Genomic DNA, 144,179 nt, shown 5'->3' with positions numbered 1-144,179 from the left:
CGCGCATCGGTTCCCCGATGAGCGCGCCTGCGCCTGTGCCGGAAGGAACGCGAAGGCGAATCCTTACATTGCCCCCCATCAAGGAGCGGCCTCAGGACGCAACTGGCAGAAGGTTTATCAGGGTAGCTCTTGTGAAAATCCTTCAACAGCTCCGCGGCATGGATATTAGAAACAGGCTCCCAAGAATCCTCTTCCGGACCAAAGCCTTTCCAGCTGACCAGATATTGGAGATGCTTGCCTCTAACACGGGAATCCAGGATCTTCTCAACCTCGAACTCTTCTTGCCCGTCTACTACAACAGGAGGTGGAGGAGAAGCTGTACGGCCAGGAAAATGAAATGCGGAGGCTGGTTTCAGTAGAGCAGCATGAAACACAGGATGAATACGCCAGGTAGCCGGAAGCTTAAGTTGGAAAGCCACAGGATTAATCTGCCGAGTAATAAGAAAAGGACCCAGGAACCGTTGACCCAACTTCTTACTGGGGCAGGACAATTTGAGGTTAGCAGTGGATAACCAAACGCGGTCCCCCACCTTAAACTCTGGATCACCTCTTCGTTTCTTGTCTGCATATATCTTAAAGTTCTGTTGTGCTTTTCTCATGTTCTTCTGGAGTTTCAGAAAATTATCAGCCAAAAAGGTTAACCGGTCCTTGACTGCAGGAACAAGAATATCTGAAACAATGGAGGAAGGGAAGGTTACAGGATGTAGGCCATAATTTGCAAAGAAGGGGGACTGGTTAATAGAAGAATGTTGGGCGTTATTATAAGCAAACTCCGCCAGAGGAAGGAGATTAACCCAGTCATCCTGGAGATAAGAGGAGTAACATCTCAAATACTGCTCAAGGGTCTGATTAGTTCGCTCCGTCTGGCCATTGGTTTGAGGATGAAAAGCTGATGAAAGCGACACAGAAATCTTAAGAGCACCACATAAGGCTTTCCAGAACTGAGATGTAAACTGTGGACCACGATCGGATACTACCTCATCGGGAAGGCCGTGAAGTCTTACTACTTCCTTGATGAAACAATCCGCCGTCTCAGAGGCAGAAGGAAGTCCAGGCAAAGATTTAAAATGAGCCATCTTGGTCAAGCGGTCAATGAAGACAACAATAGTGGAGCAATCACAGGAGAGTGGTAAGTCAGAAATGAAGTCCATAGACACCGAACCCCAAGGGCGAGAAGGAACTGGAAGGGGTTGGAGAAGGCCAATAGGACGAACATGAGAATCCTTGAATCTGGTACAAACTTCACACGAAGAGACAAATTTCAAACAGTCCTTAGTCATCCCAGGCCACCAAAATAGCCTTTTAGCAGAAACAATAGTTTTCTTAATACCTGGATGACCCGCCAGTTTAGCGTCATGAATGTTTTTGAGAACTTCCAAACGCATTTGTTCAGGAACAAAGATTTTCCCCTCATGAAGAAGAAACCCTTCTTTGGGCACTAAAGAAGGTTCACAAACGGTTTTAGATGCATCCTTAATTTGATTCACCAGAACAGACTGCAACAAAAGAAAGTTATTTGAATTTAGAATTGTCTCGGGAGAAGAGAGAGTCTCATCCTCAGAGGAAAACATGCGGGATAGGGCATCCGCCTTGACATTCTTGGATCCAGGCCGGTAAGTCAGGTGAAAATTAAATCGCATGAAGAAAAGGGCCCACCTTGCTTGTCTAGGTCTTAATCTCTTGGCGGAACGTAGGTATTCCAAATTCCTATGATCAGTGAAAATGAGAATTGGGTGTTTGGAACCTTCGAGTAGATACCTCCACTCTTCTAATGCTAATTTAATAGCGAGTAGTTCACGATCCGCCACGTCGTAGTTACATTCGCACTTGGCTAATTTACGTGAAAAGAAGGCGACTGGATGGAGTTCTTCTTGAATTCCAGACCTTTGTGATAAAACAGCGCCCACAGCATTTTCTGAAGCGTCGACCTCTAACGTAAATGGAAGAGCCAAGTCTGGATGGCGAAGAATTGGAGCCGACGTAAAGAGTTTCTTCAACTTCTCAAAAGCTATCTGAGCCTGTGGTGACCAAGAAAATTTTTGATTACAGCGTGTGAGTTCAGTTATCGGTAAAATAATTTGAGAGAGGCATCTTTGTTCGGCTACAATCAATTACACAAAAAATCCCATTCAACATGTACTCCTTGCATTTTTGTATAGTTTTATATAGGTGTGCTCAGTGCCACTGCCCTTCTGCCTCCTGTTCTGCATTAAGCACAGTTGCACCTATTGACCTATTGTGGGAACCATGAAGTTACCACCACCTCTGAATCAGGCAATGGCTTCAGGGTTCTGCAGCGGCCTGCATCAATTACTGCAGCTCAGTTGCGCCAAAAAAATCAGTACTCTCATGTTGCACACTGGAGATGATTGCAACTGGACTTTAGAAAACTTTCAACTCAATTGCATCAGATTTGAGTCAATATGTGAATGCAGCTGCAACTTTCACTGATGACCATAATAATGCTGGCATTGTAAAAATGCTGCATTTTGTGTAAAAAATGGAGGTTGCAACCACTTTGCACACTGTGGTGTGGTAAGTGAATGACCATGGCTACTGCGAGGTGCTTTCTACCAAAGAAGAAAAAAGTATATGATTCAAAAACTTAAAAAAGAAAAAATGAAGGCCAATTAAAATTTGCTTAGCAATAGCCATTCTATAACATACTAAAAGTTAACATTTAGGCGAACCACCCCTTTAATCTAAAGGCCCCATACATGGGCCGATAAAAGCTACCAACAGACCGATCAGCCCGATATCGCTCACTTCAATGTGGGCATATCAGGGAGAGATCGCCAAAAGAGCGGATCTCTACGTCTATGGCCGCCTTAAAGGGATCCTGTCATCGGAAAACATGTTTTTTTCAAAACACATCAGTTAATAGTGCTACTCCAGCAGAATTCTGCACTGAAATCCATTTCTCAAAAGAGCAAACAGATTTTTTTATATTGATTTTTGAAATCTGACATGGGACTAGACATTTTGTCAATTTCCCAGCTGCCCCTGGTCATGTGACTTGTGCCTGCACTTTAGGAGAGAAATGCTTTCTGGCAGGCTGCTGTTTTTCCTTCTCAATGTAACTGAATGTGTCTCAGTGGGATATGGGTTTTTAATATTGAGTGCTGTTCTTAGATCTACCAGGCAGCTGTTATCTTGTGTTAGGGAGCTGTTATATGGTTACCTTCCCATTGTTCTTTTGTTTGGCTGCTGGGGGAAAAAAAGGAGGGGGTGATATCACTCTAACTTGCAGTACAGCAGTAAAGAGTGATTGAAGTTTATCAGAGCACAAGTTACATGACTTGGGCAGCTGGGAAATTGAAAATATGTCTAGCCCCATGTCAGATTTCAAAATTGAATATAAAAAAAATCTGTTTGCTCTTTTGAGAAATGGATTCAGTGCAGAATTCTGCTGGAGCAGCACTATTAACTGTCAGGCTTACCGTCTGATCCAACGAAGAAGGAGCAGGATTTAGCAGAATGCGAACCCACAAGCGCCTCGCACAACACTAACCCACCTGGAGTGGAACAGGGAGAAGTGAAGTGACGAGTAGCCAGTGAGACTGACCAAGCGAAGTACAGAGGGTTCAGGCAGAAGCGAAGTCAAACAGGCCGAAGTCGTGGGCAGGCAGCGAAGTATCGTAATCGTAGTCAGGCAAGAAGGTCAGGTCAGGCGGCAATAAGACAATCCGGAAACAGGCTGAGGTCAAACACAGAAGATCAATAGTATATAATGCTAGGGGTTCAGTCAAATAACCTAATAACCAGGCAAGGAGTCAGAGTACAGATTGAGACTAAATAGAGCTATTTGGCGCCAAACTAGCGTCATCACGCTGGCGTCGCACAGCTGGCGTCAGTGCGTCCGTCATTGGCGTCCGTCGCCGGCGCCCATGCGTCCCCGACCGTCGCCGGGGTCCAACACCCGCGCGCCGACGCGCATCGGTTCCCCGATGAGCGCGCCTGCGCCTGTGCCCGGGAAGGAACGCGAAGGCGAATCCTTACATTGCCCCCCATCAAGGAGCGGCCTCAGGACGCAACTGGCAGAAGGTTTATCAGGGTAGCTCTTGTGAAAATCCTTCAACAGCTCCGCGGCATGGATATTAGAAACAGGCTCCCAAGAATCCTCTTCCGGACCAAAGCCTTTCCAGCTGACCAGATATTGGAGATGCTTGCCTCTAACACGGGAATCCAGGATCTTCTCAACCTCGAACTCTTCTTGCCCGTCTACTACAACAGGAGGTGGAGGAGAAGCTGTACGGCCAGGAAAATGAAATGCGGAGGCTGGTTTCAGTAGAGCAGCATGAAACACAGGATGAATACGCCAGGTAGCCGGAAGCTTAAGTTGGAAAGCCACAGGATTAATCTGCCGAGTAATAAGAAAAGGACCCAGGAACCGTTGACCCAACTTCTTACTGGGGCAGGACAATTTGAGGTTAGCAGTGGATAACCAAACGCGGTCCCCCACCTTAAACTCTGGATCACCTCTTCGTTTCTTGTCTGCATATATCTTAAAGTTCTGTTGTGCTTTTCTCATGTTCTTCTGGAGTTTCAGAAAATTATCAGCCAAAAAGGTTAACCGGTCCTTGACTGCAGGAACAAGAATATCTGAAACAATGGAGGAAGGGAAGGTTACAGGATGTAGGCCATAATTTGCAAAGAAGGGGGACTGGTTAATAGAAGAATGTTGGGCGTTATTATAAGCGAACTCCGCCAGAGGAAGGAGATTAACCCAGTCATCCTGGAGATAAGAGGAGTAACATCTCAAATACTGCTCAAGGGTCTGATTAGTTCGCTCCGTCTGGCCATTGGTTTGAGGATGAAAGCTGATGAAAGCGACCACAGAAATCTTAAGAGCACCACATAAGGCTTTCCAGAACTGAGATGTAAACTGTGGACCACGATCGGATACTACCTCATCGGGAAGGCCGTGAAGTCTTACTACTTCCTTGATGAAACAATCCGCCGTCTCAGAGGCAGAAGGAAGTCCAGGCAAAGATTTAAAATGAGCCATCTTGGTCAAGCGGTCAATGAAGACAACAATAGTGGAGCAATCACAGGAGAGTGGTAAGTCAGAAATGAAGTCCATAGACACCGAACCCCAAGGGCGAGAAGGAACTGGAAGGGGTTGGAGAAGGCCAATAGGACGAACATGAGAATCCTTGAATCTGGTACAAACTTCACACGAAGAGACAAATTTCAAACAGTCCTTAGTCATCCCAGGCCACCAAAATAGCCTTTTAGCAGAAACAATAGTTTTCTTAATACCTGGATGACCCGCCAGTTTAGCGTCATGAATGTTTTTGAGAACTTCCAAACGCATTTGTTCAGGAACAAAGATTTTCCCCTCATGAAGAAGAAACCCTTCTTTGGGCACTAAAGAAGGTTCACAAACGGTTTTAGATGCATCCTTAATTTGATTCACCAGAACAGACTGCAACAAAAGAAAGTTATTTGAATTTAGAATTGTCTCGGGAGAAGAGAGAGTCTCATCCTCAGAGGAAAACATGCGGGATAGGGCATCCGCCTTGACATTCTTGGATCCAGGCCGGTAAGTCAGGTGAAAATTAAATCGCATGAAGAAAAGGGCCCACCTTGCTTGTCTAGGTCTTAATCTCTTGGCGGAACGTAGGTATTCCAAATTCCTATGATCAGTGAAAATGAGAATTGGGTGTTTGGAACCTTCGAGTAGATACCTCCACTCTTCTAATGCTAATTTAATAGCGAGTAGTTCACGATCCGCCACGTCGTAGTTACATTCGCACTTGGCTAATTTACGTGAAAAGAAGGCGACTGGATGGAGTTCTTCTTGAATTCCAGACCTTTGTGATAAAACAGCGCCCACAGCATTTTCTGAAGCGTCGACCTCTAACGTAAATGGAAGAGCCAAGTCTGGATGGCGAAGAATTGGAGCCGACGTAAAGAGTTTCTTCAACTTCTCAAAAGCTATCTGAGCCTGTGGTGACCAAGAAAATTTTTGATTACAGCGTGTGAGTTCAGTTATCGGTAAAATAATTTGAGAGAAATTGTTTATAAATTTTCTATAGAAATTTGCGAATCCAATGAAACGTTGAACCGCTTTCTTAGAAGAGGGAACAGGCCAATCAATAATTGCGGAGATCTTCTTGGAATCCATTTGAATTCCTACAGGAGAAATAAAAAACCCCAAAAAGTCTACAGATGTCTGTTCGAATACACACTTCTCAACCTTGGCATAGAGCTGATGAGTACGGAGACGGGCAAGAACTTTCTTAACATGCATTCTATGCTCTTCCAAAGAACTAGAGAAAATTAAAATATCGTCCAAATAAATGATGCCGAAAATATCAAGAAAGTCTCGAAAAACATCGTTGACAAAATGCTGAAACGTAGCGGGAGCATTACAAAGTCCGAACGGCATAACGAGATATTCAAAATGACCATAACGGGTACGGAATGCCGTCTTCCATTCATCCCCTTCCCGAATTCTAACCAAGTTATAAGCCCCTCGTAGATCAAGTTTAGAGAAAATCTTGGCCTCCTTAAATCGTTGGAACAGCTCCGGAATGAGAGGAAGAGGGTAACGATTTTTGACCGTGATCTTATTTAAGTCTCTATAATCAATACAAGGTCTCAAGGAATGGTCTTTTTTTTCAACGAAGAAAATCCCGGCTCCGGCAGGAGAAGAAGATTGTCGGATAAATCCCTTGGCAAGGTTTTCATCCAAATAAGTGCGTAACTCCAGGAGTTCAGGCTCTGTTAAAGGATAAATGCGTCCGAAAGGAATTTGAGCTCCTGGGAGAAGATTAATGGGACAATCATAGATTCGATGGGGAGGTAGCCTATCGGCTCCTTTCTTGTTGAAAACATCAGCAAATCCCCAATACGCCAGAGGGAGTAGATCAAGAATTTCAGAAGAAGGAGAAAGGGAACATACTTTAATTGAAGAAGACGAATTCTCAAGTAAACATTTAGAAAGGCAAAATTTCGAAGAAAATGTTACACCACCAGTGGCCCAATTGATAGAAGGATTATGTCTCTGTAACCAGGGTAACCCCAAAATGATAGGGAATAAAGGAGACAAAACCACATCGAAATTCATTATTTCCGCATGAATTTTATTAATCACCACAAACAGTGCAGCAGTCTCTTGAACCACAGGACCCGAAGTGATTAGGGAACCATCCGCCACACGAAGTGCTATAGGGTTCTTCTTCGATTGAAGAGGGATTTGTAACTGAAGGGCAACTTCGCGGTCCAAGAAGCACCCACTTGCCCCGGAGTCAAGTATTGCTTGTAGTTCCACCACCTTGTCTCCCCACTGCAAGGATAGAGAGATTGTCAGTAAGGACACAGAAAAGTTGCAACCATTAAAGTTTCTTCCAAAAGTCTCCTTACCCAAGGGACGGGTTAGACAATTCCGAAGAAGATGACCCGCTTGACCACAGTACAAGCAAAGATTAAGCCTGCGACGTCTGAGGCGCTCTTCAGGGGTTAATGCGGACTTAATGGCTCCAATCTGCATCGGCTCTGGGGCAGTACTGATAGTAGCAGTAGGAACTGTAGATGTCATCATAGGAGGCATACGGATAGGAGGTGGAGCAGAAGGTAAGAGCCAGGTAGGAGATACAAGACCAGCCTTTTCAGCCTTTTCCTCCTCCCTACGTTCTCTGAGTCTTTGATCCAACTGAATGGAGGTATGGATAAGTTCCTCCAAAGTGTCAGGGATGCCTGTACGGGCCAACTCATTTTTCAGCTCAGCCGAAAGACCCAGGCGGTAGCGGTTCTTCAGAGCTGCGGGATTCCATTCAGTATCCTCTGCCCACTGACGAAACTCCAAAGTATAGTCCTCGACAGGACGAGTACCTTGTCTCAAGGCATGCAGGGCGGCTTCGGCAGTGGAGGTTCGGTGTGGATCATCATAAACCACGGCCATGGCATCAAAGAACGAGTCCACTGTGGCCAAAACAGGACTTTGCCGATCCAACAGACGGAAGGCCCAAGTCTGGGGCTCACCGGTCAGGAAGGAGATAACAACCCCCACTCGTGTCTGTTCATTCGGATAGGTGTGAGGCTTAAGAGAAAATAGTAGTTTGCAGCTGCTTCTGAAGTTGCGAAATAATTTCCGGTCACCAGCAAACTTCTCAGGGAAGGCAACTTTCGGCTCCGAAATCTCAGAAGTGATTACTTGTACTTCGGCTGGAGCGGAGGAAGAAGATGCTGTAGCGGAGGAAGGATTAACAGCCGGAGGATGTACTCTGATGTGCTCCTGTATCTGAGCGTAACCGCTCTGAAGCTCTCGAACGGCTTGGGTCAAGGACGACAGCTGTTGCGTCAGGACAGCAAATGGGGAAGCCCCTTCGGTTGGATCCATGGCCTGGTTATACTGTCAGGCTTACCGTCTGATCCAACGAAGAAGGAGCAGGATTTAGCAGAATGCGAACCCACAAGCGCCTCGCACAACACTAACCCACCTGGAGTGGAACAGGGAGAAGTGAAGTGACGAGTAGCCAGTGAGACTGACCAAGCGAAGTACAGAGGGTTCAGGCAGAAGCGAAGTCAAACAGGCCGAAGTCGTGGGCAGGCAGCGAAGTATCGTAATCGTAGTCAGGCAAGAAGGTCAGGTCAGGCGGCAATAAGACAATCCGGAAACAGGCTGAGGTCAAACACAGAAGATCAATAGTATATAATGCTAGGGGTTCAGTCAAATAACGTAATAACCAGGCAAGGAGTCAGGGTACAGATTGAGACTAAATAGAGCTATTTGGCGCCAAACTAGCGTCATCACGCTGGCGTCGCACAGCTGACGTCAGTGCGTCCGTCATTGGCGTCCGTCGCCGGCGCCCATGCGTCCGCGACCGTCGCCGGCGTCCAACACCGCGCGCCGACGCGCATCGGTTCCCCGATGAGCGCGCCTGCGCCTATGCCGGAAGGAACGCGAAGGCGAATCCTTACAATTAACTGATTCATTTTGAAAAAAAACTTTTTCCCATGACAGTATCCCTTTAAGTATGCAAAATAAACCATGCCAATCTCCAATTTATCAATACTATACTGACTGTCAGAAAGAAATTTAGGGGCCTATTTATGAAGCCTCGGTTTTTCCTGGTTGATTTTTTTAGGGAGGGGACTCATATTTTTAGAGGGAAAAAACATTCAGAATGTTAGCGATTTATTATACCCCAAAGCTGCTAAAAATCCAAAAATACCCCAGCTAAAACCTGTTGAGGTCATGTAGAAGTCAATGACAGATGTTCCTTTTCCAATTTGAAGATGTTACTTGACATTGTGATCTGAGCTGGTTTTTGTATAAGAATCAAAAAAAAAGTTGCATGATTCTAATTGTCGCACAACTGTTTTGAGATTACTTTTTTGATAAATGAGTTCAATTTGTGGAGCGGAGTTAGGTTGACTTTGTTTTAATAAGAAAAAATGGGATACATTTGAGTTTTAGTAAATACCCCCCAAACACATTGGCTCATGGATCAAAGCCTTTTTGCTTTGTTGAAGCCCGTTCATTGGAATTTTACTGCTTTAAGCAAAAATGAAAAATCTATCACATCAACATTATCAGAAAACTAAAGGCAAAATAAAGAATTATTATATGTATGTCGTATATTGTAAGTAGAGAGAAGGGAGAGGCTGCAGTGCTGAAGAGTCTTCGCACTTTCATTCAATTACATTTTAGATTTGAAATCGAATTGCGGTAGCATGTGGAAAAAAGAAATATTCATGGCTTTGTTCAAGTAGTAAAGTTAATAAGGGCTGATTGTGACATTTCTTGGAAATGGAAAGAGCTGCCGTATTCCTCTTTCTTTCCTAGAATATATACAGCTTTGAGTCATAAAATGCAGATGTACAGAAGTAAGCACTATTATTTTTCTCTTAATATTCCAGGTCCTTTGGGAAGGCACGCACTGGTATGCACATTTAGACTTCTATTCATCTATGAAAAATAAACTGCCCTTAGAAAAGGTCATTGCACAGCAACAGCTGAATGTCTCCTAAAAAGGCATTTTTAAAGGGATACTGACAGTTCTGATATTATTGCGGCTCTGGACTCCTGACATACAAAGAACTCATCTCTCATACTACTTGTGGGTCCTAATACAAAACGGACCCACTCAGCTCTCACCAAGAAACAAAATACAGGTATATGACATTTTATCCAGAATGCTCAGGACCTGGGGTTTCCGTAATTTGGATCTCCTTAACTTAAGTCTACTAAAAAGTAATTTAAAGATTGATTAAACCCAATAGGACTGTTTTGCCTCTAATAAGGATTAATTATATCTTTGCTGGGATCCAGTACAAGGTACTGTTTTATTATTACAGAGCAAAAGAAAATACATTTTAGCCAAAACATAATTGCTCTGTGAGGCTACAATTTTGTTATTGTTAACTTACAAAAAAATATCCCATCCCAAGGTATACTTCTGTCAAATGGGCAAATTCACTAAGCGCCGAACGCTAGCGTTACTTCGCTAGCGTTTGGCATTTTCGTTACTGCGCAAATTCACTAACGAACGCTGGCGTAGATTCGCTAGTGTTACTTCGCACCCTTACGCCTGGCGAAGTTTCGCTACGGACGTAACTACGCAAATTCACTAACGCGCGCAGTGTACTGAACGCTACTTTTACGCTAGACTTTCTTCGCCACCTCAGACCAGGCGAAGCGCAATAGAGTAGATAGGGATTGCTTCAAAAAAAGTCAAAATTTTTTCTAAGTCCCAAAAAACGCTGGCGTGTTTTCTACATTATGGGTGATAGGCTGAAAAAGATCGAAAAATTTTTTGGGGCTCCCCTCCTTCCCCCCTACATTTCCTGACTCATGGCAACTTACCTATACAGTGGGCACATGTGTAGGGCAAAATAAATTTTTTATTTGATGTTTTGAAGGTTTTCTAGGCATTTGTAGTGCTGATACGTATTCCTCCAATGAAATTTGAATTTGGCGCCGTATGCAAATTAGCCTTCGCTAGCTTAACTTCGCTTCACTTAGCGAATCAACGCTAGCGCAACTTCGCAACCTTACGCTACCCCTGAGCGCAACTTCGGATTTTAGTGAATTTGTGAAGCGCTGGCGAAACTACGCCTGGCGAAGTGCGGCGAAGTTACGCCTGGCGCAACTACGAATCTTAGTGAATTTGCCCCAAAGAGTGATTTTTGCACTTCTGTATAGTTATATTTACAGCAACTGACTTCTGTTCCAAATGAAACAGTGAGTGCAGGAAGTGACGCCAACAGATTTTGAATATTTTCATTGCAATTGGGTCCGAATTGTATCAAAATGCATTCACAATTGTGTCAGTTGTGACATATTGGTCGTAATTGCGTCAGGTGTAGGGATGCCACAAATCCAGGATTCGGTTTGGGATTCGGCCTTTTTAAGCAGTATTCGAATTCAGCCGAATCCATCTGCCCGGCCGAACTGAATCCGAATCCTCGTTTGCATATGCAAATTAGGGGCAGGGAGGGAAATCGCGTGACTTGTCACAAAACAAGAAAGTAAAAAATGTTTTCCCCGTCCCACCCCTAATTTGCATATGCAAATTAGGGGTTGGATTCGGTTCAGTATTTGGCCGAATCTTTCAAGAAGGATTCGGGGTTCGGCTGAATCCAAAATAGTGGATTCAGTGCATCCCTAGTCAGGTGCAACTCCCCCTGGTGGTTGCAATGATGCTTTAATGGAAAAATGCTGCACTAGATTACACACTGCACTTGCGATCATAAATGGGACCCGAAACATTGCTTGCCTGGCATTTTCGGAGGGCTGAATAATTGTTTCTTCTGCTTAAGCCTTTGTTATATCATTTAATATAATCAGTCATAGTAATATAGTTAGGGGCCTATTTACTCACAGTCAGTCAGCAAAAATTGTTTTCTTGTATTGATGGTTTTGCCTTGATGTTGCCATCTAAATATTTTTTTTTTTCTTGTCAATTTCTAATCACCAATAACTTTTTTTTACATTTTGAAAAGACATATATATCATGATCCAGTCTCCTAAGTGTACACCTGGCTTCTGTGTTTTCCTGCAATGGTCGCTAAAAGCATTTAATATATTTTATTATGGTTTCAGACATGTAAACAACATTTATAGGCATCCATCTGTGTACTATCTGAAAAGTGAAAACTGACGTCAATCTATATTATATGTTAGCACAATAATGTAACAATGATTGTAACAATGATAATCCTCTTGCATTTTTAAAGGAGAAACAAACTCTTAATAAAAATATTTCTTGTGACGCTGCTCTCTATATCCCCTCATGGTAGAGTGTTGCAGGGTACCTGAGGAATACCCACAAAGTGGTCGGGTTTCAGGCATAAAGTTCCTGATTCTCTAACCTTGCTTGCAATCACCTGGTAACCTGCATTGGTACCCAGGCCCGGATTTGTGGAGAGGCCACCAAGGCCCAGGCCTAGGGAAGAAGAATTTTAGGGGGTGGCATGCTGCCCAACCACACCCACATTGGTTCAGAAACACTAGGGATCAGCAGAGATACAATCATTTAAAAAATTTCCCGTGCACCAATCCCCATTGCTCCAGTCTCGATTATGAAAATAAAGGGAATAAAGCGGAGGGGATGGGGGCGACAAACGGCTGCAGGCCTAGGGGCATCCGCTATGTAAATCCGGTCCTGTTGGCAGTAACGTAACTAGATTTTGGCCCGCATTTCAGTGACGCGCAAGCTGCCGGGGGCCCTGAGGGGGTGTGGGCCCTGGCCCGCTCGCACCCTTTGCACCCCCGGGAATTCCGCCACTGCCAGTTGGTACCCGAGCAAGGTGCAGGACTGATCCCTTCCCTGGGGATATGGCAATTTTTCCCCCCTTACCCATCTGATCTGGCTCTGGATTGATATTACTTCCATTTCACGGTGATGTATCTTCCAGTTGAGCGGGTCCTGGGTCAGAATGTAAGTTATCTATTTGCAGGCCGTTTCATGTAGGGGGATGCATTGGTTGGCGGGTGTTATCTGTTATCTTGCTATTGTTTAACATGGTGGCATTACTGTGCAACTCTTGTTTTTCAGTATTAAAATGCGTCACCGATCAAGTACTTGTGCGAGCCCTGTTCTAAGGGCAGATGGTAAGGACAGGGCCCCATTGTGGACTGTGCCTCCTGCCACTCCCTAGCTCTTGTGTTTGTATAACACACATGTTAAGGAGCAGGAGGGGGGACATCTACATGCCCCCCACCTCTCACCAATACAATGCTGAATAAGAGTCCGAAGAAAAAGGCAAATCAAAAACTATAAAAATATCAAAGCCAATTGAAATGTTTCTTAAAATTAGCCATTTTATAAATACTAAAACTTAACTAAAACGTAAACCACCCCTTTAAGAATACAGCCTTGATCTTGCTACAATTACATGCTTCAATCCTTGATAACACAGTATGTTGGAGTATGCTGGGGGATGTAGTCCAGCAACATTTAGGCGAGATAACACTGCTATGGAAGGTTTATGTCCCCTTTAAAGTGCAGCTGAACACACTACTATACAATTGCAAGCTTTCAGTGTGTACTTGCAAGAGTATTTTAATATTGTTTGAAGGGATTTAGCTGAGAAAAACGAGTCTAGTTCCTACATGCTTTAAACCTATAGAAACATCTTCTGTTTGGCTTTTATTTGCTATGCCTTTTATTTCACTGTAACGGGAAGAGGCAGATTTTTTAAAGCCATGCTGGTCTTGTTCTTTATATAACATTATAAATGATTTAGCAACATCAATCCTTCTGCACAGAATAATAATTTCTGTTCTTCCATCTTTGCACATTGCCTCTACTTGACTCATTTTATGTTGCCAGTATTTTGTTATAATAGTATATAACAAAATTAGTCCATATTAAAGACAGATTTAATGCAAACATACAAACTTTATATTTCGGCATTTGATTTGTAGCTTTTAGCAAAAGTTTTTTTTACAGCAAACGAGATGCCCATACACAGGCCAATACAGCTGCCGACCTGACCCCTCCAGACTGACTTGGCAGCTTATCAACTATGTATGGGCACTCAGAATTGGTCACCCAACCAAAAATCAGCCAGATATCTACTGGACATGTTTGTAAAGCCTGTTTGAAGAATACTGTATAAGCTCGTGATGCGGCCTTCATCGAGTGGGTCACAGGTGGATAAATCGAGCAATCTCATTGTTTGGCATCTATTTGCTTCATGAGGCAGAATTATCTGAACCCATTTTTCCTGGATGCCCAGGATGCCCCTGACACATACTGTATATAAGCACTAGGTGTGGTTTTTGAAAGACCTCCTGGTCTTGGGAGAGCATTTTTGTGCAAGAACAGTTTGTCACCCCGGATTAGTTCCTTCTTAGTATGCTGTAACTCATTACAGCATACTAAGAAGGAACTAATCCGGGAGTTTTATCAATGATGGATCATGATAAAACTTTGATACAAATATAAGACTTTGATACAAATATAAGACAAAGAACTGTTCAACTGCTGAACCCAATATGGCATACAAGACAACTTTATAACCTATAATCTTGTATAAGGAAGCCTTGTGCGAGAGCAACTATTGAACTCAAATAGTCAATGGCCTAAAATGTTTATGACTTCTCTTACTTCCTAATATGTTTCTGAGTTCTGAAACTCATAGGAGCTTCCTTCATTATAGCCGGGGGCAGAATATGAAGTCCAATACTAATAAACGATAAGATCTCTGCCCCGGATGTGCTTGTTGGAGGCCTGGCCAGCTCCTGATGAGCGCATGGGAAGCAAGATCTGTTGTTGACCAAGTGGTTTAATGTATGAGTTTTTGAGCATATAAAACTGGAGGTCTCCATTTTTTCATTGAGATCTCTCCTGTGGAGTAGTGCACATTCTGCCCAGGGCCCTTGATTGCCACTTGAGACCTCACTGCTGACTGATCTGGGATCTTCCAGGCGCTTGGAGCAAAAGTTAATGCTAACTCAAACGGTTATATTACTGATTAATGCAATTGCTGTTATATCGCTGATTGATGCATACTTGATTGTTTGTCTTTGTCTTGTCTTACTTGTTGTATCAGTTTTACTAATCTCATTGGTAATAAAGCACGCTCAGTGTACTCAGTGTGGTTTGTGAATTATTTCACTCATACAACCTGAATTATTTCACTCATATAACCTAATTTAGTTTATATACCCATACAAAAGGGCGCTGAAACGAGAAAACTGTAACCCTCCAAATCAGTTGGTTTGGTTAAATCATGCTATTGCTGTGAAATACTAAATTGGCCAATTTCATTTCATCAACATCATGAAAGACATTTATGAAGCCAATGTCCAGCATCAGGCAGTTGCGAAACTACCAGGGGAGCAGGGGGTGCAATTGGGTCAGGGCCCGCACCCCCTCAGCAGCTCGTGCACTGCCGATTTCTGGCCACATCGGCCGATTTCGGGTAAAGAAAATCTGGTACGGAGGGGGCGGGGGCCCGGCAGCACGTCCCACACCCCTCCAGTTACGTTACTGGCATCAGGACCATATATATTTTGTCCTGTTTGGCCTGCAAGGATACAGTTACACATCCCTGCTCCAGAGGCCTTTTCTGTAGGGTATCTGGTAGCTGTCACATGATTTCATTCAGTTTGCCTTATTTCATAGGTCCAGGATCGACTCCTTTAGCACATCAGTCATTTGGTGTTGCTTGAAAGGATTTAAAACATTTTACCACAGAAAAAAGTGATAACGTCCAAAGTGATAATAGATAGACAGGAGCCTTAACAACCACGGGTAGTGTTTGAATAAAAAAAGTCTTTATTACCAAGCATCTTTAAAAACACAAACAGGTATCCTCCTGGAGCTCTTCAACTAAACTCAAACACTACCCGTGGTTGTTAAGGCTCCCGTCTATCTATTATCACTTTGGACGTTATCACTGTGTCCTGAGCGGAGTCCAGTCGACGGAGGGCCACCACGAGGGTAGATGCGGACCATTCACATGTAAGTAACTTGTATGTCTACCACAGAAAAAAGGGCATTTAAGTATTTATTTTTAAATGTTGATATTACAGTCAGTTCCCTATCTTTAAAGTCATCTGTTCATGCCTCCTGAGACATCCCGTTAAGACTTGAATAAGCATAGCTTAAACACTGATTTAAGTGTTCCCGACACACTTAAAGGAAGAGACTTTTATATGCTGCTTTTACTGCAACCACATGCAGTGCCAGTATTATCTCACACTTTGTCATGGGCCTTCATTATAGTGTTGAATCTGGCCGCCACACCCAAGGTCTGGATGTCTTTACCCATTGGTTATTCAGTTAAATATCATGATGCGCTCTCAACAAGTGGTGTCCATATGTGAAACCAGCAGGGGAATTAGCTTAGAGACTGTCAATTCATACCATACTCTAATAACATTAATGATATTTCAGAGTGGCTAAATAACCATGACCTAGAGTTAAATGTTTTTCTCTACACGCCCCAAAGAGAGTTAAAGGCAAACTATTATCCAATGACTCACTTTTATGTTTTATTTTAAAATAGTTGTCCTTGTCTTTTTTTTTTTTTTTAAAAACCGCAAGAACACACTTTTTTCCAAGAAACATGAAAATTAATTATATTTCATAACAATGAAATAACTCATGAATTGTTAGAAAAGAATAACTTTTATTTATTTGTAGGTTCCAAGTCATCTCTGTATTACAAACAATAATAAATAAAACAACTTAAAGCAAGTACTGGTTTGAACATCACCTAGTAATTTACAGAGTAATGAGTATGTACCAATATATATAGGGTTCAAGCATTAATATAAGTCAGATTTACTCTGGTCCCTGCTAGAAGTTAGTCAATAGATGACAATTAACAGATGCAGAAATGCAGTTTATGTTAATATTAAAGTAGGCATACAATTTCAGTAGATGGAAAATAAACTGATAATACCACATCATGTGTACATCATACAGTTTTTGGGTTCCTATTTATGGCATGGAGAGATGAAAAAAGATTGAGAAAATTTACAAATGGGCATCTCTTAAAGTTTGGTTTGACCACCTTACTATTTATGTAATAGGAAAATGTTAGTCATTGCATGTCTCTGTAGGGTTTTTAATCATATATTATCAGTGGTATAAGTAGATGTTACTGGGCCCCACAGAAAATTCAATTTAGGGCCCCAAAACAGTGGTAAATTGACCTATTTTATCAAAATATATTGAAATGACTTACTAATTTGGGCCTTACTTGACCCTCTACACCCCTGGGCCCCCACTGGGTCTGCATCCTCTGTAGTTACACCCCTTTTCTTTATTATCCCCATTGCAATAATCACTAGTTATTTGTGGTTTAATGTGAAACAGTTCAAGGGTATGTTTACTGGTTGGCACATTGATGTTTCTTGGCTCATATGCAGTGCCTCATGAGTCCTATACTTTGCTTTTGGCTGTGAGAGGTAGTACGGATGTCTCTTTTTCATTGTTTAATGACCCTCAAGTCAACAGCTTCTTCTTGTGTACACAAAACACTCATTAAACCAGATAATGCAGAGCAGGAGACACCTGCAGATGGTTTTGGGGTTTCAGCCAAGAGAAAAAAGACCCATGTGCCACCAGCCTAAATTACCAGTACCTATTAACAACAGCCACAATCCTGATTCTCTGAAGGTTTATTTGTAGGTTTGCTAGACATTAATGTTTTACAGTGTAGGAAATCCAGCTGAATGTATATATATATATATATATATATATATATATATATATATATATATATATATATATATATATATATATATATATATATATATATATATATATATATATATATAGTCAAATACAAGAGTCCTCTGCACTCAACCCATTATCAATATATTTAAGACAGCGACATTTTGTGCATACTGCTACTAAAAAATGCCTTACCCTTTAAACAAAACAGGGATTGTTTGTCCATATATTGCAATATATTTAAGCTGGCCAACTACGTCAAAGTCATCCCATATCTGGCCAGTCCTATGCTCAATTTTATCTGATTCATTAAGAATTCTGTTGCTTCATTATACATTTTACAAAGGGACTTGGTTTTACCTGCAACTTAACTTGCTGCTTTCAAAGTAAACCTCCATACTTGGCTGCCCTTTTATTAGACAAGGCCCCCTGCTCTCCTACTGATCTCTTTGACTACTTTGCTGAGCTGTCTGACTACTGTTACTTTGTATCCTCAGTCATCCTCAGTCTGCATCCTCCAAACCCCACAATTCCCTGCACATGTGATTTCAATAAGAAAGGGAACATCATCGTGCAATGCATTGTGGGTTATGTAGTTTCTGCATGCTGTCCGTAAACTGTGGAGAAGTTGTTACAATCTGTAACATCAGTGTTTTAGTCCCTCCTTCCCTGCCACTATTTCAAATGATGCAGAAAGAGAAGAACTGTTAAACAGCTGGATTTCAGCATAGAAAATGGCATTTATTCATACTATTTGAAGAAACAGGTAATTGTGATCGGTATAATAGGGGTTTCTGTGTTATGTGGGCCTCTTTATCAAATTTTGGTTTGGAAGCCGGAGTTCCCCTTTAAGAACTTGTGTAATGTTTACAATATTGTGTCTTGCATTGGCCCCCCTGTCATAGCCAGAAACATACCGGTATATACAAACATATAATCCTAATGATACTTCAACTCTTTCTTATCTGATGTCTCTGTAACCACTGTTTAACATGACGTGGTATGGTGGCTTACCAATTTTATGATCATAACTTTGTAACTAAAAACCCCTATTTTTGTAAATACACGTACTTGCATAGGTACATAAATTACTTTTGAAACAGGGCACCAGGGCTTCTGCATCGATCAATCCCTTCTTTTTGTGAATGCTTGTAGCTAATTTGTCCAGATCAGTAAACCTTCCATTGTATTCATATATTTTTATTTAGCCTTGGCGTACTCCCATAACCCCCTTTTTGTATTGTAGCAGAGTTATTTTGCCAGAAGTTTAGCAGTCCTGCTACAGGCCAAACTTTCATGTGGTTGTAGCACCCCTACACCTGTCCCTTTAAATGGTGGTCTTATGCCTTTAGAAATGGGTGTTGGTCTGAGCTGTCTCTCTTAAAAGTGGAAAGTGGGCAAAGTTTAAGCCTGTGGAACTGTGGAACCAATGTTGTGGTCTTGGCAATCTCTAATGGCGGGGGAGGACTAAGCCCTCTGATTGAAACCAATGCCCAGGTCAGGAGACGTAAGAAATGCTACCAGCCTTTGAATACTATGACTGGAGGTAAATAGTTAGGGACCACCATATGGGGTTTACCTTGATGTGGTTTGGTGGCTTACCAATTTTAATGTCAAGACCATATATTTTTTATGTTTTTGTAAATACATCAAATACAGTACTTGCATAGATATTAGCTTACTTATGAAACAGGGAGCCAGGGAATGTGCATTGATCAATTCCCTCTTTTGTGTATTCTTGTACCTAATTTGGCCAAATCAGTAGAACTTTCTTTGTATATATTTTTACTTAGCATTGGAATGCTCCCACAACCCCCTTTTTTTGCATCTCTGTAACCACTACAATCAGACTTTACTAGTCACTTGAATTCTGAGAACAGCATAAAATATGTGTTTTAGAGCGATAGAGAGGATATTACTCCTTTAAAAAAATGTTTTAAAATCCAAGTTAAATGATATAAATAATATTGCTGTGCAAAGCCTGTTTCCTTGTGCATGTAGAGGAAGCACACAAGCTGATTACATTTTAGTATTATATATATTATAATAAGGTCATATTGTGAGCATGAAACATGGGTAAACATGGTAAACTAACTAAGCTCACATTCCATAACTATGGGACGTACCCTAACCTTTTATATGTAGTGGTTGTTTCCAACAAAAAATTAGGTTTTGGGAAACCATTCCACAATGGAAAAGAAATGGTTACATTGAAGAACATCTTTATCATCTGAACAAATTATTCTTAGTAAAACGGGCCCACAGTTTTCAATTTGTTATTACGATTTAGGAAAACTGTTGTAATTATTGTTCTCTGAGTGGGTAATGTGATAAAAGTGAAAAGTTTGCATATCTCATAGCAACCAATCAGCAGATGACAATAACTGCTCACTTTTTTAAAAGCAGAAATATGACTGGCTGCTATAACTTAGAGGACATTTTCTCTATAGAACGCTGAGTGCAAAGTCCAAAAAGAGGCGCAATCAGTCATTTCCACATTGCAGTTTTTGCCAAAATTGCAAGGTGGAGCACCTGCAGCCAGCCCCAAATAATAACACCTGCCAATTGATTGTTATAGGTAAGTAGACCTGGGGCTAACGGCATCTGTTTATACATTTGCTACTGGAATTTACTGATCAGTAGTTGCAACATCTGATTGGTTGCTGTGGGTTACTAGACCTCGGCAAACGTAGCATCTTTTCTTACATTACTCCAAATAAATATATATATATATATATATATATATATATATATATATTATATTATATATATATATATATTATATTATATATATATATATATATATATATATATATATATATATATATATATATATATACACTGCAGTAGAAATTGAGTATGCATGATGGTGAAAGCTCACAACAGTGAATTTACCTGGAACCAGTGCTTTATGCTTGCGATGTGATCAAAGTCATCCATGATTAAGAATACCTAACTTTGATGAGATCTGAAAGAATTTAGCAACAAAAGCTACTTTGTTTCTAGACCACAAGGATGTAATCTTCAAATATATAGGGAACTGGGCCTATTCAGAGCAAAAAAATGTCAGAACATACAGATCACAACAACTTGAATGGTCTCTGTATTCTGTGAAACAAAGGATTGCTGCATACCGTTCTCAGCATGCCTCATATGAATTAGCAGCAACATAATCCACTTTTAGAAGAAGCATCTCGGTTATTTCATGGCATGCCACTATGGAAAGCACATCAATGTAACATTTGCCAGAAGTGGACAGATCTCTGCCACGCACATACTAAATATGCGCTAACTGGGAAGCCTAGTGCTGCCAGTTTATTTAATCCTAGGAAAGGAATTCTAAAAGAAGGGAGCACATTTCATATAAATACCAAAAAAATAATACAACAGATAGGTGATGCCGACAATGCCAGTTTTACAATCATTTAATTCCTGACATAGTATGGTAAGACCATTTATATCTGTTAAAGGAGAATCAAACCTTAAATCAGTGATCCCCAACCAGTAGCTCATGAGAAACATGTTATTCACCAACCCCTTGGATGTTGCTCCCAGTGGCCTCAAAGCAGGTGCTTATTTTTTAATTCCAGGCTTGGAGACAAGTTTTTTTTTTGCATAAAAACCAGGTGTACTGCCAAACAGAGTCTCCTGTAGGCTGCCTGTCCAAATAGAGGCTACTAAATGGCCAATCACAGCTCCCCGCCAACTCCTTTTACTTGTTTACTTGCTGAATGTTGCTCATGGGTTCAAATGGTTGGGGATCCCTGCCTTAAATGAAAGTCAAGACAAGGAAAGTCTATAGAATATATAGGGGCAGATTTATGTAAAGTGTAAAATTAGAGCCCAGAAAAAAAACACCCACTTTCTATTCTTTCCTATGGGATATTTAGAAGAGTATTTAGCAAACGGTGAACTCACTGATAAATACACTTCTAAAACTTCCATAGGAAAGAATAGAAAGTGGGTGATTTGTTCTGTGGCGAGCTCTAGTTTTACACTTTACATAAATCTGCCCCTATATATTCCATAGTCTTTCCTTGTATTTTAAGCTTTAGTTCTCCTTTAACAGATATAGATGAACTTACCATTAAATCTGTCCCTTAGCCTTCTAATAAAAGTGTTTATTTGCGCTTTAATAAAGAATTAGGATAGACAGTCTACAAATTATGTTTTAGATATCTGTGATTTTGATCTGAATATATCCCTAGCAGCCACCCATCTTCATTTTAGCTGATTTATAACATGTACTCTGTTCTGCTGTCAATTAACTGAGCGTTAGGACCAACTCACAATTTATTCTATTTACAGGTATGGGACCTGTTATCGGGAATGCTTGGCACTTGGGCTTTTCGGGATAACAGATCTTTCCATAATTTGGATCTTTATACTTTAAATATATTAGAAAATCACATTGAAACATTTAAACAAACTCAATAGGCTGGTTTTGAATCAAATAAGGATTAAAGGAGGCATACGGGATATGTACAAAACCCCTAATTTTGTAGGCAATAATGAAAAATATATAATGCTGCATTTACTTTGGGCTAAAAGTTAACATTATCTTTAAAAATGGCCCCTTTATTGAAGCTCCCCATAGATCTGTTATAGTTGCTGTCTGTGTTTCAAATGAAGGGTGAGCATGTCCTAACTGTCCCTGCCAGAAACGCAGTAGAAGGGGGACAGCCAATCACAGTCTTGCAGTCACACAAGCAAATACAGGCTTCAGTTTCCTATCAGGTCAGCCTAGCTGCTGATTGGTTCCTATCCTACAGTGCAGTGTGCCGAGTGCCGCCGGCTCAGCCTGGGAAAGGAGACATCTGGAAGTGGAAGAGATGGACGGGATTAGTAGGGTTTTTGTAGAAATATTCTATAAATCAGCCTGAACACTACTTTTTTAAGCACAATACTTCTATAGTTAGAAAGAGTATAATGCGGTGACACATTCTTGTTTTTTTCACACAAAACGTCACCATTAATTATATCTTAGTTTGGACCAAGTGCAAGGTACTGTTTTATTATTACCAATCAAAAGGAAATCATTTTTAAAAACCTGGATTATTTGGATAAAATGAAGTCTATGGGAGACAACCATTCCATAATTCTGTGCTTTCTAGATAACGGGTTTTCAGATCTCGGATCCCATACCTGTATAGGGAATAAAAGTCAAGATACAAGGCTGATTAGTAATTAATTCCTAGACTCTTGTCACAAAGCATCTCAGATAAAAGTGCAATTAGCACTGTGACACAAAACTCATTTTCTGCTTCATGGTTTGCAACAAACCCGAAGTTTATGTTTAGAATTCTTTAAATACAATTTTGTTTATTTCACAAAATATAATTCTTTTAAAATTCTGTCTTTTTTTATTGGATTCGAGACGTGCAATATCGATGCCAAATATAAGGCCTTTTCTCATAATGCATGGCAGGTGTTAATCCTTGTGGATAATACTCACATGATGGAGGTCTTACAGGCAGTAAATAGTCAGACCATCTGCATCATGCAAGTTGTGCTGCTAAGTAAATAAACATAGAATGTATTTATGTCTGTAAGATTTTCCATGTACAACGGCATTCCGGATCCTGCTGATCCTGATTTTTCCAAAGGTTATTCTGACAACAATGCATTACTCATGTGTGATCGCATACTAACACATTATTCACAATAGGAACAGCTCACTGGAAAAGTAATTTATTCATTTACATTATTCAAACCCCTTGTGCCTTTTTTCTTTATTGCATTTATGGCTTATAAATGCACACACAGATATTCTCCACAGGTATTGGCCAAGATCTTCAATAGAAACCAGGAGCCTTCAGACTTATAGAAACCTACAAAGGCCAATAGAATCCAACAGAAAGTAGCATGCAGTGATCACCTGTTTAAAAGCAATGTCTTATCGGTTGTAACTTATTAGCTCCTTTAGTTCTGCAACACACTGCAGAAACCCTGGAAGTATTACCTTGATTTATAAGAGCAGGTTGAACCATTATTACAGGTATGGGACCTGTTATCCAGAATGCTCGGGACCTGGGGTTTTCCAGATAATGGACCATTCCGTAACTTGGCTCTTCATATCTTAAGTCTACTAGAAAATCATGTAAACATTAAATAAACCTAATAGGCTGGTTTTGTTTCCAATAAGGATTAATTATATCTTAGTTTGAATTAAGTACAAAGTAATAATTTTATTAGAAATTGGATTATTTAAAAAAAAATGGAGTTTATAGGAAACGGCCTTTCTGTAATTTGGAGCATTCTGGATATCAGGTTTCCGCATAACTGATCCCATACCCGTACTAACATTTACATACACAAATATTCCTTGTTTTTGTACCTAGAGCTTTGCTAGCTAATGGCATATTATAGCCTGTATCTTGTAGATTGATGCCAATTTAATAAGAGCTGATACTTTATTAGCACCTATAGCAGCTAAAGGGGTAGTTAACTTTTAGTATGTTATAGAATGACCAATTCTAAGCAACTTTTTAATTGGCCTTCATTATTTATTTTTTTAAATTATTTGCCTTCTTCTTCTGACTCTTTCCAGTTTTCAAATGGGGGGGGGGTCACTGACCCCAGCTAAAAACAAATGCTCTGTAAGGCTACACATTTATTGTTTTTTGCTACTTTTTATCACTCATCTTTCTATCCAGGACCTCTACCATTCATAGTCCACTCTCCCATGCAAATCAATACATGGTTGTTATGGTAATTTGGACCCTAGCAACTAGATTGCTGAAATTGCAAACCGGAGAGCTGCTGAATAAAAAGCTAAATACCTCAAAAACCACAAATAATAAAAAATGAAAACTAATTGCAAATTATCTCAGAATTTTATTCTCTACTTCATACTTAATCTTTATTTAAAGATGAACAACCCATTTAAACGAGCCATTATATTCCAATGTTAAATATAAGGAAATCATTATGACCTAGATCTGCTCTGGGTTTTCTTTGTAACATGATTCAAACAAATCCAATCTTTTCGTATTGGAATGATTGGAGAAGTAGTATTGATGCCAAGTATATGGCCTTTCTTTATAATGTGTGACAGGTGGCTAATGCACACATGATGGAGGTCTTACAGGCAGTAGACAGACCATCTGCATCATACAAGTTGTGCTGCTAAGTAAATAAACACGGCATGTATTTATGTCTGTAAGATTTTCCATGTGAAACAGCATTCCAGATCCTGCTGAACATGTTTCCAAAGGTTGTGCTGAGAACAATGCCTTACTCATATGTGATCAGTTACTAACAGATTACTCACAACAGGAACAGCTAATAGGGATAGTCATTTATTCATTATCATTCAACCCCCCCTCCAAATCCTTATCTTACCCTTTAGCTAGTCCACACGGGGAGATAGCGACGCGTTTGCGCCGCGACAGTCGCCGCGACCGGCGCAGGCGACAGTTTTGTATGGGCGCCTATGTAAAAACGCCTGTGCTAACCACACGAGGCGATACGCTTTTCAACAGTCGCCTGAAAAAGCCCGGTCGCGGCGACTGTCGCGGCGACAAAGCAAACGCAAACGCGTCGCTATCTCCCCGTGTGGAATAGCCCTTAAGGCCCATCAGGCTACTATTGACTTCTTCCTCCCTGTCAAACAAGATAAAAGGGCTCATTACTAAAGCAGGATAAAGACTGAATCATCATCTTTTTTACCTACACCTTTTTTTACTTTGTTGTTCCTGTGCTAACATACATCTTCAATTCACCCCCTTTAACAGGGATGGAAATATCCATTCTGCCCTTCCTTTTAAAGATCCCCCAATGGGATTGTTTTCATGTGTCTGCAGAATATTCTGAATGCCACTATCTCCTTCTGCACAGGTCACTCAACTGAGACAACTTTACCCAAGGTCACCAAAGATACACACACTGCAAAGATCTGCAGTCACTATTCAATTTTTAAACAACTCCACCTTTCTGTAGCATTTATTATGCTTGAACACTCCCATCTTTTTGTACATAGGATTTAATCCCATGACATCAGGGGCTCTGCTATCCCACACAGTTTATTTTAATTCCTGCTTCCCTAACAAGTCCTATCATATATCATACTCTTTGCAGGAGTGCATCAAGGCTTTGTCTTAGAGCCACTTCTCTGCTCACATTACTTTCACTGTCTCGGCAACCTTATCATATCTTTTGGTACCAGTTTTATGCAGAGGACACCCATTTCCCCTTCTCTGTCCAGACCTTTACCCTTCTGCTATTATTAACACATATTTATAAAGTGCCAACCTATTCTGCAGCATTGTACAAATTGTTGTATACGCTGAAAAAAATATAGACTCTATACTCTTCTTTATGTACAGTTTTCAGGGGACCAGAAAAAATGGTGCAAGGAAATGTATTATGCATTATATATATTGGTGGGATAACAAAAAATGGTATAACATTAGAATTAGGTTAAGTAAACTGGAGGCTTTTTACTGTATGTATCCAGCTGTAACTAGAACTCTTGAGGGAATAACATTCTACAAACCACTGGCTAGTAATTGTGCTAAGAAACTAGAAAATATCAAGTGCTGTAATAATTTGTATAATATGTTTACTTCCTTGTCCCCCCCCTGGAAAATTTTCTGAGGACACCCATGTCCAAAAGGGACCATCACTTGATTATAAACGTTTCACTTTTTCATCATAATATGAAGTCCAGGAGTGTGTCGTTAATATTATACATATATGGGACTTTATTTTTGTGCAAATATTTTATGGTGTAAGTTGACGTTTAAGTCCTACACAGAGGACATTTCTCGAGACATCACCAGGTCCTCTGTGAACGACCTAAACAATGACTAAAGGTGGCCATACACGGGCCGATAAAATAGACCGAGTCGGCAGCTTATTGACCCGTGTTTGGGGCCCTCCGACGGGCTTCCCCGATCGATATCTGGCCGAAATTCAAAGATGCAAAACCGAGAGGCAAAATACATCAGGAATCACATTCATTCTGTGTCAGTGATGAATAGCGTGTAAGGCCAAATCAAGGCAAATCAGTGAAAAAAATCCAGGCACATGCAGTTGGATTCAAATCAATGCTTTGGGGAAAATTCACTAACCTCCGAAAATTCGCCAGCAACGGCTTCGCTCACATCGCAACACTTCGCCAGGTGTAGATTCGCCAGGACAACGCTAATTCACTAAAATCCAAAATTGCATCCAGGGAGCCGAACACTGGCGAAGTAGTGCTAACGTTACTGCGGCAAGCAAAGCAAAGTTGCGCTAGCATTGACTAATTTGTGAGTTGTTATATTGCCCTACACATAAGCCCAGTGTATAGTTTATGTGCCACATATTAGGAAATGTATTTGGGGAAGCCAGGTACCCCAGAAAAAAATTACGATCTTTTGCAGCCTATCACCCTGAAAAATAAAAAGTCGCCAGCGTTTTTTGGGACTTAGAAAAATTTTCAACTAAAGTTTGAGGAAGTCCTATCTACTCTATTGCACTTTGCCTGGTCTGAAGTGGCGAAGGCAAGTCTGGCGCAAGAGGTAACATTCAGTAAAATCCGCATCTTAGTGAATTTGCGAAGTAAAACTCTTTCACCAGAGCGAAACTTCGCCTGGAAGTGTAAAGTAGCGCTAGAGTCTATCTCCTTCGCTAGCGAAATTACGCCAGTGACCATTAGTAAATCAACGAAGTATTGAAATGACGCCACGCTGACGAATTTTCGTCAGTGTTAGTCACTTTGCCCTTTAGTAAATTTGCCCCTTTGTGTTTTATGTGTTTTAAAGAGATGATTACAGGCTGAGACTAGCCATGCCCCAAATTTGAAATTTGCCACAGAGAGTGGCCTTCTCAGTACGGAAAAATTTAGTTTTAAGTTTTGTATTTTATTTATTTATATCTTTAAAGTGGATTTAAAACCCAAAAGATTAATTGATGTTATTTTGTTTAGAGTGCCTTAGTACTTTTGTAATTCACATTCATTTTTTATTTTTAGTGGTTTTTGTGATTTTAGCAGACTTTCAGCTCAATACCTCTCTTTGAAGGGCAGAATGTCAGCCACCTTTACTCTCTATGCACTGGACCTTTATACTCAGTTAACCCTAGTTAACATACTTTTATTTTTAGAGAGTTGAGCCTGAAACTGCTAATATTTCACTTTATTTGAAATAGAATGTACTGTATATTGAAAAAGTGCTTAGAGGTCCACTCTGAATATGTTTACATCAATTCATTTTGTTTTGTTTAGATGTGTTTTAATAGTCTATTAGTGAGTTCCTCAGCCTAACATTTTTTACATGCTGTGAGTCACTGACATATTTTCCCTGCTCTAACTGGCTGATTCCAGCCTCAGTCAGCAATTTGCTTTGCACTACTGACAGCAGGAAAAAAGTGAAGAACCTAACATCATTTTTTCTCAAAACTTTAAGAAAATAATAAAGCTTTTTGTAAAAAAAACAATTATAAAGCATCTATAACCAGTTGGGAATATGTTTATATCATTGAGTTTCTCTTCAAAGGGATGTTGTTCAATTTTTGCTTGTCATTCAAGAAGCAGATCCAGCTATTAGTATGGTGCACCCAATACATCTGCTATCGGGAACATAGATTGCCCCTTGCAGCTGTTCTGCTTATTTCTGGACTGTCCCGTAAACGCTTGTTTGTGCTACAAATCTGTTAAAATTCATCTGGACACGTTATTTACAGTAGAAACATTTTAGGAAACAGTATGACCCAAGCAACAAAATAATCCCTTCCTTTGAGTTTTGTTCTCTTAGCTTGGGGCTTTTTCCACTGAATCATTTTCTCTTCGAATATGACCTCCGGCAAAGAGAGAGACCTAGTAATTATCCCATTAAAATGTATATAAATCTTATTTTGCATCTGCTTCAGAAAAAAGTTATAGTGACTGTACCGTTAATGGCCAAGCAGGCTGACCTGACCTAGAATTTTCCATCTGTACCTAGGCTAAATGACAGCAATGAGTCCTTATATATGAAATAGAGGGTCTTGCCTTAACATGTTGCATTTCTATTAGTTTAGTCACTTGAACTGAGATTAATATGTATCCAAGTCTAAGCATTCTATTTAAATGAGGCACTCATAATTCCAATGGCTAGCAACCTTTTCACTTGTTGCTGGAATAATGCTAGTACAGGTATCCAGATACTTCTGAATTATGGAAAGGTCATCTCCCATTTTATCCAAATAATCCAAATGTTTAAAGGAGAAGGAAACCCTTTAGAAAAAAAAACCATATCCCCCCCCACGTAGACCCCCCAGGCTAACTGGCCTCACAGTACAGATGTTCAGATTATATTTGACATGCAGAGCTATACTTTAAGGAATGGGTGCATTCTGAAAGACATCTTAAATTTCAGATTATTAAAAACTACAGACTTTTTTGAAAGGCAACAAAAATCTAATGATGTAGCTAGAAATGAAATGGCTATTTTCATGACAATACTCATGCCTCCAGATTTGCACCTATGATCCCTTATTTTAAACTGGCATGCACATGAAGAAAGCCATTGATTTGGTGAATTGTAAGATCTTTGTTTCATCTGACCACTCACCAGGTGGGTCAAAGCATGAGTATTCATTATCATATGGCTGATGTACCTTTGGACTGATTCACTCATTTGTCCTCTTAAAACAGACGCCTGTTGAGACCCATTGGGAAAGGAGCACATTATCTTGCCTGTGGGATACTTTTAAACTTGCCGATTACCAGGACAGATATTGGTCAGGTCTTGAGGCCCAGTGATTTTACACAAGATCAAAAGGAGTGTCAGGAATAAGATTTGATATGGGACTTCCTAAGTGAACACCCATATCATATTTGCAACTTGCACCTGCCAATACTAAATTTATGCTCCTCAAAGGAGTACAGAGGCCTGTGGCATGTCTTGTGGACTAAACACTGAACTTCGTTAGTGAGAGCATGATTTAAAAGGGGCGGGCAGAAGAGACGTGTAGACGACCCCTACTTGCTCAATATTTGCCCCTAACTTGCTCATCATGCAATTCTCTACCAGGGGTCACCTGGGGTGGCCATCTCCTCTCAACCCCCATCTCTTACCTTTCCTGCGCAAAAGGGGGTCCAGGATTGGGTTAATGCAGAGAGCACAATAGTGCTGTTACGGTACCTGGTGGTCTAGTGGGGCAAGGAGCAAAATTCAAGTATTTAAGGCTCCCATTTCCTATTTTCATTGCCAACATAGATCTTCTTATCTAAGTCTTTGGATGCCTTCTCTAGTTGTTCCTGTGTTCCTGACCTCTGCCTGTTGGTTGACCTTTGCTGTTTTGCTGTCTGAACTGACTTCTGCCTGTTTCTTGACCACACATCTGGATCCTGATTTTGTATCTCGCTGTCAGTACGGTTTTTGACCACGTCCTGTCCCTCTTGACTCAGCTCTGTTCTATCTACGTTCCTATTGTCACACGCTCCGGTTCCTTTGCTTGCCCAGAACTCTTGTCTTGATTCTCTCACAACAAGACCTAATAAGCATTCGAGTAGTGGAGGGCTCCTCCCGAAGTGAAAAGCAGCTGTTAATGTTATCAGGAGCAGCATTTTGCCTCCCCTGGGAACTTGTTAGGTACTGCTTCCTGCTGAGTTGCTTGACTCCTGTCATTGGCACTGCACCCTTGTCATCTGTACATGTGCTAGTTAAGGAGCTTCAAGAAGCAAAACCCGCATGGGGCTGTGCCCTTGTTGACAGGGCAGAGTTGTGGTCAAGGCTGAGCTATGCCTCCAGACATTGCTCATGGCATTGAGATTTTTTTTAAAAATGTATGACATGCACAGTATCTCACTTCAAATATTTATTTGTGCAAAATCAATATAAACAGCATTAAATCATTGAAAAATTCACACCACAAGGCAGTGTCTCCCCCCCCCGTCTGCCTATGTCAGCCACATCTCATCAGGTAGAGTGCTCTGCATTGAGCACTGGATTTTTGATCCGACGCTCAGTGCAGGTATCAGCAACTCTGGGGGTGCAAGTACTCTGTAAATGCACACTAAGGGGCACCCCATTGTGGACCCTTACCTTCCTGAGTAAATTAGCACCATATAACTTTGGATCCTAAATGTACCTTGAAGGAGAACTTAATCTTAACTATAGGCTAGAAATGTTGTAGATGTTTTTGGGCTTCTGTATCAGCCCAAGGCAACCACAACCCTTTAGCAGTAATGATCTGTGTCTCCAAATTAGCTCCCCATCTTCTTTTCTGCTGATTCACTGCACATGCTCTGTGCTGCTGTCACTTACTGAGCTTAGGGACCGATTCACAATATAGAATATAAATGTTACAATATAAGGCTGATAGGTAATTAATAGAGATAATTACTACATGACAGCTCAGAAATCAGTGCAACTAACATTAGAATTTAACAGTGTCTGACTGGCCCACGGGAATACCTGGAAAACTCCCGGTGGGCCCAGGTGTCAGTGGGCCCTCATGCTGCTAAACATTTGGCCTATTTCATGGCCATTCCCTATTTCTATGAGAACAAAGAGGCTAAATAGATGGAAAATAGATTATAGTATGTAAAGAAAAGAGATTAGGAGAATAGAGGTTGAATGAGAAGAGGAAAAAAATTAGTACTAAGAGTGGGCCCCTGGTCTAAAATTAATTGGTGGGCCCCTAGTGAAAGGTTTTTGGGTGGGCCCCTGGTGTCCCAGTCCAACACTGGGATTTAATAATCAGCCCTGTAGCATCACCTTATATTACAGGCCAACCTCATTTACTGCTTGATAATTTGCGACTACCCCTAAACTTAGCTTCTCAACAGCTGCTCAGAGCCCACTGAACATGTGAATGTCACAGACACTTTTAGAGATGGTGACCCCCTGTGACAAGTTTGAAGTCCGGGATCATTGAGAAGCTGACACTTTAGGCTGGTGCAATAAGTTCAGTATATAAAATATGGCATTTTTAGCTAGACTGTAAAATATAGAAGCATATACTGTATGTATTGAAATTCATAGACACAGACGTATCTTTCACCCATATGTAGAATGTTTTTTTAGGATGATGTGAGCTAAGGCCATGGATTTTTCCATTGGTGATACTGATAGTTTTGCTGCAGTTGAATTGCTAAACCTATAATCACAGCATATCATCAAAAGCCATCACGGTAGGAAGACAGATGGACCACCTGCTATTAAGTAATCCACCTCTGGTTAGTTTGAAAATATAAAAAAAAAAATTCTATGGAAATTAGGGAAAGGTCTGCCAAGCCTGTTAAATCCATATTCTTTCTAAAGCATTCATTCACAGGGTATACAATGACGTCATTGAGATTCTTCCTTTCATCTCCAGGCCCCCACTCTTTGATCAGGTTATTAGTACTTTACATGCACTGTCTATTTCAGTTAGTTTTCAATGCAAAAAAAGAAAAAGTATGGTTCTCATACATCATTGTTTGGATTTCAGAGCACAATGCCTTTCATGTATGACTGAACTTATAAGACCAGCTACAGAGTGTGGAATTTGATTGTGCAACCATTCTTTTATACTGTTGATTTGGGGCCATCGCTGAGCCTATAGGAACAAATATATATAATTAAAAACAGGTGAAATATATATCCTGTGATATAACCTCTTAGCGGATATGCTGCACAATGCTGGAATACTGTAGCAATTTTGTATATTCTGATGTAATGGGAACAGCTATTAATAACATCTTTAAAATTGCCAAATTAATGCATATTACCTAACGTCAACAGATTTTCTCAAGCTGAACAAGCCTCTGGTTCCTTCCCTCCATCTTATTTGCATTCCCCCTCTATTTGCCTCTCTGTCTACCAGTGGCCCCATAGCAAATTCAATTTAGGGCCCCAAAATATTTATAAGTTGGCCTATTTTACCAAGATATATTAAAATTGCTAATTAATTAGGGTCTCACTGGGCCCCCTACACTCCTGGGCCCCCCTGCAACCGCAGGGTCTGCTTCCTCTATAGTTATGCCCCTGCTGTCTACCCCTGAAAATTAGTGGATTGAAGATTAGTGGACTGGATTAGAGATGAATTAAAGAAGCCTCTCAGATGAGTTGTGAAACGTTTTTCAAGAATGCTCAGAAAAGTCCAGTTGCTTTAGACTCATCTCAGCTAGATACTATATTATCCAGACTGCTTGGGATCTGGGGTTTCCAGATAAGGGGTCTTTCTGTAATTTTAAAATGATTTAAACATTCTTTAACCCAACAGGATTGTTTTGTCTCTAATAAGGATAAATTATAGTTGAGATCAAGTGCACGGTATTGCTTTATTATTGAAGAAAATAATTTAAAAAAAATGTAAATTGTTTGATTAAAATGGAATCCATGGAAGATGGCCTTCCCATAATTTAGGACTTTCTGGTTAGCGAATTTATGGATACCAGATGCTATACCTGTATATCATGACCTGGACGTTTTTAAAACTTCAAAGAGATCTTCTGATATTGTACAGTTGTGGAATATATTGGTACTTCATACTTTTCATATACAGGTATGGGACCTGTTATCCAGAATGCTCGGGACCTGGGGTTTTCCGGATAATGGATCTTTCCATAAGACCTTAAGTCTACTAAAATAAGATTTCAACCAAGTAGGATTTTTTTTGCCTTCAATAAGGATTACTTATATCTTAGTTTGGATCAAGTTCAAAGCACTGTTTTATAAAAAATAAAAAAAAGCATTTTGTCTTTGAAAAAAGTATTCTTTTTATATATTTTTCTAAAATGTCCCAGTAATAAAACTAACTCTTGACACGACACGCAGAGGTTTGTGTATGGGTTGAATATTGTGAATAAAATGCCATGAATTAATTGGCACAGCCATAAACATTAAGAAAGGAAGAGCCACACAATCTCCAAAGCCCCGGGCCAAAGGGCAGATTTATCAAGGGTCGAAGTGAATTTGAGGGGATTTTCGAAGTTAAAAAATTCTAAATTCAAAGTAATTTTTTGGATACTTCGACCATCGAATAGGATACTACGACTTCGAATTTACTTAGAATTCGATTAAAAGTAAAAATAGTTCGAATATTCGACCATTCGATTATCGAAGTACTGTCTCTTTAAAAAAAAACTTTGACTTCAATACTTCACCAAATTAAACCTGCCGAATTGCTATGTTAGCCTATTGGGACCTTCTACAAACTTTTTCCAAGTCTTTACACATCAAATTAAAATCCTTCGATCAATCGCTGAAATCCTTCGATCGAACGATTTTAATTCGATCAATCGATTGCCAAAATCTCGGAAAAAACGTCAAATTCGATATTCGAATTCGAAGTATTGAAATTCGAAGGTCGAATGTTTTGTTGCTGTCTGTGGGTTCCAATAGGGGACTCATGCTACTGTATGTTTAATACAAATTTTGGCATAAAACAGGAGAACATGGTTAAATAATATAATTTTTTTTACAAACCATTCCTTTAGTTAGTCACTCTTCTTTGGTAATCACACTACTGTACAAACTAATTTCTTACAAACTCTACCATAAGCCACCAATGTGGAACATAGAAGTTACAGACAGACAGTATAGACAGACAAAAAAACATACTTAATACAGACATGCATAATGGGAAACGTTAGTGATTCCTAAAATTACAGTGTAAAATGTATTCTTGAAAAGAGCTAAAATACTATGCTGCCTATTCATAGTCAAGTTGTGAATGAATGGGAATGAATGGGATATTTAGCCTTCAGGTAAGCAGTTCTATATCAGATGTCCCTAAGGAAACTTAGAAGGATGACATTACTTGCAGAGAATCAACAAGAAAATATTTCCAGGAATCAAATCACTTTTAATTGCCTAAAATATATTTGAGTACCATGTCAACATAGTGGAACGTACTAATATTGCTTTTGGGAGGAACTTTAGAACTTTCTCTCCATTTCTCCCTTGCCCTCCAATTATTTCAATAAAAGTAAGACTTCCTAATATTTTCAGTTTTTTTTTTCAAATATTTCTGTTGTATTTCATATTAAAATTAAAATTATGTTTAGGATTACTTTTTTGCTGATAAAATTGCATTTGTTGATGTCCCTTAATTCAGCACAGCTTCACTGGTATCTAAAACCAAGTGAAAAAAAAAGTTTTTTACCTTTATTTATATTTTTCTTGTTTGTAGCCTGCTGTTATTGTCATTTAAGAGGCTTAAAACCAGAAAACAGATTGGCAAAGGAAGGTTATGGTTGGAGGCTCGGGCATCCAGGTCACCAAAGTATTTAGAGAAACTAAAAATATAATTTATTTCTTTCTTATAATGCAGCATAGACAGTGATCCGACTCAAAGTATTTCACAATAAATTGCTGCAAATAGAATCCAAGTTCTACATAACATCGCTAAAACAAATAAGCTAAGAAAAGAGAATTATCAACTAAGGTATTAGTTAAACACAGGGTTAGGAAAGATTCGAGGCACCATAATGGGCGCCAAATGGGCTTGTCCTTTGACATGAATGAAAACATGTATTAATGGGTATAAGACACTGAAAGACAGAGCAAAAATAATGAAGAAAAGGTTTTTTCTGTTGGGTTTCTTGAATTTATTAGCTTCTTTTAATTATTTTCTTCCACTTTCCACATTTTGCCAAAGGCCTGATCTAGAAAACTCACATTTAATCTGGCTGCCCATATGCTCCCAATAAACACATTCATCCATTTACATGACATATAACTATTGTAATGTGTTACGCAGTATAACTAAATACGTGAACCCAGCACATACTTGCTGTATTATGTAGTATCAGTGTGGTATCATTGTCTAGTAACTGGCAGCCACCAATCAGCAGTTAGCTTTATAAAGCATGAAATATGAAAATAACCATCCAAGTCACTAAATCAGGACACACTTTGCCCATATTTCTATATTACCCCTTAGTTAGGAGATGTGAGTCATGTAGGTTATGTGTTTTAAAGGGGTGGTTCACCTTAACTTTAGTATGTTATAGAATGGCTAATTCTAAGCAACTTTTCATTTGGCCTTCATTATTTATTTGGTATAGTTTTTTTTTAATTATTTGCCTTTTTTCTGTATCTTGACAGCTTTCAAATGGGGGTCACTGACCCCATCTATAAGACAAATGCTGTGTAAGGCTACACACTTATTGTTATTGCAACGTTTTAATACTTATATCATTATTCAGACCCTCCCCTAATTATATTCCAGTTTCTTATTCAAATCAGCGCATGAATGCTGGGGTAATTTTAACCCTAGCAACCAGAATGTTGAAACTGCAAACTGGTAAGCTGCTGGATAAAAAGCTAAATAACTCAAAAACTACAAATAAAAAAAAATGAACACTCTTTGCAAATTGTCTCAGAATATTACTCTCTACATCACACTAAAAGGTGAACAACCCCATCAAGTGTTTTATGCTTCAATTATGTTAATTGTCTTTGGTATTGCCTGTAAATGATACCTAAAATTAAGATATATATTTGGGTATTTTATACTGTAGTTGATTATAGTTTGAACTATTCTTTACTATGTAGGTACAGACACTACTTTCGTTAACTTTAGGATTTTAGCAGCCAAACAATATGAAGATGTCTGACTATATCTGATGGTAAGTCATTTTTATTTTAAAATAAATAAAACTTCCGATGGCACATGGTAACACATAATAATCACCTTGGTAAGTGTTTGTATTAATACCGGCGTTGTGTAAATGAAGAGCTTAATGCAGTTTAAATGTAAATAACGCAATTTAACTTGGCAGTTCTACAGCTCACAAAAGTTTGCAGCGCTGGATGGTTGACTCCTAGAGTACATCCTCTAAGACATAAATAACTGTTTGTAAAGAATTGCAGCATTGAGTGAGACAGGATGGAATTCATGCTGACACATAGTAATCTGCCCATCTGCTTGCCAGGAAGCACCACCAGGTGTGAGTGAAATGTGCACAGGCAGCACTGATCATACACACAGAGGGAAGCAAAGCCTGCCAAGTTAAATACCTGCTTCATCCAAATACGGAAGGCAACGCAGAGAAAACAAATCATACAACATATTCCTTAAAAAAAACTATTTTCGTCAGACCAAAGAAAGGAACCAGTGTTGATCAATGTTAGCGAATGCTTAGTTAGAAAACATCATCAATAAATCAGCTTAAAGTGAAAGAGGAATGTGGAAAATAATTACCTGCCTAAACCTGTGTAATGTAAACCCAAGGTAAAAATGTCATTACTTCATCAATGTTCCTGTGCCTGTAATTTAAAACAGGCAAAGCAAGAGGTAATACTGTGCTTTATCATTATCAAATGTATTTTATCAACTGTTCAGCGTTTCAAAGATTTGTCTTAAATCTTATGTATCTAGATGAATGAAGATGCAGTGAAGAATGCAGTAGCACTGGGAAAGGGAAGAGCACTCTGGAATGAAAAAATACATTGGAGGAAGACAAAGATGAGACTCTTTTGAGATGTGTGACAACTATGGGCTATTAGTAACGGGAAGGATAAACAAGTGTTCTATGACTATATAAATAAGTCAAATATTTTGGTCCCCTGCAAAAGTGTGTGCTATAATCAGATGGATTCTGGATTTGAAACCTGCACCAACCAGGACAATTGTGATTGATATATCCTCTTCCTTTCTTTGCGTGGGCTTGCATGCACAGTAGAGTTAAAAGCCAGACTTTGACCAAAACAGCTAGCTTATTTTCTCTCCTGATTGACAGCGGTAGGTAGAGGATTGCTTGTTTGCAAGTGTCCCAAGCAGATGCAGTTTTCTGCCCTAACATTTGGCACCCCCTTGGATTGAAGCTTTCCTTCTCTTTTAATAACAGTAAAGGCCTGAACTTTATTTTAAACAGTTGTGGAGCAATAAGACCATGTCCGTTCCGCTCATGTATGAGGGTAAAGTGTGCAAAGTGTAAAATAAAACCTTAGTGATGACGCACCCCCAAGTACAATTGGGGTTCTATGATCTTCAGAATTCAACTCAACCCTCTGAAGCAGAGGGATCCGATTTTGTTTTTGACTAAAAATTATAGTCAAACCATTTGTCATAACATTCTTTTTATTTCATATAACTGTTCTATTCTTCAAAGTCCAAACATTTATCAAAGAACCTCTCTTTTGCAGCTATTCCAGATTTGCAGACCGTTGTCATTCTAGCTGTCGGTTTTTAAAGATATTCAGGGAGAAAGTTAACCCATTCCTTCTGTAGAATTCAAAGCACAGTCATTGTATAAGTTAGGGATGGACCAAATCCAAATATTTTTTCTGTATTTTCCAAACATTTCAAGATTATTTTTTCACATTAAAATTGATGGTTTCCAGAAATGTCATTTTCCTTGAAGTAGTATTCCAGAAATAGTCGTTTTTGTGTGTTAACCGCTAATGTCCAGACATTCACTTGTACTATTTTTATGAAATTCATTGAAAAATAAGCTTTAAAGATGTCTCAAAAATGTTGTGGTTCATATGGCCACATGAACTCTTCATTTTATTCTGAAACGCATATTTGATGGATGTGACACCTATGCACATCAGAGAGGTACTTTGAAATTCAGCAACTTCCTTAAGGTTGTAAAGTTTGGCTGCCTTTCCGGCAGTTTGAGTCTTGGGAATGCTTTTACCAAGCAGCTGTGAAAATAACTATTACATATTTTCAAATTCATGAAAGGTTGCGTTACTGAAAAGGATAATCTGCAGTTCTTAGCTGCTTGCCTTCCTTAATTTTATTACAAGTACAAGGTCATTGCTCACAGAAACTAGACTTATACACTGTAAATGGCAACAAGTAGTTGAACTGTAAACCTGTAGTAAAAAATGTGGAAACTGCTAGATGTAGTAAAAGAGAGATCAGAGTGATAATATGCAAATCTTCAAATGTTAAAGGCCTATATATGTATGTATGTATATTTTTATTTGTAAAGCGCTCCTTGAGGGCAAAGCACTGTACAGCAAAACAATAAATTAGTAGTAACAAACAAGGGGTCATTGGAATAAAAAGTAACAATAAGTGCATTATTAGAAATACATTTCCCATAAATATAAAAAATATAATTACAATACAGATTAAGTGCTCAGTGTCAAGAAAACAATAGGCTAGAGGACCCTACCCCGTAGGGCTTACAGTCTAAATGGGAGGGTAACATACAGACACAATTCAGAGGGGTATTAAGGTGCTGTGGGTTACAGTTTGTTACACTGTTATATAAGTGCCAGTATATATCTTTGGATAAACTCAAATTTTAAAACATTTGAATGTTTATTTATTAAAGAATCAAAATATAAAAAATTGTACTTTTTCAATGCATCGGAAAAAAAACACTTTAAATTTGCCATAGAAAACTCCCGTTGACTTTTACATGAACTTGGCAGCTTTTAGATGCTGAAGTTTTACAATTATATGTTTTTTAATTTTTTTGCTTTTAATAAATATCATACATCAAAGTTTTTGAATGCATAATTTGAATTTTGGTATTTTAGAGCCAGAAAATCGACTTGATGCAAAAATCTGAATTTGAATGTTGATAAATCACCACATTCCTGTCTTGGACTGTAGATAATATAAAGAATAACGCAACCCCTATTATAAAATGTAATATTTACAAACTCACCCTGGAGTTTGATGACAATGTACAAGTGGGTCACAAGTGTTTTAATAAAATTCATGAAGACCCTAGGTTATTTTTATATTATATTTTATAGTATGTGGTATATATAATTTTAAAATACACAACTTTCAACAGCTAATGTGACATGAGGGAATTAAGTAAGCACCAGGTATAAGTATATATTGCACATTATTTATATATTATATGTTCCAGGACTTACAGATTATGATAATATGATTAAATTGTGGCTAGAATTCTCTTACACCTTTGGAAATATCTGTTCTAGCAGATCTAGATTGGTATAAATCTAGCACATGGGTTCTTTCCCCACTATGTTTTATCCATACAAGACGCAATATGAATAATGGATATGTGTCATGCCAGATAATTTTCAGTAGTTTGCCTCTCCTGCACCCAAACATGTTTTTCATTCACAATGAGACCTTTAGGCTCTCATCCTACTCATTGATTACTAAAAATTAATGCAGGCAAAGAGCTCAAAATTGCCCTGTGTGCCATTTCCCTTAGAGCAATGGTAGACAAAAAGCTTCGGCTTTCCATAGTCGTCTGAAGTAACTTAATAAAACTGAAGCAAGGCATATGATGTTCCATCCATGGTTCACTTTATTGTTACTGAGAAGCAATTTGGAGGAGATTAGTCACCCGCAGAAGAGGAGATTTGTCACGGGCAACTAATCTACCATTGCCCTAAGGTGTCAAGTTACAGAAAGTAGCACAAGCCATTTTCAACAAATTTAAACAATTTTAAAATGCTCCATTATAAAAAAAAATATTACAATAATGTACACCTATTGTAAAATTCCACTTGGTACTAGATAGGGCTAGACGAGACACACTGGTTAGAAACAAAAAAATAAAAATAAAACAGAGAATCCCAATATAAGTTTCTCAGTTGAAGATCCAAGCTGCCCCATTGATTATTTCCTCCTCAAGGGAAATAATATGAATAAGAAGTACTATTCTAATTCCACTGGGTACTAGATGGAGTAGAAGAGACACATTAACACAAAAACAAAACTAAGAACCCCAAATGTGGTACAGGTTTCTCAGCTGGTAGACCCACAGAAGACCCAAGCTGCACCATGAATTACTGGCTCCTCAAGGGATTCAATAATCTGAATAAAAACAGCAATGATATATAGTTTTAGTGGGTACTAGATAAGGGTGGAAGAGGAACACTGACAGGAAACAGAAAAATTTAAAAAAAAAAAAAAAAAACCCCAATGCAGGTATACAAGTTTTTCAACTTGTTTGTCCAATAAAAATCCACGCTACGTCATGGAATACCCACTCTGCATCATGGAATACCCACGCTGCACTCAAGAGACTCAAAAAACAAACTCTAATTGTCTTATGCTTCTACCAACCTCTTCCACCAAAGCTTTCTACTTCAGCCCATAAAGGGTTAACTATTATATAGTGTAGTAAACTATCTAAAAAATGTTCAAATCAAAGCAGCCAACCAAAGGCTAATGTTTACAGAACCACTGATGAAAGGGGTCAGGTCTGGAAAATGTGAATGTGACTATTAATATTATACATATTCTGTATATATATTCAACATATTTTCTTTATTATGTTACTTTTCATGCAAGCTTTTATCTGGCTTTCCAATGTTCTCATTCTTTATATTCCATCATTTTCCCTTTACTCTAAAGATTTTTTTTTTCTCAAAGCTAATTTTCTGAATGCAATTATCCATGGATTATGCCAATAGTTTTTCTATGATATAGCTGTTATCATGGCACATTGAAATCTGATACGCAGCTATGGCTCCAACCATAACATTCTAAAAGTTCCCGGAGATTTGCTACAGTATTGCATGGTTTTTGATGAACCAATTTAGCTTTTTACAGACATTTATATAACACTGTTTTTTTTTCTTGGTAGCTTCGTATACAGTATGTCTTCCTTTTGTATATATTGTTGAGATACAATCTGTTTTCCTTGATTGTGTTAAAGGTGCAATGTCATGCCTGGACTGAATGATTTATAGTGTGCTTTGTTGGGTGGCTTTGTTCAAGCCAAGTGCGATTTTTATTTATTCAGAGGAAGACAGAGTTCATATACAAGATTTTCCACCCATGCTAATGTTGCATGCATCTCTGGTTTATTGTTAGTGTTAAGAACACCTTAGTCACTTCCTCTGGTTCCTCTGAACACGGTGACTGCCAACCTTGCTGCATTCTGCCGTAAGAAGACTGGTTCAGGAGGAGGACTACTGTGTCACTATGGGGTCCCCAGACTTTTTTTTACCTGTGAGCCACATTCAAACACAAAAAGAGTTAGGGAGCAACACAAGCATAAAAAAGTCCCTAGAGGCCAATTATGGGCTGTGATCGGCTATTTGGTAGCCCCTATGTCTACAGGATGCTATGTTTGGCAGTACACCTGGCTGGTTTTTATGCAACCAAAACTTGTCTCCGAGCCTGGAATTTAAAAATAAGCAGCTGCTTTGAGGCGACTGAGAGCAACCACAAGTGATTGTGAGAAACATGTGCTTGTGAGCCACTGGTTGGGGATCACTACACTATGTTTTCTGTGTGAGTTTACATCTCCTTTAACAGGTGGGAGATACATGTACCCCATTAAAAAACAACAAACTGGAAACTCGCATCTCTTCAACCTCAATTTTTACATTTATTTCGGCACTTTGAGATCATGGATCTCTTGCTTCTTTTTATTTTACATTAGTATCATTTTAGTTTCTGCCAAATCATGCCATGGAAACAAAATATTTACATTTGTACTACAACTATATTAATGTCTTTTCAATTAAATATCATGCAATATGTATATATATAGGATTTGTTATTTATTACAGTTACAGTGTATCTGTACAGATCTGCTAGAACTTGTTCTACAGATAATGTAAACATATGGCAAAAACAACTCACCCCTAGCAACTACCTAGAGGCTATTAATAACGACACAAGAAATCAAACTTCAATTCAAGAACACAATATTGACAGGACCTGCAGATGTTCAGATAATACCATAGTTACTGATAAAAAGTCCAAGGGGTCCTTACCACTTGTGGACAAGGAAAAATCTGTTTGCACTCAAGTCTGAAATCATACTTCATAGAAGGTGATTTAATTTCCTGTGTCATGGGTAACATGGGTATTGTATACAGACCAAACGTCATGTGATGATAGTATTCATTTTGAAGAAGATTCACTTGATTTACAGTCTTTTAGCACAAACAGATTCATGGGGCATGTTCCTTCAAGAAACATTATCTGCAGTCAAACCATCAACCATTTAAAATTACAGCTTTTTAATGACAGTATTTTAACATTTATTCAAAATGTGAACAAAGCACATTTTCATGGACAAAAACATTTTTGTAAGTCAAAGTCTTGGCTTGTTACAAGCATCTTGATGTAATGCTTCAACCATGTTAACATAACTAAGAACATCACGATATGGCAAATTGAGTACACCTTCCATGCAGTCTTTGGAAAATCTTTACGTTAAATACATTGAAGGGGATTGTCAACAATGAAAATTCCTTTATTGAAAAGCCACATACTTCTGTTAAATAAACTAGATAAGAGTTTGCTGGGAACAGCTATAAGTCATTAATTTAATTAGGTGGAAATACATTTTGAATCCTTAGGTAATCTGCCCCTGAAATGCCCAGACTTGTTCAATAAGCTGTTAAAAGTTCCAAATAGCTCATCTTTTCCTACATGTGGATATATGTCATGATATATTTTTGGAACTATGAGAAAAATGCTGATGTTATTATAATTCCTGCATGTTAAACTGTGCTCCTTCTGAGCTGTTGTTCATGAAGGATATACTCCTGCTCTGGAAAGGGGAGAGAGATGGAAGACTTGTTACCATTACTTTCTAAAATGTGCCTTAAGTTTAGATCTACTATACTTAGAATGCTCAGACGGTGTATACAATGTCTGAGGGAGAGTTATGCTCATACAATTAGAAGTCTATGCACTACTTGGGGAGAAATGTTCAGTGTCGAAGGAGGGTGTGTATGACTTATAAGCAGAGCTGGTCGGAAAATGATCTTCATCACATATTTTAAGGTTCTGCTGGGATTTGAGCCAGGAACCTTTGGGTTTCTGGCTCTGTGCCCTCTACCCTGGGCCAGGTGAGCAGCTAGCAGGTTTGTTCAATAAGGTTTGTTCAATATCTTTCACCTGGCCTTTACTATGCCTTCCCAGCAACTATATTGGTTGGGTGGAGTCAGCCAATCAGGGCTGACTCTGCCCTTTATGTAGCCCAGCCCTCCTCATGGTTGTTGTTTAGGTACTGTTGAGCACAGTGGCCTAGTCCCTAGTCTCTAGCTGCTGCTCCTGTGCTCTCTTGCTCCTTGTATCCAGTCCTGTTGGTCTTACTCCTTTTTTCTAGCCCTGTTTGGCCTTGCTCCTTGTTTCCAGTCCCTTGTGCCTTCACTCCAGCCTACCCTTGTGCATTGGCCCACTCCATCCCACTCCTGCCTGTCCTTCATCCTCTCTGTCCCTTTTTAGCCTGTTCTTGACTCTACCCCTACTCCGTCCTGTTCTTTAGTCTTTGTCAGCTCCGTTATAATCCTGTTTCTGTTCTTCAGCCTCTCCCTTCTCAGTTCCTGTGGGTTGTTAACAACTCTTGGCTTAATGACTCACTCCTTTCCCTTTAGAAGTCCTTTACAGACACTTACACATATTCAATGAACTGTTGATTACAGGTGGTTTGTGAATCAAGCCCTATCATAAATATCAGTTTCATGGAGATCTCATATCGCCTTTCTTGTAGTGGTTACACATGAAATATATTAATTTGTTATCTAATTTTGATTGAATTGTCACTTTGGTAATCTACTACTTAAATGGCCAGGCTTGTAAAATAAACTATAATTTTTACAGCTAGGTAACTTAATATAAATTACATATAGCACTCAAGACCATTTAGCAAAATCCCTAATTTAATTAATAAAATCAAGTCAAATCAAATCAAATTAATCAAATGCATATACATCTCAATATGATTAGCCAGCTCTCATGCTAATCTTTAAAAAAAGGACAATGAAAGAATTGAGAAATTACAGTATTAAACATTATCATTCATTGCTGAATTCATTATTGCTAATGAATATGTGAACATATTAATCAATGTACATCATTTTTGAATTGCACAGTACTGTTAGTAATGACATTCATGTGGGTCTTCGTGCACTCCAAATTGCCAAAGGCAGGATTTGTGTACAAACCCTGCCGCTCTAATCTTTCCATCATTACCACATAGTGAAAATTATGGGGCATTAATAAATATGTCCATATATGACATTGTATAGACAATTCATCTTATGTGATAAAGCCTATCAAAAAGAATTGGGCACTTGAATCGAAATCTTGGAAATTATTATAAAATCAAAACTGGAATTAGATAAATAGCACATACATTTTCTGCACATAAATTTTCTCAGTGATTAAAAAAAGCTTAAACTCAGGTCCTATTCAATGAAGCCTACTGTCTAAAGCAACTAACTACTGACTAATTTACAGGGACTGCATTTAAGCAAATAATTAAGTTAATTCTTAATTAAGGATAGATTTTTTAATACATATAAATGGGATTAAGCCTGTAATAAACAACTGACATCAAAAAGCCCCTGGAGACAGATGTGATATTTTGTATAATTATATGTTAGATGACTAATAGCAACTTAACATTTTAACGAGCTTCTACTTTCCCCTGAAGGGTAGACGCTGTTTACGGAAGTTTTGGTAACACTCGTACTGCCCTAGGCGCAGGATTTAACACTGTCAGGAGTTTAGACAGCCTTGTTATTTATAAATGTTAGGATAATATGGATTTACAAAAGTTGACCTTTTTGTTGTATTAAAATCAGTAAACTGGATTTCAGTTACCCTAATGGAAAGAATATTGTTGGTAGATTACTGCCAGTTATAACTTCCAGCTTCCTAAACTGAATTCCCATTTATAGTTGTGCTAAATATCTTAAATTATATATTACGTGATTATGGTCATTCTTGGGATACCACTAAATTCTGTCGTTTGCATAAAAATAATATGTCGGCTTTTTGTAAGTTCCGCTTATAACGGCATTTTTAAAGAAATTTGTTGAAGATTATGATTTTAAAATGTAGCAATGGAATTGGTTAGTAATTTTCCGGTTATGGTATTGTGGTATATATAGTATATTAGGAACATGAAATTATTCCTTGTACATTGTAATTGTAAAAAGAATCTGCATATGTTTTATTATCCCTTAAGATCATGAAATGACAAATAGATTGCATGTTGTGTGGCCCTCTACTTTCTTTTTACACAGAATTGTTTCTACTTGAGGTCGGCATGTGATGAAAGCAACTGCATTGCAATGCAAGAGTTCAAGGATCTCAGTCTGTACCTGCAGCAAATGTAAGCGACAATGCCTTGGTGTGGTAGAGTTTAATGGAGCCACATGTTAGGGCACTTGGGAGAATGGAAGTCCCTTTCGTGTAGAGGTTTCAATATAAATGGGTGCAGGAGAGGTAAATGCAAGGGGGGTAGTGGTATCAGTACGTGTAGCACCAGGGTCAAAAATTACCTTTGACAATCTAGAGAACATCTGCAACTTTACATAAGCCTGATCAAGCAATGAAGGTGATGCCATAGGTTTGATTATTGCTAAACGTTTTTTTTTAGTGCTTCGCACTACAGATTTAAGATTAAATAATATAGGGCCAGATCACAATATAAAGGAATTTTCACTACTGGCATATGAAGAGCTGGAATGAGCAATTCATTCGTGGAGTTCAAATATGTTTAGTGTGCCCACAAATAAGATAGTGAAAGAAAGATTTATTGAGGCTGATTCATATTGCTCTGTGATTTGGTCAGATTTTATATTTTCCTGTCTTTTTATACCTACAATGGAGATTATTTATAGAGAGCTGGGCAGTTCATTCAAATTAGTGGAACTAAACTACACTTCAACTAATACAACTCAGTGCAAGAACTGCATGGTATTTTAGCAGATATGAAGTATATATATATATATATATATATATATATATATATATATATATATATATATATATAGATCCTGACAACGGCTCCATGTGAGCCGAAACGCGTTGATGCACCATGCACGAATAAATATATTTTTATATACAGCTGATGGTCATGGCCGTGAGTGCTTTCTCTGGACTATTATTGAATATATATATATAGCACTCCAAAAGCTTTTATCACTCTTGTGTCCAACGTTTCGACCCGCTTTGGGGCCTTGATAAATAGCTCTTCTGTATTGAGAAAGCCAGTTGGATGACTGGTGAAACGTCTTCAAGGAAAAAACAGCACAGCAAGTCCAGCTGATTTGACTTATTTCTACAGATATGACCTGGATGAATGAGAATCTTCACAAACATAACATCTAGGAAATCTGCAAATAACAACTTAAACGTAGAAAGAGGAAAGTGACGCACCATTAACATATATATAGAACAACAACAGTAGTCCGCACTCAGTAGGTCTTCTGAAGTGAAAAAATATTATTTATTCAACGTTTTGGCTCACGTACACGAGCCTTCCTGAGGACGGCTCGTGTACGTGGGCTGAAACATTGAATAAATAATATTTTTTCACCTACTGAGTGCGGACTACTGTTGTTGTTCTAATATTATGGGATTTGTTTGTTCCAGCACCTAGGCATTAACAGGTGATCTGCAGTGCACCAGGCCATAGGTTGGTACAAAGTTCTAATTTACTGTATGTGCTATGAAGTTGAGTGTTGAGTCATGCATACTGAGAAAATAATATTGAAAAGGTACTTAACCAAACAATAACTTCTGGAGAGCGTACTGCTTCTAAGAGGTCATTTCTTTTGAGGTTCTCCAGAACCACTTTTTTTTACTTCCATAAAGGATTCCTGGAGTGCATATAATATGGATATGCTGAAGGGCTGTGTCTACCCAGGACTGGATCAGCTCCAGCTGCTGAGCGACCTCCTACAGCAGAGAAATCTTAATATTTCTAAAAACGAACAAAGAATGTATTTTGAACCTGACACATATTTAAGGAAAATAGCAAATGGTCAACTTTTTTATTTATGAGTCTGGGCGAAACAATATAGATGGAATAGACACTAAAAAGAAAAGTATGTGTGCTTCTTTACAAAGCACTAGTTAAGATTTATCTTCTATTTCAGCTTTAAAGTACTTCCATGCAACAGTTCATAAAAAGGACATTACAGCGTTTTCAGAAGGGCTATGAACATGGTCAAGTATTTACTTTTTTGGTGGGATTCATAAGGTTAACAGCCAACACTATTCCATAAATATTAAATAAACCAGATTTCACACCAAAAGGACAAACTGCATGTGGGATAAATAATAAGAATAATTCCTAACATTAATATTGCATACTTGTTCCAGTTAGAAATAGATATATCAGTAATAGGGATGGGCGAATTTGACCCGTTTCGTTTGTGACAAAAATTTGCAGCCGGTGAAATGTCGCCAACGCATTAAAGTCTATGGGCGTCAAAAAAGATTTTCCTATCCCTAATCAGTAATCTAAGGATACTAAGTGAATATTATACTGAACTTAGTAAACAGATGCCTCCAATTGGACCCTCCCCTCTTCTCTAACAATTGTGCTTCGTTTAGAATCCATTCTCAAAGATATGTGACACTTAATAAACAATTGTGCCCTGTGATGGATTACTGGATTGTTGGGTCGATAGAAATAGGGAGGCAGGGGCAGCTGTACCCTCTGTTTTACTATAAGTGGGCTAATATAGATTTGCTAATTATCTGCCATGTAGTCAGAGACCTTACTGATGACTCTTGTAAGTTGGTGACACACTTAAAGGATACCTGTCACCCAGACAGAAAAATCTGTATAATAAAAGTCCTTTTCAAACTTAATATGAATCCCAAATTCTTTTTTTCTTTTAAAACATCTGTACCTGTTATAAACAAATTTATATATATCAGCTGTCAATCATATGATTTCAGTGACCTACTCACATGGTCCGTCCCTCCTCACTGTCTTCAGTTATGCAACATATGCATAGGTGTGTGCAACGGTGACTGGTTGTTGCAAACAATATACATCAATCCTGCCTTGATAGCAGTTTCCACAAATCGTTACCTACCTATGTGCTTTAATTGTAGATTCCAGAAGAATGAAGGAAACAGGGTTTGAAAATGTATATAGTGAAAGTAAAGTTTCTTTTGCTCAGCTAAAATGATAGCAGAAAAGAGATTCTGTCATGGGAAAATATGTTTGTTAAATGCATCATTAACAGTACTCCTCAAGCAGAATCCTGCATAGAAATTCATTTTTCAAAAGAGCAAAGAGATTTATTTATGTTCAATTTTGAAATCTGACACGGGGCTAGATATGTCAGTTTCTCAGGTGCCCCCAGTCATGTGACTTATGCACTGATAAACTTCAGTCACTCTTTACAGCTGCACGGCATTGGGCAGATTTTAATGAAGGCTTGGGGAGGCCAAGCCTCTCCAAACCTAATTCCTCTGTAAATTTAATTTAGCGTACAGTATTGTGCTACACGGGTGTCTAACTCATAATCATGAGGGACGCAACAGGTTAAAGGCATACACTGGCAATGCATGTCAGTGTTCTATGGGGAGGGTTAAGAAGTGAAGGGAATAGAGATGCAAGTGGAAGACCGTAATAATCAAGCCACGGTGTTCTTCTTCGTCTCAGACTACTCTTGCCTGTCTTCCTTCCCAGTGTAGGTTTAGAACCACCCAGCAAGGGGCGGGACTACAAGGAGGATCACTGAGCAGGGAAATTCGTGTAGAGAGAAGGAGAAGGTGTGTAGTGTAACATAATAATATAATAAGCACCCAGATATTCATTTATTTACCTTAGCTGCTATGCAGTAGATATGATTTTTTTGTGATATATGGGAGCTGAAATGTTTGCAAGATTTTCCTAACTGTAATTAAGGTTGGATTTCTATAAAATTCCCTAATACTGACCTAAACAAGCAGAGCCTTGGAGCTACAGTGAAAAGTCTTGGGTCAGGATCTTCTGGGGCTGTATGGGATGATATAGTAGTTCTGCTGGGGTGTATGGAGGATTGTCTGGCTGCAGGGATTATTGCAGGGGGCTGATAAAAAATGCAAAATAAGTGTGGGGACTGAAAAAAAGTGTAAGGTAGCTGTTGGTATGGAATTCATCTATTTAGAGGGAGAGCTATAGGACTGAATGTAGTTAGAAAAGGTGCAACTTTAAAGGACCAACAACACTAAAAGAATTGGATATTTCTGTTACCCTGCACTGCTACTAACAGAATCTTTGCTTTAGCACAAAAGATTTATCAACATGTGTGTGTGACAAAAAAAAGTTTAGGTGAAGGTGGACATAAATAATAAAATCTGCTCATTTGGCGAGGTCGCCAAATGAGCGGATCTTAACCCAATATGCCCACCAACGTCAGGGCGATATCAGGTGAATCTGAACGTTTGGCCCTGGGGCCGAACGATCGGATTACAATGCTGAAAATGGGCGCAGACAAGGGCACAGGACTGCATCAAACTTACCAGATCGACATCTGGCTGATTTTTGGCCTGATATCAATCAGGAGAATCTGTCGGGAGACCGCACACATGGGCAGATAAACTGCCGAATCGGTCTAAAGGACCCATAACAGCAGCTTTATTCTGCTCGTGTATGGCCACCTTGAGTCTAGGATGTTAACGATCATTGCAGTTATATACTTAACACTTTTTAGCCTCCCCAAACAAAAAAATCACCATCTGCCTATGCTGCATGGCAAGTTGGAGTGAAATCACTTCCCCCCCCTAGCAACCCATCAACAGAGCAATGAGAAGGTAATAACCAGATAGCTCCCTTATCACCTGCATTAATAAACATGCTTCCATTGCCCACCTTGTGGTAGATATGAGAACGGCACTCAGTAAAAAATCCAAGTCTGGCTAACCTAACTTCAGTTACATTGAGTAGGAGAAACAATAGCCCATCTGAAAGCAGTTCCATTATGAAGTGCTGCCTTTTTCTGAAAGCACATGATCAGGCAAAATGGCCTATTGCTGCCTACACAAAAAATTACAACTAAAAAGAAAATGCATTTATTGGTTTAAGAATAGCATTTAAATGGTAGAATGAGTTCCTTGCAATGTACACAGTGTAATAAAGTTATGAAAACTATACCATAAAAATCATAACAGAATCCCTTTACGGCACAGTGCTTCCAGTCCAATCCAGAGCAGTGGCTGTTGAGCAGAAACAGCAATACATTATCTGCATAGAGAGCAAATTTGTCTTCCAGTGAACTCAGTTTAAAACCCTCAATACTATTAGACAATCTAATCTGTAGAGCGAAGGGCTCAGTAGCTACTGCAAATAGTAAGTGTAATAAGAGGCACCTTTGTTTGATGCCTCCGGAAAGGGGAAATGAGTTTACCATACTAAACTGGCAACTCCAAATGCCTTTGCTAAGTTAAATCTGGATCCATAATTATCAAGTTTGTTTTGGAAGTGAGTAAAGACTCTTGACTGTAGATTTACTGGGAATAAAGCCTGAGAGTTCAGAATGATTCATTTAGGTAATAACTTCAGCTGTTATTTTGCCATTTTTGTTTATACAGTATATTGTATGGTTTAACTACTTGCACTATTTTAATTTCTATTGTTCATTGTAAAAATAAACTCTGTTGTGTTCAATAGGATCAATGGGCTTAAATAGCATAAAGACCCAATGCTGTGTCTCTAAAATCGCTGAAATACATATAGCAATATAGCAACTTAGCATATGTTGACTAATGTAGGCCTGAGAATGAAATCATGAGTTTTAATATTGTGATAAATCTACCCCTAATAAGGCCTCCAAAGATTTATTCATTGTACTCCCGCTGGTCTCCAGTCATCTTTTATTTTCATTCAGATTTACCCGGTTATAATGACTCAACCAGCTTCTTAATATTCTGTTGAATTATGCTATTGTGGTTTTCATTTTCTTGGCTGCTTTGAGTGACACTTCTTTATCCAAGAATTAGTTTGATCAGACCTTGGCTTAGAGTCAGCACAACAAACTTAACACAGGGGGATGTTGGAGATCTTCCTTTTCAGAGTGTTTGGCCAAGGGTGTGGATTTCTTGATCACAGTAGATGTTTTGCCAGATTCCTAAGTCTCAGCTGCTATTTGTGTCATGTGGCACATAAATCTATACACAGGGAAAAGCCTTCCTTCTCATTTCCATGGCTCTTAAGAAAAACAAACAAACTCATTTCTCAAAATAGATTAATCATTATCACAACTGTTGCTAAGCGTTTTATAATTCAATAACTTGTTTGCGCGTTGTGTATGACATTCATAAGAGAATTGCAATTGACTGGCCCCCCAAGGCATTACAACAGGACCTGATATTTGCTCTATTCCAATTTGCAAATGTAAACTTTACTATATCTAGTAGAGTTAAGTCTAAAGCAACTGGGCTTTTTTTAGTTTTCTTGAAAAGGTTTCAACACTCATCTGAGTGGCTTCTATAGAATACCATGACCTGCATCAATATCATGATCTGGTTGAATGACTCTCCATAGACATAAGTTTTACTAAGAAATTAATATTAAACTGCATAAAGGCAGTGGGAGAGGAGGGGTGCAGCCCTTGCAAAATCTTGATTGCGAGCATGTGAAGAAGTGATGAGAGAAGAGTTGAGGAGCAGATCAGAGTATCTAGAGAGAAGTTCAGAGCTGTATCGTGGGGTAAAGTCATGAACTGCTTTGAATGTCAGGGTCATTCGTTTGAGTTTTATTCTGAAAGGTAATGGAAGCCAATGCAGGGATTGGCAGAGTAGCACAGCAGTGGCGGAGCGGCAGTAACATTCATTATGGACTTTAATTAATCACTTTAATCAGTGCATTTACAGGTTGTACTACTGGGTGATACGAAACAAAAACAAAAATTGGTCAGGAGAGGTCTTGATGTATTTAAACAACGTATACATGATGTAATCCACCTTATTTGGAATTTTGTTGGTGCTGTAGAGAGTCTTAATTAAGACCTTATTCGAAGGGGAATAGTTTCTGAAGCAAGTGGATTTTTTACATTAGTTATGGTCTTCTGAAATCATGGCAACTTTACAACAGATAGCCATTACGCTCATGGCACATGGGACATATTGTCTGCCAGCATATTTCATCTTGCACAGAAGTGCCTGAATCTCGTCCGAGCAACCGGTTATTATATTTAATAGAAACTTGAATGCATGTTTGAGGACAGACAGACAGATTTAGAGCAAAAAATATGCAAGGAACTTCTCTTTACATTTACCCGCGTCCTCAGCAGGATTAGAGTACTTTTCCGCTGCCAAAAATGCTGAGAATGAGTGATACGAGCCTTATGTCAGGGTGCCATATATGCTAAGGTTCCTACTGGGTTATAGACACCAGGGTGCAGAGGTTGCAACCACACATAGTCCCTGGTACCTTGAGGTGGCCTATTTTCACAAATAATTCAATGTTTAAAAAAAAAAAAAAAACACATGCAGCAGATTTGGGTGGACATAGAGGGTGAGAAATAAACTATTGGACAATGGAGACATAGGTATTTAAGAATAACAGGAAAGATGCCAGCAGTAAATGTTGTAGGGGCCTTTAGCTATATTCATGTTCCAATAACTATAATTCTAATGGATCTGCAACAGTTCGTTCAGTTGGCCACAAAGAAAACTGGCACAGAGTAAACCACAGATAGTTTTCCCTGCTAAGGAGAGTTCCACTTATGGCCCTGTTAAGCATGTTTTTTTTTTAGATTTTTTTATGCCTCCGCAGGTGACCTGTGTTCCCCCCTACGGGCCCCCTTCTAGAGGAAGCAGACCTGGGCCCTCCCATGGCCACAGGGTTAGGGTATGCTTCCTCTATAATTATGCTAGTGGGTTAGACCATACCTCCAAGATCTAATGAAACCCTATCTTATAGCTTTGTAGGAGGTTAAACAATCAGGGCAAACAATTTATACATTCAGCTCTTAGTATTTCCATTACACAGAGAAAGGGAAAATTAAAAATTATGCTATGGTGGCCCTTTGTAGAGTTGTTATTCACAATAAGATTTAGGGATGTAAGGTGCAATAGTATGCAATGGAAGCCCCACATCATCAGGGCAGAGGTTTGTTTGCTGCGCTACAATGAGTAATGTGAAAGTTTTAAAATTGCATTGCATTTTTTAAAAATCTGATTTCTCCCGGTGATTTTGCAAATGACCTGATAATTCGTTTTGGTTCATATACAACAAAGCTGTAAGGAAGACTTCTGTATGTCTCATTTGGTTGATTCCCTTTCCTGCCATTGCTTCATGGGAAAATGCCAGCACACCTTTTCAGGTGAGAGTCACGGGGAGGGAGAGGGACTCGTGGAGTTTAAAGAAGAATGCAAATAATTGAAAATAAAAGATGAAGATCAATTGAAAAAATGCTTAGAATTAGCCATCCTTTGACATACTAAAAGTTAACTTGAAGGTGAACCATCTATTTAGCTGAGCTAACACAAATGAAGTAGTGCTTATTAGCACCATGGGTAATTAAATCTGCCCCTACACCAATAGCCAGTATGCAATGCCAGTCACCAGTGCTGGTGTTTTTAGTATTATGGCCATACTGACATAATGGCTATGGATGTTACATGGGGTGGGGGGGCAGTTATTAAGGATTACCCATGGTGCCATTGCTTCATTTGTATTACCTCACTTATAGGGGTGGTTTACCTTCAAGGCAGCTTTTTGAATGTCATAGAATGGCTAATGCTAAGCAATTTTTCAATTGGCCTTCATTTTATTATTTTTAATAGCTTTTGAATTATTTGCCAGACTGAAATGAGCCTGCTGAAATACATTGCCAGTCCAGGCCTAACCCCTTAGTGCTCATTCAGCAAGCACTTCTGGTCTGGCTGTAGTCTGTACCTCATCCCTGCCTTAGGCAGCATTTTCTCTGCTCGGTTATTTGAAGAATATTTTAACAGTTTGGCAGTTTATTGCCAATAGATTAGCCACACCAGTGCAAGCTAGAACACCATTTTTATTCTTTACATTGCTTTTCGATAACTGAGTAAACAGCTCTAGACACTGTCTATGTTTGTTTAGGATAGCAGCTGCCATATTAGCTTTCTGTGACTTCACTTTCTGCCGGAGTCTCTCCCTTCTCGCTTATAGCTCTGAGCTCAGACTACAGCAGGGAGGGGCTACAACTTGGGGGAGAGGAGCAAACTGAGCATGCTCAAGCCCTAGCCCTGGAGGTTTATGCTGCAAACAGGAAGTCTGATAAAGAAGCCCATGTGTACACAATAGAAGGGAAGAAATGTGGTGTTTCTTTTGACAGAGGTCTCAGAGCAGCATTACTTTATTTCTAGTGTATTTATATAGACCTTTTTGATAAAGCTTACTTAGTTTTAACCTTTCCTTCTCCTTTAAACCAGCAAGAGAGAAGACCACAACACCTCCTATTGACTTCAGTGGGAACCACCTGACCCTGCTAACACTAGAGTCTCTGCCATAAAGAAAGATAGGTAAAGAAAAGGTACATAATTCACACAAGTACTCAGAGAGTGTTTTCTTTATGGAAGCAGCAAATAAAAAAACTGTGATGTACTTTACACCTTTAACACATTTTTTTCAGGCAAAATTTACCATTTTTTATTCTGAAGGCAGCAATTTAAAAAATGACTTTGCTGTTTTAAGTTCTGCTTAAAAGCATTGTACTAGAATATGTCTTATATTATATATGTATCTGGTTTATTGGAGAATTCCTCAATAAACATTCAAACCACTCAATACAATGAATGTGATCAGTAAATCCATATAATATAAAGAAAAAACTCAGTTTGGTGCCTCAACACCGGATTCTTAGAATTCTTAAATGGGTTTTCAATGAAAGCAACATGAGTTTGATAGCTTAATGAGTTTCCAACTCACTCACTTATAGTTTAAATCTTGCGACATTATAACATTTTTATCCTGATGTAGCATACACCTTATACAACATTTTTTAATTTTTTATGTAAAAAAACCCTCTTAAGTGCGTTTGCTTAATTCATATAATGATGTCCAATTATGATACTAGTTTGTTAAAGGAAAACTATACCCCCCAAACAATCTAGGTCTCTATTAAAAGATACTGAGTAAAACAGCTCATGTGTAAAACCCTGCTTCATGTAAATGAACCATTATCATAATAATATACTTTTTTAGTAGTATGTGCTATTGGGTAATCATAAATAGAAAATTGCCATTTTAAAAAACAAGGGCCGCCCCCTGAGATCGTAAGATTCACTGTGCACACATACAAACCACATGTAAGGTCACATGAGCCAATTAACAGACAGAGTTCTGCCTTTTGCTTCCTCACTTCTTCCTGTTACAGTTAGTGTTGTAGTATTTCTGGTCAGGTGATCTCTGAGGCAGCACAGATAGAGTCACGAAATGGTGGTTCAAGGCAAGAGATGTAAAAGGGCAATATTTATGTAAATATATATTCTAGTTTGGTAAGATTCTTTAATATGTCATTCAATTTGATATAAACTATCTTTTGCTTAAGTATTCATTTTGGGGGTATAGTTTTCCTTTAATTTGCTATGTACTCCTGTTACGTAAATTACAAGCATTTAGATTCATATAATTTCGGTTTATTTTGTAGCAGTATAAACAGTTGTGGCCAAAAAAGTGCTATTTGCTAAATCCTTGTACGGTTAATAACAGGGTATATTAACATAGATACATAATTAACAAGCCTAGGTATATTATTCACTTGGAATAATTTATTAACATCGTTATTAAATTGCAGTGCAGTTGTCAATGGCAACCACTCAGCAATTAAACTAAGCATTAGAATGAACCCAAAGACCTGATTGGATGTTATTGGTGCAGTTTAGCAAATATGTTTATAACTCAGCCCTACTAAGTACAGGTATAGGATCTGTTATCCAGAAAGCTCTGAACTAAGATATAATGAATCCTTACTGTAAACAATATACAGCCTATTGTTTTTTTTAAAAGTGTTCATAATTTTCTAGTAGACTTAAGGTATGAATATCCAAATTACAGAAAGATCTGTTATCCGGAAAACCCCTTGTCATGAACATTCTTATGTATTCATGACTGACCATACTACTGGTATGACACCTTGTTTTAGTAAGGTACAAATCCAAACACTTGATACTTGATCACACATGGAAACATTTCAAATGCTCATTAAAGGCCAGTGTCAACTTTTGGCTCCTTTCTAGATCCTTAAGGTGGCCATAGACGTTTGTCGACAAACGAGCAGATCTCTCGCTGATATGTCCACATTGAAGTGGGTGATATCGGGCTGATCCGATCGTGGGCCCAACGATCGAATCATAATGCATCCGATACGGGCGGTCGGATCTCGGGACCGCATAAACGCACAGATGCGTTTTTAACCTGCCCGATTGAGATCTGTCCGACTTTCGGCCAGATATCGATCGGGAAAGCCCGTCGGATGGCCCCACACACAGGCCAACAGGGCCGGAACTAGGGGTAGGCAGAAGAGGCACGTGCCTAGGGCGCAAATGTGGAGGGGCACCAGGCACCGTACCTCTTCTGCGCCTTGCCCCTAGGTCGGCCGCTTCTTTCCCCCCCTGTTGCAGCATTTGCCGTCTTCCTAGGCGCGCACAGACGTGCACCCTTCCTAGACGCACACTTCTCCGCGCGCACACGATCGGCTTGTGCGCTTGATCGCCCGTTCGTGCGCGCACTTCAGAATGGGGCGATGTTGCCTTGGGCGCCCGGCCGACTTGGCCCGGCACTGCAGGCCAATGAGCTGCCGGCTTGGTCTGTCGGCAGCTTTTATCGGCCCATGTATGGGGGCCTTTAAGAGATTTATTTAGGAGCATTTAACTCCCACCATTTCATTAGAAAACTGTGTCCAAAATGATATGCTTGAAAGATAGCCTAAATATTTATGCATATCTTATTTTATGCTTTAAAATCAACACGTATTTTCCTTGTCCTACTAGGCCAGGCAAATAAACATAAAAAATAGTTTTCACACTGGCGATTTATATTATTGCCAGTAGAAAAACATTTCCAATAGATTAATTGCCTGCTGTTGAGCAGATTTATCACGGGTGACTAATCTCAAAGTGCGCCATATCCCCAAAGACAATAGAGACAAAATAATTCACATAAACATGATGGGGTACCTTGAGTCCTTCCTCCATCTGACTCCTGTTATCCAGCCTCCTGCGCCTGTTAGATGATGGCACGATACAACTGTATTATGGCATTAAACGGTTTCAGATGTTGAAGCAAAGGAATTTTCAGCTTCAAATAAATATATAAAAAATATATGCCAACAAGATTGTTTTTCTTTCAATCATAAGGTGCTGTTTATCAGGAAAGAAAAACTGAAAATCAATTTTTATATCTGTTAAGCACTTCATGCGCATATTTTGAATTCCTGAATTCTTTCCTATCACATCATGCATTTTCAGAAAGATAGCCTGAATAGCTGGATATAAAATATGCTGAAGCGATATTCGTATGTAGGAAAGAAGTCATCAGGAAATGTATTATTTAGCACTAGGTACAGTTCCTCAAAAACCAACCAGCGGGATGTATCTCCACACTGACCACAGTTTATGAAACTACACACTATGGAGTAAATTTACTAAAGGGCGAAGTGACTAACGCTGGCGAAGATACCGTTTTCAGGGACTTTGCCGATTTACTAACGGGCACAAGCATAACGTTGCCTCTTTCACCAGACTTGCCTTCACCAGCTCAGACTAGGCAAAGTGCATTGGAGTGCATAGATCTTCCTCATTCTTCTGTTAATTACATCTATTTTTTAGTGGAAAGAGTTTCTAAGTCCAAAAAACACTGGCGTCTTTTCTTTTTTTCAGAGTGATAGCCTGCAAAAGTCCTTAAAATTTTTTTTGGGTTCCCCCATACATTTTCTAGCATATGGAACATAAACTATATAGTGGGCTCATGTGAAGGGCATTATAACAACTCTATTTTATTTATTAAGGTTCCCTGGACTTGCTAGGCAGAATTCAATGGTAGCGCATCTTCGCTTTGATTTGCTCGCATTTCAGAAGTAATGCTAGCGAAAATTTGCCAGTGTTTGGCGCCCTGGACGCAACTTTGCATTTTAGTAAATAAGCATTGTCTGAGCAAATTTTCGCCTGGCGACGTGTTGCGATGGCTGCAAAGCAGTCGCTGGCGAATTTTCACCGCTTATTATAATCAACATTTATGTAGGCTGCTTCCTGCTTTCTCTGGGTTTGAAACGGGTTGTTAGGATTTATGTAGCAGTCAACATGAAACCATCTTCTGAGCATTAAACTAGAAATTTCTAGATAAATCTGACCATAGGAACAGTATAATAAAGAATAGATATACATGTAATATTTAGATATGGTGGAGTACTTATATGTACAGGGCAGGATGTAAAGGGCAAAAATGGGAGCAAAGTGACTTTGTGCCCATTTGCGCAGATCTTTGTGCTCTGGATCAGAGCAGCCTATGTTTTGCTCCATAACACTTTACACCCTTTGGTGCTCCTTAGCTTGCATTCCTAAATGATACAGAATGTAAGCTAGGGTGTGTCTGGTGGTGCAGTGGGGACAGTCAGCACTCTCTAAGGGCCTGCCAGAATTAGAGATTTTTTTGCGCATGTCCAGCGAGGAAAGTGGAGGGTGGAGGGGAGGGTTGAGTGGAGGGAGGTAGGTGCATGTCTGCACCCGGTCCTGGCCAAGTATAGTTACGTTACAGGGATAATCAAAGGTGATGATCCTGCCCAGGGCAGCTGCGATGTATTCATGAGGGGTGGTACATGGGCATCCTCTTGGACCCCCACTGGTTTGTGCATCACCAGACTTGTTAGCTTGTAATCTCAGATGGGTGCAAAGCCTGCTCCATTCTGGAGAACAAAGACCTGCATGCAGGCTGCAGAGCTATAGCACCAGGTGTGCATTTTTGCTTTACAGCAATGACTAATTGCCTTTGTATTTTACTGTTTACTATATTTTCAAATGGTACCACTCCCAGTACCAGCTAATGTGGAAATACTGAATTCATGGTTTAAAAATCATGTAATAATTTTGCACTTCCATATCCCTCTGTAAGCAGAGAACACTGCAATCACTTTGGTGGTTGGGATAAGACATTTAAAACAATCAGAGAACTGGGGTGTTCATTGGGCATTTAATCAGAGCCACCATATGCATTTATACTGGAATGTGTCTTGAATGGACCAGGGGCCCAGCGTACACTGTCAGGAAGTATGAGCTGCAGAAGTGGCTGGTAAGGGGGGCTACCATATAGCTAACCTTGTGATCTGGGCATCACAACAGGGTTTGCTATATGATAGTTACTCCACAGGTTAGATGTATGTTCCTTATGCCACTTTAAATTTTGCAGGAGCTAGTCAAATGTCCACCTGAACGTGCCACTTTAATCTAACATGGATCCCCATCTATTCAGGGAAGAGGCAAGAAACCTGAGTATGGTCATTGAAAGACAGCCTGAATGCCAAAGCTCTGCAAAGCTGAAATTACTGCAAATAGAGGATTCTCGGACAAATTTAAAGATAGATGAATACAACAGGACACACACAGAGACCAGCCTCTTCACTGTACATTTGTGTATTTTTCATGTACAGGCCTATTATACAATTCCACCTAAACATTAGCATGTGTCAAATACAGACAGGCAAGTTGTCCTGATGTATTTTCTGTTTTTACAGACTTGCTATTCTCGCCGTATATATACTTTATAGTCTAAGCATAACATTGGTATTGTAGCATGATGTCAAAAAATATCTTTGCATTAAGAGGTTGGAAAGCTCAACATGATAATACCAATAGTGCAAGGAGCTCCAAAGATGTTGATATAAATACTATAACTTGATATTAATGTTCTGGTTACTAGTTGAAAGCATATACCGCAACCTATTTTGTTTGTCTACTACAAATTACTTTCGTAGTGAGGCTTTTAACCATAGATTGCACTGACTAATCACGCATTTCGCCGCAGTTTTCAGTGTTTCACTAAATACTTTATATTTCCGTTATTTCGTTTTCCTTTCTTGTGAATTTGCCCATACAAGGTAATGCGTATCCTATTCCTTATCAAGTCTTTGGTGGTGAGAAGAAGAGAGTTTTCTTGAAGTTCATTGTCTTTAAAAGTCATAAGGTGAAACAAAAACTGTGATCTTTGAGACGTGCTTGGCCTGGAACATTCGGTCCAAGTATTCTGACATATCTACATCCACTTCAATTGCCAGTGGACCCTTTAGGCTCTGAACCAGAATCAGTTCTCCAGTTTGTCTGTCTGATCTTTGCATAACGAAATTCCCTCTGCTGTTGCCACCAACAATTCCAAAACGTAAGCTGTCGGGACCTGGCCGCCCAGGAGCAGATGCAGTAGCCATCCGAAATAGGGTAAGTGGAGTTTGAATATTTGAAGGCAGGGAAAGATAGTGGAAGGAGATGGTCTTTGGAGCAAGATGACATGACCTGCTGTCCATTGGGCATGGATTACGTTCACATTGGCTGCGAAAAATAATTAAAAAAAATAAATATGTACACATAAACGTTGTATTACGATTGCATAACTCACATAGCACACACGGCACACCATTACATAACTTCTCAATATTTCAATGACAAAGAAGTGTAATTATATGTGGTGATATGGTGGCACATGTGAGCCGAATGTCTTCATCAGACGGTCACATTAAAGCATTAATCATTATTGTTTTATAAACTCTTTTGTTTATAAAGTAGAGAGGTTTAAAATGCAGGTTAAATTAGAACGAGGATTGTGCTTAGGGTGCACCGGTGAGAGGGTACTAAAACCCTATGAGAGAGGCTTGCTTTGGTGCAGTGGCCTGGCTCTGCTGTTACTGCATCACTACACGGCATATTTATATTTAATGATGTTATATATGTGTCGGTGGACCCGGTTTATTGCGCACATATGGGCAGTTAAAATGAAGTATAACAGCATGGGGTGCAATTTAGCACTTATGTTTACATCAGTTCCAAAATGTATACAGTATTGGACTGGACCCTGACAGTCACACTCCCAGTGGGCCCGGACACACCAGTCCGACATTCAGGGGGTTATTTACTAAACCTAAAATTTTCTGGTTGGGATTTTTGGGGCATAAACTCCAAGATTGGTTATACTCTGATGCTGCAAAAAGCCAGAAACTGAAAATCCGCCATCTCAGACCTGTCGAGGTCATGTATAAGTCAATGGGAAATATTCCTATCCCAATTTGAAGATATCATGGTTTGCACAGAGTTTAGTCCAATAATCCTCAAAATTCGGGGTTTTTGGTAAAAACTGCAAAAAAAATCTAGTGATTTGGGAGAAAAGTCTGTAAAAATTATTCGGGTTTTTGTTCAATTTTGACGATTTTTTTCCCAAACCCATTTATTTGAGTTATTTTAATGATACATAAGGCAAAATAAGAGTTGGGATTTTGGTTCAGCTTTCTTTATCAAAACAATGAGATAAAATGTTATTTTAGTAAATAACCTCCTCAGTGTATAACAGAAACAAAACAGATCAATGTAAACAGTGTAGATGTAAAATAGACTAGAGAAAAAGATAATAACAATCAGTTTGTAGGTATCATCAGGTCCGGACTGAGAATTAAAATATGCTCTGGCATTTCAGGTACACAGAGGCCCAATAAGCTGACACAGAGGCCCACCCAGCCCCCGCCAGCCCACTAAATACTGACTTTCTATGGCACTTTATAGCAGCCACTCTGGCATTTGCCAAAACCCACAGATTGCCAGTCCAGGCCTGGGTACCATATTACAATTTTCGAGGTGAGGGGCATGTAGGATAGTAGGGAATTTGCCCAGGGCTTTTGCAAATCTATAATGTCGTAAGTAGCAAGGACATCTCCTGAGTGAGAACAGGGTCTGATCATGTTAGGGACCCAGATGTGGTTGTGTGATTGTGTTATGGCAGGCAAAACAGGCCTACTATGAAAGGCATTGTGTATAAATCTTACTTAAAATCACTGGATTGTGTATCCCCTAGGCAGCCTATTTAGTTTTAAAGCACAGTGATCAAGTGTGATCAACGGGAGTCTTTCTGGCCTGATTAAGGAACCTAATGCATTTATGATCATTTTGACTGCTGTTTTTATTAAACTCTTTGTAGCATTCTTTAGCCAAGACGAGCAATACAGCAGCTGCTAAAGAAGGATATACATGTGCTGTGCATAGAGCAAGCAAGGCCATGTTTCACTGACATTTAGGTTTCTTCATATGAAGTCATCTTTACTTACATAGGGGATGTTTTCACATAACTGATGTTTCCATTAGATTTTGGGCATTCCGGTGAGACGCACTGAAAGCCACCTCCAGTATTGATGCACATCGAAGCCCTTGAGCAGTTGTGCTGTCCAGAACTGCATTCATCTATATCTGATAATGAAAAGAATACAAACCACTTAGTACATACATCATCCTAGGGCAGGGGTACACTGGCAGATTCTGGGAGATTTAGTCACCTGGCGACTAATCGCCTCTTCTTCTGGGTGACAATCTCCCTGAACTGCCTTCTGCCTGCTAAAATGAAAAATTACCTGCGGCAATGCACTCACGGCGCTTCGATTTCCGAAGTTGCCCGAAGTTTCATCGTGAGGCAACTTCGGAAAACGAAGCGTCGCGAGTGCCATGCCGCAGGCAATATCGCATTCTACCAGGCGGAAGACAGGGGGAAGCCGTTCGGGGAGATTAGTCGCCTCAAAGAAGAGGCGATTAGTCGACGGGCGACTAAATCTCCGCGAATCTCCAGGTGTGACCTTACCCTTAAGGGGGTTGTTCACCTCGGAGTTAACTTTTAGTACAGAGATATTCTGAGACAATTTGCAATTTGTTTTCATTTTTTATTATTTGTGGTTTTTGAGTTATTGAACTTTTTATTCAGCAGCTCTCCAGTTTGCAGTTTCAGGGTCCAAATTACCATGCCTTGATTTCAATAAAAGACTGGACTATGAATAGGAGAGGGCCTGAATATAAAGACAAGTAATAAAAAGTAACAGTAACATTACATTTGTAACCTTATAGAGCATCTGTTTCTAGAGGGGGTCAATGACCCCCTTTTGAAAGTTGAAAAGAGTTAGGGGAAAAGGGCAAATAATTAAAAGAACTATAAAAAATAAATAATGAAGAACAATTGAAAAGTTGCTTTATAGAATTAGCCATTCTATAACATACTAAAAGTTAACTTAAAGGTTAACTACCCCTTTAAGAAACATAATCCCCATATTTATGGTTAGTATATGTATTGTCTATGCTGTGACAAGAAGAGCTAACACTTCTGTAAAAATAAAGTACTACTAAGAATATGTATGTTTGACATATTGAATATTTATTAAGCTGACTGACAATCAGCTTGTAAAGAAGCTAGTACTGTACATGCAGTTTCTGCAGTCATTTTTCCCAAACCCAGACACTTCAACATTCATATATCTTCCCTCAAAACTAAAATTTTGCAGAACAAAATGAAACTGAGCTGTATCCAAGAATTTGTTTTCATGCCTTACCTGGAGCCTCATATCTTTTTTCTTTTTCCCAACTGCTGGAATATTTCCAATCACGCTATCATGTTAATTCCAAGGCTTCATAAGTATTTAAAAATTTGACTTTAAAAATAAACTTGAATTATAACTAGCTTGAATGTTGAAAACATTGCCATTGATTTCTATAGAAGCTTGCCAGGTTGTACGTGTTCAATTCCTTTATTTAATCATTTTTCTCTGATTTTCTCAAGTTGGGCACAAACTCAAATTCAAAGTTTAATAAATTTGCTACTTAGGGGCAGGTTTATCAAGGGTCGAATTTCGAAGTAACAAAATACTTCGAAATTCAACCATCGAATTGAATATTTTGGAATATTTGAATATTTTTCACCGAATTTGGCCATCGAACGAACAACGTAAAATCGTTCGATCAAACGATTAAATCTTTAAAATCAAACGATTCGAACGATTTTAGCGTACGATCGAACGATTTTACTTCGATGTGTGCAGACTTAGAAAACGATATATACACACAGTAATAAAAGGATATCAAAGGATTTGGTAGTCCGCTCCCTCTGCCGGTTCCCAAAGGGGTCTGTTCTCCCTCAGACTTGTATAGAATCCAATTCAGAGTTGCGAAAGGAAACCAGCGCTAATCCAGCATGAGGTATAGACAACAAGAGAATAATTCTCATATAGTGTAGTATTTTTGTATAAATGTAATACACCACTTTGTGAAATTAGAGTAATATAATAGTGCCCTTTATAAATTATACTGTTTGCCGTGCCACTTGTAAAAATTCACACAGTGAAGTGAATCTTATGTGAGGGTACTCACGAACGTTTAAACGAGGTTTTGGCGTTTAGAAAGATAGTATAACAGTCCTCCTCTCACTGCTCTCCAGATTCTGTAGCTTTAAAACAATGCGCTGACATAGTGTAAAATCATCACTTTTTTAATCTCAAAATAGCATTAAAAACACACTCACAATGTGGATGTTAAAATATTCGCATAAAACAAAGTCACCACTTCGCCGTCTGTTGGAGTCACTAGGCAGCCAATGTAGATGGAATAGCCGGCGTCTCGGCCGCCTCGTGTGTCCCAGTGCGCTTGTGGATGACGTCACTGCCCGACGCGTTTCGTCTGCTGACTTCCTCAAGGGCTTCAAAGTTGTCATTGCGCATGTCACCTTATGAAGGAACGGCGGATCCGGTCGCGTGTTCCTCCCTTCCGCTTCCTTCATTCAATTCGTTTACATGTTGCTATAGTAACATCTACCCAGCTCGGAGTCATCTCTACGTAGCAACAATGTCTAACAAATTACTTCCATCATAGAGGGAGGATTTCAGCTACGCTCACTGATGGATCAGTAAATCTCTATGTCCAAAAAACTTTGCACCCACTTTTCCATAAACATTTTTACATAACATAAACAGCATATATATAACTTTAGGACATTTGGACCATTTCATTAACATACTACTCCTTATTCAACTTACATTATAAAAAAGCTCTCAGATTAATGTCTACATTAAGTCCTTTGGGTGTAAAGGTTTCTAGGCTATAAATCCAGCGGCTTTCGCACTGTAGGGTAGTTTTTACCAAATCTCCCCCTCTCCATCTATTTTTCACTTCTTCCACCCCCCAGTATTGTAGACAGGCAGGATTCATTCCATGAGCATCTTTGAAGTGTTTGGAGACACTATGTTTCTCATTACCTTTCTTGATGTTATTAACATGTTCCCTAATCCTGTCCCTCAATTTCCTATTTGTTTTCCCCACATATTGTAGTCCACATGAGCATTGTAAGCAATAGATCACATTTTTTGTTGTGCATCTGATGCTCTGTTTTATTTCAAATTCCCTTTTGTTTACTTCTGAGATAAATTTTTTCTTTTTTTTCCCATATCTACAGGCCGTACACAAGGAACATGGGTAGAATCCAGCCCATGTGTGTCCCTTGTGAGTTTTTGTTTGCCCTTTTGTGGTACAGTGATTGTTGGTTAAAATTTGTTTCAAATTGTTCGCTCTCTTAAATACAACTTTGGGTTTGTCTGGGATAATTTTCTGCAATTCTGTATCACATTGTAGTACTCCCCAGTGTTTTTTAATAATTTTACCAATACCTTTAGCCAATGGATTATATGTGGTTGAGAATACTATCTCTTGTTTTGTCTCCCCTTTAATTTCCTTTTCTTTTCTTGTCAATAGGTCAGTTCTTATTATTTTGTCCACCTTTTCTCTGGATTCTTTTAAAATTTTTTCTTTATACCCTCTTTCACGAAATTTGTTGCTCATCTGGTCTAGTTGCTCCTCCAGCACTTTATCTTCACTACAGTTCTTTTTTATCCTGCACATTTGGCTGTAAGGGATACTTTTTACCCATTGTGGGTGGTGGTTACTGTATGGTAGTACATAATTATTCGCATCTACCTCTTTAAAAAAGGTCTTAAAGTGCAGTTGTGTGTCTTTTGAGTATATCTCTAAATCTAAAAAATTGATTTTTTCATGACTATAGGTAAGTGATAGATCTATATTCAGATCATTTTGATTTAGAGAGGCCACATAATCACATAATGAGCTTTCCGAACCCCTCCAGACAAGCACTATGTCATCTATGTAGCGACGCCATAGGACAAGGTTAGCCCCCAGTTCTAGGTATGGGAGGATATGACATTCCTCCCAATACCCCATGTGCAAATTTGCATAACTGGGCGCGAACCTCGTTCCCATGGCTGTCCCACATGTCTGCAGATAGTACCTGTCCTGAAACCAAAAGAAACTGTGTTCCAGAATGAACTCAATTCCTTTTAGAATGAACTCCTTCTGGAGGGGTGGAATTAGTTCATCTTTCCCTAAAAAATGCGCTGTAGCTTTAAGTCCCTGGTTATGTCTGATTGAAGTGTAGAGAGATTTGACATCCAGTGTTGCCAGCAACATGTCTGGCATCCATTCCAGACTTTGTAATGTACGTATAACCTCAGTAGAGTCTTTCAAATATGTAGGTAAGGATATAACATATTTTTGTAGCATTCTGTCAATATATTGTGACAGATTACTTGTTGGTGAATTTATTCCTGATATAATTGGTCTCCCTGGAGGGTTAGCCAAATCTTTGTGGATTTTCGGTAAACAATATAATACGGGCAACACTGGATGCTGGATTTTTAAATATTTCCATTCTGTGTCATTGAGGATACCAATAGCATTAGCTTCATTCACTAAATTTTCCAATTTTGAACTGAATGTCTCTATGGGATTTCTTTCTAAGATTTTATAAGTTTCCTGATCTTCTAATAGACTTTGGCACATTTGTATATATTTCTCTCTATCCATAATTACTGTCCCTCCTCCCTTGTCTGCAGCTTTAATAACTATAGTCTCATCATTTTTTAGTACTTCTACTGCTGCTTTTTCTTTTTTTGTTAGATTATATTTTTTATTTTTATTTCTAGCTGCATATCTATTTTGTAGGGTTTCTAGGTCTTTTTTTACTAATTCTTCATATAGTCTTATGTATTGTCCTTTCTCATTATAGGGAATATAGTCAGATTTTTTCTTGAGGGTGGTGTGTACAAATTTATCTTGTGCTATATCGTGATTGGTTAAATTTTCCCTAAAATTTTTTGAAATGTGATCATTGCGTGCAAATGCTTTTTTAGCATAATTTTCTAATAAATTTTTCAGTGTCTATAAAAGTTTCAAATTTGTTTGCCTTATTTGTGGGTGCAAAAGTTAATCCCTTTCTTAGTACTTTCTCTTCATCTTGTGTAAGTGGTCTACTACTTAAATTAAAAATACCACTTTTTGTTTTTGTTTTTACCTTATGTTTTCCAAGTTAGAATCTGTAATGGTAAATAAAATAGAGAGAATAGAGAAAACAATTATAGAAACGAAACAAAAGAAATTTAAAAGAGACATGGAGGATTTAAATCTAGATAGAGTGAAATATTGGAATAAGGAAAGGAAAGGTAATGATGTGAAACAATATGTTCCATCTGGGGGTAAAGAGAAAGAAAGAAATCAACCACTCCCTGATCCTAAAGAGAAAAGGGATTCACTTAGAGTAAACCCAAAAGAAAAAATAGAGAAAAAAGTAATCTCAAATGCTTTTTTAGGGGGGGGACCCAAGAAACCCTACAAAGACAAGTACACAAAAAAGGAAACGAACCCCCGACACATAACACGAGAGGGAGGACAAATGAATGCTGCACACTGGATAGAAAACAAGGAAGGGGACACACGAGATCACAGAATGAGGGCCAACAACCACTATCAGAATCACCAGACACGAGGAGGGGAACACAGGCAGGGAAGAAACATAAGGTAAAAACAAAAACAAAAAGTGGTATTTTTAATTTAAGTAGTAGACCACTTACACAAGATGAAGAGAAAGTACTAAGAAAGGGATTAACTTTTGCACCCACAAATAAGGCAAACAAATTTGAAACTTTTATAGACACTGAAAAATTTATTAGAAAAATTATGCTAAAAAAAGCATTTGCACGCAATGATCACATTTCAAAAAATTTTAGGGAAAATTTAACCAATCACGATATAGCACAAGATAAATTTGTACACACCACCCTCAAGAAAAAATCTGACTATATTCCCTATAATGAGAAAGGACAATACATAAGACTATATGAAGAATTAGTAAAAAAAGACCTAGAAACCCTACAAAATAGATATGCAGCTAGAAATAAAAATAAAAATATAATCTAACAAAAAAAGAAAAAGCAGCAGTAGAAGTACTAAAAAATGATGAGACTATAGTTATTAAAGCTGCAGACAAGGGAGGAGGGACAGTAATTATGGATAGAGAGAAATATATACAAATGTGCCAAAGTCTATTAGAAGATCAGGAAACTTATAAAATCTTAGAAAGAAATCCCATAGAGACATTCAGTTCAAAATTGGAAAATTTAGTGAATGAAGCTAATGCTATTGGTATCCTCAATGACACAGAATGGAAATATTTAAAAATCCAGCATCCAGTGTTGCCCGTATTATATTGTTTACCGAAAATCCACAAAGATTTGGCTAACCCTCCAGGGAGACCAATTATATCAGGAATAAATTCACCAACAAGTAATCTGTCACAATATATTGACAGAATGCTACAAAAATATGTTATATCCTTACCTACATATTTGAAAGACTCTACTGAGGTTATACGTACATTACAAAGTCTGGAATGGATGCCAGACATGTTGCTGGCAACACTGGATGTCAAATCTCTCTACACTTCAATCAGACATAACCAGGGACTTAAAGCTACAGCGCATTTTTTAGGGAAAGATGAACTAATTCCACCCCTCCAGAAGGAGTTCATTCTAAAAGGAATTGAGTTCATTCTGGAACACAGTTTCTTTTGGTTTCAGGACAGGTACTATCTGCAGACATGTGGGACAGCCATGGGAACGAGGTTCGCGCCCAGTTATGCAAATTTGCACATGGGGTATTGGGAGGAATGTCATATCCTCCCATACCTAGAACTGGGGGGCTAACCTTGTCCTATGGCGTCGCTACATAGATGACATAGTGCTTGTCTGGAGGGGTTCGGAAAGCTCATTATGTGATTATGTGGCCTCTCTAAATCAAAATGATCTGAATATAGATCTATCACTTACCTATAGTCATGAAAAAATCAATTTTTTAGATTTAGAGATATACTCAAAAGACACACAACTGCACTTTAAGACCTTTTTTAAAGAGGTAGATGCGAATAATTATGTACTACCATACAGTAACCACCACCCACAATGGGTAAAAAGTATCCCTTACAGCCAAATGTGCAGGATAAAAAAGAACTGTAGTGAAGATAAAGTGCTGGAGGAGCAACTAGACCAGATGAGCAACAAATTTCGTGAAAGAGGGTATAAAGAAAAATTTTAAAAGAATCCAGAGAAAAGGTGGACAAAATAATAAGAACTGACCTATTGACAAGAAAAGAAAAGGAAATTAAAGGGGAGACAAAACAAGAGATAGTATTCTCAACCACATATAATCCATTGGCTAAAGGTATTGGTAAAATTATTAAAAAACACTGGGGAGTACTACAATGTGATACAGAATTGCAGAAAATTATCCCAGACAAACCCAAAGTTGTATTTAAGAGAGCGAACAATTTGAAACAAATTTTAACCAACAATCACTGTACCACAAAAGGGCAAACAAAAACTCACAAGGGACACACATGGGCTGGATTCTACCCATGTTCCTTGTGTACGGCCTGTAGATATGGGAAAAAAAAGAAAAAATTTATCTCAGAAGTAAACAAAAGGGAATTTGAAATAAAACAGAGCATCAGATGCACAACAAAAAATGTGATCTATGCTTACAATGCTCATGTGGACTACAATATGTGGGGAAAACAAATAGGAAATTGAGGGACAGGATTAGGGAACATGTTAATAACATCAAGAAAGGTAATGAGAAACATAGTGTCTCCAAACACTTCAAAGATGCTCATGGAATGAATCCTGCCTGTCTACAATACTGGGGGGTGGAAGAAGTGAAAAATAGATGGAGAGGGGGAGATTTGGTAAAAACTACCCTACAGTGCGAAAGCCGCTGGATTTATAGCCTAGAAACCTTTACACCCAAAGGACTTAATGTAGACATTAATCTGAGAGCTTTTTATAATGTAAGTTGAATAAGGAGTAGTATGTTAATGAAATGGTCCAAATGTCCTAAAGTTATATATATGCTGTTTATGTTATGTAAAAATGTTTATGGAAAAGTGGGTGCAAAGTTTTTTGGACATAGAGATTTACTGATCCATCAGTGAGCGTAGCTGAAATCCTCCCTCTATGATGGAAGTAATTTGTTAGACATTGTTGCTACGTAGAGATGACTCCGAGCTGGGTAGATGTTACTATAGCAACATGTAAACGAATTGAATGAAGGAAGCGGAAGGGAGGAACACGCGACCGGATCCGCCGTTCCTTCATAAGGTGACATGCGCAATGACAACTTTGAAGCCCTTGAGGAAGTCAGCAGACGAAACGCGTCGGGCAGTGACGTCATCCACAAGCGCACTGGGACACACGAGGCGGCCGAGACGCCGGCTATTCCATCTACATTGGCTGCCTAGTGACTCCAACAGACGGCGAAGTGGTGACTTTGTTTTATGCGAATATTTTAACATCCACATTGTGAGTGTGTTTTTAATGCTATTTTGAGATTAAAAAAGTGATGATTTTACACTATGTCAGCGCATTGTTTTAAAGCTACAGAATCTGGAGAGCAGTGAGAGGAGGACTGTTATACTATCTTTCTAAACGCCAAAACCTCGTTTAAACGTTCGTGAGTACCCTCACATAAGATTCACTTCACTGTGTGAATTTTTACAAGTGGCACGGCAAACAGTATAATTTATAAAGGGCACTATTATATTACTCTAATTTCACAAAGTGGTGTATTACATTTATACAAAAATACTACACTATATGAGAATTATTCTCTTGTTGTCTATACCTCATGCTGGATTAGCGCTGGTTTCCTTTCGCAACTCTGAATTGGAGACTTAGAAAACGGTTGTAGAAGGTCCCCATAGGCTAACATAGCACTTCGGCAGGTTTAATTTGGTGAAGTATTGAAGTTGAAGTTTTTTTACTTCGATTATCGAATGGTCGAATATTCAAACGATTTTTACTTTGAATCAAAGACTAAGTAAATTCAAAGTCGTAGTATCCTATTCGATGGTCAAAGTATCCAAAAAATTACTTCGAATTTCAAATTCTTTTACTTCGGAAATTCCCTCGAATTCACTTCGACCCTTGATAAATCTGCCCCTTAGTACCACAAATAAAGAAGCCTCCTCAAGATCTGCAAACATGCCTTCTAATGAGGCTGCCAGTGAACTAGGGCAATAAAACATTTGAGGCATTTAGACCTGTGATCTTGTAAGGGTATTCAGAATGGCTGCTCATATTTAAAACAAAGTCACCTCTGTTTTGCTGCAGCAGCTATGAAAGTAGTAATGTTAAACATACAACCCTGCGGTTTTTTGAACAACAGCTCCCTGCATCCACCATGTTCATCCAGTGACTGAGGGTTCAAGGGATGATAGGAATATGGCGCCACTTTTGTTCCCTTCTATATTGCTGAATGGAAAGTTCTCTCTTGCATAATTCCAAGCATTCATTGATGAACAGGTACATTACAATATATGATAAAGAGTGTTTAAGGTAACAATTGTATTTGGAGTAAACAGCTTGTTATGCAAAAATAATTAAATTAGCCATTCTTACCTTCACAACTTTTTCCATCTCCAAGTGTTTTAAATCCAGTAGGGCAAAGACAGCGAAAAGACCCAGGGGTGTTGATGCAGGTGTGCATACATATGCGAGGTGCACCCTCCACCCGAAAAACTTCACACTCATTAACATCTGCAGAGAGAGAGAGAGAGCGAATGCTGATCCTTACTTGAATTTTGGGACATAACAACACAACGGTTACTCTCCCAATTTGTAACCCAAATGCATAATTAATATCTTCTTTATTTCAGCTCTTCTCCACTGCCTTTCTGCTGTTCAACTCCTTTAGGCACTGTAATGGCCTACACATAAAGCAATATATCCTTATTTCATGAGTTTAGAACTTATTTCCCAGAGTTCAGGTTATTTCAGGCCAGCTAATCTTATTAACTCCCCAGGATCAAAAGCTATACAATTTAGTTACAGTATACACATGAGCTTTTTGTCGCCTGCTCAAAATCACCCTTTGAACAAATTCTCTAAAAAAGCTTAGCATTGACAATAACTGAAATTGCCATATGCTTGCCAATATTATTGGAAGGGGCAGAAGGTGCCATTTTCATGCAAAAAAAAACCATGTGTGTCATTACCCTTATTTTTTTTATACATTTTCCACAGTATGTGTTATACATTCACTTGAAAAAATATACTAAGGCTAGTGCCACACTGAGCCAATTCTCGACCTGCGCAAATTCACTGTCTGAAAATCAGCTGATCCATTGGTCTCTGTCGGCTCCTATATCTGCACTCAGTGTCAAACTGGGGGAGGCAGGGCCCGCCAGAGAACCCAAACTAAGGGACCACACCCCGTCTTCTGATAAGGGCCTACCACTCCAGCACCCCCCCTCCAATGACTAACGGTGCTACTGTATAAGTGCCTGTGATTGCCACTGGCAATTATCTCTACTGTATTCCTGCACCTGCTATTGTGCCCAGACTGGCAATGCCCAACAGGACCAGGTCCCACAGGGTTTCCTCCCGGAGCCATGTCTGCACTCACAGGCATTACATTGGCCTGGGTAAGTTTGTGTTTTTATGTATGTATTTTTGTGACAGAATCCGTACCGTGTGTCTGATCTATGTGACTCTTGGTTCAGACACAAGAGCAGACAGAAACAAATTGGCGGATTCTCAACCTGCATTTATACCAGAATATTTTGCAGACATTTATAAAACTGTAGCAACCAATCAAAACATTTATATCCGACCAGTGCTGAGTTATTGCTAAGACTTAAATCCCATGTCCAGAAAACTCCCTAGCATTCCAGATAATAGATCCTATACTTGATTTTAATTATGCTAACATATACCCATGATAACTGCAAAACAATTTAGTATCTGTTATTTATATAGCACCAACACATTTAACACAAAGCTTCAAAGAGATTATACATAATTCACATCAGCCTCTGCCCCAGTTGATCTTAGGCCAAGGGCAGACGGAGTGTTGGTTCCACTGCTCTCAGCCTGCACATTTTTTTTTTTAGGCTGAGAGAAGCTGATCAGCTCCATGCAACTGACCAGCTTCCAGGTGCATTCAGTCACATGCAGCAGAGGTTGGCCTGAAAATGTCTGCTTATGCGTATTTGGGCCGACCTCCGCTGTGTGTGTGACTGCATGCAAGATGATCTTATTCAAATCAATGGAGATGGGGCACGGAGTGGATACACTTTTCTAAGCCTGAAAAAAATTCACAGGCTAAGAGTAGTGGAACCAACACTCCGTCTGCCCTTGGCGTTCAAATCTAAGGTCCCTATCAAACTCACACACAATTTTAGCAGAAGCCAATTAACCTGCCTGTATGTTCTGAAGTGTGGGAGGAAAACAGAGTACTTGCAGGAAATCATGGGGAGAATCTGCAATATTTTTGAAAATAATGCCCACAAGAATCAAACCCAAAAAAATAAAACAAAATAAGAGTCTCCTACCTTGACAAATGCCATTGTCGGGTGCACCATTCATTTGGAATCCAGCATCACAGCTACAGTGCTGAGTACGATCAATTCTGGCACAGCGGGGCTTACGGTTAAAGGCTGAATCACTGGAAACAGTCCATTCTGGAGGAGCTTTGGAAGCAATTGGAAACCATTAAATAAACACTGGACAGTTCTGCCACATTTTCTTTCTTTATTATCCAGTTGATATATTACCTGTCTGTGTCTGGTGCTGGCAGTTGGATCCAGACCACTCTTGTGGACAATTACATTTGTATTGATTGGTTCCCTCTACACAGGTTCCTCCATTTAGACATGGGTTACTGCTGCATAAACTGGTATCTAAAAAACAAATCATGTTTTAGTAACATTCATTTCAACGTAATACAGAGGTTGTAATAGAATATATGGGGCTCTTTGGTATGTATTATTGATATTAGGAAACACCGATTTGGCCAAATCCCGAATCCTTCGTGATAGATTTGGCCGAATACCATACTGAATCCGAACCCTAATTTGCATATAAATTAGGGAACCGATAGGGAAAGAAAACTGCGCGTGCAAATCATGGTTAAACATTTTTGACTTCCTTGTATGTGTGATGAAATGTCATGTGATTTTTTTGGATTTGGTTCAGACAGGCACTTGGATTCGACGCATCTGAATCCCGCTCAAAAAGGTCGAATCCCAAAGCGAATCCTGGATTTGGAGCAACCCTAATTGGTGTGAATACACAAGCATGGCTGAACCATCTGGATGAAGATATAATTATTTTGTTTTTTGTGCTGGGATGTGCATATTGATAGATATGGTGTAGGCATAAAGCTGATATGATTATTAGCAGGTAATGGAACAGGGTAATATTGATGGTTGTGGTCGTAACACAAAGATGATGCCAATGGGAGTGTAACATTGATGATATCATATACAGTAAGCATAAAGGTAATACAGGAAATGAATAAGCATGAAATTAATATAAAATTTCAGAACTTATATCTGAACTTTTCCCTTATAATGGATGCAACCAGTGTGACTCATGTCACACTGCTTTTCAATTACAGGTATGGGATCCGTTATCTGGAAACTCGCTATCCATTAAATTCTGAATTACGGAAAGGCTGTCTCTCAGGGCCGGAACTGGGGTAGGCTGAAGAGGCACCTGCCTATGGAGAAACAACAGGGGAGCATTGGGCAGGTACCTCTTAAACTGTCTTTTGCCAACCCCAAGTCTGTTATCACAGCTCTCTTTGGTTTCCCACCCTCCGCCGCTCTCTCCCCTCTGTCGCTCTCCCCCCACTTCCCCCCCCCTCTGTCGCTCTCCCCCCACTTCCCCTCCCCTCTGTCGCTCTCCCCCCACTTCCCCCCCCTCTGTCGCTCTCCCCCCACTTCCCCTCCCCTCTGTCGCTCTCCCCCCACTTCCCCCCCCCTCTGTCGCTCTCCCCCCACTTCCCCTCCCCTCTGTCGCTCTCCCCCCACTTCCCCCCCCTCTGTCGCTCTGCCCCTTTCCCCTCCGTCACTCTCCTCCCCTTTGTCGTGCTCACCTATTTCTCAGGTCTCTCCCCATCCTGCACATGCGCAAGTTGCGGTTCATCTGGGGCGCACGTGTACCCAGATGTGGGGGGGCGGGGAGGCCAGCTGGGTTGCCTAGGGCACCCGGCCGGCTTTGCCCAGCCCTGCTGTCTCTTATAAGATCAATTTTACCCAAATAATCCACATTTTTAAAAATGATTTCCTTTTTCTCTGTAATAATAAACAGTACCTTGTACTAATATATAATCCTTATTGAAAGCAAAACCCACCTATTGGATGTATTTAACGTTTACATGATTTTCTAGTAGACTTAAGGAATGAAGTTACAGAAAGATCCATTATCCAGAAAACCACAGGTCCCAAGCATTCTGGATAACAGATCCCATACCTGTATTGCATTGGGTAAAAACCCAAATGGCTACTGCCAACCAAAAAAAGCCATTAAAACATCATGGTCTATGCATCCTTATATCAAAATCATTCTGTTTTATTTGGTCCTGTTACCCAAAACAGCTCAGTGACACATCTGCTGAGCAATAGAGTCTGGCAGAAGCCTCTCCCTTTATTGAACAAATTACATGTGAATTCAGATCTACATTTACAGAAAGTCCCTTTGCGTCTGGCATGTTCCAACTAGCTTTAAAGAAGGTTACAGATTCTTTCCAATATTTACAAATCCTAGCTGTGTTCTAGTGCCTGTTTGGGAAGGCAAAGGCATGTGGGTTTTATTGGAAAGTATTTCTTTCTACTTTCAGTTTTTGGTGGAACATTCTATTAGGTTGAAACATATCGTTTTGGATTTGTGATTACTTCATGCCTGATTTTACTCACAGCAGGTTAAGGCATTTTTCTCTTTGTATCCTCCTTCTTAGGACACAAGACACTAACCAGCCTACACTGTATGTAAAATCAACAGCATGTCATTGGTGGGCCGGGTTTGGGTGGAAAATAATCAATTTTGCATTGCAGAAAAAATTTGGTACAGATGGAGCATGGATTATTACAATATAACATGTGCGGCAATGCTGTCCCCATGGCGTCATTTTCTTTCGGTGCAGGACCTGAATCCATTATGAACAAGTAAGACAAGGAGATGGATTGCTTCATAAAACATATTTCTGAAACATCTGTAAACATTCTCTCACTGGCACAGTAGCTGCGTGCGTCCCTTTTATATGAGTGCATTCATGTTTCTCTGCTTTAAAGGGGTTGTTTACCTTTAAGTAAACTTTTAGTTGGCTAATTCTCAGCAACTTTTCAATTGGTCTTCATATTTTCTTTTTCATAATTATTTAATTATTTTCTGACTCTTTCCAGCATTCAAATGGGTGTCACTGACCCCATCTAAAGACAAATGCTCTTTAAGGCCATAGAGTTATAGTTATTGTTACTTTTTAATTACTTATAATTCTATTCGGGCCCTCCTCTATTCATATTCCAGTTAGGTATTCAAATCAGTGCATGGTTGCTAGGGTAATTTGTACACTAGCAACCAGACTGCTGAAATTGCAAACTGGAGAGCTTCTGAATAAAAAGCTAAATTACTCATAAACCGCAAATAATAAAAAAATGAAAAGCAACTGCACATTGTATCTTATAGTATCACTATCTACATCTACATTCTAAAAGTTAATATAAAGTGGAACAATCCCTTTAAAGGGAAACTATACCCCCAAAATGAACACAGTGTTTATATCAAATTAAGTGGCATATTAAATAATCTTACCAAACTATAATATATATTTAAGTAAATATTGCCCTTGAACCACCATTTCGTGATGGTCTGTGTGCTGCCTCAGAGATCACCTGACCAGAAATACTACAACTCTAACTGTAACAGGAAGAAGTGTGGAAGTAAAAGACAGAGATCTGTCTGTTAATTGGCTCATGTGACCTAACAAGTATGGTTTGTTTGATTTGTTTATGTGCACTGTGAATCATAGGATCTCAGGGGGCTGCCCTTATTTCTTAAAATGCCAATTTTTCTATTAATGATTATCCAATGGCACATACTACTAGAAAAGTATATTATTATGAAAACGGTTTATTTACACGAAGCAGAGTTTTACACAAGATGTTTTCTTGCAATATATTTTTTATAGAGACCTACATTGTTAGGGGGTATAGTTTTCCTTTAAAGGAGAACTAACCCCTAAAAATGAATATGGCTAAAAATGCCATATTTTATATACTGAACTTATTGCAATAGCAGCAATGTTCCAGGACTTCAAACTTGTCAAAGGCGGTCACCATCTTGGAAAGTGTCTGTGACACTCAGAGTGGGCTCTGAGCAGCTGTTGAGAAGCTAAGCTTAGGGGTCGTCACAAATTATCAAGCAGAAAATTAGGTTTGTCTGTAATATAAGCTGATGCTACAAGGCTGATTATTAAATTCTGATGCTAATTGCACTGGTTTTTGTTCTGCCATGTAGTAATTATCTGTATTAATTAATCAGCCTTATATCGTGACATTTCTATTCTATGTGTACTGTATATTGTGAGTGGGTCCCTAAGCTCAGTAAGTGACAGCAGCACAGAGCATGTGCAGTGAATCAACAGAATAGAAGATGGGGAGCTACTGGGGCATCTTTGGAGACACAGATCTTTACTGCTAAAGGGCTGTGGTTGCCTTGGGCTGATACAGAAGCTCAAATCATAATGTACAGCATTTCTAGCCTACCTCCTTAGTTCTCCTTTAACGAGAACAAAAATCCTGTCCCCCTAAAAAATGTGCCCTTTACATAGACCTGGGGTGCAATTTAACTCTGCAAAAATGGGAACAAAGGCAAACATTCCAAAAGGAAGGGGGGGGGAGAATGGCATCATCAAATTATGAAGGATATTTCATACTCCAGTAAAATGCTATTGAAGACATATATACATATAAAATGTATATTATTACATGTCATAAAATGTTTATTTGGTAAGACTGCTTGCTTGCGTTGTGATGTGATCAGGACAGACTACGTCACACGGCTTTTCTTGTTAAAGTCCAGTCTGTGGGAGGTGTCATTCCAATACAGATATTAAATACAATGTTGATGGGTTCTTATTTCATTTACTCACAACAATGTCAGACGAGGCTAGCAGTTTATGAAGAATGCAATGAGCTGCAATAAAATAAAGATACTCTCTGGGGACTTTAATAATAAAAATGTTTATGAAGCACATTTAACAGCAATGTCAAATAATAAACATACGCCTATTCAGTGTTGCCTTCTTGTTATTTAAAACAGATTTGATTCTTTTTTCTTGATTCGATTAAATAGCTCAGTGGAATGAATGCACAATTCAAGTTTCTTCATCACTAAGGGGCACATTTACTATTGGTCGAATATCGAGGGTTAATTAACCCTCGATATTCGACTATCGAAGTAAAATCCGCATTTAGTCTGATCGAACGATCGAAGGAAAAATCGCTTGACCGACCGATTAAATCCTTCGAACCGAACGATTCAAAGGATTTTAATCCATCGATCGAACGATTTTCCTTCGATCAGAAATTGGTAAGAAAGCTTATGGGGAAGGTCCCCATAGGCTAACATTGGTGCTCGGTAGGTTTTAGTCGATTGATAGTCGAATAGTCGAACGATTCGAAGTTGAAGGTCAAAGTAGCCAATTTGATGGTCGAAGTAGCCAAAAAAAAAACTTCAAAATTCGAAGTTTTTTTCATTTGCATCCTTCACTCGAGCTTAGTAAATGTGCCCCAAATGTTTTGAAGAGGTATCGCTGCTTTATTGTCATGATGCAAAGTACATCAGATAAATGCACAAATTGCAGGGGCTGGAACTAGGGGTAGTAGAAGAGGCATATGTCCAGCACTCAATGTGGTGGTGGGGTGCTGGCCATGTACCTGTCCTTCCAGTTTTTCCCTAGGGTTGGACCTGCTCTTAACCTGATTCCCTGAATCTTCCCTCTCACAGATGCACTGCTGTCTTGCTACAGGGTGATTTGGTAAGTAAGTTGCACAGAGGTGTGCGAGCCAAATTGTCACGCACAATTGGGGGAAATGGGGGCAATCAAGAGAGTGGGCATGTCTTGGGCACCCTCAAGTGTAGCCCAGGCACTGTTAAATGCCTAAATGTTTGATAGTCTAGAGATGCACAATTGAAATAGCCCATAAGTTATGGATAGGACCTAGAAAGGTTCGGATTTAAGGTATGGCAAAGCACTTAGATGAGTGGTAAAACCCTAAAAATCAAAATGGGTAAAAATGCTATGTTTTATATTGAACCCGCCTAAAGGTTCAGCAACCTTGTAGGAATAATGATCCAGGCCTTCAAATGTGTTGTAGTAGTTTCCTGTCTTGTATTTTGTTAGGAGTGTCAGTGACACTGCACATGCTCAGTGTGCTTGATCAGCTGTTGAGAAGCTAAGCTTAGGGGGTTGTCGCAAATCATCAAGAAGAAAATGAGGTTGGCCTGTCATATAAGCTGTTGCTACAGGGCCGATTATTAAATTCTGATGCTAATTGTGCTGGTTTCTAAGCAGCCATGTACCAATAATCAGAATTATTTACTAATCAGCCGTATATTGTGACATTTATAGTATATCTTAGGGATGCATCGAATCCACTATTTTGGATTTGGCCAAGCCCCCGAATCCTTTGCGAAAGATTCGGCCGAATATCGAACTTGCATATGCATATGCAAATTAGGGGTGGGAAGGGGGAAACATTTTTTACTTCCTTGTTTTGTGACAACAAGTCACGAGATTTTTACTGCTAAAGGACTGTGATTCCTTTGGACTGGTATAGAAGCCCAAAACCTAATGTGCAACATTTCTACCCTAGTTCTTTTACTAGCTTTAGCTCTCCTTTAAGCTAACTCACCTGCTTTAGACATTGCTACTAGACATTCTCTTCTTTAACCTTTAACTTTTTACTACTTCCCTTCACTCTGTACCATTCCTGGTGGGTTTAGAATGGGGAAGGGGGGTTGTAAATGTGTGGGTTAGGATCAGATTTTTTTTTGAATCACTCGTGACTTCTTGTCTGGTAGCGTCTTGTTTTCACCTTCATTTCATAAAATATATCCCATGCTACTACATCTGCGGAATGCATCGTTTTGATGCTTTTGCATCTTTTCCCTTGAAACCCAACATGCTATTTATAACATTTCACAGAATATTATATTCCATCAGACGGCGGAGTGTGCATACAGAGGCAGCCAACGAATGCCACATGACAAGCCATTCCCTGTGTCCTGCCAAGAGACTGATTCCTACTGCCATTAATCACATATTCCAAATATCTGAACTCCACTAGACCAGAAACTTACTCGACGTAAAGTCAAAAGCAATAAGCCGAGCTTCTATGAAATGACTTCTTAGCATAGTCTGATCTTTGTTTCTTGTGTAGGCAAGACTGGGCACAGGTGGGCTGCCATCACTGTCTCATCCCTGAGATTAAATTAGATAACCGTTACAAAAGGGACCACGAGTGGGAAATAAACAGGTGGAACTAAAGGCTGGAATGTGCCGTTTCTTAAGCTTGAGCAGCATGTCAAGTATTTTTATGGAAATCCTCATAAAGGTCTCTTTATTTCTTATCTGTATTAAACTAAGCAGGATAAAATAGGCCTCTGTCTCAGTGTGCTGTTTCCTCCTCCCCATAGAATTTGAAGGAAATAACTGCCGGACTGACACAATTTTACACTGGATAGTTTGCATATGGGGCTCTTGTAATAACTAATACCTAACCTCCAGGCTTCGTAGTCACTGCACAGCTATGCCAATTATTTAGTGGTTTGTTAGAAATAAAGTAGCCAGTGGGAATAGAAATATGCTCTAATTCTAGGGAAACATAACACTTGTTTATAATTATGTCCTCAGCCTATTGGCGTTGGATTACGTTATCCTTTAGGTTGTCTGCTGTAACGAGAGACAAGAAGCAAAGTGGCAATAAATCTTTTTATTATATTTCTTTCCTTCCACTGGTTTACATAATGCATCCATTAGAATGCGAATGATTTATGACATGGAAGCATGAAAGCTCAGCCTTACAGCTGAAGTCAGTAATACGGGTTTTACCTCTCCTAGACTTAAAGGCAATGGGTTTTTATTTAGCAATTCTTCTTTACAGACTATCATTACATCATACAGAAAAGCTGGTAAAGCTTTTTCTTTACAAAGTCAGACATATGGTGATGCTGATATGTGCTGTACAACTGTGTTTTTGGCATGATGTAGGCACTGATCTTCTTAGGCAGTTTGCAGTTGGTCCTTCTGTTTTAATGTTTGGTAATTTTTGGATTATTTAGCATTTTGGATATTTTCCTCTCCATCCTAAAAATAAGAAGTTATGGGTCTGGGCTCAGCAACCCTGACCACCAGAAATCATATTAATGAAGCACCTAATGAAAGATATTCATGGATTTTGGTGGAGGACAGAGACATGGAAACAGTTCTATTTTACACCTAAACCCAGAGGGGTAACAAGCCAGCACCAGCTCTCTATGCAAAAATAATCTTCAGAGGGGCCCGGCGCATGGTTTCTCCATTCCATCCGCAATGGTAAGAAAGTGACTGGGGAGAGGGGTTTTATTACTCTTCTTTAATTTGTTAACTAGACAGGAAGCAGACCCCCAATTAAATTAATCTCAATTAAATTGCTGTATAATGAACTCCTCCTTAACTGTTAATATGAGACACAGAGAGCAGCTGGGGAAAAGAGCTTTATCCAGAGTTCTCTAATGCATGTTTACTAAAGGAGGCAAAGTGCAAAAACAGCCTGAGACAGTCACAGGTTAGGGCAGTGGCAGAGTGGGAGATTAGTTGCCCAGCCACAAATCTCCCCTACTTCGGGCGATTAATCTCGCCAAATGCCTTCCCGTCTGCGAGAATACGAATCGCTGGCGGGATGGCATACGAATCACTTCGGATTTCAGAGGTTTCCTCGTAAGGCAACTTCGGGCGACTTTGGAAATGTATGCCATCCCACCGGTATTCTTGCCGGCAGGAAGGCATTTGGGGAGATTTGTCGCCCGAAGTAGGGGATATTTGTCACTGTGCGAATAATCTCCCCAAATGCCACTGCCCTTAGGCACGTACAAACTGGAAGTGAAGTAAGTAACACCTAAATTGAAGTTAAAGTAATAAGGAAAAACATATAATTAATTAACAGCAAAATGCCTTTTGTCACTTGCACATAAATACAAATCAAGAAGTAACGCATTAGTGATGGTTACTGGCATCGACATGCTATTATTAAGCATACAAACATAAAAGGTTAGGACTGAAGGACAAGCTGTAGGAGATGAGAGACGAGCAATTTGTAATGATACATTTAAAAAGCTATATTTACAGGTCTGGGAAAACTTAATTACACAATATAGATGCTGAGAAAAAGAAGAATTACAGTATCCAGAAATTAAATGAATTCCTTTTTCTCTGTAATAATAAAACAGTACCTTGTACAAGATCCCAGTATAATAACCTCTTATTTTCTGCTGATTCACTACACATGCACTGTTGTAAGTTAGGGTCCTAAGCATAGGGTCCACCTCACAATATACATATATAAAAAATAAACAGGGTCAGACTAGTTTATCAGGGCCCTCTGTGAAAACTAAAGGTCCTTCATACCGACGGCAAGCCCCACATTGCTTCCAGTTACACACACCTGCTGCACATGCGACGGCGGCATGTACTTCCCTTATACCCTCATTTGATCCAGCTGGGGGGAAAGAAGAGGGGACGGTCAGAAGGTGAAGCAGGTCTGGGCCCATGGGGCCCATGAAGACCAGGGCCGTTTTTTCCCCAATTACCCATAAGCCCAGCCGGACACTGGAAATAAAATTTAATTCCGAAACCACTGCCTTCTGCATTTGAATGTAATAATCAGCACTGTACCATTAGCTTCTATAACAGATGACCCTGATTTTCTGATTTGTGATTGCACCCCCAGTAATCACGCCACTGATTCACTCTCAATAAATGGCCTAGCAAGATGGGGAGCTCCTGCGGACAGATTTGAAGATCTTGACCATTTCAGAAATAAGACTGCTGAATCATTCTGCTGCTACAGTAAGTTGAGTTCATGAAATACATTTATTTTATACATTTTATTTCCTAGAAGGCATGCCAGTCATAGACCTAACAGGCAGAGAGGTGACATGAATGCAACACAAAGTTACCTTTGCAGTAAGGAGCTTCTCCAGTCCAGCTTCCATTTTGCTGGCACAATCTGCTGCTGGTCCCAATAAGCTGGTAACCAGTGTCACAGGTGTAATGGACTTCATGGTCTGCTAGGTATTTGGAACCAAACTTTTTGCCATTTTGAGGAGCTTCCTGCGCTGGGCAGACCACTGTAGGCAGAAATTAGAAAAATGTATACTTGTTGTGGGTCATTTTACAATAGCTTCTTGACTCCAGTCGTCCCCCACCCATACAGTAATACTTCTTCACATACAGACCGCTGGCTCCACCTGGAGTCTGTGGAACTTTAAAATAAACATGATGAAGCAGTAAAATAAAAATCCCAAATATTAGGGCATTCAATAAAGTACTTGAATGTTTTACTGATGCTTTCTATACGTGTCGACAATAAGTAGAGATGAAGGGAAAAAAGAGAGAAAGAGAGGTATCCCACCAAAAATAGAACATAAAGCCAGAAAACGTATAAGTTATATAACTGACAGTAATATTAAGACTGAAAGTAAATGGTTGAAGGTGATATAATAAGATTATATAGTGCCTTATCTGCTAAATGATAAAGAAAAAAAGGGGAATAATGGAAACCCCTGGTCCCAAGTGATAAGTGAGGTTTTATGCCAAGGGGTAGTTTTTTTATAATAGTATTAATTAACTTCACATAAGCATTTTGCAATATATTAATAAAAGCCTCAGTATAATTAGACTCAAAAACCACATTTCCATTGCAAGATTCCTTTATGGCATAAACATACAATACATCTTTTCGATACCATGATGCGAGAAACAAAACGATTACTGTGGATTGCTCTTCCCTAGATCAGGTCCCTTCCTATCACTGGATTTGCTACCTGGATCTACATAGACACATATTCTAATAAGGGCCCCATTTACTACAACTGGTTGTGCTTCAGAATACCCATAACTCCTAACTAACACTAAACCCTACAGTTGCTAGGATTATATTATGTGAATTCTATTTCATAATCATCTAATATACAGTATATACTGTATACATATACAGTATATATCCACGAATATCAAAAAACCACACACCCATGTAAAAAATCTTCACCTCTTTAATACATCATATCAGAGTCTAATGTTTTGGTCCTCATTAGGACCTTTATTCAAGGATAATATAATGCCATTTCAACAAACTTTAAGTAACATTGTTTAAACCAACCAATCTGTGCTCAATATCCAAATCAATCAATTAAGTGATTTTTTTTTAAAAAAAATGTGACCATCTTCGCCAGTGTAGAATATAAAGTTAAAATTTCAACCCAGCTGGTATTATATAATGATGATAAATATAATATATTAGTGCACACACACATAATGTCATGTCTCAAATAGTTTTTTAAAAAAATCACTTAATTGATTGATTTGGATATTGAGCACTGATTGGTTGGTTTAAACGAACAATGTTACTTAAAGTTTGAAACGTTGGACTCTGATATGATGTACTAAAAATAAAGAGGTGAAAATTTTTTACACGAATGTGCAATTTTTTTTGATATTCGTGGATATACGTAAATTATGACCGTGTACCCGGCTACAAATGAAAGAATAGCTTTGCCTTAGAGTGCGGATACTCATCAGACTGACGTTGGAACCAATAAACCTTCATTTTGTTTGCTGAAACCTTTGCCTCAAAACTTCCTTGGAGTGCTGTCACCTCACCTTGGTGTGTGTGTGTGTGTGTATATATATATAATACACAAAAGCCATGAATATCCTGTAAATTATATCCTTATAAACGGTGAGTAGTGATGTCATCAGTTATAAACGGTGAGTTCTGATGTCATTTCTGTCATATGACTCACTGAAATTTGTGTATTATAATAAATAAAGTACCCCCAGTTGTAAAATATGAGGATATTAGAAGTTACCTCGGAGTTCCATGACCTGTATAAAAACACTCGGCCTTCGGCCTCGTACTTTTATATGGTCATGAAACTCCTCGGTAACTTATAATATCCTTATATTTTACAAGAGGGGGTACTTTATTCACTATATATATATATATATATATATATATATATATATATATATATATATATATATATATATCTATATATATACACACACACACAAGAGACACAAATATCCTTTATATCCTTTTAAACGGCTGTTAGTGATGTCATCAGTTATAAATGGAGCTTAGTGATGTCATTTTTATCACATGACTCACTAAAACTTGTGTATTATAACAAATAAAGTACCCCTTGTTGGAAAATATTAGGATATTAGAAGTAACCTTGGAGTTCCATGACCTGTATAAAATTTCTTATATGGTCATGGTACGCCTTGGTGACTTATAGGGGCACATTTACTAAGCTCGAGTGAAGGATTCGAATGAAAAAAAGTTTGAATTTCGACCATCGAATAGGCTACTACGACCTTCAACTTCGACTCGAACGATTCAAACTAAAACTCGTTCGACTATTCCACCATTCGATAATCGAAGTACTGTCGATTAACCCTCGAAATTCGACCCTTGATAAATCTGTCCCATAATATCCTTATATTTTACAATAAGGGGTACTTTATTCACTATATATTTATTTGCAGGGGGTCATTTGGATGGGTTCAATTTGATGGACTGTGGTCTTTTTTTTTTTTTAACCGACATAAACTATCTATTACAAGGGTCACTCCTAAAGAAGCGTAGTAAGTTATAACATGAATACTAATCACAGTATACAGAATCAAAGAGACTGAATCAATGAGTGGGAGGCAAGGCACCAAGGAGTAGCTGACACTTTTCATAAGATACAAGGCTGTTGTTAATATTTAAAGATGCTACTGGGTTACTTCATCAAATGAGCCTTAACAGTAGGCACAGTCTACCCTGCCCTGACACCCACCATACAAGATATGTCATATGGACATTATTATAACTTAACTGTATTTAGCTCTTAGCACTAACAATGAGATTTACTTCCCTGCTTCCCACTGACTGTAGTTCTTAAAACTCTGAACAATTCTAGGGAAAAGATTGGGACAGAGAGTCACAAACAGACTCTAATGCCTGTAAAGCAGGGACAGTTGCTAACTGTAAAACAATATAGATATTTCCAGCACTAATGAGAACATTATGAAAAAATAATTAAAAAAACTCAACTCTCTGTGGTTCTCCAAGATCATTCACACCTAAAACAATCTGACTTTTTTTATAAGACTGTCACTATGAGGAGAATTTCATTAAAAAGGTTTAAGAATAAATGTTATTCACCCAAACATTTTGTTACTATTTTCTATTTATTAGGTTAGTAAAATATATTCGTTACTGAGGAATTCAATGACCATATAAAGGCATGAAACTGAAGGCCAATGACTTTTATACAGGTCACGGAACTCTGAGGTGACTTCTCATACCCTTATATTTTAAGGTGTATCACATAACTAAGCACCATTTATAAGATTCAGATTTTACAGGTTATTTGTGGCTTTTTGTGTATTGTAAGCATACAGTATACGTGCTTATTCTCTCCAGATAGAGTATTCAGCTTTAAGTACTCAGTATCTTACCTTTAACAACGCTGTATCCTTCAAATGGTCCTCTTAAGTGAAAGTCCAGTAAAATATTTATATGGGTGGACAGTGCTTAAAGTCTATCTACTTTGCTCATTTCAGTCAAGGGGCCAGATTCTATTTGGTCTATTTCATGGTCATTCCCTATTTAATTATGTATAATTATGTATAATTATGTATAGTATGTAGAGATAAAACTAATTAGAGATAGACTTAATTATGATAGACTTAATTGAGAGACTTAATTATGTAGAGATAGACTTAATTATGTATAGTATGTAGAGATAAAAGTCTAGGAGAATAAAGAGGTTGAGTGAAGGGAGGAGGAATAATAGTTTGGAAAGTGGGCCCATGGTCTAAGGTTTTCTTTTCTTTTTCAATTTGTTTTTATTGAAGCTTTAACATAGACATTCAAATATATCACAAAATATCAATATTATTGACAAGAGAATCAATGGTCTAAGGTTTTCTGGTGGGCCCCTGGCATCCCAGTCCAACACTGACAAGGTCCACCAATATCCTGTAAATGATGTCCTTATAAAGGATGCGTAGTGATGCCATCAGTTATAATTGGTGCTTAGTGATGTCATTTATGTCACATGTCTTTGTGTAACTTGTGTAATATAATAAACAATGTACCCCCTGTTGTAAAATATGAGGATGTTAGAGGTCCATTCGGAGTTCCAAGACCTGTATTAAAGCACTTGGCCTTTGGCCTTGTCTCTTAATATGGTCATGGAACTGGTGACTGGTAGTATCCTTATATTTTAGGCAAAACAATATGGTATCTTACACCCAAGTGTGCAATATGCAGAGAAGTAGTACAGGTATTGGATCCATTATTTGGAAACCCATTATCCGGAAAGCTCATAATTGCAGACAGACCATCTCCTATAGACTCCATTGTATCCAGATAATAATCCTAATCTTTAAAAAAAATGTACTTTTTCTCTGTAATAATAAAATAGTACCATGTATTTGATTAAAATAAATTTATATATATATATATATATATATATATATATATATATATATATATTCCTTATTGGAAGCCTATTGGGTTTATTTAATGCTTAAATAATTTTCTAGTCGACTTAAATAAGATTTGAATTACAGAAGGATCCCTTAGCTTGAAATCCCTGGTCCCAAGCATTCTGGATAATGGTCCCATACTTTGCAAACCTTATAATCTGCACCCTTCTAGCAGTTTAAATATTTATAGACAAATAAAAGGCAGCTAAAGCCTAGCAATAAATAGGGTAGTTTCTCTTTAAATAATTCAGTGATAACTGGAAACAGATCTCTCTTTTATTGCATTTCCCCTATTTACTTTACCTCCAGTATCTTTATGAAACACATGGTGTTCAGTACATCTTTATTTTATATGCATTCCCAGTGTTTTTTGCTGTATATCATCTTTTTGTCATGCTAACATCAGAACTCCTTGTATTTATGTTTGAACACAACAGGATCAGTGGAATTTGATGTTTTTTTGCGTTGTTTCCGTGCCGTTAATGACAGGACAGAACATGTTACAGGATGCTGAAAGGCAGACGGATGTTGTAATACAAAGAACATACTCTCTCTCTCTTGCTCTCAACACCTCTATTGAAATGTCAGTGGGATTTTGCCAGGTCACAGCACAAGTGCTTCTGATGAAAATTGAACGAAACAAGACTTGGTATTCCGAAATGTGCCACACTTTCCAGATTTCACAAACGTTTCAAATGCGGTTTTTAAATGATGTTTGGCTTGTGCAATGCATACTCCCACATAAAAGGTACTTTAACTGGATTTCTGGAATTTAAGGGGAGGAGGTGCATTTGATTGTGACTATAGAGAATACAGGTGAAGGTTACTTCTTTGGAAGTATTGGAGAAAGAAAGTAGGATAAGTGGGCTACATTATAACACTGGGAAATGCACGGGCAATGAATTATTTTCAGATTCCCCTCCCCCCTTTATTTTCTTATAAAAGAGATAGTAGCATGATTAGGAAATCCCTTTTTCTTGGAAACTTACAATTGGGACCATTCTGTGTCTTGGATGTACTCCTCCAAAGTTCAATCAAAGGTTCAGTGCTCAATCACCCTACTAAAGGTATTTGGCTTTAAAATCTATGCCACCTGCATTTCTTCCTATAACGTGTATTTTCTGAAATGCCCTTGTGGCTTAGAATATGTTGGAGAAGCTACAAGGGAAATTAAAATCCGAATTCATAAGAATAAAGGCAAAATTTGGAATTTTAAGAGAAATACACACACCCCTACACGGGTATCCCAGACATTTTGTTGAGCATAAACACAGTCCTGAGCAACTTAGGTGGTACAGGTATGGGATTCGTTATCCAGAAAGCTCCAAAATACGGAAAGGGCATCTCCCATAGACTACATTTTATCCAAAATAATACACATTTTTAAAAGTGATTTCCTTTTTCTCTGAAATAATAAAACAGTAGTTTGTACTTGATCCCAGCTAAGGTATAATTATTCCTTATTGGACTTATAACGAAAAATGATTTTCTTGTAGATATAAGTTATGAAGATCCAAATTACAGAAAGATCCATTATCTGGAAAACCCCAAGTCCTGAGTATTCTGGATAACATACCTGTATGTTTTGAAGGAAGCAACTCCAGATAGGATAAGAGATGATAAGAGAAAAATAATCTTACAAATACTAGGTAAATGGATCAAAAGACTTCACACTTTCACATTACAACAATGCTTGGAGCCTAAAACTTTATCTGTGATACTGATGTTTTAGGGTGGTGGCACACGTGAAGATTTGGGGGAGATTAGTTGCCCAGTGACAAATCTTCTCTTCTTCGGGCAACTAATCTCCTCGAAATGCCTTCCAGCCAGCAAGAATGTGAATCGTCAGCAGGATGGCGTTCGGATTGATTCGTTTTCCGAAGTCGCCCGAAGTTGCCTCTCGAAGAAACTTCGGACGACTTCGGAAAAACAAAGCTATCCCACCAGCGATTCATTTTCTTGCCGGCAGGAAGGCATTTCGGGGAGATTAGTCGCCCGAAGAAGAGGAGATTTGTCGCTGGTTGCCTAATCTCCCCCGAATCTGCATGCGTGCCACCAACCTTTGCATGCCTTGAATATAAACTGCACCAGCAGCATAGACATGTAAAGATAAGGTAATCCCATCGATAATGTTAATTTATCGACGTTCTTGGTTATCTATACGTTGTTCCAGTTGCAGCATAAGTCTTGCTCTGAAGACATAGTGGCTGGAAAGGGCTACAATTAGTATAACCTATATCCCTCTCTGTACACACAATCTTTATTTTCTTATCTGTGTTATTCATTTGGTAGATTAACATGACATAAGGCCAAGTATAGGCAAAATCTGGCACTGCACCCAGCTAGTGATGGCAACAGTAGCCCATTCCAGCCTGTTGAATGTAAGTAGTAAAACCAAACTAAGATAATTACCTGGTGGAAGGTCTGGGCTTGCTTTGCTTACTGTGTTTTGCAAGTTAGTCAGTCTGCTTTTCATGATGCGAATTCCTTCTGCAAAACGAGTCTCTTGGCCCTTTAAGAACTGCTGCATCTGGCGTATGGCATTCAGGAGCTGCTGCTTGCTGAGACAGTCCTGTGATCAACAAAACATCTGTTTTAGTATGACAAGGTTCTGATATTTTTAATACAACTGTTATTCCTTATAGTTTTAACCTAGACCAGGGCTGTCACCAAAATGTTTTCATTTATCCCAGCTGGGTGCTCAAAAAACCTTACAAATGCTGAAGTAAGTATGTAATAAAAATTCTGTTTACTTTACAAATGTATCTAGTCAGACCATAACTGACAAGTGACAATGTGGCACACTATAACAGCTCTTTGCAATGGAATGTGGCTTAGTAACTACACATCTTGCATATTAAAAGAGAACTAAACTCCCTCAAAATAGAAAAACCCCATCCACTACCCTCCTTCCTCCCTGCATAGTTTATTATTTTAAAAAGTGTCCCTGGATGCAGCTTTGTTCATTTACCTGTAGAGCAGCCGGCGACCGGATTCGTATCCGCAGACCCAGTGCAGTCTGCATATTCTGATTATTAATTAATTATTAATTGGGGCTTGTATGGCAGATATTATTTGACTTGTGCTGTTTTGAGAATTTGTAACGATCCCTAAGCAGTCCAGACCAAACTGAGCATGTGCATGGTCTTGTATAAAGTTACAAGATGGTGACCCCCCCTGTGGCCACACAGCATTTTTTAGCATTATTCTTTTTTTAGACTTTAGTTCCCCTTTAAGGTGACACAGCACAAAACAATCACTTAATGGTATTTTGCAATCTAGGACTATGGCTTTTCCTTTTCCAGTTTTTATTGTGCATTTGTGGTACCTCAATGGCCCACTACTTGATCTATGGTAAACATAAAAAGACAGGATCCAAACAATTGTATATACAGCCTCTTAAAGGAATTGTTCAGTGTAAAAATAAAAACTGGGTAAATAGATAGGCTGTGCAAAATAAAAAATGTTTCTAAAATAGTTAGTTAGCCAAAAATGTAATGTATAAAGGCTGGAGTGATTTGATGTATAACGTGTCAGTCAGATCACTACTTCCTGCTTTTCAGCTCTCTTGGTTTACACTGACTGGTTACCCTGGTTACCAGGCAGTAACCAATCAGAGACTTGAGGGGGGGCCACATGGGTCATATCTGTTGCTTTTGAATCTGAGCTGAATGCTGAGGATCAATTGCAAACTCACTGAACAGAAATGTACCACGTGGCCCCCCTTCAAGTCGCTGACTAACTCAGAGTTATAGAGCTGAAAAGCAGGAAGTTGGATTCTGACTGTATTATTAATCTATATTAGAAACATTTTTTATTTTGCACAGCCTATTTATTTACACAGTTTTTATTTTCACAGTGAACTGTTCCTTTAATCAGGGTCGGACTGGACATGGGGGGGCCCACCGGGTAACTATACTCCGGGCCCCCAGTGCGCATGCGCGAACGTCTCGGCGCACGCCAGCGCGCATGCGCGAACGTCTCGGCGCACGCCAGCGCGCATGCACGAATGTCTCGCCGAACGCTGGTGTGTATGCAAACGCCGGTGCGCATGCGCGAACACCAAAGCGCATGCGATACCGGCGCACCGATTAATTTTTATTTGGGGGCCAGAACATTGGGGGAGGGGGCTGGGCCGGCGGGGGCCCATGAAGGCCGGGGCCCACCGGGTATTTTCCCGGTTTCCCGCCGGCCCAGTCCGACGCTGCTCTTAATTACAAGTCATTCTGAATTGAGAAAACCAGTCGGATGACTAGTGAAACATCTTCAAGAAAAACACAGCAAGTCCAGTTGATTTAACTTATTTATACAGATAAACAGCCTCTGTATTAAGGCCAAAAATCAACAACCTGGGATTAGCTGCAAAGTATGCAGTGGTGAAGTAGGAATTTCTCAAGCCACTACTTTTGGCAACATTGCATTTGTGGCTTCTTTGTACATTAGCCCATTTAATGATATGATTGCAAGACTGCATATAAAAAGGCTGCATCTAGTGCAACAGTGTGATCTAAGTCATGTATTGTTCCAGTCAGAAACAATGTCTGTAATGAATTAATTGGGATGTTAAACAGATTGCTTTTAGTTTCATTGAAGGAGTGTTCTGTTTTCCTTTCATCAGGCTTTCCTTCAGCCTTAACAGCGAAACGTGTTTTTTTTTTTTGGTGAAAATTCTCCAAAAATGACAAATCGCAGGGACATTGCCAGTTTAGTAAAAGACGAGTAACACACTTCACCAGGAAAAAAACACAGCGCTGGTGAAAATTTGCACGCAAGTAAATCTGACCCTTAGAGAGAGCTGTTTTTGATATTTAAATTTGAGTTACTAGCACCACTGGGTTTAAATAATAATAATGGAGTTATGTAATAAAAGACACCAAAGTCATCTAGGTGCAATAACCCATAGGAAGGTTGCTTGCGTCAGTGCTTTACTACCAAATTTCAGTAGTTCATGCAAGTCTAATTCTTCTTAAATCAGATCTCCTCCTGTACTGAACCAAAGAAACAAATGGTGTCTGTAACTAACTGTATTTCATAGTTTCAAAGTTGAGCTATTTGGCTGATGAAACAATAGCATTTGAGCATTTTATTGGCACACCTTGAAGGGTACTCGAGTACATAACCTTCTCTTTGAAAACAATGAGTGAGAGACTGATCATTAGTATCATCCGATGTAGTTTAGCCTAACGGATAAATGTTCTTGTTTAACACAATTAAAAAGTACAAAAGGCCTAGACGTGGCCGTGGGTCAATTCTGGTAGGCATATCTGTTAAGCACACAAGACCCCAGTGTATAAAACAAATATGTCTAATTACGGAATAAAAATGTAACATTGCAAATGTCACACAGTAAACAAAAACCCACATTTTGGAAGTTTATGGAAAACAATTCTGTAAATAGCCTGCATCAGAGTCCCGTACTACAATTCTAACAAATCTTGTATCTGAAAACTAGACCCATGGATTTGTGTGTTTAGTGACTTGGACACCCAGAAGGTTGGTTGGTGCATCACGTATGCTACTGGTAGTGCATCACACTTTTAGACAACTGTTGTTTTGTGCATTTTTTGTGTATTTTACTATGCAGTATATTTAAGATATAATGAGGGGTACAGAGATAGTAGCACGGTCCACTTCCAGCCCTAAAATGCCTTCAGTTTATAACATCCAAAGTCGGATAATGCATTAGTGTTTATTCTGGCATACAATACATACATTATATTTGCCTAATCAAACAAATATACATAGATAAAACTTTCTAACTACAGAGATGCCCCCTATGATTCAAAGTATGATTTTGTTAATAACTAACTAAAGACAAGTCATCTATAATGCTATGATACTGCACAACCCCAGCACCCTCTTGCCTTGGAGAAGTTTCAATCTTAAAGGGGTTGTTCACCTTTGAGATACCTTTTAGTATGATGTAGAGCAGTGATCCCCAACCAGTAGCTCGCGAGCAACATGTTGCTCCCCAACCCCTTGGATGTTGCTCCCAGTGGCCTCAAAGCAGGTGCTTATTTTTGAATTCCAGGCTTGGAGTCCACTTTTGGTTTTATAAAAACCAGGTGTACTGCTAAATAGAGCCTCCTGTAGTCTGCCAGTCCACATATGAGATTCCAAATAGCCAATCACAGCCCTTATTTGGCACCCCAGGAACTTTTTGCATAACTGTGTTGCTCCCCAACTCTTTATATTTTAGAATGTGGCTCACAGGTAAAAAAAGGTTGGGGACCCCTGATGTAGAGAGTACAATTGCAATTTGTTTTAATTTTTTATTGTTAAAGGTTTTTGAGTTACTTAGCTTTTTATTCAGCAGCTCTTCAATTTAAGCAAACTGGTAACTAGGGTCCAAATTACCCTAGCAACCATGCAATGATTTAAATAAGAGACTGGAATATGAATAGGAGAGGCCTGTATAGAAGGATCAGTAATAAAAAGTAGGGATGCACCGAATCCAGGATTCGGTTTGGGATTTGGCTAGGATTCGGCCTTTTTCAGCAGGATTTGGCCGAATTCTTCTGCCCAGCCGAACCGAATCCAAATCCTAATATGCATATGCAAATTAGGGGCGGGGAGGGAAATTGCGTGACTTTTTTGTCAGAAAACAAGGAAGTAAAAAATGTTTTCCCCTTCGACTTTCAGTATTCGGTCGAATCTTTAGCAAAGGATTCGGGGGTTTGGCAGAATCCAAAATAGTGGATTCGGTGCATCCCTAATAAAAAGTAACAATAACAATACATTTGTAGCCTTATAGAGCATTCGGTTTTAGAAGGGAGTCAGCGACGCCCACTTGAAAGCTGCAAAGAGTCAGAAGAAGGCAAATAACTATAAAACTATAAAATAAATAAATAATGACAACCAATTGAAAATTGCCCATTCTATAACATAATAAAAGTTACAAGTGAACCACCCCTTTAAACCTCAGTTTAAGAGCTCCCTCTCCTATCTGTGTAACCAGCATCAAGAGTAGAAGAGTCGCCTCTCACAAAAGGTACAGTGCATTAAATCCGGGGACAAATTTGGGAAAGGGTTAAGACTACCCTGACTTAAAATTATTATTATTTTTGGTCACACCCCCATTCCATTAAGACCTGTTCCAACTCCACACCCCCTTATGCCCAGACCCTGCACTGTTACACAAGAAGCATGCCTCTGTTTTACCCTCTCCATAAAAATAAATATGATAAATATAGGCAGCTTACTACAACATCTGTTATCCAGAAAACCCCAGGTCCCAAGCATTCTGGATACCAGGTCCCTTACCTGTAAATATGAATGTATTGGTTCTCATCATAGCATATCTGCTATGCAAAACCTGAAACTTAAATTGATTAGCACAGAAAATTGTAGAAATTACAAAAATGAGAAAAATTTACAATTTTATGTCAATCAAAGATGGTGGGACCAAGAACAGAGGGAAAAAAGAAAAGAGAGAGCAAAGTAGAACACAAAGCACCCACAACTCCTGCTTTACACCTATGTTGATAATTACTTCATGTAACATGCATAACTGTTATGTATATCCATATTCTTCCAGCTTCATTTTTGATGCACCCCATCCTACGACTGTTTTACAGCCCATTGAATATCTGTTATTACTCGTTGTTTCGTTTAAATATATTTGCAAAATATATATAAATATATATAAATATATAAACAAGAGTCTGTATAGGTTTGTTCGACAATATTTTCTCTCTTTGTAGCAATGTCAGGTTTATTATGTATTAAACATGATTAATGCCCATTAATTATTATTTGAATTTAAAGCTAAACTGCATTGTTATTAACCTGATCAAATGCGTATGAGTTAAAGAGTTAATCAGATTTGTCGGATTTATACTAAATTTATATTTGACTGGTATTATTTAACCCTACACGGTAAGACTTATGTTTCAGAAGGCATCTTGTGTTCTGGACTGCTGCATTGTTAACTCTTACAACTATCAGTCCTGTGATGTTTAATAAGTAGCCGACACTTATCCAAAATTGTAATGCAAGGTTCTCATGCAATATTAATGTGTGAAGCAATATTTACAGAATTCTGCCATGCGTCACTTGGAGAAACTTTCCAGCCAATTTTGCTGAATGATTTGAAAGTGTCATAATGGTCAGTAAGAGAGGAATAACACCACGTAGTGAAGAAGGGATTTGAGCTTCATGGAGTGAATAAACAAACATATTTTATATTTTTATTACCAGGAAAAAGTTCCAAGAACTTTAACCTTCCCCAAGGTCACATAAAACTCACAGCCTTAATGTGACTTTTTAAGAAAATCAAGTTCCACTGCAGAAGAGCTTGTAAAACCCGCAAGCTCACAGGAAAAAGAACCTCAATCATTACAGAAAAAAGATACAAGCTTGATTTACTGAACTGGCTGCCATTTTTAAAAGAGACATATGTTAAAAATAAGAATGTATCAGTGCATTAAACTCTTTTAAATATAGAAGGAAGTTGTATTTCTGGTTACTTTATTGAAAATTTCTGCAAAAACCCTATTAGTCCCAACCATCTGTTCCACTTGCTATCCGCTGAATTACCTGGATGTGCAAGGAAGCCAGTGGCACTTAGCACACTGCACTGGAGGACAGGAACCAATCAGCAGCTAGGCTGACCTGATAGGGAACTGAAGTCTGTCTTTGCTTGTGTGACTGCAGGGCTATGATTGGTTGTCTCCCTCCTACTGCGCTTCTTGAAGGGACACGCCCACTCTTCATTCGAAACTCACACAGAGGCCATAGCTCCGATAAAGGGGCCTTTTTAAAGATAATATTAATTTTTGCCAAGAGTAAAACCAGCACCGTATAGTATACTACATTATTGGATACAAACAGAGGGGGTGGGTTCATTTGTCCTATATGTCTCCTTTAAATGACTGCCAATGTATTGGAGACTGTTGGGTGATACAAATGAAAAGAAGAATGATGTAAAATGAAGTCTATTGTTTGAGAATGTAAAACAATCATATTGGTAGATATATTGACCAGTTTGGATGTTTCTTCCTAAACCATGTCAAAATAATCCAAATTAATTATTTAAACTATATTTGTAATTTTATTCATGCTGTGTGCCACTGTTTTGGGTGCAACGTTAGAACATTTTTACCTCTGTTACAAATGATCAATTTAGTCCCAAGTAAGTAGATGACTGAATGCTATCTGAAGAGGGTTTTGGGATGGCTGATCTTCGTGGATTTACAGCTTGAATAAAATTAGAGACAGATTAATATGAAAACCAGCCTGATCAGCCTTCCAGGTAGGTGCTGTTGCTATTACTTGTAATGTAATTGAAAATTGACCTCCTGGATATGTTCTTCATTCTATTGTCTATTCCAGTGATCCCCAACCAGTGGTTCATGAGCAACATGTTACTCACCAACCGCTTGGATGTTGCTCTCAGGGCCTCAAAGCAGGTGCTTATTTTTGAATTATTCCTCACTTGGAGGCAAGTTTTGGTTGCATAAAATCCAGGTGTACTGCCAAACAGAGCCTCCTGTAGTCCACATAGAGCCTACCAAATAGCCAATCACAGCCTTTATTTGGCAACCCTGGGAACTTTTTCATGCTTGTGTTGCTCCACATCTCTTTTTACTTTTGAATGTGGCTTGTGGGTAAAAAAGGTTGGAACCTTTGGTCTGCTCTAAGCAAGCACAAGTCACAGTTGAATGAAGAGGGTCACCCAGATGAACAGAATTAAAGTAGATGGGGGGAATACTACATATGGGAAGACATGCATCAGCCCTAGAGAACATTATTAAAATTTTAACATTTAAAAGGTGGGTCTGTCATTGCTTGAGCTCCACACCTTCTAATCATTTTTTCTACAGTCTCTGTCATGTAATTCATTTTTTTTTTTGGATACAAGTTGGATACAAATTAGAGATGCACAGATTCATCTATTTGTGGGGTAAGGCTGAATCCCAAATCTTTCAAAAGATGTTCAGCTGAATCCCAAATCCAAACCCAAACTGTACTTGTTCGGGTGACCAAAAGTCACATGATTTTAAGTGACTCCTCCTGCCTGCCAATGCTTTCACCCATGCAAGTACTTTTATGTACGAGGTAAAGACTATAGCATGCAAAAGTCTTTTTTTAGTAGGTACAGTGCTGCTGAAACATTGTTCCGCCTATTAGTACCTGACCCATATACAGACCTGATCAAATAATTCTATATCCATAAGAATAACCATCTATTTTCTGTTGTACAAGTTTCTTTCTTAGGAAATTACTAACATTGCATGTGTTCGTGTTTCTGCATTCCTTATTGCTGTAAAACCATTTGCTGAGTGTTGAGGCAATTGAGAAAAAAGTAGTAACCCCACAATATCGTTGAAAATATGTTGTAGAATGAATTCACTAATTAATTTACCATTAAGGTGCAACAATTAGAATAAGTACTTAGTGCTTCATGTGCCGTTTAATTAATTCTATACCTACACACCTACTTTACTACTTTTCTTTCTATACCTACACACCTACTTTACTTTTTAAAAGCCTAATTTTAAAAGCTTCATTACTTTTGCGGCAACCTTCAGCCGCACAAGGGTTTGAATTATTTTTTAGCAGCAATCATTCTCCAACCCTCTTTTACTCCACGGCTCTAGGGATTTGAGGTTTTTTAGATAGCTCTTTTACAGAGTAGTTAAATTACCGAGACCGCAGTCCTTAGAGTCCTGCCTTTCTCTCAATGTGGTGTCCCAGGGCATTAGACAGAAAAAAGCCTTATTTAGGAGTTATTGGGACAACTCCACCTCTAATCTATTTTCCTTTTCCATTCTTTTTATTCATGAATTGCTGAGAGATATATAGGATATTTTCTCTCTTTTTAGAAACGAATATCACATTTTCAATTAATTTTTGATATTTTTTAGCACCAGCACTTTAACTAATTAATGGATAACTAATGAATTCTTAAATCAATTGAAGTTTTATATAAGCACTTGCACTTTTGGATGAACTATAATTGATGTTTTGAATGAATTCATGAACTAATTGTGGTAAAATGAATTGGTGGTGTGTAGGTATAGAATTAATTAAACGGCACATGAAGCACTAAGCACTTTTTCTAATTGTTGCACCTTAATGGTAAATTAATTAGTGAATTAATTCTACAACATATTTTCAACGATATTGTGGGGTTACTACTTTTTTCTCAATTTAATTAAGTAACTATTAGTAATTATACCTCTACATATCTGGATCTATTAAATGTGATAAATAAAACTAACTATAAGAATACATTTTGGTTTTAATAAGTTCTGTTTTTGTCACGTGTCTCAGCTATTTTCACATCATGGTCAGCATTCCAATCAAATCATGGTCAACCTTCATATGACATCATGGTCAACATTCCAAACTTTGCATCTAATGGAGAAGCAGATTAATACTGTGTAGTACTGAAAGTCGGGAGTTCTTTAGTGACTGCATCTTACAAGACAGCAACTATTTATAAATATACAATAATTAATATACACTTCACTGTAGAAATGTACAACCATACACAACCTTAAGTACATCATTAAATGGTTGAACTTGCACACCTAAAAAATGTACACCAAGGATATTTTCTGTGCTTTCGATATAGTAACAACCCCAAAAGCTAAAGGAACTCTCATCTTACAATCTTGACACCCTTCATAAATAATGATAGCTCTCATAAGAATGAAAAGAAGATCTTTTCCCAGATAAGTTACAATCTAATGCTTATCTGAGGAAATCTCTTACTATTTGCAAACCAACCCAAGGTCTCTACAAAACTAGCTTCTCAGAAATATGCTTTCCTCTCCACTGGTTGCTGAGGCTTCCACAGCTGTAGACTGATAAATAGCAAACACATCTTGTGCTGAGATTTTAAATATATAAATAAGATCATTTTATAAATAGTAAAGGCAGTGGGAGTAAAATACCAAGCAAACCTGAGTCATGTTTCTAATAAACTAAATAAAAATTAATAGACTGTTAGTTTGGAATTCCAATAATATTAAACTACTGAGAATTTACTTCATGGCGACTGGTATAACTATTTTTGTTGTATTGTAGAGACAACGGGGGCTGCTATAACTACTGTATGTTCTTAGTATGGTACAGGCACTGGTATAACTATCTTCCTCGTATTGTATACTAATGTACACTGGTATAACTATGCTCTTAGTATAGTACAGAGAATAGTGGGTCAATTCTGTAGCATGGGCACTGGTATAATTAGAATTCTAGTACTATACAGAAGATAGTGTGACCAGATCTGGAGAATGAGCATGCTTATGTTCTAAGAGAGAGAGAAGAGTCAGAGCCGGGCCAACCCGGCCAGGCGCCCTAGGCAACCTGGCCGGCCACGGCGCCGGCTGAGTGCATGCTGGAGTGTGCAGGCGCGAAACTACGCTCAGGTGCACATGCGCAGAAGGGCAATTATGGAGAAGGCACGTGCCTATTCTGCCTAAACCTAGTTCTGGCCCTGAGAAAAATAAGCATGTTAGTAGCAAAAGCAAAGAGTAAAAGTGGCACGTGAGCTTACATATTTTGGGCAAAGTTTGGTACCAACACCTCATTTTTTGTAATAATTTTTTTTAAAGGCAAACTGTGTGCTGGCAACTTTTCTCTTTGTGTACAAATATTGGCTTTTTTTTGTTTATAGCAGCTGGTCAACTCCAGATTGTGAGTTAGACTGAGCGCTGGCACAAGGGTGCTTCTAGCAGCTGGTCAACGCCACAGAGTGGGTTAGACTGAGCGCTAACGATTTATTTCTGTGTTTTGTGTACAAATTGTAGCCAAATTTTGCCTATAGCTGCCATTCAGCCTTTAAAACAGGGAATGATTTACATGTGTTAATGGGCTGGGACTAAAAAAGCTCCCTGCTTTCCCACTAGAGCTTCTGAGTTAAGGGTAAGTGCACTATTGTTCTTACTACTCAGTCACACTGTTTGCTGGAGGACTTGATTTTAAATGTTCTACATACTTAGAATGCTAATGGATAGTGTAGGACTCACGTACAATGAGGGGTCTTGACGGGGCATGTGAGCATACATATTTTGGCCAAAGTGTGGTACCAACACCTCATTTTTTGTAATAATTATTTTTAAAGGCAATCGTTGCCCTGCAATTTTTCTCTTTCTCTTTTTGTACAAATATTGGCTTTTAATCGTTTATAGCAGCTGGTCAACTACAGATTGTGGTTAGACCGAGCGCTGATACAAGGGTGCTTCTAGCAGCTGGTCAATGCCACAGTGTTGGTTAGACTGAGCGCTGGCAACTTCTTTCTGTGTTATGACTGCATCAGTTATAATTATGACTGCATCTTGTACTAAAGGGAAATGGGCCTCAGGAATAGTGGCTGAAAGTTAAAGTTTACAGACAAATACAGGCACATAACAGAACGGTGCCAAACAAAAGCCCTAAAAGCAATGGGCTTATGCGTGATGATGTGGTTCTTATCCATTTCCAGACTGACCAGACAAATTGTCCATAGGGAGCTGTACACCAGAGAATGGTCAAGTAACTACAAGTTTTTACATTACGTAGTAAACCTTCACTTCATTTCAAAGTTCTGCTTGTTTAACTAAATACACTGTATTTAATGAAAGAATAACTATGTTATTATAGATGTTCTATTCAATGAAGGCTGAAGGCTCATTTATGAACTATAGCATGAAAAGTGCAAATTCAGGTGCAGGTCACCATGTTTTGTACAAAAAAGTTGTTTTTTTTATCACCACTTTGGAAGGTGAACAACCTCTTTAAACACTTTTTTCAGTTCAGTTGTTTTCAGATTGTTCTAGAGAAATAAAGACTTTTTTCAATTACTTTTCATTATTTATTTTTTACTATTTTTTTTCAAAATCTAAGTTTAATGTTCGTGTCTCTGGTGTTTCAGTCTGGCAGCTCAGTAATTCAGGTGCAGGTTCTAAACCAGGGGGTCTCCAACCTTTTTTACTCGTGAGCCACATTTAAATGTAAAAAGAATTGGAGAGCAACACCAGCATGAAAAACATTCCAGTGTTTGCCAAATAAGGACTGTGATTGGCTCATTGGTAGACCCTATATGGACTGGCAGCCTACAGGAGGCTCTGTTTGGCAGTATATTTGTTTTTATGCAACCAAAACTTACCTCCAAACCAGGAAGTGATAAAATAAGCACCTGCTTTCAGTGTCGGACTGGCCCACCGGGATACCAGGAAAAGTCCCAGTGGGCCCAGGTGTCAGTGGGCCCTCATGCTGCTAAACATTTGGCCTATTTCATGCTCATTCCCTATTTCTATGATAAAAAAGAGGCTAAATAGATGGAATAGTGGATTCTAGTATGTAAAGAAAAGATACTAGGAGAATAGAGGTTGAGTGAGGAAAGGAAGAATAATAGTACTGAGAGTGGGCCCCTGGTCTAAGGTTTTTAGGTGGGCCCCTGGTGTCCCAGTCCGACACTGCCTTCTTTTATGCCACTGGGAGCAACATCAAAGGGGTTGGTGAGCAACATGTTGCTCATGAGCTACTGGTTGGGGATCACTGTTCTAAACTGTTACAATTTTGCATTATTTAGTTGATACATTTCTCAGCAGCATCTCTGGAGTATTAGCAACTATTGTATCAATTCTAACAGCTGCCTTTAATGAAATTCAAGGATTCTGCTCAGCAGGGACAAAGATAAGAAATGTATCAACTACATGTATCCATTTATTTACAGGGTCGACGACCCTCCCTCTCCCAGAGCTGCTTTCGAAAATGACACTTTACACTTCAATATTAAAAAAAAAGTTGACACATAGAAAATAGAAAGTAACTGGAAAAAGTCATTATTTATCTGAAAACAACTAGTTCTTTGAAGGTGAACAACTCCTTTAATACCAGCATAATTGTTTCCAAAGGGGGAGACATGTCTGATGCATTTGTGCCAAAAAATGTTGCGTGTCTGCAACCGTGGTTGTGGACGTAAGTGAGTCCTCTAGTTGTTTATCTTGACTACCCCTCTGTTCTGCCCTTGCCATCCACCATCAGTGTGAACAGTAACCTGATCTCAGTTCAGCAATGTGCGTTAAATTCTAGTATTGAAGAAATATTCCTCTCAGGTTTTAATGACTAAAACACACCGTTTTTACAGCAAAATAAAACAGCAACACTTTAATTCTCCGTTACACACACAGGCTGCTCTAGAAATGATCTAGTAGAAAGGAGGCCCACTATTATCTTTTACTGCATCATTTTACGTAATTTATACTTTTAGCACACTATCAAGCTACACAAGTTTGAGAATGGGATGATTGAGATTATAGGGAATGAATGAGGTACTTTTTCCACCATAATCACAGGGCTGCCTTAGTCCTTGGAGCCATAAAACTAATCACATGAGCTAGCTGTATTTACGTTAGCAAGATGGCAGCATAAAAACACCTTTTGAAGCATTAAATGAAGCATCCAGAATATGTCGCACGCTACCCGTAGAGCACACAGCTCCCTGTTCATCTGAATCATTTCATTAGCAGGCTTCTGAATGCAGATTAGTGTTGAGGAAAGAGTTTACCACACAAGAAGCATGTGACAGATCCATGTTGTTGACCGAAAGGAAAGCTGAAATGATTTATATTTTTCTCTGTGTTATTAAAAAAAAAAGTTGTGTATAAAATAGGTGAGAACATGCGCATGCGGTGCAACTTTCTATTGATCTTCCCAAAATGGAATTAATGACTGCACCGCCATTTTTACTTCCCACGATTGCCAAGTAAAGAAGGGCGTGCAAATTGTGCAATGTTTTTGTACAATATTGTGGTCCAGTAATGGATATTATAATTTGCCATATAGATACAGTACACCCCCCATTTTATGTTTTTCAGGGGACCAAAAAAAAAGATGATGTAAAAAATATATAAAATGAAGGAAATGAATTATATATTATATAGTTTATTATGTGTACTTTTAAATTGATGTTTTACTGAATATATTTGGCCTTAGAAGATTAGTGCTTACTGTAGCCACTTGGTTGGACTATATGACATATTGGGGATACACCATATTTTTAGATCCAAATCCTCCACAAAGGATTTCAGCAACTACTGGACACAACCATAATTTGCATATTCCTGTTTAAAAAAAAAACAAGATATTGCTTATCTTGGATTTCAAAGTCACGCGACTTCAAAGGTTAGAATTTGGTACAACCACACACTCAGGAGTCAGACAAAGCAAATCCTACAAAAAGTGCTGAAATTCAGCAGAATCTTAAAAGGAATGTCAACCAAAACAATTTAACTCTATGCAACTTTGCAATATAAATTCATTACAAATTTTCCAAATTTTAAGTTACTTATATATGTATTGCTATTGAAAGCAGTGTTCATCTTTCCCTTTCTATTCTCTGTTCTGGTGGCTCAAACTTTTGAAACAATGTTAGGGTAGAACTACACAGGCGAATTTACCTGCGATACCTTCCGTTCCGACGCAATGAGACTAATCGCATGCGTCACATCGGATGCGCAGAATCTAATGTAAGTAATACAAATGCCGCAAGTAGAAACTGATTGCATACAACACAACTGTCGGATGCGAACGCTGCATGTTGCATCTTAATCCGTCAGTCGTGTAAAATCGACGGTCGCAGGTAAAGTCGCCAATGTAGTTCTACCCTAAGACAAGGCAACTAGTGATGTGCGGGTCGGGCTTTTCCCTTTTTATAAAGGGGTGGGGCGAGAGGCGCACGTCTATAAAAGTTCAACCTGGAAGCTGGCATTTGGAAGGTCATGGGCGGGGAGAGCAGTCAGAAGAGCTCAACTTGCACCCACCCGTGACCTGGAAAGGGGGGTGTGAGGTCGGCCCGAACCCGTCCAACCCGCGGGTAAACCCACGTATCAGGCTGGCCCGCACGTCACTGTCACTTAAGGCAACTGATTAACAGATCTGTCAATGCTGGGGAACCAACAACATTGTTTAAAAGTAACAACCAGGAATGAAACAAATGCTGCTTTCTCAATAGCAATTATATTTACAAATAGCTTTACAACACTGAAAATTTTCAGTATAAGGTATATTGGAAAGTTGCTTAGAATTATGTTTTCTTTTATTAGGCACATTTTGGGGGGGGGGTTCAATTGCCCTTTAAACTGAATCCTGGATTTGGCATATACCTACCAAAAATATTCATGCAATCAACTAAAAACAAATGTGTTTTCAAGCACAGTATTTTTACAATTTCACCATTTTTCTCAAAATCAGCTCAGCCCTGATCCCTTCAGATTCAGGTGTGTCTTGGTCATACTATTCCACCCCCAGCCATTCTCCTTTTTTAACCAGGAAATGCCCCATTCCACACAGGCTAGGCCATGCCCCCTGCTCATGCTATACTTTTAAGAATGTGCCCTAGGCACATGCTTCTTCTGCCCATCTCTACTTCTGACCCTGCAGATCACTATACTGGTGCCTTGGTAAAGGCTATAAAGGTATGGGATCCGTTATTCGGAAACCATTTATACAGAAAGCTCCAAATTATGCAATTGCCATCTCCCATAGACTCCATTATGATGAAATAATCCAAATTTTTTAAAATGATTTTCTTTTTCTCTGTAGTAACAAAACAGTATCTTGTACTTGATCCAAACTAAGATATAATTAATCCTTATTGGAGGCAAAATCAGCCTATTGGGTTTATTTAATGTTTACATGATTTTCTAGTAGACTTAAGGTATGAAGATCCATTATCCAGAAAACCACAGGTCCTCAGCATTCTGGATAACAGATCCCATAAGCATTCTGGATAACAGATCCCATACCTGTTGTTGCAAATTTGTTTATGTAACTGTTATGGGGCAGTCTTTATTTAATAAGGGTATAGGACCTGTTATCCAGAATGCTCGGGACCTGGGGGGGTTTTCTGGATAAAAGATCTTTCTGTAATCTGGATCTCCATACCTTACATCTACTAAAAAATTATTTAAACGTTAAACAAACCCAATAATTTTTTTGCCTTCAGTGAGAATTCATTATATCTTACTTGGGACCAAGTGCATGGTACTGTTTTATTATTATTACAGAGAAAAAGTAAATAGTTTTTTTTTTAAAAAAAATTAATTATTTGGTTAAGATGGAGCATATGGGAGATGTCTTTCCCGTAACTCTGGATTACAGGTTTCTGGATAACGGATCCTATAGTTGTATGAGCATTTTTTACACTACAAGAAGAAAGAGTAGCCTATATTTACTGCCCATTTCAGCAGCCCTTGAATATCTATATCTGCTGTAGATGTATATTTATATAACAATACTTATAAACACAGAGGAATAGTTATGAAAGGTTGAATTTTAGTGGTTTTAGGGGTTTTTGAAACAACGAATAAACTCATTTCCATGAATGTAAGTCATTTATATACTGAAAAAGCAGGAATGGGGAAAGTCTAGAATGCAAATTTTTGAATTGTTGATCGATAACGAGAACTTTTTTTGTCGCACAAAAACCAGCATCAAAAACACCTAAAAACCTTTAAAACCACGAATCAATGCAAGATTTTCCAGTTGTAAAAGGGGCATCTGCTATTGACTTCTACATGATGTCGACAGGTTTTAGCTGGAGAATTTACGGATTTTATTGTCGCATTTTTGTTGCATAATAAATCCTGGAAAAGTCGCATTATTATTATTTTCCTTTTTCTGTTTTTTGGCAACAAAAAGCTGAACCCGAAAAAGTGGTTTAGTAAAAATTTCCCCAAAGTGTTGAACAAAAATAGATACAAAATTTATAAGATTCAAGCTTAATTGTTACATTTAGGGGCAGATTCATTAAGGGTCGAATTTCGAAGTTAAAAATACTTCGAAATTCGACCCTCGAATTGAAATCCTTCGACTTCGAATATCGAAGTCGAAGGATTTAGCGCTAATCCTTCGATCGATCGATCGAAGGATTTTTCGTCCTTCGAATCGAACGATTCGAAGGATTTTAATCCAACGATCGAAGGAAAATCCTTCGATCAAAAAAAGGTTAGCAAACCTATGGGGACCTTCCCCATAGGCTAACATTGACTTCGGTAGGTTTTACCTGCCGAAGTAGGGGGTCGAAGTTTTTTTTAAAGGGAAAGTACTTCGACTATCGAATGGTCGAATAGTCGAACGATTTTTACTTCGATTCGTTCGATTTCGTTCGAATTCGAACGAATTTAACCAATTCGATGGTCGAAGTACCAAAAAAATACTTCGAAATTCGAAGTATTTTTCATTCGAATCCTTCACTCGAGCTTAGTGAATCTGCCCCTTAAAGAGACCAGAGGAAATAGGTCACTGACCTGTAGAACCTTTGGCAAAAAAACTGATGTGAACACCAGGGGCAGATTTATCAAGGGTCAAATTTTGAAGTGATAAATACTTCGAAATTCTACCCTCGAATTGAAATACTTCGACTTCGAATATCGAAGTCAAAGTATTTTTCACCGAAGTAAAATCGTTCGATCTAACGATTCGAACGATTTTAGCGTACGATCGAACAATTTTACTTCGATGTAAAGACTTAGAAAAATGGTCTAGAAGGTCCCCATAGGCTAACATAGCACTTCGGCAGGTTTAATTTGGCGAAGTATTGAAGTCTACTTTTTTTTAAAGAGACAGTACTTCGATTATCGAATATTCAAACAATTTTACTTTGAATCTAATTCGAAGTCGTAGTAGCCTATTCGATGGTCGTAGTATCCAAAAAATTACTTTGAAATTCGAACTTTTTTAACTTAGAAAATTCACTCGAACCTTAGTGCCCCCAAGTATTTCGAAGAAAAATCATTTTTTTCTCCAAAATCTGTGCAATTTCCAAGAAGGATTTTGCCATAAATTTAAATTCTGACAGACTCCTGAACAATTGAATCTTTGTCAGCTTGACTTGCTCTCTCTTTAAATGTAGCCTTATCATAAAGAATAGAGAATTGAAAAAATGTACAAATGAAAAAGAACCTCAAACTACAGTAGAAGCAAAGGACAGAATGTGAGATTTATTTTAATGGCATCAAATCTTGACTGGAATCTTTAAAGTAATTTCGCTGCTGTGAAAGGAAAGATTCATACAGGACAGCCAATTAATGACTTGTGCAGGCTCTGAGGGAAGCGTGGTCTTGTATTTATCCACAAAATATATTTCTAGACATAATTATACATGCTGCAGACTCATATAATTAATACTCAGTGACCCACATTTTTTTCTGTTAATGTGGTATCTGTTAAGTCAGTGAGCATTTCACCTAAATAATAAGATCAGTTAGTTAGAATTCCCAAGGTATGACTTGGAATTTATGGGCTACCACATGGGCTATTGCTAAATACTAGTTTCATTATGTTTACATAGTTGGTAGCATTAAGAAATGTAACCAGAAAACAGCAGAAAATTAAAGGACAAGCAAAGAGCTGCATATATGTTAGTCAACCCTCAGTGTATTGAATCACAAACTTATTTTGCTTTGAAAAAGTCCATGTTATGAAAATAATTCTAATTACAAAAACATCTGTAAATAGCCAGGTCCCAAACTCTATCCCATACATATATATATATATATATATATATATATATATATATATATATATATATATATATATATATATATATATATATACAGTATATATATATATATATATATATATATATATATATATATATATATATATATATATATATATATATATCTATATATATATATATATATATTGTTGTTGCATGAAAATATATGAACAAGAATTTGCCACTCATTCAGAACTGACTTTTAAATCCTTATATAGGTCATGGGGTTCTAGTGAATAAAAAAAACTCAAGGGTTTGGTGTTTATTTTACTAGTTCGGATTGAAACGTGACCCAACATGTATTATAATATTGTGAAGAATAAAAATTTTCTGGTTTAATAAAAGGCACAACAAGGGGTTATTAGTTTGGGCCTCTGTAAAATCTTGCAAACGTTGACTGTCATCATATTCATAAATACTTAATTGTCATTCATATTCTGTGGTCTTGTTCCTAAAGCCCTTTATAATAATTTTGCTTATCAGTCCAAGGGGCACATTCACTTACAGTAAGGGCGGGGTGGCTAATGCTAGTCACTCTTCAACACCGTTACCGTTCGCATAGACATTGCCAAATCTTTAACAGGTGCAGGGGGCAATTCGCTAGTGAAAGAGACCGTCGCTAGCGTTCGTTCACATTCAATCACCAGGCGACTTTTCGCTCTGGTGAACAGACGTTACTCCGTAAATTCACTAAAATGCGGAGTTGCCTTCGCCACCTCAGACCAGACGAAGTGCTAAAAAGAAGCAGCTAGATCTTCCTCAATATTCTGTCACTTACATCATATCCTGTGAGCCGAAAATGCATCAAAGTTCCAAAAACGGTGGCGACTTTTCCTTTTGTGAACGGAATTGTCTGCAAAAGTCCTGACTTAAACTTTTTTTGGCCGACTTGAACTTTTTTTGGGTAACCGGTTTTCTCCAGACATTATATAACATAAGGAACATTCATTTTACAGTAGGCTCATGTGTAGGGCATTTTTTACATGCACGACTGCAACAAAACTCCCAAAAATGCATCTCCATTAGAAATAACTTAAATTGCTGGTAGTAAAATGTCGCAAAGTCTGAAGTTGCCTCTGGGGGAAACTTTGGGGCAACTTTGCGATATGTTAGTGATTTCAGTTGTCCCGTCGGCAACTGCCTTTAAAGGGGACCCGTCACCCCAAAAAAATTATTCAAAATCCTATTTTATCAGATTAGTCGTGCAAAATGAACTTTAACTACTCTGTATAAATTATTTGAATCTTCTTTCCGTCAGTCTGGGAATTCATAATTATAACAAGCAGGCAGGAGCCATTTTGTGGACACTGTTATTAAGGCAAGCCTTGTATCATCTCAGAATCTTGTTTGTGCATCAGAATGGGGGACCCGATGTCCATTCCCATGCCCTGGTTACAAAATGAAAAGGTGAGAACTGGGGGAATGTGTGGAGAGCAGTGACATCTAGGCAGTGGTGAATGGAAAGTGAAAGTAATAGCCTAAGGCATAGAGGAGGGGCAGCTGAGATTTTTAAATGAGTTTACAACAGCTATGAAAGCTTTAATAAAAAAAAGAATTTGGATTTCATGTTTAATGTGAAAAGGACTTTTAGGGGCACATTTACTTAGGGTCGAATATCGAGGGTTAATTAACCCTCGATATTCGACTGCCGAATTAAAATCCTTCGACTTCGAATATTGAAGTCGAAGGATTTTGTGCAATTCGTTCGATCAAACGATCGAAGGAATAATGGTTCAATCGAACAATTAAATCCTTCGAATCGAACGTTTCGAAGGATTTTAATCCATCGATCGAAGGATTATCCTTCGATCAGAAAATTGTTAGCAAGCCTATGGGGACCTTCCTCGGTAGGTTTTAGGTGGTGAACTAGGGGGTCGAAGAAATTTTTAAAGAGACAGTAATTCGATTAACGAATGGTCGAATATTCGAACGATTTTTAGTTCGAATCCTTCAATTTGAAGTCGAAGGTCGTAGTCGAAGGTCGAAGTAGCCAATTCGATGGTTGAAGTAGCCAAAAAACCATTCGAAAATCTAATTTTTTTTCCTTTATTTTCCTCTATTCCTTTACTCAAACTTAGTGAATGGGCCCCGTATTATACAGTTTTTTATGTCTGGGTGACAGGTCCACTTTAATACCCCCTCCTAAAACGTAGGTATTTTAGAGTTATGCACTACATGTTTTGGCCCATCAGTCTTCATCAGGTGCATTCTGATTGGCATGACTTTGCTGCAATAAATACGCTATGATGTTCTATTATTGCTCTTTTTTTATTACTCGTGTGCCCTATTGCTGTATATGGTTTGAATGGCTGTGCTCATGGATAAACCGAAAATGTCTTTGCTGCCTTTGCTTTCTAAATTGGAAAATATATATCTGTGTTGTAAATGACATGCAGGTAAGGGGTTTCCAAGGGGACACCAATGTGCCACTCCTTACATGGCCAGGGCAACTTGCATGATATTTATATATAAAGCCAGTATGTGATTTAAATACTCTTTAAAGGCTTTTCTCAAAGCATTTATCCTGGACGGCATAGGAACAGAACACAATTATATTATAAATTGAGGAGGCTGATGACCTCTAAGGATGTCAGTGCAGAATTTGGAAGATGTAAAGGAAAGGGGAATTATGTATTATTCTTGGAATGAATAAAGGAAAGAGCTGAAGCACAGCTCCCAATATCATTTTTTTATTTGTATGCACAATTTCATATTTTCATCTGTGTATAATATGACCTGCTCTCCTATAATTACTTCTTCCCTTTGTACTTTCTCTGTGTGCTCTTCATACACTACTCACCTTCCTGTATGGGGATTTAAACATCCCTGCGCTGTGCTGTTCCTACCTTCTTGGAATCTGAACATCACATTCAGATATTTGAATTATTGCCCCATGCAGGGATTGACTGCAGCCAAGTCAGAACCATTGGAGCAAAACAGCGGTAATCAGAGAAACCTTTCAGTAACCTGAGGCAAGTCTTTTTATCTCTCTGCAACGCTCTCTCTTAGATTTGTAGCAGCCATGGACAAAAGCCTAAACTTGTCATGGAATAAAAAAATTATCTAGTTATGCTTTTATCTCCGTGTAACATATTATACTGGGATTCTGGTTTCAAAGTAGTGTTCATTTTTGGTGATATGAGTAATTTAACCTCTTAGCATTAAAGCACAGGGGGTATATTTTCCATATCAGCCAGAGAAGTCGAAAACTGTATACAGGGTCGGACTGGGCCAGCGGGACACCGGGAAAAAACCCGGTGGGCCCCACCAACCCAGACCAGCTCCCTGCCCAAATCTGTTGTTGCTGCCCCCTGAATTCTTTCTCTGTCCCTGTTCACAGCAAGAAAAAATTATTCACTGGGAGCTAGAAGAGGGTTGTGGCTGGGGCAGGGGGACTGGAGAAGGGCCCCTGAGATAGCAGCCAGAGTGGGCCCTAGGGCCCCCAGTCCAACTCTGAATGTATATATTGTAGAGCTCAGTAATCTTAAAATAAGTTTACTCTATACTGAAGCTCATTCCTCCGTACGTTATTTCAGTTGATTCCCAAATGTTCCCATAGGACTGATCTAGCAGAGCAGCAAAGGCTCTTATGTACAGATGATAATATACTAAAGCTGACCATGGAAAATGTCTTTTGAATGAGCTCTCTCTCAGAAATCTCATTTATGCAGTTGGCTGAGCTCTAGCACATATGATTTTTCATTAAAAAATATACAACAGCCAGACAAAGAATAAGAGACACCTTAAAATTCAAAGGAACAGACGCTGAAATAGAGGCTCCTTTAAAGGGTCCCATTTTGGATAAAGCTTCTCTTAAAGGTTCACCTTTAAGTTAACTTTTAAGGTGTTATAGAATGGTCCATTTTAAACAACTTTTCAATTGGTTTTCATTATTTATTTTTTATAGTTTTTTTTATTTATTTGCCTTATTCTTCTTCTGATTCTTTCCAGCTTTCAAATGAGGGTCACTGACTGCAGCAGGTAAAAAAAACTATTGCTCTGTGAAGATACAAATTTATTAATATTATTACTTTTTATTCATATCCCAATCTCTCCTTCATACCACTCTCTGATCACTAGGGTCATTTGAACCCTAGCAACTAGATAACTACTGAAATCTCAATTGGTGGATTGTTGAACAAAAAGTGAAATAATTAACAAAAACACAGATAATAAAAAATGAAGACCAATTGCAAATTGTCTTAGAATAGTGTACATCATACTAAAAGATAATTTAAAGATGCCCAACCCCTATAAGATTTGTTATGTTCTCAGGATCCTACAGATAATAGGCCAAGAATTGTTTTCTTAATACAGGTATGGGACCTGTTATCCAGAATGCTCGGGACCTGGGGTTTTCCGGGAAACGGATTGTTCCGTAATTTGGATCTTCATACCTTAAGTCAGCGATCCCCAACCAGTAGCTCGTGAGCAACATGTTGCTCTCCAACCCTTTGAATGTTGCTCCCAGCAGCCTCAAAGTAGGCGATTATTATTGAATTCCAGGCTTGGAAGCGAGTTTAATTGCATAAAAACTAAGTATTGTGCCAAGTAGAGCCTCCTGTAGGCTGCCAGTCCACATAGGGGATAACAAATAGCCAATCACAGTCCTTTTTTGGCACCCAAGGGACTTTTTCATGCTTGTGTTGCTCCGCAACTCTTTTTACATTTGAATGTGGCTCGCTGGTAAAAAAAAGGTTGGTGACCCCTGCCTTAAGTCTACTATAAAATCATATAAACATTATATAAACCCAATAGACTGGTTTTGCTTCCAATAAGGATTAATTATATCCTAGATGGGATATTATTATTATTACAGAGAAAAAAACATTTGGATTATTTGATTATAATGAAGTCTATGGGAGACGGCCTTTCTGTAATTCGGACCTTTCTATAATGGGTTTCCGGATAACAGATCCCATACCTGTACTAACAGAAAATTGCACAAATCTGCCATAAGCAACACATAAGTCTCATTGTGCCAATTGTTTATAGATTTGCTTATAGAAATGTATTTTAATTTTTTTCTTACAGGACAGAAGAGCTTGTGTACAACTGAAACATTAATTTACAAATTGACACCATTCATTAAAGGTACTTGAATCCTAAGTAGCTACTTGCCCTTTCACATAGTTGCATTCAGCACTGTCCAGTGAAATATAGGGGCATATTTATCAAGGGACGAATTTCAAATTGAAAAAACTTCGAAATCCGAATTCAAAAAGACCAACCGAAATTAAGTCTAAGTTTTTTTTGGTAGAATAGGTCCATTTTCGATCTAATAGTTCCGTATTAGTGCCTTCGATTGAATTAGATTCAACGTTTTTCCCCCCAAAAAAACTTTGATTTTTCAAAGTCCACCAATTGACTCCGAATAGGTTCTAAGAGGTCCCCCAAAACAGCAATTTGGCAGGTTTTAGATGGCGAATGGTCGAAGTCGAATTTTTAAAGAGACAGTACATGATAAATTTCGATATTCTAATTTTTTCAAATTTGAATCTAATATAGTGTAATGACTGGCCGGATTAACCCTTTAGGGTACGCACCACTTTTAAATTCAGAGGGAACTTTAGTTTGAGACTTACATAATAAACTGAAGGCCCACATGATCTTGCAGATGAACACAGGAACAACTTTATTCACAATCAGTATAGCTTCTTCAATAAGAATTAGACTTAACCAAGCTCCCTCTTTCTCTGGATCCCAGTCTGGGGAGGTACTTAACATGTTGCACTGGAGCTGAACCAGTGACCTGGTGTTTTCATGTTGTCTGTATTGCCTATACTCTATATGAGCAGACAGCTAAGGTCCTGCTTCACTACTAATGGTATTTAGTATTTTAAAGTATTTTTATTCATGTATTTTCAGGTAGTCGTGGCTTGTTTCACCTGTTGTTAATCTTCTTACAGGTACTCAGTATTAGTCATTATTCTGGCTATATAACCCCTGCTCTGCACTGACTCACTGCCCGTTATAAGTCAAGTGTGCTTAGTCGTAGCTGCTCTGTTCCATGTGATTAGTGTTCCTTTGACTCCTGTCCCCTCTGTGTGACATCCTGGTTCTGACCCCGACTTGTTCCTGACCTTGAATTTTTCTCACGATTCTACTCATGTTATCAGGTTCTGACCAGGCTTGTCTGACTATGTCCAGCTCCTGGATTCTCGTGTGATAAGTCCTGGTGGCACCCAAGTAGCTGAGGGCCAGGCCCAAACCCAAAGTGGCTGTTATAGGCAGAAGAGCAGGTCTAAACCGGAATCCAGTCACTCCCCTGGGTTTTGCCATAAGTGACAGTACTGCTTGGACACTGGCTCCTTCCTTACTCCTCATTGGAGTAAGCTCTTTGAATCTAACCCAGTGTCGGACTGGGCGGCCCGGGGCCCACCGGGACTTTTGTCAAGGGCCCCCCTTGCTGAGCCGCACCTTACCGTGCAGTGCGCTCCTTTCCTTCTGTGCGGTGCTGGCGCGCATGCGCAGACGGTGCGGTGCTGGCGTGCATGCGCAGACGGCACGGCGCTCCGGCTTTTTTTTATTTTAAATAACACGATTGGGGGTCTGGCCCGGCGGGGGCCCATGACGGGTCGGGGCCCACCGGGTCTTTTCCCGGTTTCCCGCCGGGCCAGTCCGACCCTGATCTAACCTATCACTATCTATCCTCAATGTCAATCGCACCGTACTGACGTAGCAAGCAGAGCTGGATTTACATAGCAGGCTCCCCTAGGCCCGCTGCTGTTCATTGTCCCCTCCCTCTTCTGTGCACATGTGCAAATTTTCAGCATTGGGTCCGGAATACTGGGAATTGGTGCACAGGAAATTTTAAAAACTATTGTATCTCCTGCGAATTCCCAGTGCTTCAGAACCATTGATGGTGTGGTTGAACAACATGCTGCCCTAGGCCTGGGCCTTTGTGGCCTTCCCACAAATATGGGCCTGGTAGCAAGTTTCAGGTTCCCTTCCATTAGCCAAAGAGAAGGTGACACTCTATTCTTTCCTTTATAAAAACTGTTTCTAGGGAAAGCCCCTCCAAGTACCTCTGAGGGAACCTGATTAAAAACCTCCTAAGGGGGATCCCCATCTAATGCTATCTAGTGACTGAAACGAAAATAACACTATTTACACAAACTATTTCTACTTTTTACACTTTCCCCTAGCTACCATAGGAATGTCCTCCTCAAGTTGGACGAGCCCCTGAGACTGGATGAGACATCAACTAGAAATCTCCAAATCTGGCTATGTGCATATAAGCATATATGCTTTTATATTCATTTTTTTGGACTTAAGAATGCACAGAGTGACAAGAGTGCAAGAGTGACCATGTTTCATAATAAACCAATCATGTATGTTTTTCACAAGTGTTTTCTTATGAAAAACGAGGTTTACGTCTAAACACAGGCCAAGGATTATCTCACCTTACCTCTAGTACTGTTTTTCTCGTCACTCTTGAGCAGGAAAATATCTAGTATGAAAGCCTGACTACTCGGAATTATTTGTAGTATATGAGTTCTTTTCTATTGTAAAAATGATGCACTGTAGACTTTATAATGATTTTGTGGGTCATTTGGGCGGTGGGATTCTTGGTGCATTTCAGACGCGTGTTGCCTGCCAAACGCTTTTGTTTGTTTTTCTAAGTGAAAAGTTTTGATATTTTAGTGGCTGCTTTTCAGGAGCAGGAGGTGAGGAGGTTATATGCTACTGACAATAAACTTTGTATAGAAGTGCACGTTGCTCCTTAGCCAAGAAACGGCACTTCTTATTTCAGAGCAAATAACACCAATCAAATTGCCTGGCGGTATTGTCATTTCCAAAATAAGAAAAGGTATTGTGCTTAGAATATCAAAGTAGTCTTTTTGGCTATAGACCAGGCATGTCAAACTCATGGCCCGCCAGCTGTTTCTCCAAGCACACTTAGTAACTGGTGGGCCACAAGGTTGACATCCCTGTTTGGCAGCCAATTCTCTGCATAGACATGGAAAGTTATTTATCATAAAACAGTTACTAAACCCAGTGAAACCTCTCAGCTAAGGCAATGCCTTCAACTGCCTTCCTCACAATTAATATTGTTATTTAAAAAGATGCATGTAATGTGATTAGGAAATAAAATAAAGAAACATAATATTTCATCTCGTCTTCTGAAAGCTCTCTATTATGTCAACCAATCTGTCTCACCCGCAACTTTGAAATACTATACAGGTACGGGCCCTGTTATCCAGAATGCTCAGGACCTTGGGTTTTCCAGATAAGCGGTCTTTCCATAATTTTTTTCTCCATACCTTAAGTCTACTATAACATCATTTAGGGTTGGGGCAGACGGGCAGATTCGGGGAGATTTAGTCGCCTGGCGACTAATCACCTCTTCTGCGGGGCGACAATCTCCCCAAACTGCCTTCCGTCTACTTGAATGAAGAATCGCCTGCGCTAATACACTTGCGGCGCTTCGATTTCTGAAGTCGCCCAAATTGAAGCGCCGCGAGTGTATTAGCGCAGGCGAATCCTTCATTCAAGCAGACGGAAGGCAGTTCGGGGAGATTGTCGCCCCACAGAAGAGGCGATTAGTCGCCAGGCGTCTAAATCTCCCTGAATCTGCCTGTCTACCCTTAAACATTAAATAAACGCAAAAGGATTGTTTTGCCTCCAGTAGGAATTAATTATATTATAGCTGGGATCAAGTACAAGGGACTGTTTTAATATCATAGAGAAATAGGAAATCGTTAAAATAAAATTTTAATTATTTAATTACAATAGAGCCTGTAGGAGATGGCTTTCCTGTAATTCAGAGCTTTCCGGATAATGGATACTTTACCAGTACTCGTATTTTTTTGTAAATAAAGGAGAAGGAAAGTGTTCTTGCACTTGGGGGTGCCAAATGTTAGGCACCCCCAAGTGATTGTATTGACTTACCTGAACTTTAACGAAAAAGTCGGCTTTTTCGTTCTACTGCGCATGTGTCTGCCCGGGGAAATTTGAAAAAAGAAGAAGCCGGAAGAGGATCGATCCGTGGTGCTCACTGGTATAACCCCTGGGGGTTTCAGGTTAGTAAATACAATCACTTGGGGGTGCCTAACATTTGGCACCCCAAGTGCAAAAAAACTTTCCTTCTCCTTTAAGAGTTACAGGTATAAGAGCTATTATCTATGTTTGGGTCCTGTGGTGTTCCAGATAAGGGATCTTCGTGTAATTTGGATCACACATAAACACAATAGGATTGTTTTGCCATTAAAATGGATTTGTAAAGCTTAGTTACCATCAAGTACAAGGTATAATTATAACAGAGCGACAGGAATCATCTTTAAAAATTAGCATTTGCTTAAAATGGTATCTAAGAGATATGGCCTTCCCATAACTTGGAGCTTTCTGGATAACAAGTTTCTGCATAAGGGATCCCACACGTGTAATACCATAGAAACTATGTAAATGCATTTGTAGGACTTTAAGGGTTCCAGCTCATTCAGCCCACATTAGAGCACAACAAAAACGTATCCTGAATGCTTGGGGCTTATGGTTTTTCCAGATAAAGGATCTTTCCATAATTTGCAACTGCATTTTTTTAATTCTATTAAAAAAATCAATAAAATGTTAATTAAACCCAATAGGATTGTTTTGCATCCAATAAGGAATACTTTTATTTTAGTTGGGTTTGAGTACAAATTACTGTTTTGATATTACAGAGAAAAAGGAAATATGTCTTAATATTTTGAATTTAATATATTTGATTAAAATGGAGTCTATGAGAGATGAGCTTTCTGGATAAAAGGTTTTCCAGTTGATGAATCCCATATCTGTATAAATGAGATAACGTGAAACCAGACTTTGTGTCAGATAAAATTCAGTGAGAAAAAGTTATCTCATGGTTTATCACGTGAAAAGTCATGGACGAGATTTAATTCTAGGAGAAAAAACTTTTCTCCAAATTGAGTTCCTGTTTTTTCCCCATCGACTTCAATAAAGTTTTCACTTGATAAACAGTGAGATACTTTTTTTTAAATTGAATTGCATCTCAAATTGAATCTCGTCCATGACTTTTCACGTGATAAACCTTTTTTGCATTGAATCTGGCCCCTGGGGAATGAAGAAAATATCTGCTTTATAAAAAGTTATTGAAAAAATCAACCTGCAGACAATGGGAAGTGTGGTTTCAGCTGTTAAAATACAAATTCTTCTTTTGTGACGAAAAGTCATGTGATTTCCCTTCCCGCCCCTAATTTACATATGCAAATTTGGATTCAGATTTGGTTCGGCCAGGCACAAGGATTCGCCGAATCCGAATACTGCTGAAATAGGCCGAATACCGAATCGAATCCTGGATTCGGTGCATTCCTAGTTTTTTTTCTAAGATTGTTGTACATCAACATTTAGCAGCTGCATTCAGTCTGAACGGCTTCTTATTCTATGCCTGTTAGGGATGTAGCGAACGTCGGAAAAAAAGTTTGCGAACATATTCGCGAACTTGCGCAAAAATGCGAGCGGTTCGCGAACGGTTCGCGAACCCCATAGACTTCAATGGGAAGGCGAACTTTAACATCTAGAAAAGACATTTCTGGCCAGAAAAATGATTTTAAAGTTGTTTAAAGGGTGCAACGACCTGGACAGTGGCATGCCAGAGGGGGATCAAGGGCAAAAATGTATCTGAAAAATCTGCCTGTGTGTGCTTGGAAGAGATAGTGTAGGGGGAGAGCTGTTAGTGATTTCAGGGACAGATGATAGTAAGTTTGCTGGCTAGTAATCTGCTTGATACTGCTCTGTATTGGAGGGACAGAAGTCTGCAGGGATTTGAGGGACATTTTAGCTTAGGTAGCTTTGCTGGCTAGTAATCTACTGTTCTCTTTAAACAACTGCCATACGTTGACCTTGTAGGCATTGTTTGCCCAGTTTTTTTGGACGCAGCCACTGAAGCACAGTTGCCATAAAAAATATGCCATATAAATGCTGAAAATAGTAATTTTTCGCCATACGTTGACCTTGTAGACATCGTTTGCCCAGTTTTTTTGGTTGCAGCCACTGAAGCACAGTTGCCAGAAAAAATATGCCATATAAATGCTGAAAATAGTCATTTTTTGCCATACGTTGACCTTGTAGGCATTGTTTGCCCAGTTTTTTTGGTCGCAGCCACTGAAGCACAGTTGCCAGAAAAAATATGCCATATAAATGCTGAAAATAGTAATTTTTTGCCATATACGTTGAGTCAACGTATGGCAAAAAATGACTATTTTCAGCATTTATATGGCATATTTTTTCTGGCCTCTGTGCTTCAGTGGCTGCGGCCAAAAAAACTGGGCAAACAATGCCTACAAGGTCAACGTATACACTACTACAGCGGTGGATACGGATTACGTAAAATATATGAATGCTGCTTGAAAAAAAGTAACTCAAGTGGTTTTTCTAGAGACGATAATATTATCAATATTTAGACAAAATGTGAACAAGCTCACACAGCTAGATGGTGGGTTGAAGAAAACAGTGTGCAAATAATGCCTACAAGGTCAACGTATACACTACTACAGCGGTGGATACGGATTACGTAAAATATATGAATGCTGCTTGAAAAAGTCACTCCGGTGTTTTTTCTGGAGACGGTAATATTATGGATATTTAGACAGAATGTGAACAAGGTCACACAGCTAGATGGCGGGTTGAAGAAAACAGTGTGCAAATAATGCCTACAAGGTCAACGTATACACTACAACAGCGGTGGATACGGATTACGTAAAATATATTATGGCTGCTTGAAAAAAGTCACTCCGGTGTTTTTTCTGGAGACGGTAATATTATGGATATTTAGACAGAATGTGAACAAGGTCACACAGCTAGATGGCGGGTTGAAGAAAACAGTGTGCAAATAATGCCTACAGGGCAAATAATGCCTAAAAGGTCAACTTATACACTACTACAGCGGTAGTAAAATAAAAAAAAGTAAAATAAAAAAAAAATGAATATTAAAAAAAAAAATTAAAGTTGGTGCTGCTGAACTACTAGGAGCAGCAGATTAGCACACCAGTCCCACTCCCCAACACTGCTAGACTAATAGCACTGGGCTCTTATAGTAGTAGTAGTAGTAGTAGTAAAACAACAAAAAATAAATAAAAGCAGTCCTTACAAGGACTACTGTTATTGCAGCAGTCAGCAGATGAGATCAGAAGCAGGACAGCTGCCCACTGCAGCTACATACAGAGCACTGCAGTAGAAGGTAGATTACTAGCCAGCAAAGCTACCTAAGATAAAATGTCCCTCAAACCCCTGCAGACTTCTGTCCCTCCAATAACAGAGCAGTATCAAAACGATTACTAGCCAGCAAACTTTCAACTGTCCCTGAAATCACTAACAGGCAGCAGCTCTCTCCCTACACTATCTCTTCAGCACACACAGGCAGAGTGAAAAAACGCTGCAGGGCTTCGGTTTTTATAGGGAAGGGGAGTGGTCCAGGGGAGAGCTTCCTGATTGGCTGCCATGTACCTGCTGGTCTGGGGTGAGAGGGCAAAAAAAAGCGCCAACAATGGCGAACCCAAAATGGCGAACGTCGCGCGACGTTCGCGAACTTCCGGCGAGCGCGAACACCCGATGTTCGCGCGAACAAGTTCGCCGGCGAACAGTTCGCGACATCTCTAATGCCTGTTACCCATCTGCATCATTACCCTTTTTGAGATGAGAACTTTTTTATTTTAGTAAGAGAGGAGAAGTATTCCTGACCAGTGAAAAGAATATGCATGATATGATCATTTGTTGAATAATACCCATGTATCTATTTTATATGGATCAGTTTCAGCTGCAGCCCAGTATTTTCCGATACACATCTCTATTCCATGTGGTCTCTTTTCTACAAAACACTCTCTTCAGCTATTGCTGGCTTCTATGGAACTTGCAAGGAAAAACAGGAAACTGCTAGATAATATTCTAAAGTGGAGGTTGATTTGGAACAAATGCTATGTTGGATCTCACAGATGTATGTTATATAAAGATCCCACATCCTTCCACTACAGCATAAGTCACATTACACAATGCTGTTCTGGCCTAAAACAACATTTGGTGGATAATGTTAACTGTAACATTACTGTCCTGATTTTATACTCCTGCGATAGAAACAATTGTATAAAGGTATTCCATTTTGGACTTTTCCAACCACAGCACCACAAGGTCCCATGATGCAGCCGCCGCTGACTCGTTCGCCCACAGACTGCAGTTATCACCAGCAGAGAGAATAACCGGGCATAGAGTGCCTGTGTTCCCAGGCCATTAATCATTTACAGTTCTAAAAGGATGAGAGCACATTTTGGGCCATAACCCACAAGCCCCATAGATGTAGTTGAACTTTCAGCAGTGTGATGTCTTTTAGTAGCTAGACAAATTGCAGGTCAAGATGGATAAGAATGCGAAATTTGGAACATACATGTGTTGCATGAATACAGAGCATCCCACCCTCCCACAGCCCAAAAGGGCCAAAAGAGAACCATGTACTTATTGACTTCCCTATGGTTTTTGCTCCTTTTGGAAAGTGTTTGTAAGTGCAGCATAATGGGCCTAATTATTTGAGTCAGTATGCAGCATAACAAATTCATGCCTAGGGTTGACTGCTGTCTGATCTTGAACTGAACCTAACTCAAATAACATTATGTGTATGCAGATTATGCAGATTCCCCCAGGTGCCCCACGTGATTTGGATGGATTCTGTTCTCGAACTAGCTTGGTCATTATCACCTTGACCTAGAGGAAGAACCATCTCATTGGTTATATGGGCAGTTTTTCTGTGATCTGAAGCAAGTTTATAAAAACTGCTTTCTTTGTTCAGGGTTCTGACTCTTTGTGAGATCAGAATCCACAGCGCTTGTATCAAATAAGCTTTATATATACACCTCCGGTTCTTGAAGTTCTACAACAGAACCAAACCATCTGCTTTGTAAACGGGCTGTTAGGTTCCAACCTGCCTGTCCAGATTTCAAGAGTCTGAAACAGGACAGAACTTGCCGAGATTATTCTTAATTTGGCCAATCATGGGCTGCTATGTGATAACCCTTCCCCTGACATCACTAGCCCACTCCCTGATATCTTTGGGGGATCTAAGGGAAAGCCCCTAGAGATAGACTGCCAAAGGATACTAAATGTCCTAGTAATAAATGTATAATACATGTAATAATGTAAATTAATGTAATAAATTGATTAATTTGCTACTTGTCTGGTAACCCAGAGCAACCAATCCTCATTTACTGTCAGAAAACAAATATCCGATATTGGTTGCCTCTTGCCAGGGGTTACTAGATGAAGGCGTAAGACTTTTTATGAAATTACCCCATTGAAGGGACACACAAACAGTAGCCAGTCTTGTTTATTATAATAATAAGTGCCTACCACTGAGAGGCAATTAGTTCATTGTTATTGGTTAGTAACTTTGCATATTCTGTGAATATCTTATGCCCATGTTTTACTTAAATGTATATGAAAAAATCCTCCTTTTTATTAGTATGAATTACGCAATGGCCATCTCCCATAGACTCCATTTTATCCAAATAATCCATTTTTTTAAAAATGATTTCCTTTTTCTCTGTAATAATAAAACAGTACCTTGTACCTGATCCAAACTATGATATAATTAATCCTTATTGGAGGCAACCCCAGCCTATTGGGTGTGTTTAATGTTTACATGATTTTGTAGTAGACTTATGGTATGAAGATCCAAATTACAGAAAGATCTGTTATCCGGAAAGCCCCAGGTCCCAAGCATTCTGGATAACAGGTCCCATACCTGTACAGAACTTTAAGCCAGGGTAGACCTTACACATACATTTATTATAAGTGACAGGGGTATTTCTTGTAGGTGGAGTTAGAATGTGGATAGATGTGGAGTGTAATCTAATCTTTAATTGCTACTACTCTCCAAAACAATATTTCATGTCTCTGTGGTTCTTTACTATACTGTTACTATGCTGTTGAATGGAATTGTATGAGTTTAGAATTCTGAATATGCAAGAAAATAGGGAATGAAAGGTCAGCTGAGTCTCCAGACATGTGTATAATACAGGCTCTGTTGAAGAGCTATGTTTAACTTGATCGGTGGGACTTGCCAGAAGGCCAGAGAGCCATAACAAACACTACCTTGTAAAAGGCACCTCAGTTTACTATTCAAAATCTCTTTTCTTGAAAAGACAGCTCTGACAGGAGAGACAGAAACACTGCATACAATTCACAGCACTGAATTCCAAATATTCCAATATTTTACTGCCGGGGTATTGTGCACACTGCTGGCAGGCAACAGATATGCTTTCTGAGTTTATAAATACCTGTCATCAACTTGGTAGGACAAGTTGAATGGAGCAGGGGAGCAATAATAAAGTCAACTGGGAAGACCCATTGGTACCAAACAGGGGCATGATGATAGGGGTAGAAAACCCATAAGGAGGGCACAGTTGAACGCAAGCCTTAAACTTAAATCAAGAGATACAACTATTTAAATTAAAATTTTAAATGAATTACTGCCAAAGAACAGTAGAAAGTTTATTATCTATCTTAACATCTTAGATAACTACTTGACAAGACTGCAACCTTAAATGTCCTGACTTTAGTGCTCACCAAGGTCTTATGAAATAGCTTGTGGTTACATCTATTGGTAGAATATGAAATATTTACAGGTGTTATAGCTTTATTTACCATAGGTGTAACCTGCAGGGTTAGGACCACCCTGTGTGGGACACAGTGTAAGGAAGAGCACATGGATAGTATGCGGCTGCAACTACTAGTATGCGGCGTGCCCCAAGCAGCCATGATATTCTCCATGATGTATTATCTCAATGATTATATAAAAGGGACAGGTTGCCCATTGAATGTTTAGAACATACTCTCAATAAAAGATGTTCAATTTCTGATGATCTCTTAAAAAAAGTAACAGATGCCTAGGTTTCTCCAATACACACCAAATGTTACACCCAGTGTTCTGCACTCGAAAAATCTTATCATCTGGATTACAGCCCAAATATTCAGTGGTAAATTACTGAAGTGTTTGGAATGAAAACCTGGAGCCTCGCTAAACAACAAAAACAGCTCTAACTGCATCAAATAAGCTTAATTGCCTAAAACATTGATTAACATAACCCCAGTGACGGCAATCAGAATGCACAGCAGAGCACAGTGGTACAACTGATTGATACAGGTAGACTGGTAACAGGAACAAAAAAAAAAACAGAAAAAAAACATTGTACGAGTCTCCCTGTTGAGTAAGAAAAGGCTCTGGCATTTCTTAGAGATTGTCTTGGGTCAGTACTTCTTTATTTGCTTTCTTTACAGGGTATTTGCATTTTGGCTCTCGTGCAAACCACAACATCACTTTATCCATGCCCTGGGCCTATTCCATCCAAGTTTATACAAACAAAAAGGCCTGTACATCAGGAATCAATACTTCATCAGAAATGCAGACCCACAAATCTGAAAATCAATTCTGTGGGTTTCTGAAAGTATGATCCTTTTCTAGCGCATATGTTCTGGACCTCGCCAAGACTACCCCCAACGAAATAACGTTTTTCTGCAGGACAACTTCAGCACATTCATACTGGCATGTTTGTGGGTAGGGGAAATTAAGCTGGAGACCCCATGAACCCTGAGATATAATTCAATTGACTCCCCTTTCCCTCAACCTATACCAGGTCAACAAATTCCCTGAATTGCCTCTTGTGCTCATGCTCTTAGCACCCTTACTCTGAGTACAGTGGGGATATAGGATGCTCATCTAGAGCCATTAAATAGATAAGTAATGGTCTTGGTCAATACTTGCCCCCAATACTTTTTCTCTCTTAGGTCGCCACAAGGGGCCATGTATTTATCCCACATTCCAACCCAACCAACCTATGCCACAGTAAGGGTGGTTGATACAAACCTTGTTCTATTCTGCTACATATTTAATTCCTTGTCTGGATATTTCCTTTTCAAGGGTTAAATGAGAACTAAAGCTTAAATAAAGAAGTAGGATAGAAATGTTGTACATTATGTTTGGGCTTCTGTACCAGCCCAAGGCAACCGCCGCCTTTAGTGGTGAAACTCTGTGCCCCCAAAGATGCCCTAGTAGCTCCCCATCTTCTTTTCTGCTGATTCACTGCACATGCTCTGTGCTGCTGTCACTTACTGAGATTAGGGACCAACTCACAATATACAGTACACATAGAATAGAAATGTCACAATATAAGGCTGATTAGTAATTAATACAGCTAATTACTACATGGCAGCACATAAACCAGTGCAACTAGTATCAGAATTTAGTAATCAGCCCAGTAGCATCAGCTTCTATTACAGACCAACCTCATTTTCTGCTTGATAATTTGCAACAACCCCTAAGCTCAGCTTCTCAACAGCTGTTCAGAGCCCACTGAGCATGTGAGTGTCACAGACACTTTCCAAGATGGTGACCCCCTGTGACAAGTTTGAAGTCCTGGATCATTGCTGCTATTGACAAGCTGAAACTTTAGGCTGGTGCAATAAGTGCAGTATATAAAATATGGTATTTTATCCATATTCATTTTTATGGTTTAGTTCTCGTTTAATGCCCTCAGGGCTGGTTCTCATTATATTTTTTAATATCCCTTTGTTTGTGGGGTGTAAGAGTGTATCAGTGTTTTTGGATTCAACAAGTGCAGAGAAAGCCCAACAACTAAACTAAAGAATGGTTTGTTATGGAACCTGACCCCAAGATCCAGGAGGACAGGGTGCCACTTCTCGCAACTGGAAAATAAAAATGCATAAAATATTACATTTAATACATTCAATTATTGTGAGATTCCTCACTAGACAACAGTAGTACATAATTCTACTCTGAAGCTTCTGCCTCTGGAATTCTCAACCATGAACTATAAGACTCTCCTAACCTCTAGACTAGTGATCCCCAAACAGTGGCTCACAAGCAACATGTTTCTCACCAATCCCCTAGATGCTGCTTCCAGTGAGCTCAAAGCAGCATACCTCCCAACATTTTGAAAGTAAAAAGAGGGACAAAATTTTTTTTTACGCACGCAGCGCAGCAAATTTTTTGACCACACCCCTTTCTGTGGCCACACCCCCTAATTACCATGTTAGTTTTACAAAATTTGGCAGGTTATGAAAGTTTGAAAATATTTCTCCTTATCTAAACTGTGTTTTTGTGTCTCAAAATTGTTACAAAGTATCTTATTTGCACCTGTTAGGTGTTCTGGGCTTTCTGCTAAAAGCCAATTAAGTGAGAAACTTTGTTTCTTTTTCTGGCTGTTCAGTGCAGAGAAAAGAGGGACTTTCCAGTACAAATGAGGGACTGCTGGTTGAGCTGTCAAAAGAGGGACTGTCCCTCCGAAAAAGGGACAGTTGGGAGGTATGAAGCAGGTGCGTATTTTGAGTTATTGACATGGAGGCAAGCTTCTGCTTCTGAAATTTTCAGCCATGAACTTATATATAAGACTCTCCTACCCACTAGACCAGTGATCCCCAACCAGTGGCTCACAAGCAACATGTTGCTCACCAATCTCTTGGATGTTGCTCCCAGTGGCCTCAAAGCTTATTTTATTTATTTTTTTCCAGGCTTGGAGGCAAGTTTTGGTTGTATAAAAATCAGGTGTACCGGCAAACAGAGCCTCCCATAGGCTGCCAGTCCACATAGGGGCTACCAAATAGCCAACCACAGACCTTATTTGGCACCTCCTAGAACTATTTTCATGCTTGTGTTGCTCCCAACTCTTTTTACATTTGAAAGTGGCTCGTGGGTAAAAAAGGTTGGGTCCCTAGTCTAGACATTCAAACACTCCATAGAGAGACACCTGTTCATAGAAGCCTATGTGATGCTCCATGAATTATATGAATTAATATGTTATCTGCCAGTTGCTTCCCCAGTCCTTTTAGACTGTCCGTTCTTGAGTGCAGGGATGCACACTGTTTTATTCTGTAACCCTTGCTTGCTAATTTATTGCTTCCTCCAGAGAACGCAGAAAGACCAGCACAATTATACAGAGTGTGGTAATATTTTCTTTATAATGTAAAAAGGAAACAAAACAACTTTACGAGAGCTACCAGCATAATAAAGGACCACTAACAGCAAAAAAAGTGTAAAATTGTTTTTTTTAGTATGCTACGAAAAAAAGACACCAATACATATTAAACTTTAAAGTCTAATAACTTACCGAAACTCTGCTTGCGCTCCTCTTCAGAAAAGGCGATCGAGTGATCCATCGTGCGACGCTCGATTTCTCCTCCCTGCCTTCCTTATAGGAGATAGCCAGGGAGAAGAAATTGAGTGCTGCACGATGGATCGTCGCCCTGTCGCTGTTTCTGAAGAAGAGCGCAAGCGGATTTATTTCTTAAAGGAAAACTATACCCCCCACATGAATACTTAAGCAACAGATAGTTTATATCAAATTGAATGACATATTAAAGAATCTTACCAAACTGGAATATATATTTACATAAATATTGCCCTTTTACATCTCTTGCCTTGAGCCACCATTTCGTGACTCTATCTGTGCTGTCTCAGAGATCACCTGACCAGAAATACTACAACACTAACTGTAACAGGAAGAAGTGAGGAAGCAAAAGACAGAACTCTGTCTGTTAATTGGCTCATGTGACCTAACATGTATGGTTTGTTGGTATGTTTGTGAGTACAGTGAATCGTACGATCTCAGGGGGCGGCCCTTATTTTTTAAAATGGCAATTTTCTATTTATGATTACCCAATGGCACATACTACTAAAAAAGTATATTATTATGATAATGGTTCATTTACATGAAGCAGGGTTTTACACATGAGCTGTTTTACTCAGTATCTTTTAATAGAGACCTACATTGTTTGGGGGGTATAGTTTTCCTTTAATAAAAACTTAGTGATTTTAAATTTTAATATGTGTTGGCGTCTTTTTTTCATAGCAGACATAACATATTTTTTTTGGAAAATGTTTGCTGTTACTGGTCCTTTAATGAACTTCAGATCCCTCACAGCATCCTGGCAATTACTAGCTCCTCTCTCCATATACAATCCCCAAAGCATTATATGTCGTCAACATGATGTGACCGCGCCGCTGCTTTCATTAACTGGGATCCCTCACACTCACTCGTATGGTTTCCGTTCCCAGAGACTGCGTCCTGCCAAACAACATTCTGTAACTGCTGCACGTGACACTCAAACAATGATGTAGTTGTGATGGTAACTTAACTACATCCATCAGCTGTCAGGGGGGGGCAATGGGAATAAGACTCTATCAATAAGGGTCTCTGATTCTTGTGCCCAACTTATAGCTGCTTGGGATATTAGAGGGGTCCCCAAAAATCACACAGTCTTGATTTACTTTCTTGTGCCCATTCAGTGCTATTTGTTCAGATGCTGCCTGCTGCTTCCAGACTGGTTGAAGCTAATTATTAAGGAAATATCTGTTAAACACAGCCTTGCAGTGATCTCCGCAATTCTCACTTTACAACTATCTGCAGCACAAAGCAGTCTCAGTGATTGTACAGACTGTACCCTCCCCTTCTTCCTCCCATAACGTTGTTGTAACCTCCTCCTCTTTACCCATTCCTTGTTATAACTGCAAGCTCTCTGTCATGTAAGTGTAAAGTCAGAAGCATGGACAGCATTGCATCACGCAACCAACATTAAACTACTTTTTTAAAGGTCTCTTAAAGTATCAGTAACACTTTAAAAAAAAAAAAAAGGAATAACAATATAATGTAGTGTTGCCATGCACTGGTACAACTGGTGTGTTTTCTTCAGAAACACTATAATGGTTATATAAAGAAGCACAGGTCATACAAGCACAGGATCACAGTAGATGACGGATAAGTTTTGAAGAATCCCATTGTATAGTACAGAGCTTATCTGTTATCTGCTGTGTATCCTGTGCCTTTTGTCCTTTTTCAGCTTTGAAATGCTGCCCTCATGGCTACACAGCAGCTTGTTTATATAAATTATAGTTGTATTTCTGAAGCAAACACACTAGTTCAGCACAACAGTACATAATATTTTAATTACTTTAATTTTTTGGTGCTAGTGTTCCTTTAAAGGCACATCTAGCCTTTCTTTGGAAGTCTGCTGCAAATCTTAAGGGTCCTTTGTATGACCTAAGATCTATGATATTTCTGTGGCTGTTTCCAGCAGGGTAAAACAGGCAATAGGCAACTGGCAGCTAAGCAGATGTTGTTGGGGGGAAGGTCAGCAAGATCCAGTGGGTTACCAGTTGCCTAACACTAGAAGAACACACTTTTCTATTTGGGAAAAACAAGTCATTTGTGACGCCACCAATTCTAAACTGACTTCTCAGTAATTCCATTTTTTAAACTATCAAAGCAACTTATTCTAAGAAAAAACAGAACTTCTACTGAGATCACATTATTTCCAGGAGCAGCACAAAATATATACACCCCCCCCCCAACAGCCAACATAACATAACCTATAAAGCAGCAAAAAAATAAACATGACAGTTTAGGGCAAGGATCTCTAACCTTTATTTACTCGTGAGCCACATTAAAATGTAAATAAAAGTTGGGGAGCAACACAAGTATGCAAAATGTTGCCAATTATCGGCTGTAATTGGCTATTGGTAGCCCCTATGTGAACTAACAGCCTACAGGAGACTGTTTGGTAGCACATTTAGTTTTTATAAAACCAAAACTTGCCTCCAAGCCTGGAAATTAAAAATATTTAAAAATTGGTAGCAACATCCAAGGGGTTGGTGAGCAACACTGGTTTAGGGCATTAGTACATGTGATTTTAAAACAGTTCTGCTTGTCTAACAAACATTTCTCATTGCTCATGGTTATAGTTCCACAATCCTGGGTTAAAATGTAGTGTGATTGAGAACTAGCCCCAGTTATGCTCTGACATGCTATGAACTACAGCTCCCAGAATCCCCAGGTGGCTGATGGCTAGCTGAGGATGATGTGAAGTGGCACTTTCAGTTGTGTGGAGTGTGTCATTAACAAACAAAGCATGAGAATCAATGAAAGGTGTCAGAAGGAGCAGCCAATCGGGTCTTTTTACCTGAGCTGCCTGCGACTCCGACAATGCAGTCGCGCAGAGCAACAGGAGGACACTGAGCTGTAACGCGGGGGTCATAGCGGCAGGCGGAGAAATCAGACGCAGAAACCAAGGGAAAAGTCGACTTTCTTCTGTTGCTCGTAGTCCTTTTCCTCCAGCAGCAGATGTGTTATATGTATGCAGAGTCGCACACCATTCCTGCTGCTGCCGCTGCTGTTCAAGATAGGACCTGAGAGTTACTCATGTTGATGTCACAATTAAACCGCGCTGAAGCTGCTGCTGCCGTCCCACTACTGCTACTCCGAGCGCTCTGCAGCTACTGTTGACACCTATAGAGCTGCTTGTACCTTAGCCAGCCTGACTATATCCCTCCCACATTGCAGGATTCATAAGGGGCTGTTAGAATTCAGGAAAACAGGCGAGTGTGGCTTGTCAGAGTCTGTTTGTACAGTGGGACCTTTATTTGTATGATCAGGCTGCACACTGCCCCTGTAGTGCCATTCAGTTTGGGAGAAAGGTTAAAAGGGACTTTAAAGGGAATATTGTTAACCCCATTAGGGTTCAGACTTAAGTTTTCCTACCCAATGTATATTCTACAGAAATATTATTGTTATTGGTGTCCCCACATAGCAACCAATCATATGCCCTGTTATCCAGAATGCTCAGGATCTGGGGTTTTCCAGATAAGGGGTCTTTCTGTAATTTTCATACTTTAAGGGGAAGATTTATCAAAATGTGAGTTTAGAGCTTAAAGGAGAAGGAAAGATACGGAGGCATTTTATTGCCAATAGATTAGCCACAATAGTGCAAGCTAGAATGCTATATTTACTCTGTAGAATGTTTTACCATACCTGAGTAAAAAGCTCTAGACACTCTCTGTTTGTTTAGGATAGCAGCTGCAGTATTAGCTTGGTGTGACATCACTTCCTGCCTGAGTATCTCTCTGCTCACTCATAGCTCTGGGCTCAGATTACAGCAGAGAAGGGGGGGGGAGAGGAGCAAACTAGGCATGCTCAAGCCCTAGTCCTGGAGGTTTATGCTGAAAACGGGAAGTCTGATACAGAAGCCCATGTGTACACAATAGAAGGAAAGCAATGCTGTGTTTCTTTTGGCAGAGGACTCAGAGCAGCACTACTTTGAGGGTTTACTGGAATATTTAGGTGAACCTTTATGGCTTACTTAGTTTTAACCTTTTAACAAAAACTCACCCACATTCTATTCATTCCTATGGGATTTTAGAATTCCAGCATTGGACTGGGCCGGAGGGACGCTGGAAAAAAACCCGGTGGGCCCCAACGCTCATGGCTCCCCACGGCCCAGACCCCCTCCATTTCTGACCTCCGGCCCGTTCCACTCGCTTGCCCCACCTACTCTGCCTACTTGCCCCGTCCGCTCCACCCACTTGCCCTGCCCACTCTGCCCACTTGCCCAGCCTGTTCACTCGCTCGCATAAAGATTAGTATGAAGTGGGTATTCTCCGAGGGGGACGGGAGAGGGCAGAGGGTGGTTTGCTGCGGAGGAAGGACTGTGACTGAGACTGAGGAGGGAGGCCCTTGGGGAGGTGATGTGGCAGCCCCAATGGACCCTGACCCCCCCAGTCTGACCTTGTGTAATTGTATTTATCAATGGGTGAAAATTAGAACTGCCCCTGTAGTGCCATTCAGTTTAGGAGAAAGGTTAAGAGGGAACTCTTAGGGGGCAGTTCTTAACCCCATTAATGTTCAGACTTCAGTTGTTAACCCCATTAGCGTCCAGACTTCAGTTTTCCTACCCATATGTATGTTCTGCAGAACTGAAACTGTGACTGAAGGACATGTACAGTGTGTATGATGGCATTACTGATAGTACTGAGAAATATTATTGAGTTATTGGTGTCCCTGGGGGGGCACATAGCAATCAATCCTATGCCCATATGTTAATTATGCAGAGGAAGACATTTTTATATACAGGTATGGGACCTGTTATTCAGAATGATCAGGATCTGGGGTTTTCCAGATTTCTGTAATTTGGATCACCATACTTTAAGTCTAATAAAAAAGAATCATCTAAACACTAAATAACCTCAATAGGATTGTTTTGCCTCCAACAAGGATTCTTGCAGCTTAGTCGGGATCAGTGTCGGACTGGCCCACCGGGATACCAGTGTCGGTGGGCCCAGATGTCAGTTCAAAACATTTGGCATATTTCATGGCCATTCCCTATTTCTACAGGAACATAGAGACTAAATAGATTGAATAATAGATTATAGCATGTAAAGAAAAGAGACTAGCAGAATAGAGGTTGTGTGAAGAGAAGAATAATAAAAGTACTGAGAGTGGGCCCCTGATCTTTTCTTGGGCCCCTGATCTTTTGGTGGGCCCCTAGTGTTCCAGTCCAACACTGGTCAGGATGAAGTACAAGGTAATGTTTTATTATTACAGAGAAAAGGGAAATCATTTTTAAAAATTAGAATTATTTGATTAAAATGGAGTCTATTGAGATATCCCTCCAGTAATTCAGAGCTTTCTGGATAATAGGTTTCCGGACAACGCATACAATTTAAAAGAAGTATGAATTTGATTGGTTACTTGGGTTGTGCCGATAGTCGGATTGATGGTTTGCTAGTGCAGTGAATCAGTGGAGCTGACTGGGCAGGTATGTGGTTCAGGTGGGAGCAGCCTGTGCATTCATCATTCTGTCATATTTGCACTTGCCAAGTGTGAATACCATCCTATCTATCACATGCATGGAAATATATTATAACCTAGGTAACACTGCTCCAACATAGTAACCTCTAACAACCAACTAGCAATTGCATTTTATTGATCAACAATGGAGGAGCCAAAGATCATAAACTCAACAGCAGGCAGTACAAAGCTCAGCCTCTGAGGGCTCTGGTTAAATTGTAATAGTTATAGAAAATCTGCAGTCTATAGGAGCATCTGCAAAAGGACCCACAATATAAATAGCAAGTTGTTCCCATGCTGAATCAGGAAATGGTACTGGTTTTACATCTGGTCTCAACTTAACTTCGTGTACAACGTTCATTGCACAGCCCAGTGAAGTGTTGCTTTGTGGTGACATTTTAGACGCTGGCTGTGTGGCAGGCACTGGTGCTGTAGTAATGAGACCATCAACTAATTGTAGGTTTTTTTTTTAAATGATTTATTTATTACTTCAACACATAGTCATACAGTTTGATGCATTCGTGTACAGCATAAAGTAGTTGACATCGTATTGAAAAGTTTTTCAATTTAACCCCCGGGAGAACTGAAAAAGGAAGGTGCGAGAGTATATAATGAAAGGGGAGGAGAAAGACAGAACAGATCAGGTAAGAGTGGCAAGAAGAAGAAGAGAGGTGAAAAGAAAAGAAAAGAGGAGAGGTGAGGAGGGGAGACAGGAAGCAATACGATGGAGAAAGGCAGATCCAGCTTAGATTGCCTTAGTACACACAATCACTTAGAAAAGAGTCATAGTAGCATAAGGAGTCAGAGAGACACATAACCTGAGGGTTCCAAGGTACAGCACATAAAAGTCAAAATTCGTACATCCAAAGTACAGAGGGCAAAGGTACACCATACTAATCATCCAGTGGGAGCCAATCAATAATCGGGGTAGGCGAGTCACTGGGTCTATTTGAGTAGGAGTTATTATGAAGTATCCACAGCGACCAAGTATTGTTAAACTTAGCAGGACAACCCCTAGCTGCATAGATTTGTTCCAGGGTTGGCAGGGTTTGCTCAACTAGGCCAATCCAGAAGTTTAACTCCTCTTTCCACTTAATAGCGATGGCCTTTTTCGCCTGAAAAAGTAAGAAAATAAGTAAAGTCCTTTCTGATCGTGATATTACTGTATCAGCAAGATAATTGAGTAGGAGGACAGTTGGGTGGAAATCTATTGGCAATGCCATTAGCTGAGTGAGGTAAGTAGCAATGTCTGTCCAGAACAACTGAATTCGGGAACAAGACCATATCATATGAAAGAAGTCAGCCTGTGGGCTTTTACACCTATTGCACTGATCAGGTATTGCTGGGTTGATTTTATGGAGGAGATAAGGCGTATAGTATGCTCTATGGAGGTATTTAAACTGGATAAGTCTGTCACGTGATCTGATGAGTGGAGATAAAGGGGCAAATTCACTAAGATGCGAAGTTGCGCCAGGCGCAACTTCGCCGCACTTCGCCGCACTTCGCCGCACTTCGCCAGGCGTAGTTTCGCCAGGGCTCCGCAAATTCACTAAAATCCGAAGTTGCACACGGGTAGCGTAAGGTTGCGGAGTTGCGCTAGCGTTGATTTGCTATATAAAGCGAAGTTACGCTAGCGAAGGCTAATTTGCATACGGCGCGAAATTCAAATTTCAATGGAGGAACACGTATCTGCACTACAAATGCCTAGAAAACCTTCAAATCAGCAAATAAAATTTTTATTTTGCCCTACACATGTGCCCCCTGTCTAGGTAAGTTGCCATGAGTCAGGAAATGTAGGGGGGAGGAAGGGGAGCCCCAAAAAATTTTCAATCTTTTTCAGCCTATTAGCCATCATGTAGAAAACACGCCAGCGTTTTTTGGGACTTAGAAAAAATTTTTTTAAACAATCCCTATCTACTCTATTGCGCTTCGCCAGGTCTGAGGTGGCGAAGGAAGTTTAGCGTAAAAGGTAGCGTTCAGTACACTGCGCAAGTTAGTGAATTTGCGTAGTTTCGTCGCTAGCGAAACTTCGCCTGGCGTAAGGTTGCGAAGTAACACTAGCGAAACTACGCCAGCGTTTGTTAGTGAATTTGCGCAGTAGCGAAAATGCCAAACGCTAGCGAATTAACGCTAGCGTTCGGCGCTTCGCGGCTTAGTGAATTTGCCCCATAGTGTCCTGCAAAATCGTATTCCACTGTTCAGAGGTAAGGTCAGGAATATTAACGATCCATTTCTTAAATAGGTCTTGGATAGAAGGGAGGTTGGTTTGACAAATATGTCCATATAAAGTTGAGAGAGGTTTGTTGAGCTGATCCTTTCTGAGCAGGTCCTCAATTGAGGAAGTTTGAATCCGAAGAGGACTAGCGTGGAATTGCTGTGTGAGGGTATGCCGTAATTGCAGATAGTGAAAAAACATCCTATTGGGGAGATTGTACTTGGCCTTAAGCTGGTCAAACGTGAGCAAGACATTGTCCGCATAGACATCATTAATATACTTAACATTAAATTGTGCCCAGGTAGAAGGATCAGGCAGTGTGAGCAATTGTTCAAGATTCGGATTCAACCATAGCGGAGTATAGGGAGAAATAACTGCAGCTAGTGTATCATGCCTGTGATGTACCTGTTTCCAAGCCCTGACAACATTCCTCATCATAAATGTGCAGTGAGTTAAGGGGAGTTTATCTCTGTAGATCAGATTCCTAAGCCCTTCCAAAGAGCCAACTATTTGGGCCTCTAAAAGAGTCACCGGTTCTTCAGGGGGAGATTCAAGCCACCGCTTCAAGGGCAACAATTGGGAGGCCAAAAAATATCCTTGCATATCCGGGGCTGCCAGTCCGCCTTTAGTAAGGGGGGGAATCAATGCTGTGTATTTGACCCTCACCGGCCCCGGAGACCAATATAGTTTGATGAGTAGGGAACGTAGTTGCTTAAAGAAAAAAGGGGATAACCAGGTGGGTGCTTGTCTAAATAAGTAGAGAAATTTAGGGAGGAACTTCATCTTGAAAAAATTAATCCTACCAATAAGAGAAAGTGGGAGTTTAAGCCATCTATCAACTGCCTTTTGAAGGGAAATCATAAGAGGGTCAATATTTAATTCTTTAAATTTCTCAATTTATGGGTGGACATAGATACCTAAATATTTCATGATAGTGACTCGTTGTAGCGGGAGGTCAGGGTCAAGCACATCGACTGCTCCTGAGTCAAGAAGGAGAAGGGTGGATTTGGACCAATTTATCTTAAGGCCAGAGTATAGGGTGTGGGAGTTTATTAAATGAAGGGCTGCTCTGAGGGACGGGCCCGGATCGTGCAGATATAGGAGAGTATCATCAGCGAAGAGGGAAATTTTTTCCCGGAGTCGGCCAAATTCAAGACCTCGGACCTCCGTGCAGGCTCGAATCAAACACGCTAGGGGCTCCATGGCTAAGGCAAAGAGACCTGGAGATAGGGGACAACCCTGGCGAGTTCCTCTTGCTAGAGATATGGAGGGGGAGATATCAAGATTCGACATAACTCTAGCTGTGGGGTTACTGTATATGGTTTGAAGCCAAGTTAAAAAAAATTCACGGAATCCAAATACTTTGAGGGTTTCCCAAAGATAAGCCCATTCGACAGAGTCAAATGCCTTCTCGTTATCGAGAGAGGCGATGACCCTAGTACCTGGGTTATCATGGGAAATAGTTAAGTTAGTATATAGTCGTCTAATGTTGTGTTCTGCTGCTTTATGGGGTATAAACCCGACCTGATCTGGAGTTACTATTGAGGTAAGGACAAGATTAAGGCATCTGGCCAGGACTTTAGTTAGAATTTTATAATCCGAATTAATGAGTGACATAGGCCTGTAAGAGGCGCTAGAAAGGGGGTTCTTGCCTGGTTTGAGAATGAGTACTATAACAGCTTCCTTAAAAGAGGCTGGCAGTTGGGCCCTAGTGAGGGTTTGATTAAAGATGGCAGTAAGATATGGGGCTAACAGGGAGGCATATGTAGTATACCAAGCATTAGGGATGCCATCTGGACCCGGAGTCTTCCCTGTGGGCAATGATGTTATAGCCTCTAGGACCTCTTGTTCTTGAATTGGGGCGTCTAGTAAGGTTCTATATTCCAAGGGGAGATTGGGGAGATCTAGTTGTTCCAAGTATTTTGCAATTTCCACCGGGGATTTTTGTAGCTTGGAGGAGTATAACCCCTGGTAAAAGTCAGCCAAACATTGATTTATTGCGAATGGGCAAGTGAGAATCTCACCGTCCGTGTTTTGTAGGGCATGTATGGCAGGTCTAGTATACTCCCTGGCAAGCAAAGCTAGCATTTTGCCATTTTTATCACCCTTTTCATAAAGTGCAAATTTGTGATGAAGTTGCCCTTAATGAGCCAATTTCCACTGTGCCTGGGCAAATTTCCTCTGTGCTATTACATGGCAAAGTTTATTCTGTTCAGTAGGAGTATGGACGTACCTCGCCTCTGCCTCTTTCAACTCCTCCTCTGTCTTGGACATTGATTGTCTAGCCCGTTTCTTGACATATGCTATTTTGGCAATATAGGACCCTCTAATTACTGCCTTCATGGCATCCCAGACACAAGGGAGAGGGGCAGTGTCTATATTAACCTGAAAATAGGATTGCAGTGTCTGATGGATTTCTTTTTGAATATCAGGGTGTGTGATCCAATATGGGTTCAATCGCCAAATTCTTTGTACGGGGTTTGAATGCAAATGCCAAGATATCAGTAAGGGGGCATGATCAGATATACCTCTTGAGAGAAATTCTGTTTTGAGAATCTTGGATGACATGTCAATCGAGGCAAAGGCGAGGTCAATCCTTGACATAGAACCTCTTGCATAACAAGAAAACATACGCTTGAGAGGGTTGCGGGCCCTCCATATATCCTCAAAACCTGAGGTTTCTGCCCATAGCTTTAGTGCAGAGGGACCAGGTCTCAGTGCAGTAGATGTGGACAGACGATCCAGTTCAGGATCAATAACAGCATTAAAATCCCCCATAATGAGGACTGGGTCAGGGTTTAAGGCCGCAATTAGCGGAAGTAGGTGATATAGCATATCATCGTGGAAGGGCGGTGGTATATATAAGTTCACTATAATGTAGGGAGTACCTGCAAATGACGCATGGAGAACAATAAACCTCCCCTCTGGGTCAGTGTGGATACTTAGGAGTTGAAATGGGAGTGCCTTGCTGATTAATATGGAAGTTCCATCTAACATAATTTGAATATACTGCATGAAAGGCTTGAGCTATCCAGGGCTTTTTTATAAGGTTTGGGTTAGAGGCTTTGCAGAGGTGGGTCTCCTGGAGACAAATTATATGAGGGGAATACTTTCTCATAAAATTAAAGACCAGAGACCTTTTCATGGGGGAGTTCAAGCCTCTAACATTCCACGTTATAGCGGTTATTTCCGACATGGTTGGTTATAATACAATTTATGGTTTTGTCCCCCCCCCCTCCAAGGAAAAGAAAGTAAAAGGAAAGAATAGAAGGAGAAAAGAGAAGGAGAGAAGAAGGCATAGAAGTAATCCCACTTTTCCCACCCTACTTGCTCCCATAGTGGAGAAGTTTGGAGCCCAAAACATGTTAAGTTCTAGAGGGGTGCGCCTAAACAGAGAGCACACGTAACAGTTACATAAAAGTTAATAACAAAGTAATAAACAAAAAAAGAGTATTTACAAATATCAGATGATCAATACTATCCGGTGTTCCACCAAGTGATTAAGAAAATGCCAAAATGCAGCTCCCTGAGACCGCTGCTGCGGAGTAATTCACCAGCATAAGTGATGTAAAAAAACTTAAAGTGGAAAGTGGCTCACTAATTGTAGGTTTAATTCAGCAAAGAGATCCCTTCCTCCCTTTAGCAGTCCCCTTATTCACAATGTAAAAGTCACATTTTGCAGTATTTGATTCAAACTGTTCAGTCACTGGCAAGCAACCAAGCACAGGGATTGGATACTTTAATTAACTGACCAGTTTCAGGGCAGGAGTAACAAGCGGATCTTTTGCAAAGTATTTCAAGAAAATATCCTTTGGTAGTATAGAAACAGCTGAACCTGTATCAAGCATCAGGTTAATGGAGTGTCCTTTGTCAGCAGAAGCAGTACTGACACTGACAGTTCATATAAACTTGTCTGAAATAAATGTACCAGCTTTATCCACACTTAATACTGTAACATTTGTAGTAGTGACTTCATGAACATCTTTAGCAGAACTACGACAGATCTTAGCAAAATGTTCTTCTTTTGTGCATTTGCGGCACCGTTTAGCTTTTGCAGGACATGTAACATGATCTGCAGTGTGTTGTGTTGAACCACAACGAAAGCAGTATTTTCTATTTGTATTTGTGCACAGTTTTGCAGTGTAGGTGAATCCCTTTCCTTAGCACTGTATTTTGCCTGTGACTGTGCATTTTTAGGCCACAGTGATGAATTCACAATCTGTACATTCCCAGCAGTTCCCTGACTGAGAGTTTTAGTCTCTGCCACTGCTGTTTCGATTTGGCTAGCAACTGTAATAGCTTGAAATGGTTAAATCCTGCTCTAGGAGCAGTCTCTCTCTAATGCGAGGTGAGTTTGTTTTTTCCACTATTTGGTCTCTTAGCATTTTATCTGTTAGATTCCCAAACTCACAGGTAACAACCAGCTCTCTCAAAGCTGCTACAAATTGTTCTGTGGATTCTCCATTACGTTGTCCACGTTGGTGGAATTTATTTCTTTCACCAACCACATTTACTCTTGGCACAAAAAAGTTCTTTATAGCAGTAGGAGCAGTTTCATAAGTATCATCAGGTAATGGTAATGACTATAGAATATACGCTGTCTCTCTGCTCCCAGGCAGTGAATAAGTAAAGCATGCATTCTAGCAGCAGAAATCTCCCCTTGGTCAGCAGGAAAAATGTAATTTTCAAACATACGAATCCAAGCAGTAAAAGGTATGGTAGACTCACCAGGGTTTGGAAGAAAAGGTGCAGGCTACCGCAGAGGTAGAAGAGCCATCTCGTCGTCAATCTGTTATGTTTTGGGTAGCCGAGGATGAGTAGAGTATAACTGTGCTTTATTAGCAGAGACTCATGCAGCCATTACACAACAGTAACTTTCATTTTTAAGCGGTCAGGAAGTATGCACAGTATAAGTCTGGGCACAGTGACATCTACAGGCTATTTGTATAAACACCACAATAAGGGTGTAAATATTTAAAGCACCCCCTTCTCCGTTAATCTGCCTAGAATTATCTCAGCCATAGCAGCTCCTCTTCCACAGAGCTTACGATCTAAACTGTGACTTGTGAAGTTGCAAGGAGACAAAAGCCAGTCACTGCTATAAAGAAAAAATGTTTTAATTTTATCTGAGATTAAATCAGATATTTCTAGAGATGTATGGGATCCATTATCCAGAAACCTGTTATCCAGAAAGATCCAAATTAGGGAAAGGCCACCTCCCATAAACTTCTTTTTAATCAAATAATTCACATTTTTAAAAAACGATTTCCTTTTTTTTTAATATTAAAACAAAACCTTGTACTTGAGCCCAACTTAGATATAATTCATCCTTATTAGAGGGAAAACATTCCTATTGGGTTTATTTTATGTTTAAATGATTTTTTTGCAGACTTAAGGTATATCGATCCAAATTGAGGACAGACACCATATCCAGAAATCCTCAGGTTCTGAGCATTCTGGATAACAGATCCCATACCTGTAGAATATAATCAGCTGCAATAAACTAACACTAGTTCTGTATATTCACATACTTCTATGAAACTGCAGACTGTGAAGGTAGCCATACACAGAGAGATCCGCTCGTTTGTAGATGCCGTCTAACGATCAGTTATCTCCACCTTCACCTTCAGGGGGGCGATATCGGACTGATCCGATCGTGGGCCCTAGGGCCCAATGATCAGATCATAAAGAAAGGAATACGTGCGGTCAGATTGCGACTGCAACTTGAATCAATTCATTTTCCGAAGTTGCCTCACTAGGAATCTTCGGAAAACCAAAGTGCCATCCCATCGGCAATTCACATTGTTGCCGGTGGGAAGGCATTTTTGGGAGATTAGTTGCCTGAAAAATAGGAGATTTGTCACTGGGCGACTAATCTCTCCAGAATAGCCATGTGTGCCACCACCCAAATATAAGCTGATGCTACAGGGCTGATTATTAAATTCTGATGCTAGTTGCACTGGTTTCTGTGCTGCCATGTAGTAATAATCTGTATTAATTACTAATCAGCCTTATACTGTGACATTTCTATTCTATGGGTACTGTATATTGTGAGTGGGTCCCTAAGCTCAGTAAGTGACAGCAGCACAGAGCATGTGCAGTGAATCAGCAGAAAAGAAGATGGGGAGCTACTGGGGCATCTTTGGAGACACAGATCTTTACTACTAAAGGGCTGTGGTTGCCTTGGGCTGGTACAGAAGCCCAAAACAAAATGTACAACATTTCTACCTACTTCTTTAGTTAGGCTTTAGTTCTGCTTTAAGGGCAGGGGCACATGGGCAGATTCGGAGATATTTAGTCGTCTGGCGACTAATCGCCTCTTCTTCGGGGTGACAATCTCCTGAATGCCATAATGAGAAAACGCCAGTGCAATGGCACTCGCGGCGATTCGATTTCCGAAGTCGGCCGAAGTTGCCTCATGAGGATACTTCGGGCGACTTCGGAAATCAAAGCGCTGAGAGTGCATTGCCGCAGGCGATTTTTCATTTAACAGGCGGAAGGCAGGGGGAAGGCAGTTCAGGGAGATTGTCGCCAGGTGACTAAATCTCCCCGAATCTCTCCATGTGCCCCTGCCCTAAGGGCCCCAAGATCAGAGGAGCATCTGAGAAAAACACTGATACAAGTAATACATTAATGTAATTGCTCTTGGATATTTTCATTCTATACATCATGGATGTCCAGTCTGTGGCCCATTAGCTGTTGCTGATTTAGGTTATTTCATCTCCAATAGGGGGGCAGCCTTATTGCATTGTCAGGGTCCCCCCTACTAACCCTGACCCTGAAAATTGTGTTTTTTTTTAAAGTTGAAATCATTTCCAATAACTTGCAGTCGGTTAGTTTAGAGGAATTCTTATGAATAATAAGCAGAACATTTCTGTCATTCTGCTTCACCATAAAGCCTGGGCTTTCTAATATTCTTCAGACTGGGGGGAACATTCCACAGCCTCTTTGTGCATTACGCCGTCTTTCAGTACAATATGAGGAGAATTCTTCTGAAGGAATTTCTGATTTGTTGCTTAGGGATGATGAACTAGTCGGACGAGAGGTTTATTATTGGTGTCTTTGATGAACAAAACAAAATTCTTGTCTCTCATGTTTATTGTATTGATGCTACAAGGGAGAGTCCAAAAAATAAAATAAAGTAGGAATGCTTAATCCTTTCAGTTAAAAGAAATCAGTTCCAGAAAAAGAACAGAGGAAGCCTTTCAATGAACCTTCACTCTTGCGTCTCCTAAATGGAAAGCATTCTCCTTTCTCACTTATGGGGTTGAGACACCCTTCTTCTGTTTTTATACTGCTGGGGGAGTCACCTTATCCTGCGTGCTTACATCCCAACATTTGAAGAACGAAAAGAGCGACACAAACCTGTGCCACACGTAACAAGTCCTCTAATCACCATTAACATTTTACAAAATTTGGCAGGTTATGAAAGTTTGAACACATTTCTGGGAGGTTTTATGTGTTATAAGAGTTTTGCTAATGAAAATGTGATTTGCCCTTTAAGCTGCGAGCCTCAGTTCTCCCAAGAGACCTACTTATCCTAAAATTGTTTCTTTGCTTATCTTAAATTGTTACAGAGTATCCAAGTGCACCTGCTTGGCTGTTTTGGGCTTTCTGCCAAAAAAGCTCTTATTTTAATTAAGTTTCAGAAACGTTATATCTTTTTCTTGAGTCTGTGCAGTAGATTAAAGAGAAAGTCCGGACATTTCAGTAGGAAGAATGGGAATGCTGAGCTGTCAAAATCATGGCTTTCCTGCAGAAAACAGGACAGTTGGGAGGTATGTGCATGTCTCGCAGTGGACTCCAGCCCACACCATTGGATCACTATGTAGTGGGATGAAGCCTAAGTCACCCAGTATCTTCTTCCCCAAATAAACACCACCCTGCCAGGAGGAATTTTGTCCTCTACCTTCTATGGCACAAAATTAAAGGGCATCCTCTTTTATAGATGACATTTTACCATAAGTTTACACATTAAAAATGTTACATTTAAAGGAGTGGTTCACCTTTAAGTTAACTTTAAGTAATAGATGTTATAGAATGGCTCAATTTAGGCCCTCTCCTATTCATATTCCAGTGTCTTATTCAAATCAATGCATGGTTGCTAGGGTAATTTGGACTCCAGCAACCAGATTGCTGAAAGTACATGCCAGAGAGCTGCTGAATAAAAAGCTAAATAACTCAAAAAACACAAATAATAAAAACCAATTGCAAATTGTATCAGAATATCACTCTCTACATCATACTAAATCTTAACTCAAAGGTGAACAACCTCTTTAATTGAAGTTTTCTTTTTTAAGATATAGTTTTTATAACCCCTCTTTATTTTCCCTATAATAAATATATTTGTCTGCACAGAATACTTTATTTATGTAATTTCCATTTTTATTAAATATACACTCGCTGAGTGGCTGCTGTACAAAAGCACATGTTCTAGCAATTAACACAATGCTCCTTCCAAATTCCGTCAGCCTCTCATCCTTTCCTTTGTGCATATTGTCACTGTGCGTATGGTCATAGGAAGCCTGCACATAGACAAATGCCTCGCACTCCCTCACTGAAGCTTTGCTAAAGATATAGGGGCAAATTTACTAAAGGGTGAAGTGACTAACGCTGGCGAAAATTCTACAGCGTGACGTAATTTCGGTACTTCGCCGATTTGCTAACGGTCGCAGCCGTAA

At 39.2% G+C, this 144,179-nt stretch overlaps 1 protein-coding gene across 1 annotated transcript; it reads right to left on the bottom strand.

Annotated features, from left to right (window-relative positions):
* Window positions 1–59,794: 59,794 nt before the first annotated feature.
* Window positions 59,795–130,946, bottom strand: fbln7.L (fibulin 7 L homeolog). Its single transcript, XM_018262880.2, has 8 exons — window positions 130,621–130,946; window positions 90,582–90,741; window positions 83,582–83,752; window positions 74,134–74,259; window positions 73,912–74,049; window positions 71,978–72,115; window positions 62,480–62,618; window positions 59,795–60,719 (listed from the first exon to the last, which is right to left on the bottom strand). Exons 1-8 carry the CDS (start codon window positions 130,693–130,695, stop codon window positions 60,347–60,349), a joined length of 1,320 nt encoding a protein of 439 aa, XP_018118369.1. The 5' UTR covers window positions 130,696–130,946; the 3' UTR covers window positions 59,795–60,346.
* Window positions 130,947–144,179: the final 13,233 nt, after the last annotated feature.

The sequence above is a fragment of the Xenopus laevis genome, chromosome 5L, assembly GCF_017654675.1.
Source record: "Xenopus laevis strain J_2021 chromosome 5L, Xenopus_laevis_v10.1, whole genome shotgun sequence".
In the NCBI taxonomy this organism is placed as follows: Eukaryota; Metazoa; Chordata; class Amphibia; order Anura; family Pipidae; genus Xenopus; species Xenopus laevis.
Note: the sequence above shows the minus strand (reverse complement) of the source record. Positions and strands in the feature narration are given on the sequence as shown.

Bases quoted from the DNA above. Each gene is read 5' to 3' on its own strand.
- fbln7.L (XM_018262880.2), bottom strand. From the start codon at position 130,695: ATGACCCCCGCGTTACAGCTCAGTGTCCTCCTGTTGCTCTGCGCGACT. The intron at 74,260-83,581 runs GTAACTTTGTGT...TTTGTTTTTTAG, and splicing joins AGAAGCTCCTTACTGCAAAG to ATACCAGTTTATGCAGCAGT. The intron at 74,050-74,133 runs GTAATATATCAA...TTGCTTCCAAAG, and splicing joins CCAGCACCAGACACAGACAG to CTCCTCCAGAATGGACTGTT.